Raw genomic sequence first — 144,179 nt, forward strand, 5'->3', positions numbered from 1 at the left:
GTCGGCCACTAGACCCCCCTCCCCACTCACCACTGTGAGGAGCACCGCTGGCGAGCAGGGATCTAGCCAGTAGCAGGACCTGTCAGTACTGATGGGAGGGAGATAGAAAATATGGGGAAATTTGCCCATTTTAAAGAAAAAGCCAGGACACCTGCAGGAGGGCTTAAGTATGGGACTGTCCCTTTAAAAAAAAGATGTCTGGTCACCCTAACTATATGACATTGTGCAGAATTGGGGCTTGAGGCCATATGGAGCAACAATGGAATTTTTCAAGACTGTCAGACTCACCAGAACAGTCACTCTCCATGACAAAGTAATGATGGCGTTCACATCTGCCACTGTATATGTGCTCCAGTGAATATAAGGCAACGATTGACTTGTCAGTGCACAGATGTGATTGCTAAGACTGATTAAAGATTTCCAGTTACCTGTTGGGAATCCATTTGCAGGCCTGAAAACAGCCATCTACCAGCAGTCAAAACCACCCAGGATGTAGCAAAGGCTTCCAGCTTTGCCACATATTTTGCTCTGCCTTTACATTACTCGGTCCTGGGAGTACACGGATGTCTGAGGAGAGGACAAAAGTGCAAATTACTGCCAAGTTGGTTAGTAATTTGCTACACTTGGATGAACTATTCCTCTGGTACAGAGAAGTTAAGAAAACCTTGTGAGAAGTATTTATAGCTGATATCCCTCATCATGAACATTAATTATTTTTTTATATGCTATCTCATGGCAAAAGACAAATATTTCATCCGAGCTGAGGAAATGGCCCTGGGAGCAAACAGATAAGGGCAGTTATCTAGGCTCTCCAATAAAAACTAGCTAGCTCTCAAAGGATCTACATCAATGAGGCAGGGAACAACAAAAAACCCAGACACACAGATCAGAGTTGGACACCTTGGAGATTGACATCTGAACCACATATCAATTTGACAAGAAGGAATCTCAAAAAGTAGGGCCATAACCAGTGTTTAGAAAGATACTGTAAGAAGCGGTGGCCCTTGGTTGTACTGTACTTCATGAAAAGGAGCAAAACAACAATCTGAAGACTGTGTGCTGAGAATCAGCAATCAAAAGAGCAACCTTTACAATTGCACATCTAATTTTTTCTCTGGACTTAAAATTATCTGAAAACAACAAGGAGCTGGTGAATCCTAATGTACCCCAATTTCATAAAACTAAAAAGGACAGTTACCTGTTCCATAACTGGCCTTCTTCGAGATGTGTTGCTCAGGTGTATTCCACAGGAGGTATGCGTGCTCGCCATTTGCACCGGTGCCGGAAGTTTTTCCCTTAGCAGTATCTGTACGGAGGGAGCACCGCTGCGACCCCTCGAGTGGCGCCTCTATATCGCTCTATAAGGGGAGCTGCACATTCCCCCCACCCTCCGTTCCTTCTTGCCAGACAACTCCGACAGAGGGGAAGGAGGGCGGGATGTGGAATACACCTGAGTAACACATCTCGAAGAACGCCAGTTACGGAACAGGTAACTGCCCTTTCTTCTTCGAGTGATTGCTCCTGTGTATTCCACAGGTGACTCCAAGCTATATCTGAGGGTTTCCGGGACATAGTACCACCCTACCAAACCTGGCGTCATCCCGTGCTTGGGAGATGATTGCATAATGCGAAGAAAAGAGGTGGACAGAGGACCACGTGGCAGCTCTACATATGTCCTGGATAGGGACGTGAGCTACATAGGCAGCCAACGAGGCCTGAGCTCTCATAGAATGCGCCCTAATGATAGGTGGTGGGGAACCCCTGCCAGGTCATAACACGTGCGTATGCACGAGGTGATCCAGCGGAAAAAGCGCTGGGTGGAAATTGGTTGCCCCCTCATACGTTCGGCCAACGCAACGAACAGCTGTGAGGATTTCCGGAATGGCTTGGTTCAGTCCAGATAAAAAGCCAGTGCCCTATGCACATCTAGCGTGTGGAGGCGGCGTTCCTCGTTGGAGGAATGGGGCTTAGGACAGAGTACCAGTAGGAAAATGTACTGATCCATATAGAAGGCGGAGACCACTTTCCGGAGAAATGCGGGGTGTGGGAGAAGCTGGACCTTATCCTTGTGGAAGACTGTATAAGGGGGTTCCGAGGTCAAGGCCCTAAGCTCCAAGACACGTCGGGCTGAAGTGATAGCAACAAGGAATGCTACCTTCCATGACAGGTGAGACCAGGAACATGTGGCCAAGGGTTCAAAGGGAGGACCCATGAGGTGGAATAACACTAGGTTTAGATCCCATTGCGGAACGGGGGGGGCTAGCATATGGGAATGAACAGTCCAGGCCCTTTAGAAAGCGGGAGGTCATACTGTGGGAAAAGACCGATTGGCCCTGTACCGGTGGGTGAAAGGCCGATATGGCCACCAAATGCACCCTGACGGAGGCGGGAGCTAGCCCTTGGGTCCTAAGGGACAGGAGGTAATCGAGAATGAGTTGGAGCGATGCAGATGATGGGGAGGTTCCCCGCTCCCCCACCTACCTAGAGAATCTGGACTATTTAGCCAGGTACGTCTGCCGTCTGGACGGTTTTCTGCTTTCCAACAGAACTCGTTTGGCGTTCTCCGAACACCTCCCCTCCTCCTCATCTAACCACAGAGCATCCACGCTGTCAGGTGAAGCGCGGCCAGGTTGGGATGGAGGAGGCATCCCCCTTCCTGGGAGAGGAGATCCAGGCAAAGCGGCAGCCTCCGTGGGGGAGCCACTGAGAGTTGTAGGAGGGTCCCGTACTAGTGTTGACGGGCCCAATCCGGGGCTATGATGACCCGCGTCCTGTCCACTTTTACTTTTTGCAGGACCTTGCCAATCGGGGGAAGGGTGGGAAGGCATAGAAAAAGTTGGCCCGCCCACTGCAGGAGGAAGGCGTCCGAGATCGCCCCCCTCCTCACCCCTTCCCTGGAGCAAAACTGGGGGCAGCGTCGGTTCTGTTCGGTTGCAAAGAGGTCGACCCGGGAAACTCCCCACTCTCGGAAGAGCTGTAGGGCGACCTCCCAGTGGAGTGACCACTCGTGCTGGTGGGAAAAAACCCCGCTGAGGTGATCAGCTCGCACATTGCGGACGCCAGGTAGCTGGAAGGCTCGCAGGGAGATATTGTGGGCTATACAGAACTCCCATTGGCTCAGGACTTCCAGGCATAGGGCCGAGGAGCATGTTCCCCCTTGCCTGTTGATGTAATACAGCGCAGCAGTATTGTCCATGAGGACTCTGACCACCTTCCCGCGAAGGTGCATGCTGAAAGCTATGCACGCCAATTGTATTGCCCCGAGTTCCCTGACGTTTATGTGCAGGGACAATTCTGAGGCTGACCATCTGCCCTGGGTTTGAATGCTCCCATATGGGCTCCCCAGCGCAGGTCCGAGGCATCTGACACCAGGTCTAATGAGGGGGAGATTTCTCGGAAGGGGACCCCTTGCAGCATGTTGCGAGGGAGGAACCACCATTGTAGGGCAGCAACTACCTGTGGCGGTATCGTGATAACCTTGTCCAGCCCATCCCGGGCCTGAGAATACTGGGAAGCCGTGCTCCGGGTCCCCGAGGCTCGCAGGGGGTGAGGTGAACTGCAACACGTAGCCCTTGGAGATGGTGTTGAGGACCCACTGGTCCAACCTTATATGAGACCACTCCACTCGGAAGGCAGACAAACGGTTGCAGAACACAAACTTTATTAACTGGGGGGGTTTCCCTGGGAACAGGCCCGTTGGCCCCTCTCAAAGAGTCAAAACCGCCTCTTTCCCTGCCCTTCGCCCTTCAAGGGGCCCGGCCGCGGGGCCGAGCGGGACTGCCGTTGGGACCGACGCACGCCTCTGTTCCCTCAGTCTCTTAGGTAGGGGCTTGTATCTGCTCCTAGCAGGAGGAGCCGAAATTTGCGGCCTGGACTTGTCCTTTGCCAGAGGGACGTACAGGCCCAAGGTTTGCAGAGTGGTGCAGGAATCCTTCATCCCATGCAGGCGGACATCTGTTTGGTCTGTGAACAATGCTTTCCCGTCGAAGGGAAGGTCCTGCATCAGGGACTGGAACTCCGCAGACAGTCCTGACAGGAGAAGCCACGATGCCCTGCGCATGGATATGGCGGAGGCCATCAAGCGGGCTGCCGTGTCGGCCACATCCGACACCGCCTGAAGGGCTGCTTTTGCCGCTGCCACTTCTTCCTCTACCAGAGCCCTGAACTCCTTTTTGTCCCGCTCCGGGAGGAGAGGTTCAAATTTTGGTAGGGATCCACATAAGTTGAAGTCATACCAACTCAGTAGGGCTTGATGGTTGGCCACCCTGAGCTGGAAAGTCGCTGAGGAATAAATTTTCCTGCCAAACGTCTCCTGGCATCCTTATCTTTGGGGGTGGGCGCGTGGGCTGACCGTGTCATTCCTGGTGGTTTACTGATTCCACCACCAGGGAGTTAGGTGCCAGGTGGGAATACAGATACTCGTGGTCCTTAGCCAGCATGAAATATTTCCTCTCTGCTTTCTTGGAGATGGGAGCCAAGGAAGCCAGGATTTGCCACAGGGTAGTTGAGATGTTGGCTACTCCCTGGTGGAGAGGCAGGGCCACACGGCCCGGTGCCAAGGACGAGAGTACGTTAAAGAGAGAGTCAGACGGCTCCTCCATCTCCTCAGCCTGGAGCTGGAGATTGGATGCCACCCGCTTAAGGAGTTCTTGGTGTGTCTTGAAGTCCCCCTGTGGGATGGGCAGCGGTGCCACTATGGCATCCTCCGGTGCCAACGAGGGGACTGGTAGAGAGCCGAGGGTGTCGGGCGGTACCGGTGGGTCGATTCCCAGGTCATAGTCCGGGCATGGTGCTGTCGGCTCGAGACCCGTTGACTTTTCCCTCTGCCGAGGAGGGGAGGCCGAAGGAGCCCGGGATGCTCCGGCCACCACGCGAGATCTCGCCTGGGCGGGCATCTGCGGCCACGGTGCCCATTGACACCACTGCCCTTGCCACAGTGCCCCGTGCCACTGATCGACGTGGGGGCCAGGCGGCACAATTTGTTCCAGCTGAGCCGCACGACTTGGTGACGGGCGGCTGGGTGCCGATGCTGAGGTCACCGTCGACCGTACGGTACCATAGGAGCGGCAAGAGCGGTGGTGCCTGCGACGGTGCCGTCCGCAAAACCCGGACCTCGACGTTGAGGATCAATACCCATCTGAGGTGCTGCTCCTGTACTCGCCCCGTTGGCCGGAGCTATGATGTGTCGGTGCTGGTAAACCGTGAGGGGAGTCCCAAGTGCGATGCCTTGCAGAGCGGGAACTCAAGGTGGAGCATCGACATCGATGGTGTTGGGATCGGCTACAGTAGCTGCAACGCTTGTCACAGTGCATGTGTCCCTGGTCGCGAGGTGTGGAGGAGCCCTGAAACCCCGGTGCGGGCGGCGAGCCAGTCAGCCTGAGTGGAGTAGAGGGATGGCGCGAGCTGTGGGAGGACCACGTCGAGCGAGGCAGCGAGCGGTCCTCAGAGCAGGAACTGTGCCGCATTGGGGAGGTCTGTTGTGCTCCCAGTGGCGGCTTCCCTTGAGACCGGGGGCCCGTCCCCAGCGGCGCCCCAGGTACGGGGAGGGTCAAGATGTCACGCGCGGCCTGTGCAGCCTCCGGCATCGACAGCATCCTCACCGCAGGGGAGGCATGCGCGGATGGGACCGGGCTGCTCCGCTCAACGCGAGTCGGAGGCCTGAGTCCCGAGGGGTGCTGTCCAGCTCGGGCCTGGCCTCACCCCTTTCCTTCTCTCAGCACCGCTGAGTCTTCCCCTGCTTCTTGGAGAGGGAGCGGTGCTGGCTAGTGGATGGGACTCCACACCAAAGACACAGTGCCAGGTGCCAAATCCGTTTGGCGTGCCGGTGCTGGGGCCAGCGCTGAGCACGAAGCTTAATGTCCCTCTCCTTCTTAGTCCGCAGCTTGAAAGATCTACAGATCCTGCAGCGCTCACTTACGTGAGTTTCGCCCAAGCAGCGGAGACACTGAGCGTGCGGGTCACTTCTTGGCATAGATCTGCGACAGGAGTCGCACGACTTGAAGCCTGGGGCACGAGGCATGCCCCGAGCCCAGTCAATTAACTTGAGAAGCTATTCAACTATTGGAATAACTGTACTACTAAGTCTAACTAGAGAAAGCTGCTGCAAAGCTGGACCACGAAGTTCCAACTACCTTCACTGGCGGCAAGAAGGAACTGAGGGTGGGGGGAGTGCGCATCTCCCCTTATAGCGCGATATAGAGGCGCCACTCCAGGGATTGCAGCGGTGCTCCCCACATACGGGTACTGCTAAGGGAAAAACTTCCGGCACCAGTGCACATGGTGAGCACGCACACCTACTGTGGAATACACATGAGCAATCACTCAAAGAAGAATGGGTACTTCCACTACTTAACCCGCCCCAACAAATTATCTTTTTCTATAAAACATTTCCAATGGGTCTATTCAGAGATGCCAGCGTTCTATTCCTGGCAACACCCTCCTGAAGTAGGAAATTAGAAGTTATGCAGTGTAAAATTAACTTTTAGCTGAAGTAAAAATGATAAAAAAAGAAACTATTTTTTAAAAGGCTCCATAGTGTGATTCACCTACACTGATTTCTTTAAACAAAAAACGCCAAGTCAAGCAAACACAATGCACTGTTCTGAAGATTTCACAAACTGTAATAGCTTTGGTTAAACTAACAAAAAAGAGCGAGCTAATATGTTTCTATAATATTTATAAAGCTGCTGACATTCTTCACTTCTGATGAACAAGCGGTAAAGCAGTATTAGCAGCTTAGAAAAAAGTTATGGGTTGTTTTGTTTTTTATTTGCTGGGCACTGAAAAAAGAAAAGACATACTTGAAAATGATTAAATCCCAGGCATGTGTAAATCGCACATTCTGTTAAAATAGTCTAATATTTTTCTTGTAAAAGGATATTTTTTCTCTTTTTTCAGGGAAGTTTATCTGCGGTCAAAAGAAAGCGGCACCAAACATGGATTAGCGCTTTTCCTCTCTTCCTGATTAAATTAAAAGTAGATGTTTTGTTTGCATTTAAATGGTCACAATAAGGAGCTGGAAACTCTTCCCGGCTACACACCCCTCTCTTGTCATCCCCTTATAGGCTCAATTCCTGCAAGGTGCTGAGCACTTTGGCACTTTAAGCACATGAGTAGACCTGTTAAAGTTAATGGAACTACTCGCAGGCTTGCTGGTCTGGGGCCAGCACGCTGGGCACCTAGAAGACTGGAGTCCTATGTGGGCCATAGAGGAGAGGGGGAAGAAAGTAGCTCTGCAGTTCGTGCCTCTCTCTGTGAGAGACCTGGGAGCCTCTCTACGTGATCACTGCATTGTGAATTCTGAAGAGCGTAAGCAGAGACAGTGGCTGCTCTAGGTGGCATGTTACCCCTCCAGAGAGCCCAATCCAACACTGACTAAAATCAATAGGGGTATTTTCACTGACTACAGAGAGCACCGGATCAAGCCCTAAACTAGCAAGTGTGCCCCCTCAGTGGCTTTGGCAAATAGCAACATGAATCCTCAGTAATCTACTGTCCACCACCCAAAAAACAAAACAAAACCTTCCACCCCCAAAGAGCTGCAGTTTCCAGGGCCCCCAGTGATCAGAGACTGAAATTAAGCAAAGTAAAGACAATCTGTACGTTATTAGCATGTTTCACCAAAACATGGAAAGGTAATCATATACTTGGAAAGGTCATCATATACTTAAGAAATACTTAAATTTATCATACAAAACTAATTAATGAGTTTTTGTAAAGTTTGAATCAAATATAAAAACTTACATGTTTATACACATACCCACATCTACATTACAGATTTCGCTCTTGTAGATTTACATCAAATCCGTACTTTATCATAAAAGCCACAAAATGACATAAGGATTTCATGTTCAGAAATGGCTAAGAATTGCCATACTGGTTCAGACATGGCCAGTACCAGACATGTCAGAAGATGATGATGAAAAAATAAAAAGTAACCCAGACCCACAATGGACAATGAGGGATGTTTCTTCTTAACTTTAGTGGGTTAGTTGTTGGTTTATTACAACAGAGCATGAGGCTGTATATCCTTCTAAATAAACTCTTTCATCTGATCTAATGTAACGGGATGTTCTCATCCATATAAAAATCTAATTTTTTTTTAAACCTACTAAGCCTCTGGCCTCCGTGATATCTTGTGGATTGTGCAGTTATGCATTTCCTATTATCAGTTTTAAATGAGTTGCCTTTCAGTTCCATTGACTATTCCCCTTGTTCTTGCATTATCAGAAAAAAAGTAGTAGAAATGCTCAATTTACTTTCTCTTTTCTATTTATAATTGTATATACCTCTATCATATGCATCTCCGCTCTGAACTAAACAGTCCCACTCTTTTCACTATCTCCTTATATTGAAGTTTTTCCCATACCTCTAATCACTTGTTGCTCACCTCTGGACCCCCTCCTATTTCTGCTATCCCTTTTTTGAGATGGGGTGATCAGAACTGACACAGCATTCCAGGTAAAGACAGAAAATTTAATATAATAGCAATCCCCTTCTTGACATTTTGTTTGCTTTTTGACCCTGACTGCATATTGAAAAGATTTTCATTGAACTGTGCACAAAGGGTATATCTACACAGCAACTAGACACCGACAGCTGCCCAAACCAGCTGACTTGGGGTAACGGTTCACTACTGTGTAGACTTCTGGGTGTGGGGTGGAGCCCAGGCTCTAAGACCCTGCAAGGTGGGAGAGTCCCAGAGCTCAGGCTCCAGCCTGAGCCCAAAAGTCTACACTGAAACTGCCACGCAGCCCAAGCCCCATGACCTTGAGTCAGCTGGCACAGGCCAGCCACAGGTTTTTCTTTGCTGTGTAGACATACCCAAAGGGGTCTAGGTCTTTCTCCTGAGCAGTTAACATTATGTATGAGTAGTATGTTATTCCGTCCAATGTGCATTACCTTGCTTTTGTCAACACTGAATTTCATCTGCCATCATTGCTGCCTATTTGTTAGCTTTGTTATGCCCCATGAAGTTTCCCAAAGTATCTAATCTTGATTAACCTAAGTGTTGTCTATTTCAAATCTGGCCACCTTCTTGGTCATCCCCTTTTCCAGACTATTTGAGAGATACAATAAACAGTCCTCATAGATAATCTTGGTGCACTCCAATGTTAAACTTTACCATGTTAAACATTTACGCCTACTCTTTGTTTTCTCAATCTTAACTAGCTTTCAAACTATGATGGTACTTTTTAATCTTCTGACTAGTTTCCTTAGGGCCATCTTTGTTGAGGTTATTTTTTTGAAAATCCAAATAAATATCAACTAGTTATTTACCCACTATATTGCTGAAACATTCAAAGAATTCTAGTAGACTAGGGAGGCACAATTTTCCTCTACAGAAAACACGCTTGCTTAGCATATCATATTCATCCAAGTGTTGTATAATTCTATTTTTAAATTACTACTTCAACCAATTTGCCTGGTACTATAGTAAGGTTCATTGGTCTGTATTTCACAAGATCAGGCCTCCAAGTCTTCTGGCACAGTAGCTGATGTTAATGAGAGAGCATATAAAAAGCAGCTCACAGCCACCTTATTCTCAAATTCCTTCTGAGCTATTGAATAAATTCCATGTGGTCCTGGTGACTTGTTACTCTTTAATTCATCTAGTTTATTCACCCTGAAGATCACCTGAAAGTAATAGGTAATTCCTCAACATTCTCTGTGGCGAAAACTGTAGAGAAGCTAAAGGATATTTTTTTGCATCAGTGTCCTTAACCCTCTTTACAGGAGCACTATCTATTTAAAAGTCACATCTACATGATTTTTAATGAACTTTTATTACAAGTAATATCTGAGATTACTTTAACTGAGAGCCTTTAGAGCAAAAGTATATATTTCTCTATTTTTTTCAGTTTGTTTACTTTGTTTATTTGACAGAACTTTGTATATAGTCAGTTTCGCCATTTTTCTCCCGAACAATTAATCAATTTTCTGTTTTTGAGAGTCTCTCACACAGCAGAAAGGGAGAGAAAACCTTTTTTTTTTTTTTAAAAAAAAGAGGAAAATGGTTGTTAAAATCAATCACAGAAACTGCTTTTAACTCATTAATCGTCCTCTTTACTCTCAGGACATATTCTTTCACAGGCTTCCCCCATCTGATAAACTAATTATGTTTATGTTTCACGTGGATGTTCAAATTCCTTATCAGCCCTCATATTTTCAACAATCCATTCTAAATCCAAGCTTAAGATCCTTTCTGTTGGCTTTACATGGGTTGGATTTCCATTTACTGAAGGATACCTGGCTCAAATAACCTCTTGTACCTTGCCATTTTGTCTCCTCCTCTCCTTCCCCACCCCCCGATACCTGGCATACCTGCTTCCTTTTTTGTTTAGGGGGATGTGAATAATGTATAGGTATAATTTAAATGGGAATACTAACTTTTACGGGGAACTACCTCCTCTCAAGTTGTTCTTCTAATGTGGTACCAGAGGAATAAAGTAATTTTTGTCACCACCAATTAAAAACTTTTACGAAACAGGACCGTTATAAAACAATTAAACTTGCAAATGCACTAGTCTCTAGGAGGGAAACCCTGGAGGAAATTCTGCTTATTAAAATTGCAATTTTAGTTTCCATTAAAAAGGAGAATAAGACAACAGAAGATGGGTTGGCAAGACAAATTATTTCTTAATGTCAGTTGAGCTTATTTCAAATGAGATAACGTATCTTTACCAGGTTGGGTTCAGCACATTTTTTGTCTCTTCAACTCATTTATCTAATTCAGTCATCTTGATTATAGCCTCATGGACCTTCATTTTCAGAGGAAGAATTTTGTAACAAACAGCCTACACAACATGCTGATTACTGAACAGTTAATTCTAATTAACTTGGCTATGGCAAGAGAATTTTGATAAAGTCCTAGAATGCAAATATATTTTGGTTATCCTGGACCAACGTCTATAAAATAAAAACTCTCAGCAAAGTCTCCAGATGAGACATCAGAGTGATAGAAATCTAATTTAAAGAAACAAATGAGAAAATTAAAATCACAAATAATTTATTCTTCCTTTAGAGTTGATGGAATACAGTTTTAAATAGCAATGAAGTACACAGTGGTGGAAAATTGGCACAGAACCTACAAGCATTTCATTCATAATAATGCTCCTCATGCGTTATCTGTTCAAACCTTGATGTGCATTTTCTACTGATCAACTTTAAGCTTAAAAAAAAAAAGTTCTCCCTTTAAAAACAATGGACAAATTAAAACTTTTGTTTTCCGTGTTTGTTTTGCTCATTCAAATACGATGTATTACAATTGCTTTCTCCCTGTTAAAACATTATGGCCAACTGTGGAAAAAAATATTATTTTACTCCTGGGCTAATTTTATTTTTAAGTTATGTCCTTCATAAAGGTTGCCAAGAAGTCCTGAACGCATGTATTCTTGCACAACAGAATATCCCTTCACATATCTGAACTACAGTCGCAGGATGGTTTCAAAACCAATTTGTCTACTACGCTATTGATCAGCGTGCTGCTTCTATCTCACATGCAACACTATAAGCATCAATGCAGTTCACAACAAAATTTGGCATTTACCTCACCAGCGGGTTTATATGTGATAATCTAAAACATACCTTGGTCTCATATTAACCAGTAAGAAAAATGGATACACATAAAAAATGCCTCCTTTCTAAGGGTATTAATTCCCAGTTAAGAAAGTTTAGATAGAGATTTACAAATTCTTCTATGCTAGTTTGTTACATACAAATTATCCAACTAAAGGTTAAAATACACTTATACAATACAGTTTGACCTGTCTTCAGTGTTAGTTTTTTAATTCTTTGCATATTCAAACCAGGTAAAATTAACATTGTCATATTCTTTGTTACTGCAATTAGAAAGGGATTACGGCTTGGTTTATGTTAAGCTGCGACAAAACACCTACAGTTTGAACAATTTTTCTGGGTACCAAACCATGTTGCAAAAAATTATCAAACTACATTAGAAACCTTTACAAAAATGCTTCACTCAGAAAAATTGGAAAGCTTAAAAAATTAATTCTTTGCACAAGACTATATCATACTGTTCTTGATTACCTTCCTGTTTAGGTAACTGGGATTCAATTCTTTGTACAAGAGCCTATCGGTAATGTACAATATACTATGTCTTTATTCACCTTTATTATACACCATTTTGAGACCAACACAATCAAGCATTTATCATGCCCCCAATCCATATTAACAGCAGATTTTTGATCCTGTCCAGTGAGTAGTGTACTGTCTTGCATATTCTCCACATGAAAAACAATATACAAAATATTGCTGCTGTAAAAAGTGTACATTTCCCCCTTCCCCTTACAAAAGAATTTGTGGAAAAAATATTAAATTCCCATAACCTTCATAAACATACAAAGCTGTTCACGCCTTTCAGTCTGTAACAGTCTGTTTGATGCACAGTTCCGAACTCACTGAAAACTGGTTATGTCAATGCATTTTCTGTCCAATATTGCCATCTAGAGTATGGTTGTGAAATCAGAGTTTTTGAGAGGCTACAGCCTTTTATAACTAGCCCATAAAGACTGTACATTGTAAAACAGCCATTTATCCACAATATTTTTCCAAAAGCTAGATGGAATGGGAGATTCTCTTCACAGGGAGATGTCCACAGTGCTGAGGAGACAATATGGCTGCTAATAGATACTGGAATGTAAGTACTTTTTCACTGCTGATAGTTTCCATATTGCCCCTAAAAGATAAATTTAAAAATATGATTAGATAATGGTTTTATTTATAAAGTAAAAGTTGAAACAAGGCAGTATCCAAAAAAGTCATGTCACTAAGAATCAAACACACTTGAAAACATTCATTTTATTGATATACATGGTATAGTGTTTCACCTCAAAAGTTCTCTAAATTCATCTGTAAATTACACTGCTGATTATATGTTTATGGCCTGGAGTTTAATTCTGACTGAACAATTTTTCTTGAATTGATATTGGTAATTAATAAAAGATTAAATAAGAGACATTAAAAATTTAAGACAGATTATGGTAAAACTGTCTCTCTAACAAAGAATACAACAGAACGGTTGAATACTAAATTGGAATTTGAGCAGCACTGCAAGAATTCAATTACATACAAAAGCACAGAAATTCAAAGTTAAGGTATCCACTCAGCCTGTAACTCATAACTATTGTTCACATATTTTCAGAGCACCATAGAATAGACTAACACATGTAGTTCAAAACTCTGTGTGTGATCCAAGGCATATCTAGGCAACCATAAAGATGTAGATGGCCAACTTGTCCTATAGGAATCATAGAATCATAGGACTGGAAGGGACCTCGAGAGGTCATTTGGTCCAGTCCCCTGTACTCATGGCAGGACTAAGTTTTATCTAGACCATCCCGGACAGGTATTTGTCTAACCTGCTCTTTAAAATCTCCAATGATGGAGATTCCATAACCTCCCTAGGCAATTTATTCCAGTGCTTAACCACCCTAATGTCCAACCTAAACCTCCCTTGCTGCAGTTTAAGCCCATTGCTTCTTGTCCTACCCTCAGAGGTTAAGGCAGAGGTGGGCAAACTACGGCCAGCAGGACCGTCCTGCCCGGCCCCCGAGCTCCTGGCCTGGAGGCTAGCCCCTGGCCCCTCCCCTGCTGTCCCCTCTCCCCCGCAGCCTCAGCTCATTCGCTCCGCTGCGGGCACAATGCTCTGGGCCGTGGGGCTGTGAGCTTCTGGGGCAGTGCAGCTGCAGAGCCCCGCCTGACCTGGTGCTCTGAGCTGCATGGTCGCAGCGGTGTGGCCCAGCTCCAGACGGGCGGCATGGACGGCCGCCAGCCACCAGTGCTCCAGGCAGCGTCATGAGGGGGCAGGGGGGCTTGGATAGAGGGCAGGGGAGTTCGGGGGATGGTCAGGGGACAGGGGTGTGGATAGGGGGCGGGGTGGTCGGGGGGATAACAGGGGCAGGGATCCTGGGGGGGGAGGGGGGAGAGTCAGGAAGGGGGGTTGGATGGGGCGGCGGGGGTCCAGGGGTGGTCAGGGGACAGGGAGCGGGGCTGTGTGGATGGGGCAGGAGTCCGAGGGGGGGGAGGGCGGGCCACAACCCCCTCCCCTATCCGGCCCTCCATACAATTTACGAAACCCAATGTGGCCCTCAGGCCAAGAGGTTTGCCTGCCCCTGGGTTAAGGAGAACACTTTTTCTCCCTCCTCTTTGTAACAACCTTTTATTTACTTGAAAACTGTTATCATGTCCCCTCTCAAGGCAGGTCTACACCAGAAGCGCTACATCGGCGCAGCTGCACTGATGCGGCAGTGTCTCTGTAGCGTGTCTGGTGAAGATACTCCATGCCAACAAGAGAGCGCTCTCCCATCGGCATAATTACTCCACTGGCACGAGAGGTGGACGCTATGTCGACAGGAGAACGTCTCCCGCTGACACACTGCTAGAGTGGACAGCGCTTAGTTCGCTCAGAGGGGTGTTTTTTTCACACCCCTGAACAATATAAATTACATCAACTTAAGTGGTAGTGTATACCTGCCCTCCATCTTCTATTCTCCGGACTAAGTAAACCCATTTTTTTTTCAATCTTCCTTCATAGGTCATATTTTCTAGACCTTTAATCATTTTTGTTGCTCTTCTCTGGACTTTTTCCAATTTGTATACATCTTTCCTGCAATGTGGTGCCCAGAACTGGACACAATACTCCAGTTGAGGCATGAAATAGAGTGGAAGAATTACTTCTCGTGTCTTGCTTATGAAAGTCCTACTAATACATCCTTAATCCACAGATTTGATGCATATGATGCATAGAAATACTGGCCTCATTATTCTCCTCCAATTCCTCTGATGGAAGACATCTTTTGTGAACGGCAAAGGTTGGAGCAGAGACACCAGTAAATGCTTCTCATGATTATTCACAAGCTCTCTGCAGGTATACCATGGCATTCAGGATTTGCAGAAAACGAGAGGGCATGTTTCTGCACAGTATTGTCACCCCTCAATCCCACCAATGTAATGCAGCATAAAACACTTCTGATAATGCCAGCATTATCTTAGATTGTTTCTCTCACCAGAAAAACACTGCTCACCCACAGGAGGTGGTTTTCAGGGCATCTACCAAAACGGAGCTCAAATAGCACAGTTCCTAAGGTAGTAGTGCTACTGTGGAGAACAGGGAAAGCCTTCCACAAATGGATTCCCCTTGGGACTTGGATTATTCAAGAAACTGGAGGACTAGAACCTTTGCAGAGGGAGGGAAGTTATCCCTGGCCCACACCAAAATGATCTGTAGGAAATTCAACAAATTAAAATTTCTTTTCCCCTCTATTCCCCCTCCCTAAGCATTTTTCTATGCCTACTTCTTGCATTTGGAACTATGGCTCTTCGTACACTAAATTATTTTTTAAGACTTGGGGCTAAAAAGTAGTTGTGCTTCTCAGGTTACCGAGTTTAACAAGGTTTTGTTGCCTTCCCCCCTTTTTAACATATTTGTGTACAGAGAGAAATCTGTTCTCCCTGAAGGTAGTCTAACCACTGTTACTCATGGGAAATACGTTTTTCTTATTCAAAGTCTAAATAGTTGCTTATGGACAAATTATTACGATTTTATTGTTAAAAAAACCGATCTGTGTAGTAATATATATTCAGTCATAACGTCCAGCTTCCGTATGCCCAGGAGAGTAAAGGCATCTATTTTAATAAAGTTTACAATATAACATTCAGAGAGATATTAGGCAACATTTGCTGTTTTGTAGCTTGTAACACACAAAGGCATATGTACAAGGAACAGAGAGGAGGAAATCAATTCTCCCTTCTCCATGGCCATTAAGCAGCTGCTGAGCCACTCTGGTCCAACGGCTGGAATAGCCTCTACAGGCTCTTACTCAGTTTCCTGGGGATCCTCTGTCTCCCCTCTTCCCCCCGTACACTGCCATGCAGGGAACCAGTACAAACTGAGGCTTCCAGTCTGCATGGGTCCCTCCCAACATCTATCCCAACACCTATACAGCACAATTACACTGCTTGGGCAGGCAAGGTGCCCTTTGTAGATGCCAAGGAGGGGGGCTGGATTTGCCCCTAAGGGAATGCTTTTTAAAAAAAAGCATTCAGCCACGTTCAATACAGAGCAATAGTAAAACGTGACCCTGCAAGATGCTTAGTACCCTCAACTTCCACTGAACTCTCTCTCATCGTTAGGCTAAAATGGTTCACATTAATTTTGATACAATGGTGAGCTGTTTAGAACACACGAGCTTTCCGAAGTTTAGTATAGTCTGGCCAAATCAGAAAAGAGTGATATAGACTAATCAACTCTCCTAGCTGTACGTGAATAATTCCAATGGAAATAAAAGCTATGAGAGTTACCTATATCCGTCCAGGAGAGACAATTCCCCAAAATTAATTAATAAAACAGTAAAATGAACACACAAGAATTAGTACAGTTTACTAAACAAAGTTGTACCTGGTCATATCCATAAGGCCTCTGTTGTGGTGGCTGTGGTGGTCCAGGCTGTGTGGGCCTGTATGCTGCATACTGCTGGCCTTGCCCTTGTGGATAGTTAGGATACTGAGGTCCTGGACCACTCTGTGAAGGACCTGCAAATCATTAAAACAAATCAAAAAAGGGGAGGAGTGAAGAACAGAATTGTAAATGGGAGCGACGAACCGCAGCCACAGGGAGCTGAGGGGCTCTATGCCTGCAGACGCTGCAGGTAAACAAAACGACAATGTATTAGATATTCAATTCAATGATTCCATAGAGTTTAAAATCATCAAATTTTGGTGCAGACCTGTTTATAAGCCGACCCCCGCTCTTTGATGCATCACTTTTTTACCAAAAATATTCGGCTTATGAATGAGTATATACGATACTTAATAAGCTTAAATTAGGTCACCACATACATCAGGCAAATACAGAGAGTTACATTCTTTGGTGCCCGCCACTGGATCCCCTGAAGACCAGATAGAGCCATAAAGTTCTACAACTGATGAAGAGGTGCTTGCTCTTACACAAACAGGCAGATCTGTTTCTGGAGCAAAATGTGACTTGTGTAGACAGTAACTTGATTCAGTGCTGACAAGTGACATTTTATCTAATCACGTTGGTCACTGAGCAACCATCAGATGGTAACAAATTTGGTAATTCTGGATCTGTGAGAAGTTCAAAGTGATGATCTTGAGGATAAAATCTCCATATTCCATTACCATTCTCCTCAGGTATCAGATCCACCTGAACTATACTGCTTCAGCTCTCTGTGCTTCTCCTAGAGTGGGACAGAGCCTTGAAGATTCATAATAATTACTGGGACACTGATTGCAAATAATTGATTTTTTGCAAATTAATGAGTAAGCAGATAAATATTAAGTAATGCAGGATACTACATCCCAAAACGTACTTTGTTCATCTCACAAATGTAGTTCAGTTTTATTTATGATAATTCTTTACTGTTTACTAGTAAATGTTCATAAGAGATTTTGTAAAAAAAGAGTTAAATATATTAATTTAAGACTTCATTATCTGCTTAAGAAACTGTAATTGAAAAGTGAGCTAGTTTGGGTGTGCAAATCATGGTGTGTGTGGACAAGGAGTTCTATTGTATTTGTTTCACCTCTTTCTTCTAATGTTTTTATTCTAAACCCCAGATTTTCAAAATGAATGTATGGAAAAAATTAGTCAAATTTGTCAGATTTTATTTATTTATTTTTTTAATGCTCTGGATACACATACAAATATTTCAAAACTGTAACACTCCAGTCCCAACTTCAAAAAGAAACTCTCCCAAATCTAACTAGATCCTTTACAAAGCACTACCACTAACACAACTAGGTCAGATGTGAAACTAGTATTTTCACGCACAATCATGATTGCATATACAATCTCACATACAAGTTATGGAACTGGTTTTCACTGTCTCTTTTTGAGAGGATGTTTATTTTAAGATGAATGTGTAAGCCTTTTTACAGTATGACAGCAAGAACAATTTAAAATGTGTAGTATGCTCTGTTCTGATTCAAAATCTTCAGAAAAAAAAACACATGCACTCTGTGCTCGTTATGGAGCACATCCTTGAATCCAAGGGGTTAACGTTCCTAACAATAATAATGTGGTTTCCCAATGCTACAATACATTAGCGTGGGGAAATTCTCAATACTAGCACAAAATTATCTCTTAAGACTACAACTGTGCAAGTATTTTTTGTTACAGTAGTGGTACAAATATCATCAGAGAAAGCAAGAACTTAATGATCCAAGCTCGACTCTAATAAATAAACGTTAGGTGAGAGTCTATGCTGAGTCTCTAAGAGGTGCAACACAGAACTAGAAACCCAGCAGTACAGGGAGTTAAGATGGCTTTATGGGGTTAAGATGTCTATCTTTGTGCTCTCCTGATCCTAGGCTCCTGTATGGACTGGAAAGGCCCCCAGTATAACTTAGCTCTGGGACCAGCCTAAGGGTACGTCTATACTTAACTCCGGGCCCGGCGGTAAGCAATCGATCTTCTGGGTTCGATTTATCGCGTCTTGTCTAGACGCGATAAATCGATCCCGGAAGTGCTCGCCATCGACGCCGGTACTCCTGCTCCGCGAGAGGAGTACGCGGAGTCGACGGGGGAGCCTGCCTGCCGCATCTGGACCCACGGTAAGTTCGAACTAAGGTACTTCGACTTCAGCGTAGCTGAAGTTGCGTATCTTAGTTCGAAGTGGGGGGTTAGTGTGGACCAGGCCTCTCATATGGGCCGCAACACAGTCTAGAATCTCTGCAGTGATATGTGCTGCCCCAACATCCCCCTCCTGGCCCCAGCTCTATCCCGTCAGGAAGCTGTATTCTGCAGAGTCTGTGCTGGGGGACTCCTCCCGCAGCTGAATTCAGGGATTTTAGGGCCCCTTTATATTGGTCCAGCCATTTCACCCATCAGAAAGAGGCTGAAGCAAAGATGAGGATCTCACCCATAGTCTTTCTTGTGAGAACTAGCTTGTTGTCAGCTACTTACCATAACCCTGCTGTTGTCCTGGATAACCTTGCTGGCCTGTGTACTGCTGCTGCTGTGGAGGGTAACCCTGCTGCTGAGGAGGTCCTTGATATGCATCTTGCTGCTGACCATACTGCGAGTTTCCTGCAAAACGGTTGCAAGAAAAAAAACAATTAAAAATGTTTACTACACTTCTGTTTTTCTCTAAGATGGACAGCCAACAACACATGAACAAAATGAAAATGCAATCTTGATTTCAAAAACTTAATAAAACAAAGAAAACTCAAACCAAACAGAAGGAACTCGGCCAAACAAACTGCAGTTAAAGCCAACTTTGCAAGGTTGAACTGCAGCTTTTTCAGCATCTCTGCCAAACAAGCAGTACATTTACTGGAACATCACAGTCATAAGATCATGACTATGCTAAATAAAATAAAAAAAGACAAAATTAAAGACATCTACGAGAGCACAGACTAGCTACACAAGATCAGCAAGCTGTTTCCTAATGGCACTATATTTATATATATACATATAAATATATATATATATATATACACACACACACAAAAAATATATATATATATACAAATGAACCAATGGATTTATGTTTAAATAAAAAATTTCCATTGGAAAAAAAAAGTTCTCTAACAGTGTTTTAGTCATTTTACTGTTGTTAGAAATGGCAAATTATGGTTATATATTTTAGATGTTTGCAAGAAATTATTTTGAATGCTTCAAGTTCCCTGCAATTTTCAAGACAGCCAGCAACTAGTATTCTACAAGAGCTTTGCATGGGCATAAATTGTTTTGTGCAAGAATTTTCGTTCCCATAGGAGGTGGGGGAGGAAAGGGAATGTATGTGCGTATGTGTGTGAAGGTATATAGATACCTCCTTCGTAGTAATGTTGTGAGGAATCCTCATAAGGCCTATCGTAGCCTTGTTCAGGATACGACGGTTGCTGATAACCGTAATCATTATGACCTACATCAATTCGACAAGAGACAGGAAGAAACGTTAATGGCCTCTGAGTGAAAACCCTAAAAATATTTCATCTTTCAGAAAAATCAAAAAAAAGTCAACTGGAAATACATAAAAAAGATTTTTCAATTTTATTAGCCAAAGATTTACCAATATGATTTCCTTTCATATTGAATTAACATGTGACAGGGAACAAAAGCTTAATGCACTAGTTTTAGCAACATCACAGCAAGGGATGGTCTTAACCTTCTGATAATCTTTGTTGGTGGGAAAAAGTACTTTATCTTTTATTTTAAAAAAATGAAAGCATTTAGGCCTTTCACATGTAAATAACCTGAATTAAATTAGAATGAACAAAGGAAGCAATTATCATACTTTGTCTAACACCTGTTCGGCTGATCTCCAATTCAAAAGCATATGCTAAAAGCAGTGTGAAATATAACAAAGCTCAATGAAGTTATGAATCACATATTTTTATAGTAAATTTTGCTCTGAAGTGTCAAAAGAAAAACTTCTCAAGGTTGATTTTTTTCCCCCACGAACATCATTCCTAACAATCTTAAGAAGACATTTTCCCTGGAGAATCTCATACATCAGCACAATCATTAAAAAAGAAGCTTCAGTTTCAGAGGCTATGGGCCCCTCCGGCTTAGAAACCAAAACATGAGAAAAATAGCCTACCTGTTTGTTGTTTTAAGACCCAATATATTTCTTCTGCAGATTACTAAAATGTACTACATCATAGTGTCCTCTTGTGAAACTCAAGTCATGAGAACAAGCTTTCATTTTGTTAAAATTTTAGCACAAATTTTATCAAAGTGCCTAAATAAGGCAGAGAGCAAGAAGTTCTAAAAATAAATGGTCTTTGGTACAAATGAAGAACTAAACCCAAACTTCTTAAAAACTGACTCTGATGCTCCTACATCATTATTAGTTGCCATTTTTATAGATTATTATTTTAACATATCCACTGCTGTTTAACAATAATACTTGCCGAAGTTAACAGAATATGGTGGATCTTTGTAAATTCATCTATACTGCCATATAATTTTAATTGATAATGTTCAATTATATGCATTAAATGCATGAATTACCTTTAACTATTTGAAAGTTATGAAAGTCATACAGCTAACTCTTTTTTGTACAGAGAAAATGGGGTCATGTGTATAACACAATATAAGTTTCAGAATTAAGACTGTATGTTATGATTTAACATAGCTTGTGAAATATCTTTGAATGTACACAAATGAAAACCAGATGCCTACGCCTATCTATAATAGCTTTAGGCCTGGCTAAAATATTGATTTAAAAAAATTAAAACTTTAAATTCAAATAAATAATTCATTTCACTAAGTATTTACAAATTTTGCTCTGAAATGTTGATACGATTTGGGAGTTATTGAGCTATGAATGTTTTTAAAATGGTTACTATGACCATGTTCCTTGGACTTCCCAAAACATATCATTAAGTGGCAAGCAGGCTATCACAATAGCTATGAGTCAGCCAGTATTTTTCCACAAATACAGTTTGTTCACCCAACTACTCCCTCAGCAAAACCAAAACAAATTAAAAAAGGAACCCCCATCTTCTAATTTATAGTATAATCCTGATTCCCCTTGTTCAAATACACTATATACAGATCTCTTACTTCAAAGAGCAAAAAGGACTGATTTGTGTAATATTAATTTACAGTCTGATCCTGAGAGCACTGAGGGAATTCCACAGGACCATGCCTTTCAACAAACAAGCTCCTCAGGGCTGGGATTATCTTATGCCTTTATCAAACAGTATGTATGCTTAAGGCCCACACCACAGCAGCAACAAAACATTTGTGCAATTTGTTCTTAAAATCAAAAATAAATTATGTTATAGGATAAGAACAATCATAAAAAAACAACACATTATGCTTATAAGCAAGTTTTTCTTATTTCTGTATACTAGCTATAAAAATATATTACTCCGTCTCTTACTACACATACAGTATCATAAAGCAGATGTATAACATGACTGCTTTAATTCAGATCAGCTATTCTACATACACTGAAGAACCCTCCTTACTTGTAGCTAAATGAGAGGATTCTCATTATAGAATATAAAAGCCAATATTTAGGGTGTCAAAGTAAAAGTCTTACAAATGATGTACTTGAAGCAAGCTGTAAAATTAGTTCTCTCTAGCATCTTAAATTATAGTAACAATTCCGAATTTAGAAGCTTTTATAAATACAAGATCTGTTATGGTGATCAATTACTAACTATTTTCACCCCATTCTATAGTTTTTGAGTAGCTCTCTACATTGATATTGGGCAGGTATAGAAAATGGGAAAGTTAACATTATGAGAGATTACCATCAGGGTAATATTGCTGGTTCATGCCTTCTGGAGGACCTTGTCCACCATGACTGTATTGGTCCCCATAATAGTCTTCCTGGCCTGAGTACTGCTGTGGTGGGCCTGAAAAACCACAACCAGTCAATACATAAGTATCTTGTTTTCTCTGTTAACAAGCTTGCTAATTTCTGGTTTTAGTATGAGAAATGTTTCTCAAATGTACTCCCCACCCACCCTGTTGCATTTCAGACAACATATTTAATCTACTTGCTCGGCTGCACTAGACTCCATACAGTAGAACCTCAGAGTTACAAACTCCTCAAGAATGGAGGTTGTTCGTAACTCTGAAATGTTCATAACTCTGAACAAAACATTATGGTTGTTCTTTCAAACATTTACAACTGAACATTGACTTAATAGAGCTTTGAAACTTTACTATGAAGAAGAAAAATGCTGCTTTCCCTTTATTTTTTAGTAGTTTATATTTAACACAGTACTGTACTGTATTTGCCTCTGCTGCTGTCTGATTGTGTACTTCTGGTTCCAAATGAGGTGTGTGATTGACTGGTCAGTTCGTAACTCTGAGGTTCTACTGTATGTGAATCTAGCTCAGAGTTCATTTTAAAAACACATGTAAAACAGCAACAGCACTAAGCTATGCATCAAGAAAAATACAGACTATCTTTTAAAAAGGACTGCAGTTAAGAAAAAAATTACAAGATTGTGGAATATAATTATATTTTCTCTCACTTTCCTCTAGTGGTTGAGCAATTTTAGAACCAAATGGGTTATTTAATTATTTTCCATACGTATCAAACTTTTGTGACAACAAACTGAATTTTAATTCATACAGCAGGTTCTATGGGGTGTAAACTTTTTGGACACTCTTTTTATTCAGAAATGAGCTTGGAACAAAAGAGATATAAATCTCAAAATTCATGTCCAAACTAGTAGCTTTTCTGCTGCAAGAGCTACCTTTAAGAAGGAGGAAAAAATATGCTGGAGACAAAGAAACCTGAAATTGTGCACATGGCAATTTGGTTCAAGTATGATGTAGACAAAAAACTATTTACAAAAATTTCCAAGATGGTTATTTAAACTAATCTGAGAAGTTCAATGTAGAGTCTTACCTTGCTGTGGTGGCCTATACGGAGGAATCTGTCTCTGACCCATCATGTGATTTCCTTGGTTAACTTGGCCCATCATTCCCATTGGTGGCTGCTGTCCCTGGTAATGTTGCCCACCTCCCTGTGGCATATTATATTGCTGGGAAGGAGGTGGCTGCTGGTGCATCATTGGACCTGTAGAAGGAAAAAAAGAACTATAATATCTTTTCTAAATCGTGATCTGTATTAAAATCCTTTAAAACACATAACAAATCAAATCTTAAACCATTAATAACCAAATCCACACTGATATGTTAAAAGCAGTACCATCAAGCACTGCTTAATTCTGGACCTATGCAAGCTGAGGTAACCAATTCAGTCACAAATTTACAGAACAGAACTCCTCCAAAAGGATGAAGATGGTTGCAAGAAGGTGTTGCGGCTTTTTAAAAAAACAAAACAATGGGTATATTGTATTTTTCATTCCTATTTTCCTCATGCTCAAAGTTAATGGAACCATTTCCACTCCATTTCCATACTGGATCAGACCAAAGGTCCATCTAGCCCAGTATATGGAGTATATCTTCTGACACTGGCCAATGCCAGATGCTTCAAAGGGAATAAATAGAACAGGACAATCATCAAGTGATCCATCCCATAGTCCAGTCCCAGCATCTGGATGTCAGAGGCTAGGGACACGCAGAGCATGGGGAGGCATCCTTGAAATTCATGGACCTACCCTTTATGAACTTTTTTCTTTTTTTATTCCAATTATAGCGCTGGCCTTCATAACACTCCTTGGCAACAAGTTCCACAGGTTGACTATGCATTGTGTGAAGTACTTCCTTTTGTTTTAAACTTGCTGCCTATTAAATTCATTGGGTGACCTCTGGTTCTTGTGTTAAGTGAAAAGGTAAATACACTTCCTTATTCACTTTCTCCACACCATTCGTGATTTTATAGAACTGTAACTACAGAGGTCACTTTGTTCCTACAACAATATTCTCAGATTAAAACTACACTGCAGTTAAGGTTGGAAGTACACATCAGTTATTATGATAATTTTTTAAAATGTATGTTACTTAGATTAAAAGCTGTCTAGAGCCAAGACAGTATTTTGGTTACATGTACGGCACAATGGGATTCTAGTCCACGACTGGGCCACCAAGACACTACCACAATACAAATAAATAATAAAAATAATTTTAATTATCCTAAAACAAAGCATTATAAACTCAGGAAATTCAGAGTTAAGGCTAAATTTATAACAGCATTCAAACAACCTTAACTTTGCCCTGTACTGACAATAACCATATGATTATGATTACAGATTATATTAAACTACTTTTTAAAGAAATATTAGAATCTCTTCTCCATTCGTGGTGTCATCACAGGGAGGTTAAGGTACCAGATTTCACTAAATCTTAACAAGATGTAAAATGTGAAGAGTCTATGTTATTCCGCTATTAAGATCACTAGGGCAAGAAAAGTCCAACAAGGTGCTAAATTGTTTGTATATCTGTTTCTTTTTCTTTTCTAAATCCTGATCTGTATTAAAATCCTTGAAAACAGCATAACAAATCAAAACAAACTATGACAAACCAATTCTTTCTTTTTTTTTTTTATATAAATGGTCAGGTGCTAAACTAGGAACAGATTGTATTATAACAGAAATTTAATGGTGGAAAATTAGCTAAAAGCAGCCAATTTTGAGGATGGACTTATTAGAGGAATATTACATGGTAACATTCAGGAAAGTTAAATCAAATTAACCGAAGGTGTGATTGTAAAGTGCATTAAACCCCTGTATACATGCTCTCATTCAGAAGTGGCCAGACTTCAGTTTAATTTAAACAAATGGTAATTAAATTAATTAAGAGCACTAGTAAGAGGGAGGCTATTCTAAGTGTGTTAGTGGGGGAGCTAGCCAAAAAGTTTTCAACAAGAGGAGGCAAAAAAGCAGCATTATGGAGAAAACAGGGATGTTCTGCATTTTCTTTTGAAGATAAATATAGATCATTAATTAAGATCATGGAATTCAAAATCCTGCTTCTGTTCTCTAGTATGACAATTTCTATGTTCCAATTTTAAAGTACTGCATAAAAGCATTAAAATGAAAATGCCAAAATTATTTTTCACTTAACTGAAACTGTATTTCATATTCTGGATTTTCTGAACAATTGGACAATTCAGACCATTCCATTTCACTACAGCTCTGTCTGAATGTACTGAGAACAAGAACACAGTCTTGAAGAATCAAAAACTAGTTGCCATAATATTCCTAGATCTCAGGAAAGCTTGTTAATTAACAATATTAATATTAGTCACAATACAATATGATAAAATGTGTTGGCTCCCCATGGTGCAATGCAGAGGTTTTCTATTTGCTTTTTAAATTAGAACTTCATTAATGCTTTGTAAAGCCACAATGAGAATCAACTACTCTGCAACAGCCTAACTGTGTATAATATTAATAACAGAGCACTTGGCTTCTTTCCAGTTTGGTCCAGGTCTCCTTTATAAGAATGGCACCAACAAGGTGAGCCATGAGTTCTATCAGTTTTCAGAATGGAACCATTTCATGCAGCGGGTTTGGGAGGTATAGTTTTTTTGTTTGTTTGTTTTTTAAAAGGGTTGGAGGGTGGGGTCCAGTAGTGTTTTTTTGTTTTGTTTTTCAGTTGCAGTTTTATGTCATATTTAGTTTCATACTTAGTCAGAATACAAAACTGAATAAGACTATAACAAAAAACCAATCCCCACTCTGCAAAAAAACAAAGTAAAATATTAAATGACAGGACTCCCTTTTTGATCTGTTGGTTTGTTTGGTTGGTTTTTTTTGCTATTGTTATTAATGATTTATTTATAGCCCATCAGCTCTAGAACATATTCCAATGATTGTGAATTGTTCATTTGGGAAGAGAAGCCTAGAATGGGGATGTCTGTAAGGACTATTGCTGACATAGGTAGAAGCTTGAGTTCCTTTAATATGTTATATTTTAATTCTCAACGATAGGAAGACTTGAGAATTTTTGAAGGAATGGTTAAAGATGTAGTCATGCTGAAGTTTACTGCCACCCAATGCTGCAATGGTCTCATAGTTGCAGATAAGAGGTTACTTCATGGAAGAGGCCACAAGATTCCTCTGTGTGAAGAAAATCATGCTGATCTTTGCAGGCTCTCTTTCATACAGCAATCATTCAGAAATGCACCTAAAAGTATTCCCTGATGCAAGAGGAATACTTGCATGCATGTTGTCTCCATGACCAAATATTTGGTATGAATTCCTGGTGCTAAAAAGAGGCTGAAGGAAAATAATTTAAATTGGTAGAATTGTGTATCTCACGGAAGAGCACAGATAATTTTGGTGAATCAGTCTGAAAGTCATGTGAAAGCATGCACCTTTTAGACTGACAGCTCCAAATCAGTTTTGCAGGGAAAGGGATTGGATGATGGACGCCAGTCGGCACATGGCATTTGAACTTTTTACTGAACTGTTCAATTTCCTTAGGTCCATAGTAAAACAACGGTGGTCTCTCTTTATTTTTGGAATTAGAAATAGTCTTATTAGAAGCCTCTCCCTCTCTACACGGCTTTGGCAAGTTTTCTATGGCTCCCATCTTTGAAAAGGAACCTAACTCTGCTCTGAGCAATATCTCATTACATGGATCTGAGAGGAAATGGGAGAAGGGAGAGATGGAAGTCAGAATGGAATGGAATTAGATTGCATATCTGAACCGGATTATCTCCAACAGCCAACGATCAGTGATAATTCCATGCCATGCCCATAGGAACTGACAGACTAATCTTAAAACATATGGGAAAAATGAAGAGTAAGGTAAATGCGGACTGGAAGTGTGCTCCAGGACAACCTAACAAATCTGAGGCCAGGCGGGTACTGAGGATGAACAAGCAATAGAAAAATTTGACTGTTTAAAATATCTCCTCACGTTTTTGTCTTCCACTGGATCTTAGATATCAAAGTGAGAGGGTACAATATGACAAGAATACAATAGCTGCTGACATGGTTGAGACTGCTGGAGGAGAGGTAAGGGAAAGAGGAACCAGATGAAGCAAACTGTCTTGGATCCAAAAAGACGACACCACTAGGTCAAACCCAAAGCCCATGCTGCAAGATGTAGTCTCTTCCATCTCCAGAATTTAATCGGTTTTGCTGCTCAATAAACCTCGGTTATTATTAAAGGGAAGATCTTTCACCTTTGAACTTGAGCTTTAATAGGAAGGCCAGATGACCTAGGCCAGTGGTTTTCAACCTCTATTCATTTGCGGACCCCTAAAAAATTTTGAATGGAGAACTTCTTTTGAAATTCAACCTGTGGTCCATGAAACTTTATTTGCATAGTCACCTTTCCTGGACCCCTTAGACATAGTCTGCAGATTCTCAAAGGTCTGCAGACCACAAGTTGAAAAACATTAACCTATGCCAAGAATACCATCAGAAAGTGATCCCAGATGTCATAGTTCTGGCCAGTGTATCCAGGGCATTATATGAAACACAGAGTGCATGTCTAGAAACAACGTGACATTCAGCAAACTTTTTCTACCTTATTTTGCTCCTCTGAGAGGTCGCAAAATAAAGGGAATACTTGGTCACAAAGCTGGAACTGACCGCTAGCCATGATGGGCTGATAACTGGTGACAAGAATTCCTATAACACAGTAGCTCTGCAGGAGCTCCTGCAACATTTAGGAACTCCAATGAAGCATACATTTAACTGCTAATGTCTTCTAGGATCTTTGCAGCTTAGAAACTCCACAGGTGTCTGGAAACCCAGGCAAAAGATAAACAGACAAAACTTCATACCTTTTGCAAGCCTTGCTAATGTTACAGGGGAAACTTAAAAGATTCTTCAGCAGGATCTCAAAAGCCTTGTAACGTGTCAAGGGAGCAATTTGCTATTCCTAATACACCAGAAATATCTTTCCAATATGTACCACTAATTGAAAAATAGCAGAAGGAACTACCGCTTTACAAGGCCTTCACCTTGCAAACTAGATTTGAAGTTTCTAGGCGTCCTCATTTTTGAGAAGACATTTAAGAAATAAAAATAATAATTTGCCAGATGGGCAAAACACCTAATATTTCTAATTCAAAGCAGTTCAATTATTTAAACCTTTGCACTTGACAAATAGAATGCGGCATCTGTTGAAAGCAGACTCTTTTCACAATCAGCCATGCCTTTTTTTCTTCAAGGTATGATTCCTATAGGTAGCTACTCTTTAAAACCATATGAAATTGAAGTTAGTACAGAATGCAGTGCATAAGTTTAAGGTGGTGGGGTTTTTTTACTTATGAATTCCAAATGGTTCGGTCTTGGTTATATTTGAGACTGCCTTTCCTTGTGTGTTACACCATGGCAACTGCAATCAGCAGAGGTGTTCAAACTAACAGCCCTCTGTTTAAATGGGAAGGGGCTGGTAGCAGGATATTCAGAGTGAAGGGTCCTCAACAATGGAAATCACTTCTTCCCTAGTGCCTGAATTGTGTGACAATCAGCACCCTCTGTTAGGCTCATTTATCTTTCCAGTCTTTTACTGATTGGGTAGGACAGTGCTGTTTAGGGTTTTGGGGTAGACAGAAAGGGAGAAGTTTGCTTCAGTGGAGTCAGTGGTGTTTGTGATCTCTTATGTATTTGTTTGTAACTACTGCACTGTAGCCAGAAGTCTGGAAGGATATTTTATATATTTAAATAAATGAAAATGTCTTTAAAATCTTACCATCAGGTTCAGCAAACAGTCCTGCAATGAGCCCTCAACAACTGGCAAGGCAAACATGACATCCAGAGCTATAGTTCTGCTGTTTAATTGGGCAGGCAACATGTGTCTAATATTTAGTACATGGAGACTGGTGAGTCAGAGATACTTGGCTCTCATCTCAGCTCTGGCAGGGGAATGGGGTCTACCACAGTGGTCTGCAGAGGGACATGAAAAACAGGATTCCTGAGAAGGCTGTGTTATTTATTTTGGCCTTTTTTTTTTTTAATCAAAGTATTTGAGTTCTATAGTTTGTCACCATAATGCAGATGTGAAAAATTCTATTCAATCTACGTAAGGAGTCCTAAGTAAATAGAGACTACAGTTTGTTGAAAAATTCTGCTTACAACAGTCTCCAGATAGCAAAAATGTCTTGTTAAAAATGGCAGAATATCTTATTCAATATACTGTACCAATAAACTTGTAGGATTGTATACCAAAAAAAAAAAAAAAAAAGGGAGACAAAGGGTTTTTGTTCCACATTCGCTCAGCCACCTTACATTCCCATATTCTTCATAAAGGCTGGCTAATATTCCTTGCCGTTTTCTCAGAGTGGTACAACAGCTTCATTATGAGAGTCACCTGTGGATCTTTCATTTTCCACAACCCAAGAAGACTAAAATTTTCAGTTGTAACAGGACTGACCTTGTAAAACCATCTTGTGAAGGCTCTAGATTTTCATACACGGCATTCCTTCTGCAGGTGTCTTATAAACTAGTGCAAGTCAATGATTAATACAGTAGATACTGATAACAAATCACATTGCACTTTTTGCCATACTAAAAAGTGTTTTCATTCCTATCCCACTAATACCATCAGACTCAAATGATAACTTCTGTATGACCCCATAATAGTAACTACACACACACACAAAATGTTAAAAGAACATAATGTTGCAGATTCAGCACTCAAAAGTTAGCAAGTGCCACAATTAAAGGTTATCTATATGCAACCTTAATTAGCCCCTGAGCATATGCATTCTGATACAGTCTTTAACTACATGAACACATACATTTTTCCCAAGATCACTCACTGCCTCATTCAGTGCACAGGATGGACAGTACTCATTGAACAAGCCGCTATACCATAATATTTTATCATCATTGTTCAGTGTCTGGTTCATGCCTTATTTCCATCACATTATTCAAACCCTGCTCTAAAGACTGAATTATTAATTTCTTCGTGGGCTTTTCTATGGCACACATCACTATGGTATCTGACTATTTCACAAACATTAATGAGTTTATTTTCACAACATCCCTTAGGTGAGATGGTATTATTATCTCCATTTTGCAGATAGTAGGGAACAGAGGCACGGAGTGATGAAAGTCAAAAATATCCACTAATTTTGGGTGCTCTATTTCATAGATTCCACAGCCAGAAGGGACCATTGTGATAATCTAGTCTGACCTCCTGCATAACACAAGCCACAGAACTCCCCTGTTTTAATCCCTGTTTGAACTAGTGTTTATCTTTTGAAAAACATCCAATCTTGATCTTAAAGTTGCCGGTAATGAAGAATCCACCACAACCCTTGGTAAGTTGTTCCGATCATTTTTATCCTCACTCTTAAAAATGTGTGCCTTATTTCCAGTCTGAATTTGTGTACCACAACTTCCAGACACTGGATCTTGTTATAACTTTGTCTGCTAGACTGAAGAAAATTTCCCCATCTAGGTATCAAACATGATCAAGTCACTCCTTAACCTTCTCTTTGTTAATAGATTGAGCGCCTTAAGTCTATCTTTATAAGGCATGTTTTCTAATCCTTTACTCATTCTCATGGCTCTTCTCTGAACCCGCATCAGTTTATCAATATCCTTCTTGAACTGTGGACATCAGAAATGAACACAGTATTCCAGTAGCAGTTGCACTGATGCCAGATACAGAGGTAATATAACCTCCATACTCCTACTTCAGAAACTAAATTAGCTCTTTTGATCAAAGCATTGCACTGGGAGCTCCTGTTCAGCTGACAGAGCCTTCATCCTGTAAGTATGGCCTTTGTTCCTAGATGTGTAACTTTACATTTGGCCATATTAAAAAGCATACATTGTTTACTTGTGCTCAGCTTAACACGCAATCCACATTGCTTTGTATCAGTGATATGTCCTCTTCATTGTTTTACCATTCCCCCAAATCTTTGTATCATCTGCAACCTTAATCAGTGATGATTTTATGTTTTCTTCAAGGTCACTGATAAAAATGTTAAACGGCATAGGGCCCAGAATCGCTCCCTGAAGGACTCCTCTAGAAACACACCTGCTTGATGATTCCCTGTTTACAATTACATTTTGAGAACTGTCAGACAGACAGTTTAAAATCCATTTAATGTGTGCCTTGTTGATCATTTCTAGTTTTTTAATCAAAATGTTGTGTGGTATGAAGTCAAAATCTAAGTATATTCCATCATTACTATTACCTTTATCAACCAAACTTGTAATCTCATCAAAAAAAGATACCAAGTTAATTGGACAGGATCTGTTTTCCATAAACCCATGTTGATAGGCATTAATTATATTTCCCTCTTTTAATTCTTTATTAATTGAATCTCATATTAGCTGTTCCGTTATGCTGCCTGGGATCAATGTCAGGGTGTCAGGCCTATAATTAACCAAAGTCATCCCATTTACCCTTTTTAAATATTGTCATAACATTCGCATTTCTCTTTAGTATAACTTCCCCAATTTTCCAAGAGTTAACAAAAATCAACATTAACTGTCTAGAGAGTTCCATGGCCAGCTGTGTGATACTAGCAGTGTTACCAGCGCCACCAATATAATTGTCTCAGCAACAGTTCCTGCTCCACGATGGAGCAAAGTAATGATTTGTTTAGATGCTGCTCCATCCCCTCTTTGAAAACCCATTAAAGTACTGATATTTGTTCAGTAATGGAACTACCATATCAGCTGCTCAGCAACCAATTTAGAAAGTGAAATCTATTCCAACGAATTGCCACAACTTCTTATTAACTTATTGTTTCAAATAATTCTTTTACAGTCAACAAATCTACAATTGTTTTTGCAGTTTCTAATGATCAATTTCCAAGTCTGATTGGGGGGGAGGGAGGGGAAATCAATGTATTGGGCAAGTATTATAGTACAAAAAATACTATGAAGAAATATGAAGTATACTACTTTGAAATAGGTGAATAACTAACTCCTTAAGTTTAAAGCAGATCAATTACTTACAAAATAAACTGATTTTTGCACAGATATTTAGTTTAATTCTTTCCTTGTATTTACTTCTACCTACATCACTTACTTTACTTATTAAGAGTCAAGTCTTTATAATTTAGGTAAACCTCAGCTGCAATATGTCCAATACTTTTCTAAAATAATTCATAAATATTATAAAAAATGCTCCAGCCCACTGCCTAATAAACTCACAAAATTTACTAACTTACAGCCAGAGGTATATTTGCTCCAATTTGCAATCACAGCCATGTGTCTACTTTTTCTTAACTACCAGATTTCTTAGAGCTGTGTAACTACGACTGTGGCTAATCTCAAAATCATCAGTTTTCTTGCTTTTGCTAACAGTAACCAAACTCGTGGCTGGACTGTCTGCCGTACTAACACTGACTGGATCTTCCTGTTGATTTGAACCTCTAGCTGACCTAATAAAAAGAAAAAGTATTCCTTCACGGACAACAGACAGATGTACAACAAAACATGGAACAAAAGACACTATTGGAGAGCAAAACTCAATCTCAATTCACACTACAGTATTATGCATATTAGTGACCAAAGAGAGAGCCTTCCAAAAGGTTTCTGAAGAAGTGAGGTTTTTACTCACGAAAGCTTATGCCCAAATAAATCTGTTAGTCTTTAAGGTGCCACCAGACTCCTTGTGGTTTTTCCAAAATAAAAAACATTTTCTCTCATAGCAGAAGAAGTAAAGGGAGCCCCACATGTATTCTTTAGTTGACTTATTTGCAATACAATCCAGATAGTAGATAGAAAACAAACATGTTTTAATTACTGCATTTACATTTTGGAGTCCATAGTTTGGTTTTTAGAGGACGGCGTATTCAAATCAAATGCAGCAAGGCTTCACAACAAGCAAGCGGTGTTCTGCCTGTCTGTTAAGAGCATTTGTATGAATACATAGCATAGAAACAAGTAAATAGTTTTGACCATTGTGGTAGGATCATATTTTTATACTGCAGTGTACTTGGCACTAACACAAGGACCACACCGTCAATGGGATAGAGCATCTCTGCTGTTTATTCTGGATAAATATCTTAGACACAGAATCAGTTCTGAATTGTTACTTTATGCATAAAGACATCATCAGAAAATACTATGTAAAAACAGATTTGTATCTGGGACTGAAATTCTATTACTAATAGAAAAGAAACAGGTATTCCAAATTAAAAACATATGTATGATACAGAACAAGGATACATATGGATACATAAGATTAGATAGTCTCCTATAAATGTTTATTGGGACTATCTAATCTTAATTACTCCATTTATCCATGAGAGTGAAGAGTGACTTGTGTGTCAGTACTTAAAAAGAAAAAATTATTGTTTTACCATGGTACATTTCTACAGGAAATGTAGACAGCAAAGTAATAACTCTTTTATATCATGATCTTCACTAAATGCAGAATGTTACATAAATAACACTACAAAAAAGACATAGGTTCCCTTCAGATCTGGCAAAAACAGATATTTCCAGTGGTTCACACTGTGTCTGAATGTGGCCCAATGACTGAAAACACTGAAGTGACTGAAACACAGGAGAAAAGAAACAAAGGGTGGGATCCACAAAGGTACTTAGGTGCCTAATGCCCATTTTTAGGCAACATTGCAATCCACAAAACTCCAGTTCAGCTGCTGTCTAACTTCATAGGTACTTAAATTCACTTGGCACCTAAGCTTTTGCCTCTGGACATGCGAACTGCAGCCTCACTCCTGGGCACCTATCTCCTCCACAACTGCCCAGTCTAGGCAATCAGATGCCTGTCTCCCACCTAAGAGCCAGAATAATTCACAAACCAGAAAGACAGGCATTCAGCCCCCTAAGCTTAATATAGAGGCTCTATTCATTAGATAGCATCTGAGCACATCTACTGGATCAGCCCCCTCAGGCAAGTTCACATAATATAGCCTGTGGGAAAAGGGGAAGAGAAAGAAAAGGAGGACCTCCCTTATAACCTTTAGCCAAGTGGATAGGGTATTCACCCAAGATGTGGGAGAGCCCCCAGTTCCAAGTCCCCATCCTCCTGAATGGGTGAAGGAATTCGAACAGGTATTGGCCACCTCTCAAGTCAGTACTCTAACCACTAGGATATAGAATCATTCTAACTCTATCTCTGGCCCAATTAATATTTAACTATTCAACTGTTTCATTAAAGTGGACCAACTTCAACAGGAGAGATTGAGGGACACGCATATCAGTCTATTTCCACAGCCTAGTGGTTAGGGCACTCAACTGAGAGATGATCGACCCAGTTCAAATGACTTCTCCCACTCAGGCGCCTATCTCCAAGAAAGGAGAGGAGCTTAGCATACATCCTGCAGAACAGCATCTCCCATGGGCTAGCTTAGGCAGTTCCCCAGCTAGTGTGCTGGCTTTTGTGGATCATGTTCTTAGATACCTATTTCTCCCCATTCACTATATAGGGAGTCTTTGTGCCTAACTCAAGCTTTGTGGACTCTAGTGGTTCTAATGATTTTCTAGGTGCCTACTAGGTGCTGTGGTGCTCAGCATTGCTGCACCTAAGTCCCCTCATGGATCCCACCCAAAGATCGTTAGGTAAATAAAGATAAAGATATTTAGAGAAGGAAACACTTTAACTTGGAATAAAGGCTTTTTTCCGCCTTTAAAGGCTTATATAAGAGGCCTCATTTTCTAGCTGACCCCTCCACCACTTAATAGGAATTAAATTTCATTTACCTTGGTTTGGTTGCATGTTTATGTTTGGTCTGGGGCCATAGTTGCCCATGGGCTGTCCTTGGCTCAGAGTCATCTGATTCTGCACTGGCATGCTTTGCGAAGATGGCACTGAGTGATTATAACCGCCCATGGACCCATGGCTACTTGAAGGCATGTTCATGGAACTGTTTGTCATACTGAGTTGATTAGGCCCAGGTCCTTGCATAGGCATATGGTTAGGTCCTTTGGAGAGAAAAAACATGTTATGTTAAGTACCATTAAATAATCAACAGCAGTCACAACACTAATTATATTATGTACATTTATTAAATCAGCGGGTTGGCTTATGATTTGTTGACCTGATTAAATCATAATACAGAGTTTGCAACTGTCATTAAGTTTAGTTCCACTGTAACTTTACATTATCTCTTATATAATGGCTGAAACTTTTAAAATAAAAGTTGCAAATGATCATTCAGCCTTTCTTAAATCCATACTCTGTGCAAAGCTAGCCCTTTTAGCACTTAGCTCACATACACCTTGATTTCAACACACCCCTTATTGATCAGTGCAACAGTAGGATCTCTAGGTTCAAGAGCCTGCTATATAGATTTTAATTTATTCATACTAGTTAACCTAGATATTCTTTTGAAACTGGTATTTAATACTTGGGAAATAATAACAAGTACTGACTTGCAGACAGCGCAAAGAAACACACACACACACCCCACATGATTATAAGCATATTTAACATTAGGTTCTAACATCAACTACACAGCCAAAAGCTTACAAATATATTTACAGATTACAGAAAAAAACAGTTAACCTCTCACCATTGCTTCCAGTGAGGACCCAAAGGATGAATAACCTGATCACACACCCATATGGCCAGTTATACCTCTTCACCCTTTACTCCTCCCTTCCTGGCAAGACTGGTTGGAGTTTGATTGATCTCTTGATTATACGCACTTTCAATGGATATTTTAAAAAGAGTATAAACATGATTGCTTGATAGGACACCATCTGATCAGTTTACCTATTCTTTTAGCTGGGAGATGTGAATTGAAGTCCCTTTTCTCCCAATCTGAATATCAGCTGTTCACATTCTAAATATTTATTTTTTGTAACTGGAAATTGCTTCTATAAAAGGAATTTTTTTTGTCTCTCTATGGTGGCAGTGGAATACAATTTTATTTTGTACAGCTTTTTTCATATAGACTTTATCCCCCAAAACTTTACACAGTATTAGATACTACAGTTATAAAGTTAAAATGAAAAAATACAAGCAGAGAATTTTCTTATCAGATATGAGGGTCGAAAAGGTAGTGAAATCAGGAAGGCTTATGTAAATGACAGGCATCCTAAGAGGGAAGTAATGTATGACATGCGGTACCTAAAAGTAGCCCCTGTAACTCTCATATTCATCATTCGTATATGGTTGTAATATTTCATACAAGGCATGCCATGTAAGATACCACATGAAAGATCATGATCTGCTGAAACCCATTGTTCTGCAAAATACCTATATTGTTAGTGTGTATGATATTATGAATTTTTTCTGTATGGTTGTTATTGAAATATGTTGAGAGTTTGGGAGTCGCCCATTGCTAGTTCTCCAGTGACAACAAAGGAGGTGACCCACAAACAGGAAGGTGTTAAACAACCATTGATCAGCAGGAGAGTTGTACACAAGCGATTTACAATTCTGTAACAGAGTTGCGTAAGCACTAAACAAATGGGACTGCTCAACTCTATGACTCAGTTGCAAAAGACCACACCAGGTGGACTGCTCAACTCTGTGACTCAGCAAGGCCCACCAGGACATATTTGGGTCAGTATTTTCCAGGCACATGGACTGAGGGTATAAAATAAGGGGCAGTGGCATCATGCGATTACCTCTCTCCTCCCCCACCTTCGCTGAAGGCAACAAGAATGCTGGGAAGACAAAGACTTGAACTGAGGAGACTGGTCCCAGGCTGAGAAGGAAAGTCAGTCTGTGTATTAATAACTATAACCTACCTGCAACATCCAGTGGGATGAGAAAAGCTGTTTAAACCAGAGGTGAATCAGTTTAAAAGTTCAGGATTTAGACTGCGTGTTTACTTTTTATTTTCTTAAGGTAACTATCTCTTACCTTTATGCTTACCACTTATATTCACTTAAAATCTATCTTTCTGTAGTTAATAAACTTATTTTAATATTTTATCCTTACCAGGGAGTTTGTCTAAAGTGTTTGGGGAATCTGCTCAGGTTACAAAGGCTGGTGGCATGTCCATTTTCCTTCGATGAAGTGGCAAATTAATGAATAAGTTTACACTGTTCAAAAGAAGGTCTTGAGTAGTGCAAGACAGTATATTTCTGGGGTGCAAGGCTGGGGGCTTAGGAGACAAGCTGTGTTTCTCTGCATATAGCTCATGAGTGGTTTGGAGAGCACTCAAATTGGCTTGGTCTGTCTCTGCATGCTGGTGGCTGAGTGATAACGGCGCCTGGAGGGGTTTGCTGCTTGTCACTAGCAAAGCATTGTGAGAGACAGCCCAGGCTGGAGAGTTAAGGGGGCACAGCAATTCCACAGTTGCAGGTTGTACCCCAGGGAACATGTCACAGGAAGGAAGTCTATCATACTACCAGTAGCAAGATTATGTGATGGAGCAGAGAGGGGAAGCCAACGCTACACAAGCTGAGTGAGGAGTGTAGAAATGATAGGTCTATAAATAGGCTCAAAGCTTTCATTGTGAAATAGGCTGCATAAAGGATATAAAACAAAAGGCAATTTTGAAATAGATCCTAAAAGAAACACGGGACCAGTGGAGCAGTATGAGGACATAGCAATTTGGTTGTATTTTTCTGTATGTTTGAAAAGATGCACATCAGCATTCTATATGTCTGGAGAGCCAGGTCTTAGCCAAGGAAACACAGCTGCAATATTCAAAGTCAGAAGAAACTAAGGCATAGATAAGGATTTTAGATGAGGCAGTGTTATACAACAGAGGTTCTCAAACTGTGGTCTGCGGACCAACAGTAGTCTGCGAGCTCCATTCAGGTGGTCCGTGGATAGTGCCCGCTAAGGTGCGTGCCTGGGTGGCCGCACATGAGAGAATGAAGGGCCACCCACCCAATTAGTGAAGCCGTGCAGGCGTGGCTCCACTAATTAGGTGCCTGGACCCTGGAGAAGACACACATGTAAGGTGCGGTGGTGGCCTGTGGGAGGGGGCAGTGGGGTGAGAAGAGGGGGTGGGAGGAATTTGGGATATGCAGGGCTGCAGCGGTCAGAGAAAGAGGCAACTTTCCCCAGTTCCAGGGCTGCGGCTGCCGGGGAGAGACGGCCCTCCTTCCCAGCCTCAGCTCTGTAGCTGCTGTGGCTGGGGAAATACCCCCCTCCTTCCCAGCCCCAGCTCGGGAACAACAAAACAAAATTAAAAAACCTCCTATTTCTAGCTTACGCAACTTTTTCCGTAAGCTCGGATTTGCATACGTCGGGTTAATGTAACTCGGGAAGTGTCTGTACCTTATTGAACGGAAGGATAGAAATAGGATAAAGAAATGTGTTGTCAGTAGGAGAACACTTCAACCTCTCTGGTCACTCAATAAGACTTAAAGGTGGAAATTTTGCAACAGAAAAGCTTCAAAAACAGACTCCAACGAGAAACTGCTGAACTTGAATTAATATGCAAACTAGATACCATTAACTTAGGCTTGAATAGAGACTGGGAATGGCTGAGTCATTACACAGACTGAATCTATTTCCCCATGTTAAGTATCCTCTCACCTCTTGTCAACTGTCTGAAATGGGCCATCTTGATTATCACTACAAAAGTTTTTTTTCTCCTGCTGATAATTGCTCATCTTAATTAATTAGCCTCTTAGAGTTGGTATGGCTACTTCCACCTTTTCATGTTCTGTATGTATATATATCTCCTTACTATATGTTCCATGCTATGCATCTGAAGAAGTGGGCTGTAGCTCACGAAAGCTTATGCTCAAATATATTTGTTAGTCTCTAAGGTGCCACAAGTACTCCTGTTCTTTCTTCAAACTGGTCTTCCATTAGACTGCATCCAGAGAAAATTGGTAATGACTGCCTTCTGTGATCACAGGACAACAGTGCCAGTATGCCACATAATACAATTAAGGGCCTCTGTAGTACATAAAGCCTTTTGTTATCTAGGCCACAAGCTTTTGAGCAATCATCTTTTGCCTGATTTCCTTGCCCAGCAGTTATGATCATCAGGGAATTGGTCTACAGTAAGTCCTTTGGTTTGCTCAGCACTGACCATTGTTGGGCAGGTCTTTTTCCATCACAGGACCCTGGCTGTGGACCCTCCCAATAGTAGGCCTTCCTGAATCCATTAAGGGCACGAATTCTATTTACTTCAGGTAGGTCTATTGATAATTTTCCCCACAGCTTCCTTGGTTTTGCAGGTTATTAAATGTGCGCTGTATTTGGACTAATTATGTCTTCTTAAATTTTTAAAAATTTGTTTTTGGCTTCTATTACAAAGTGTTTATTGGGATCTGTGACGGGATGGACTAAGCCGGCCTCATGACTCTGCCATATCCCACCCCAGGAAAAGGGCAGCGGAGCGAGTCCTCCAAGCAGCCAGGAGCAGCAGCAGTGTAGTATGCAACCAATCAGAGAGGGACTGCAGGGAGCAGCCAATCCTGGCCTAGCAAAGCTATATAAAAGGAACTGCAGTTTAGTGCAGAGTTCAGTTCCTTGCTGGAGCTGGAGGAGTGTGCATGCTGTGTCTGTCTGGCTGAGGGAGCTACAGGACCTTGGACAGAGCAATGCTGGCAGAGACTGGGGGAACACGAAGGAGTGCTGGGTTGGCTGCTGGGACTCAACCAGGACAAGGCCCTGAGGTAAGGGTGAAGAATGAGCTGGGGCTGTGGGAAAGTGGCCCAGGGAATCATAGCAGCAACACAGTTTAACTAAAGGGATGTGGTGGATGGCTGCTATATATAGGGTCCCTGGGCTGGGACCTAGATTAGCGGGTGGGCCCGGGTTCCCCCATCAGCCACTGGGGAAGTGGCCTGGCCTTTGATGTGCCCCAGAAGAGGAACTGAACTCTTTTAGTGGCCCAGCAGGAGAGCTGGGACCAGAAAGACCTAGAGAGGTGAAGAGTCTCTGGGTGACGTGACCCCACACCAGGGCCAGAACTGCTTGAAGAGCAGGGACAATTTGAGAGAGCCCAGAAGGGGCTGAGACAGTTCAAAACAGGGTACTGTGATAGGCCCTGCTGAGCTGATTAAGGAGTGAGACCCAAGATAGGGCTGCAGATCAAGAGATCTTACAGAGGGCGCTGAGATAGGTGAGATAGGCCTCTGTTGGACTTCTATACCAGAAGGGGTTTGGGTGTTTTGTTCTTTTTGTTTTGTTTTTTTATAATCTCACATAGAGACTGTGTGACTTGGCCAAAGGGCTGAGTCACTGAAGACCCACCACAAACAGAGGTGAAGGCATAAGTACTGAGATGGGGTGCTCACGATAGGTGTGTGTGACCTCATTACAGATACTTATTCTGAGATATCTAAATATATAAACACGTACACAAAATAAAATAACTGACTGCAAGCATATATGTCAATTACTAAAGGTCTGGGAACCTTCCACAGACTTAAAAAAAAAAAAAAAACACGAATTTGCTACAGCTTTGAGCAGGGGGTTGGACTAGATGACCTCCTGAGGTCCCTTCCAACCCTATGATTCTATGACACTTCTATTTCAAAGTTGTACATTTAATATGATTTCCCCCCCCCTTTCTCCAAGGTGTAGGAAAAAACATTCAATGGATTCAGTGTCACCCCCAATATCAGAAATGACCCATTGTAAACTGTTTATCTTCACATTCTCAGAGAATCTGAAACAGAGAGGAGAAGGAGCAGATGTATATTTAAAAAAAAAAGAATATGTTGCAGTAGAGGGTAAATTAAAGGTTGGTTAATAACCATATTTAAATATTCTCTCTATTGGGAGAATACCCAAATAAAATTTATTTACCTTTCACATATTTTCATAAGAGCTCTTTTTGTAGTCTACCGAACTGGCAAAAGATGTACCTTTTTAAGCACCGTAACTTCACTGCAGAATGAAGGGTCAATGCTGACATTGTGACAATGATCTTTTCCAAGGAAACACATTACTATCATAAACACAATATTATGACTTTACTAGAGGCTCAAGAGACTGAATTGTGAAGGACAATGCCATTTTCAATGTGAGCAGATGGACGCTAGGAGAGGCAGGAAACTCCCCACTGAGAATCCCTTGGTTCCATTTAGGAAGTGAACATCATCATATATGACGAAGCAAAAGAAGTCTCTTCTGCCAAATGTGGCCTGTGCTACAATAGATGATTTAACTAAATTCTGCTCCACCCATATGACACATGTCACTAAAGGACCACTTCTCCCTCTCTAGAGGCTAGCAGCCACTTTTTTCAAAAAGAAATCTGATCGCTATCAGATCATTTGAAACCTAGAGTTGAGGGGAAGCTAGGGACTTGTTACTCTGATAGGAGCTGGAGCAATCACAAGATTTTTACCCTCATGTTTTAAATTCTATCCGATTTATTTATATATCTGTAGAGTTTATCCATGTGCTTGTTTGAGAGGGGTGAGTCTACAGGGAACCTTTGATGGCAGCTTCCTTTCTCTGGAAGAATCATCATCTTAGAGCTTTGGTCTGAAGAGCTCACTTGCACCCACTGTGCGGAGAACTGAATAAAAGAAATCCTGGGAATGTAGCTTTTAAGTTAAAAGCTAAATTATGAGAAATAGACACTAAGACTTTGAGACTAAATTCTGGGAAGCTGATTCCCTATAAAGAAGTAAGCTTTTCCACAACTCTCTCCATTCTGCTCTTACTGCTAACAGGAGCACTTATCTCTGTAGCCAGGACTGGTGCAGTGTGGAATTTTATCATCTTATTTCATTGCTTTGTTTTTCTACTTCTCAGGTACAGACTTTTTGTTTGGTTGCTTTTTTTGCAATTAAATGACTTTAAATTTACACCTGAAACAATAATCTTCAAGCAATTTCTTCACAAATTCCTTAACATTCAATGTCTTCAATAATAAATGGAATACAGAAAATTATAAAAAATTATCTAATTTCCACTAAAGTGTTCTATTTTTAAAGCTTACCCAAATTGAAGCATTCTTTTTAAGTTATATTTACTTTACTACTCTCTCGTTATTTAGCTATGATGATTTTAGAGTCTTTCCTTTATGGAAGGATTTGTATTTCTTCAGCCACAGGCCAATACCTTTCCCCAATAAGCCTTCTAAAGCCAACTGTACTGCATGGTTTCAGACAGACTAAATTTAGCCAGTTCTGTTCATCAGAGGAATGCTGTATGTCAGCTACATCAAAGCCCAAGGGCAGCCTGATAAACACTGAATACAGGTCACGTAGCTCTGTAGCTAACAAACTCTAAGAGAGCTTGTACTCGGGGGCATTCAAAGCAGTTTTGTCATCAACAATCTAGTATCCCTTGAGCCCCCATGTCGTTTCAGTTGCTAAGCAACACTGGTGTTAATGTCTTAGAGGAGAAAAACTTACCAGGCATCTGGCCGTTCATCTGGCTCTGCATGTGTGGTGCAGGAGGGCCCCCACCTACCATACCATCTGAAGACATGTTGTGAGAACGTGGAGGTGGGGGAGGGCCACTCTGACTCATCCCTCCTGGACCCATAGGCATATTCTGTGTGGGTGGCTGAAAGGAGACAGTTTAGTCAAACAAGAGAAGCATTTAGTCTGACAAAAATATTATATGTACATATGGAACAACAGTTGCCTATATTGTTAAGTGGGGTATGAAGGAAAGCACTGTGAAAAGCATTTCTTGTCTCTTCTGATACATTTAACTCCTCTTAATATTAATTTTAGTAAAACATTTAATATTTTACATAATGTATTACATCAATTTTACATAATGTATTAGACATAAAGCATCTTTCAGCATGGCTATTAAATAAAATACAAATCAATGCCTCATTAAAATAATATCAGAACATTTTAAGATAATTTTTTTACGCAAACTCCCTACCCATCCACCCCAAAAAAGGGCATTTTAAAGAACCACCCCTTTATATCTGCTCTTTCAGAGCAACATTTGTTTGGTATAAAAATAAACATTCTATAATCTTCTCTCACCAACAGTTCCTGGTGCATCCACTGCTAATAACAGACTTTGCACCAGTAAAAAAGTAGTTACAAGAAGAGATGAAAACGCCTAAATGCTGAAAGCATGCCAAAAATCTGCAGTATTACAGAGTAGAACTGTGGGTGTTAGAAGGTCTGACATCCCTTCTTTTCTATCTCTCTGAAGGTTCATAATTTTGTGCTGAACACCCCCTACAGACAGGAAGCACATTAGTGCTGCTCTCCAAAGGTCCAGAGACAGCTGCCTAGAAAGGATGTTTATGGCAAATTTCCTAATGAAATTGTGAGGAAAATCGCTGAATAACCTTGAGAGTTCAAAGAAGGAAAGCAAGAAAAACAATATACATGAGCAGAAATTTACCACTGGACTCTACTGAGGAGGATGTATGGGGGTACAGAAACTGCTGCTAGCTAGCTTCACTGTCCCACGCAACCCTCAGGAGACAATACTAGCCCCCTTGTACACCTCAGCCAAATGCTTTCTGTAGGATAAAAATGCTCTCTATTATGAGAGGGCTAAGATTCTCTCATCTGGGGCTCCTCAGACAACCACCACAATACCCCATGCAGGCTACCATGCTCTGGGGCACCCTCTCCTGTGACACAGGAATGTGGTTATTTTGCCAGATTCCCTTTTACAGAAAGAAATAAGGTGACCAATGAGTGACCTCCTGTGGCTAATTCCCCTGCAGCCTTGTCCTTCCCTTCACTATGTCTATTCATCAGGGGTTCAGAAGAAGATAGAACTGGAAGTGGCCACGGTCTTAAAACAATGGATGTAAGTAGCTACCTCTCATTTTTCAGACGAGAGGGCATTTAGTTTCTTGACAATTTCTTTAGGAAGTCTGCTAAAGTTCTTCTTTCTAGGCAGCTGTCTCTAGACCCTTGATGGCCAGCCCCAATGTACTTCCAGTAAGCAGGAGGAAGAAAAAAGCAGTGAAGGAGATGGCTTCCCTACTAAAACCCTTCACCTTTCTCTACAATGACAAAAAAGCAAAGAGGTGGATTTTCATAACCAACTTATCTCTCACTGCAGCAAAACCAGCAGAAAATGGAGGGGGTAAAGAGTGGAAGGCAGCTACCATTCTACAGCAGAACCTCAGGGTTACAAATACCAGAGTTACAAACTGACCAGTCAACCACACACCTCATTTGGAACCGGAAGAACACAATCAGGCAGCAGCAGAAACAAAAAAAAGCAAGTACAGCACAGTTAAATGTAAACTATTAAAATAAAAAGGGAAAGCAGCATTTTTCTTCTGCATAGTAAAGTTTCCAAGCTGTATTAAGTCAATGTAGTTGTAAACTTTTGAAAGAACAACCATAATGTTTTGTTCTGAGTTAAGAACATTTCAGAGTTATGAACAACCTCCATTCCTGAGGTGCTTGTAACTCTGAAGTTCTACGGTACTTGATCTTCCTCCTCTATTAAAGAAGAGGGAGGAGGGAAGGCCTTTTAGGTCCAGCTCTTCTTCCTTCCACTTCAAGAGGCTGACCTTTCCTCACTAGGGTTGTGGGACTCTTTTTGAATTGAGCAAACTAGCTCAAAAATATTTGTCAATAGACACAAGATAAGAAAACTCAAGAGATTATTTCTCATTTTATTTTAGATGGATTGCTTATTTGGAATCTGTGGAGCACCAATATAGGGTCAATAGCATAACATAATACAGGAAGAATTCTCTCAGGGCAGAACCACACAAGTTGAAAGAACCAACAATCTGTCATTTTTTTTTCTTAACACTTTCCCAGATAAAGAATAACTTTGCTAATGATTTACAGTTGGATTTAGAAAGATTGAGAAAAGGTTAATGTTTACACAGCACTTTCAGGATGAAGATTATCATCAAGTTTCGGCTGTAATTAAGAATGAAGTGGTGAATTCCTTATGGTGGTATTTGCAATAAAGCTAAAATATAATAATAGCCAAAGAGGTTTGCATACCCCTAAGCAAGAAAAAACTGACAGGAAGGCAAGGGGGAAAAAATATGGCTAAATCACATGGTTCCCAAGGCTATTTGAGCCAAACAGGTACAATACTTCAGAAAATGGAAATCCTACTTTAGTGAAGCCAACAGAAAAGACCATAAACACAGACAGCTTAAAATGTAAGATATAAACTAGAATGGCTAAGAGAGAATTTAAGCAAATAATCAAGGACACAAAAACGTAAATTATACTTGAAACAGGACCTACTGTGAATTAGTGGGTCCACTGAGAGTTACCAGGAAGTTAAGGGATCAATTAAGGAGAATAAAGACATAGCTTCTCTGCAACAATGATTTCTTTGCAACAGTCTCTATCATAGAAGACACTGGGGAAAATACACCTCAGGCCCATTCTTTTCAGAAGAAAACAATAAAGTACTGTCAGAAACTGAGTTGCCAGGAGGAGGTGCTAGAGAAAAATTGCTAAATTAAAGTGCAATACCAGAACCAGATGACATTCATCCAATAGTTCTGAAGGCAGTTAAGAACAAAGTGTCAAAGTTGTTAACATAAGCCACCTCTCACTACAATAAACTACTCTGTAAGAGGACTGAAGGTTAACAAATGTTATACCTATCCTCAAAAAAAAAAAAAAAAGGCAGTGCAGCTGATCTAGGAATTACAGACCAGTGAGCCTTATACTTCAGTATCAGGTAAACTGACTGAAATAATTAAAAACTGAATAATAAAACACCAAGATGGACACAGGATAAGGACAAATTATCATAGCTCCTATAGAGGGAAATCATGTCTACCTAATCTATTAGAAATCTCTGAATGTGTCAACAAAAAAAGTAGATAAAGGAGAACTAACTGACTCGGTTTATTTAGAATTTCAAAAAGCCTTTGGCAATATCCCTCATATGGGTCTACTGAGGAAACTAAGTAGTGCTGATGTGCATACTGTCATGGATCAGAAGTTGGCTAAGAGAACAGAAATATTTAATAAATTTAAACATGGAAAAAGGCTACTAACGTGATGCACCAAGGTTCTGTAGAAGAACTGGTGTTTCATATATTTATTTATTGTACTGAAAAAGGGGGCATATAGCTGACAATTTGCAGATGATACAAAATTATTTACATTATTCAACTCTAAAGAGGACTGTGAGGAAGGAATAAGCAATATGATGGCAGATTAAATTCAATATTGATAAAAATAAGATAACATACATTGGAAGGAATGATTTGAGCAACTCAAAAATATTGCAGGGTTCTAACTTTCCTGTAACTACTAACAAAAAAGACCTGGATATCACTGTAGACAGCACAGTGAAAAATGCTCAAAACGCAGGGGCAATCATAAAACAAGAAAAGAAAATGTTGGGTGTATTAAGAATGGGATAAGAAAATATAATGCCATTATATTTATAAATGCTCAGTTCAGTACCATGTTCAGTTTTGGTCACCCCATCCCAAAAAGATATAAGAGAAATAGAAGCACTTCAAAGATAGTCATCAGATGATTAGAGACCTGGAAAGTCTTTCATATAAGAGGTTGAGAAGACTGATACTGTTAATTTTAGAGAGGAGACAAATACAAGGGGATATGATAGCAATACAACCTCATGAATGGTATGGAGCAGTTAAATTAGGAACTCCAATTTACCCTTTCATAGCAAAAAATAAGGGGACATTCAATGAAACTGAATGGAAACAAATATATAACTGATAAGAGGAAATTCCTTTTTATACAACACACAAACTGCTCAAGGAATTCACTGAGAAAGTTTTAGGAACAAGTTGTAAGTAGGAGTCAAAAAAACATTACACATGTATATGGACAACGATAACACACAGTTACATTAAATGGGATATACACCCTCATACTGCAGGGCATAAGTCGACCACTAACTGATGGGGATTAGGAAGAAATTCCCCCTACATATATAATTATCCACTATGGTGTTTCTAGCACCTTCCTCTGGAGCATCTGGCACTGGCCATTATCAGAGGAAGGATACTGAACTAGATGGACTACTGGCTTGATCTAATATAGAAACTTCCACATTCCTATACGTGATACTGCAAATAGTGGGACCTTATTCAACAGGTAGCCAATCACTTTCCAGCCTGCTTCAAAAATAATTTAACCAGCTATCAGATTAACAGAATCATAGAACTGCAGGACTGGAAGGGACCTCAAGAGGTCATCTAGTCCAGTCCCCTGCATTCATGGCAGAACTAAATATTATCTAGACCACCCCTGATAGGTGTTTGTCTAACCTGCTCTTAAAAATCTCCAATGATGGAGATTCCACAACCTCACTGGGCAATTTATTCCAGTGCTTAACCACCCTGACAGTTAGGAAGTTTTTCCTAATGTCCAACCTAAATGGCCCTTTCTGCAATTTAAGTCCATAGCTTCTTGTCCTAGCCTCTTAAGTTGAGAACATTTTTTCTCCTTCCTCCTTGTAATAATCTTTTATGCACTTGAAAATTGTTATCGTGTCCTCGGTCTTCTCTTCTCCAAACTAAACAAACCCAATTTTTTCAATCTTCACTCATAGGTCATGTTTTCTAGACCTGTAATCATTTTTGTTGCTCTTCTCCGAAATTTCTCCACATCTTTCCTGAAATGTGGTGCCCAGAACTGGACACACTATTCCAGCTGAGGCCTAATCAGCATGGAGTAGAGCAGAAGAATTACGTCTCTTGTCTGGCTTCCAATACTCCTGCTAATACATTTCAGAATGATGTTTGCTCTTGTTGCAACATTGTTCACTATTCATATTTAGCTTGTCATCCACTCTGACCCCCGCCCCAGCTCTCTTGCTGCAGTACTCCTTCCTAGGAAGTCATTTTTTTTTGTATGTGTGCTATTGACTCTTCCTTCCTTCTATTAAGTATTAAACCTTTTTGCTTAATATTAAGCTATAAAGTTCTGTTTTTTAAAACCAGATGGAATCTAGGTCAATGGCCTCAATACTTCTTTCATAAGTTAGATCAACTATAAGCATCTTGACCACCTCCAGTAAGAGTGCTAAAACACCAAATAGAAAGAACTTAAATATAAACTGACTTCATATTACTGAAAGGCTAAAACATTAAACATCTTCCAAGTTAATTTTTTTCTTTGAAAAGCAGACTGGCCCAACGTGAAGCCCAGTCAATCTCATACTTAGTCTTAGTGTAAATCCATGTTAAGAGGAAGTTCAGATCTGGAGAGAGTAAGGATGAAGGCTGCTTGGCATGGAAGGATTTTTTCAGGATTAAATGCAGAAGGGAATTATAAGTCCATGTTTTTATTCCAATGACAAACTGGAATCAAATTCAGTATTTTAGGATAAAGATCTATTTTAAATTATATGATAACAGTAAATTAGGGAAGCAAAAAGTCATTCTGAGCTGTGCATTCACGCCAACAGTCATGCAGCACTTTTCAAAGCTGTAGTGAGGTTTTCTTCAGGGTTTTAATACAGGACAAAAACAAAGCAGCAAACAAGTGCAAGTCTTGAATTTTCTACTACGACTCTGACTCATATCAATCAGAATTATTATAGTCTTCCTGCTGTCAGTAAAGGACAAAAGGTTTGTTTGCAGAGTATTGACAAAGTTAAGCAAGACTAAGATATAAGACTAACTATAGCAGAGACTCTGGAAGGATTAAAACGTGTAGGAGAGGAAGTAAGCATTGCTAAATCCTACTAAAACTTTATTGCTAATCTGTAGGGAACGCAAAAAGCATATTTTAAAGTCTGCTTTGAAAACTTTGTTTTTCCTGTAATCATTTTAGGGTTTTTTATTATTGTTTGATATGCAATGTAAACAAACGTTCCCCCACCCTCCTATGGGCAGAAGAGAAATGGAACTAAATCAGGATTTAATAATTTGTGTTCAGGTCTCTGAAGCGCAATTCTCTGTAATATAAGATTTCCCATGCCATGAGCTACCCTAACCTGCAGTCTATTGCTAATATCTCAGCCTCTGTCTATTCTACTGATAGGTGGCAATGGCATCTGCAGAGCACTTACTGAGGTGTGAGAGTGGGAAATAAGGTGACAAAAGGCCTGAACTTCTGAGATTTGAATAAGCAAAAATGTGAAAAATGTAAATATAGTTATGTTTATTCTGCTACTTTCAAAGAAAAACAGTGGAAGTGTTAGGAAAAAAAGCATCAATTTTTTCAAAATGTGATTTTTTTTTTCATATAACAAAGTATTTGACACCATATGTAGCTGTGAAAATAAAGTTTAATTACAACTGTAATTTATCATCACACTGCTGCTGATAATCTTACTGAAAAGTGATATTAGTGGTAAGAAAGTCCAAAGTAAGAATGACAACCAATTTCCAGGCTGATTTTATATTAATGCTTTTAATATCAAAAGAACTTTGATTTAAATATTTGGATAGAATGTTCACCATGTACACAGTAAAATATTTCATCATTAAAATCAGCTGACCAACCAGAAGAACTTTATTAGAATACTTTCAATGTTTGCAGAGCAACCAGTTCTGCTGTTAAAAACAATATGAAATCAGGATAACAACTGGCTTATGATTATATTTTAGGCTCTAATCTGCTGTTAGATGCAGCTATTATGAATAAAATTTATACAGGATACTTAAACTTACTTTAAGACATTTATATTGCCACAGACAATAAGTGAACTTAGGGCACACTTGAGATTCAAAGCTGGATGGTGTTGGCATGGGGTGGGGGGAGTGGGTGGGGAGGAAGCATGTGTGTGTTAAAAAACCACCATCCCTAACCAAAGTAGCTACACTAAAAGCCCGAGGGTAGAGTCAGTTATACCAGCAAAGAAGCTGTTTTACCAGGACAGCTCATTTCTTTCAGGGAACTGGCATAAGCTAGAACAACAAAAATGTTCTTTCACTAGTGTATCTGATGCTACTCCCCTAGAAGGGTTTGCTGGTGTAGGTGTACTGGCACACTTCTTAGAAAGTAGATAAGGTCTAAGATATCAACAGAAATTGATTTATTGTAGAAATGTTTTGATGGTATCGTGTAAGACTCTGTGATTACTACTGAAGAATTTGCGATCACATAGGCCAGAGCATGAAGACAAGATTTAAGAGAGTGGTTTAGAATCTTAATGATAGAGAAAACAAGGATCTCTGAAGCAGAATGGATAAACTGGTGAATACTGGGAGTCCATGGTACTCCTGAGCTAACTCATAGGCTGGATGATGAAGGTTTGAGTTTTTAAAAACACAGCGGCCCAATTCTCCACTTTATACCAGTGTAACTACACTAGTCCCAACAGAGACACCAGCATAAAACTGGTGTAGCACTGTAGATAATTAGGCACCAAATGGTAAAATGAGGGGCCTACTAAACTCAGTTTACAGCAGTGGTCTCCAACCTTTAGCATAAGATCACTTTTTGAATTTAAGTGCAACCCAGGATCTACCTCAAAGAAAATATAGCAATAACCGTAATCACACAAACCCAAACACCCTTGCCCTGCCCCTTCTCTGAGGCCCTGCCTCGCTCACTCCATCCCCACTCCCTCTGTCATTTGCTCTCCCCCACCCTCACTTACTTTCACTGATCTGGGGCAGGGAGTTGGGCTGCGGGCTCTGGGCTGGAGCTGAGGCAAGGGGTTGAGGTGCAGGAGGGGGTTCAGGGTGCAGGCTCTGGGATGGAGTTTGGGTGCAGGAGGGGGCTCAGGACTGGGGCAGGGGGTTGGGGTGCAGAAGGGGGTGCAGGCTCTGGGAGGGGGTGCAGAGGAGGCTCAGGGCTGGGACAGGGGTCGCAGCAGGGTGAAGGCAGGCTTCCTGCATGCCCAGGCACCGCGCTGCTCCCAGAAGCATCCAGCATGTCTGGCAGCGGTTTATGGGGGAAGGAAGGGCAGGTGACTCCATGTGCTGCCCCCGTCTGCAGGCACCATCCCTGCAGCTCCCATTGACCTCTGTTCCCTGTTGCCAGACAATGGGAGCTGCAGAGGTGGTACCTGAAGGCGAGGGCAGCATGCAGAGACCCTCTGCCCCTTCCCCTCCCCAGAGCCACAGCCAGACATGTCAGCCACTTCCGGGAGTGGTGCAGGGCCAGGGCAGGAAGGGAGCCTGCCTTAGCCCTGCTGTGCCACCGGACTGTTAGAGGCCAATCTCCTGGTTTGGCTGCAGGAGAGTCGGCAACTCTACACGATTGACTGTGGAGCTTCTGATGATCTCAGTCTCACTGACTGAGACCGACTGCCAGAGGCTCCACGAGCGACTGGTTGGTGACTATGGGTTTACAGGAATCTTTGATGTTGCCTAGAGGCTTCCTGTTTTTGTTTTTTAAAGTCTTTCGAATGTCCTTTACCACTCAGATTCATTTTACCACTCAGATTCATTTTTTGTCTTAACATGACAGAAGTTTCGCTGTTTGCTGGGATTTACAGCTGAAGTATTCTCCCTCCACACTCAGCCAAAGGAATCTGACTAGCTGTTCGTAATGGACTAGTGCTCTTTTGGAAAACATACCTAAACCATACATTTAAATATGAAGAAGTCACATGTAACTATAGTTTTTGACCCTGCAAAGAGTGTGAGTAAGTCATACAGCATCAGAAACATGAAATATATGGAAAAATTACTAAAGGTGATCTGCTGCTGCTTTTAGACCAGGATCAGCTAGCCATTGCAAACACACTGGTCCCACAGCCGGATTTAATACAATTGGACCATAGGCTGTTGCTCTGATGATTAAAAGATATAGCTAGCAGTTCCAGTCATATCTAGACATTAGTCAGTATGTAACAATGAGCAATTGTGTGTCATAAATAAAAGGTTTGAAATGTGGTATCCTACCTGGAGAGATCCTGACTATCATGCTGTGCAAAATAAATACAAACTCTCTTGATGAGATCCCTTCTAAACACATGGGGAATTCAAATTCAGTCTCTGCTCTGACAAAATGCTTGCACTACTATAGCAGGACCTTAGCTGTGCCAGAATTATCATCCTCTACTTTATCAAGATAAATCTGACTGTTGAGAAGAGATAGTCTGTAAAAAGAGGCTTACCCCTAAGTTTCCCTACTCACTGGGAGCTTTGAGTGAAGAATCTGAGCATCATACATGGCTTAATCCGTCCTTGGGTCTTAGGGAAAGCTAACTGATTTCTTAATTAGCATTATATTGATAACTTTTAAATTGTACAGCATCAGATATAAAACATGAGGCTTGATTATTGAAATATCCTCCGAGCAAGGCTGCTCCATCACTTACTTGTTCACACTGTCTGTTGCTAAATAGCAGCATCTAACTTAGCACTTAACAGTATTGGTACTTCCATGTTCAAGAACTGCTCCTTGGACTTTGTACTGATGCAAATACATTTACCTACCTCCATCCATCATAGTAACACATAGGTACATTTCAACCCCTTTCCTTCCTTTTTCAGAATACAAACTTATGTTTCGTGCAGGTTATATTTTCAGAATGCTACTGTTATAGATCATTTGTTTCATTTTATTATCCAGCATTCTGCATACTGTCGTTATTGCATTCCCGCTAGTAAATGTTTTGGGGGGTTTTTTTTTTTTAAAAAAAGGTTATTTACACTGCTCCTAGAAAAGCTTTGTAAGAGAGAGATAGAGAAAGTTAATAAAAACACCTATTGGAAATCGTGGCCTGCCTTCTGACTCAACAGTGAATACCCAGGGAGAGAAGCCATAAACCACACCATTACCCCCTTTGTTCTCAGCTATTTGTAAGCTGAATGAACAGGGTAGAACCAGTGAATTTTATGACTTCTTAAAGTATTTTATAAAAAGCGGATAGCCTCTGCCAAAGCAACACCATACCTGAAGCTAACAGACCTTATCTATTTCTGTTTTTAAACCATACATATCAACGTCTACATCTACCCTACTACAATCAAGACTGCTAGTCACAAGCACAGACACACAACCAATGAAATGTATGCTATACTACCTAGAATATTATCAGACCTTACCAGCTATGTAGGGTCAGATCTGGTTATCGCTTATTCAAAGTTTAGTTTTGTTCTTAAAACTATATTTAAGGTTTTGTTCTTTAACTGATTAGATCTTTACAACTAGATACGATGATTAGAATCTAATAGTTTACTAACTATAGTCTTCCATTCAGAATCCTAACATGCTTTTTATAAAGCAGGAGTCTTAAAACTATAATTTGACTACTATGTGCAGATTAGGCAATTTCCACATTCAATTTAAATACAGAATTTTCAGTGAGCAAAATTTTATTCTCCCCGTTCTGTCCTAAAAAGTTGGAGTACTGCTATGTATGGATATATTCTATGCAAAAAGTTGGTATATTTAAATTTCAGATGAAGAAACTCCTAGAGATGTCCGAGATCCTTCTGCCTGAAGAGGAACTATATGAATACAGTAACTCCTCACTTAATGTTGTCCCGGTTAACGTTGTTACGTTGCTGATCAATTAGAGAACATACTCATTTAAAGTTGCACAATGCTCCCTTATAACATTGTTTGGCAGCCGCCTGCTTTGTCCACTGCTTGCAGGAAGAGCAGCCTGTTGGAGCTAGCTGGTGGGGGCTTGGAACCAGAGTGGACCGACAGTCTTTCTCCCCCCCCCCCCCATCAGCTCCCCGCTCCCCTAAGTTCCCTGTGTGGTAGCTGCCCAGCAGGCTATCAATTGCCAGGCAATTCAGCTGTCCCTCCTCCCACTGCCATGTGCTGCTCCTGCCCTCTGTCTTGGAGCTTCTTCTGGGAGCCTCCTGCTTGCTGTGCAGGGAAGGGAGGATAGAGGGGGGCTAATGTCAGGGTGTCCCCCTCCCCCATCTCCATAGAACAGGGGGGACACAACAGGGCTCAGGACGGAGGGAGCTTGCTGATCTACTTAAAAAGGCAATGTACTTAGAGTGGGCTCAGCGTACTTAAAGGGGCAATGCGCATCTCTCTCACACACACACACACACAAAATGTCTCTGTCTGCCATGCTGTCTCCTCTCCCTCCATTTGTGCTGTCTTGTAGAGTGTAATGGCTACATTAACAACGTGTTAACCCTTGAAGGCTCAGCCGAGTGCTAGTTCAACATTTAGCAATAAGGCATTCCCTGGGAAATATCCCATCCTCTGACTTCACCACCTCAACCAAGCTTCAAAATCATCATTGCTGTGTACAGTATTGTTTGTTTAAAACTTATACTGTGTGTCTATATATAAAAATATAGCCTTGTTTGGTGAAAAAAATTTCCCTGGACTCTAACCCCCTCTATTTACATTAATCCTTATGGGGAAACTGGATTTGCTTAACATCGTTTCGCTTGAAGTCGCATTTTTCAGGAACAACTACAACATTAAGCGAGGAGTTACTGTATAAGATTTTATTATATTAACACTAGCTTTTAGAACCAAAGCATTCATGCCTATGAAAGGACTGCATACATATGACTGCCACAGCTTTTTATCTAATACAACAATCATTAATTTGAGCTGAGAAACTTATAACAGTTTATTGAGGTGCTGCTTGTAGTGTTAGTAGTTTCTCTTCTTGAAGAAGTTACGTTAGAAGCAACTGGTATTTCAGTGGCTGCTGCTGTCTGGATTTTTGGAAAAAGAAACCATCATTCTGCATTTAAAAAGCTTTTTGCACTTGTATAACAGCAGGGTCCTGTACGACTGTTTTTATAAGCAGAATTCCCATATTTGACTAAGGGTATGTTTATACTATCCACCGGATCGGTGGGCAGTGATTGATCCGGGGGGGCGAGTTGATTTATTGCGTCTAGACTAGATGCAATAAATCGACCCCCGAGCGCTCTCCTGTCAACTCTTGTAGTCCATCAGGCCGAGAGGCACAGGTGGAGTCGACTCACAACAGTGAAGACACCGCAGTGAGTAGATCTAAGTATGTCAACTTCAGCTATGTTATTCATGGAGCTGAAGTTGCTTAACTTAGATCGACCCCCTCCCCCAACCCCAGTGTAGACCAGGGCTAAGTTTCATGCATGAAATGATTACCTATCACATCCTCCAAAAATGTGTTAGCTTCATGAGTCAAGTTTCTCATGTTTCCACTACACACACACATTTTTCTTAGGGTATGTCTTCACTACTGGCCGGATTGGCGGGCAGCAAACGATCCAGCGGGGATTGATTTATCGCATCTAGTCTAGACACGATAAATCGATCCCCGAGCGCTCTACCGTCGACTCCTATACTCCACGTCGGAGAGAGGCACAGGCAGAGTCAACGGGGGAGCGGTAGCAGTCGACTCACCGTAGTGAAGACACTGCGGTAAGTAGATCTAAGTATGTCGACGTCAGCTGTTGCTTAACTTAGATCGATTTCCTCCCCTCCCTTCCCCCCAGTGTAGACCAGGGGTTAGTGTTTTATTAAACCTCTTTCCATCATTTGATATGGGATGAGGACGATAAATGGATTTTAGTTAGAGTTTCAAGGTTTTTCTTGGCACTTTAGAAATTCAAATACCTTCTTTTTGAGGAAAGAGTCACTCCAATTGCAGAATATATAATTTATCATCTACTTCATTAAAAGGACTGAAGTTATGGCAATTTTAAAATTAAGCAGGTGCACACTGCTTTGATAAGTATGCAATGAAGTGAAATGCTCTGAATATTTAAATGCCAGTTTCACTATAGAAGAGGAAAGGGGCAATGACCGCGTGTACTACGAACTCTGGCTCTGTGTTCTATTTTCCAGAGTGTCTACAAACAATTAGGGAAAGGGCTGCACCTATTTAAGAAACAAGAAGCATGGAAGAAGAGTTCCATTTAATTTTTTCAAGGAGCTAAACAGTCAGATTTTGACAAAGACAAGAAGTTTGGGTTCTTTTGTAAACTCTCTAGTCCAGTGGTCTCCAATCTTTTTACGCTCAAGTTCACATTTTGAATCTAAGGGCAACCCAGGATTTACCCACCCCAAGGCCCCACCCCTTCCCCAAAACCCCACCAACTCTCCCTCCCTGCCTCCCACTCCGTCACTTGCTCTCCCCCACCCTCACTCACTTTCACCGGGCTGGGGTAGTGGGTTGGGAGGAGGTGAAGGATCTGGGCTGGGGCCAAGGGGTTCACAGTGTGGGAGGGGGCTCTGGGCTGAGTCTGGGGAAGGGGGTTGGGGTGCAAGCTCTAGGAGGGAGTTTGGGTGCAGGAGGGGGCTGGCTCTGGGGGGGTCAGGGTTGGGATGCAGGAGGGGGTATGGGGTGCTGGCTCCAGGAGGGGGCTCAGGGCTGGGGTGCATCCTCCTGCAGGGCAGCACTTACCTCTGGCAGCTCCCAGTCGGCGGCAGGCGCAGCGAGGCTAAGGCAGGCTCCCTGCCTACCCTGGCCCCACACCGCTCCTGGAAGGGGCCAATGTGCCCCTGTGGGAGGGGCAGAGGGTACATGGCTCCGCACATTATCCCTCTCTGCAAGCACCACCCCCACAGCTCTCCTGGCAATTGGGAGCAGTGTGGGGCCGGGGTAGGCAGCGAGTTTACCTTAGCAGCAGTCACACTGCCCTGCCAGAGATCACAATCAACTGGGAGATCCTCTAGGATCAACCAGTAGATCACGATCGACCAATTGGTGACCACTGCTCTAGCTCTTATTAGAGATGCAGCTGGGGTTAGTTTCAGTATCTCTCTGTCTCCTACTCACTCCCTACCTACAGCCAAGGGGGGTTAGTTCACCATTGCTTGTCACCCAGATTTCCAACTGCCCTTCTTCCTACCTTGAGCAGAAAATAGCAATCTTGGGCCTCTGTTCACAGATCCACATTCCAATGTAGGACCCCACCCCACTCTTTACACATGCCTCACACAACCCCATGTGGTGCTGGACTATACAGCCATATTACTGTCTACCACTGTCCAGGAAATAGAGGAGGATCCCTGCAGGTGACCAGGTGAAAGGCAGCAGAGTCCAAAGGTCAATTCTACCATGCTTGGTCAAGTGGGAGGGATATCCAAGAGTAGCCCCACACCTAGAAGCATTGCTACTCCTTCCTCCATCAGATCAAGGGGCTGGTGGGGAGGGGTGAAGGGGGTTCCACCACATGAGGGGTTTCCTTTCCTACATATGCCTTGCTGTTGTGAGCAATGGAAATTTCATGCCATTGATGTTATTTTCATTGAATAATTCAGCATTTTATGATGTTTGCAAAGATGCTAGGGGCCTTGATAGGTCATCACTGCTTCCCCCACCCACCATACCACTTCCCCGACCTCTGAATCTGCATCTCTTGATCCACAGCCAGCAAAAGTGTTACTTCACCTCACTGCTGCTCCCCTTAGTAGAAGTTCCTCCCCCATTCCAGGAGCACCACTCCTTCACCACACACTCCTAAGAGAAAAGGGTGGTAGATCCACACCTACACCATAGTCTGTTCCTGGATGGGAGACCAAGAAGGAATTTAAAAAAAAAAAAAAATTATGGGTGAAATACATGCCTCTTGTGTCTAACTACAGCCGCTTGATTCTTTGAAAGCCTTCCGAGCTTTTCTGGCTAAAGTTATTGCCTCCTCTTTGCAATTTGGGAATATTTAGTTCTTAAAAATAAAATTTAAAAAACAAAAAAAACAGGGCTGTCAAGCAATTAAAAAAATTAATCATGATTAATTGCACTGTTAAACAATAGAATACCATTTATTAAAATATTTGTGGAAGTTTTCCACATTTTCAAATATATTGATTTCAATTATAACAGAATACGAAGTGTACACTGCTCACTTTATATTTATTTTTGATTACAAATATTTGTACTGAAAAAAATGAAACAGTATTTTTCAATTCGCCTAATTTAAGTATTGTAGTGCAATCTCTTTATCATGAAAGTTGAACTTACAAATGTAGAATTATGTACAAAATATAACTGCATTCAAAAATAAAACAATTGAAAATTTTAGAGCCTACAAGTCCACTCAGTCCTATTTCTTGTTCAGCCAATTGCTCAGACAAACAAGTTTGTTTACATTTGCAAGAGATAATGCTGCCGACTTCTTGTTCACAATGTCACCTGAAAGTGAGAACAGGCATTTGCATAGCACTGTTGTAAGTGGTATCGCAAGATATTTACATGCCAGATGCGCTAAAATTCATATGTCCCTTCATTCTTCAAACACCATTCCAGAGGACATGCGTCCATGCTGATGACGGGTTCTGTTTGATAACAATCCAAAGCAGTGCGGACCGACGCACATTCATTTTCATCATCTGAGTCAGATGCCACCAGCAGAAGGTTGATTTTCTTTTTTGGTAGTTCGGGTTCTGTAGTTTCTGCATTCGAGCATTGCTCTTTTAAGACTTCTGAAAGCATGCGCCATACTTCATCCCTCTCAGATTTTGGAAGGCACTTCAGATTCTTAAACCTTGGGTCGAGTGCTGTAGCTATCTTTAGAAATCTCACATTGGTACCTTCTTTGCGTTGTCAGATCTGCAGCAAAAGTGTTCTTAAAATGAACATGTGCTGAGTCATCAACTGAGACTACTACAACATGAAATATATGGCAGAATGTGGGTAAAATAGAGCCGGAGACCCACAATTCTCCCGCAAGGAGTTCAGTCATAAATTTAATTAACGCATTATTTTTTTTTAAACAAGCATCAGCAGCACAAAAGCATGTCCCTGGAATGTCCCTGGGACATTCATATGTCCCCCCAAAGCATTAAGGGACATATGAATGTTTAGCATATCTGGCATGTAAATACCTTGCAATGCCGGCTACAAAAGTGCCATGCAAATGCCTGTTCTCACTTTCTGGTGACACGGTCTCCTGTAACAAACTTGTAAACAAACTTGTTTGTCTTAGTGATTGGCTGAACGAGAAGTAGGACTGAATGGACTTATAGGCTCTAAAGTTTTGCATTGTTACATAACTGCTCTTAAAAATAAAACAAACAAACAAAAAATAAATCTACATTTGTAAGTTGCACTTTCAGGACAAAGAACACCACTGAACAAAAACACTGACCCAGGAACCTATCCTTCAACAAAGCCCGATGCCAACTCTTTCCACATATCTATTCAAGTGACATCATCACAGGACCTAATCACAGCAGCCATGCCATCAGGGGCTCGTTCACCTGCACATCTACCAATGTGATATATGCCACCATGTGCCAGCAATGCCCCTCTGCCATGTACATTGGCCAAACTGGACAGTCTCTACGCAAAAGAATAAATGGACACAAGTCTGACATCAGGAATCATAACATTCAAAAACCAGTAGGAGAACACTTTAACCTGTCTGGTCACTCAATAACAGACCTGAGGATGGCAATTTTGCAACAGAAAAGCTTCAAAAACAGACTTCAGCGAGAAACAGCTGAACTTGAATTGATATGCAAACTAGATACAATCAACTTAGGCTTGAATAGAGACTGGGAATGGCTGAGCCATTACAAACATTGAATCTATCTCCCCATGTAAGTATTCTCACACTTCTCATTAAACTGTCTGTATTGGGTTATCTTGATTATCACTTCAAAAGTTTTTTCTCTTACTTAATTGGCCTCTCAGAGTTGGTAAGACAACTCCCACCTTTTCATGCTTTTCACACACACACACACACACACACACTCTCTCCATTCTATGCATCCGAAGAAGTGGGCTGTAGCCCAAGAAAGCTTATGCTCAAATAAAATTGTTAGTCTAAGGTGCCACAAGTACTCCTGTTCTTTTTGTGGATACAGACTAACATGGCTGCTACTCTGAAACTTGAAAAATAATGTTTCTTTTGTTTATTTTTACAGTGCAAATATTTGTAATAGAAAATAATATAAAGTGAGCAGTATACATTTTGTATTCTGTGTTTTAATTGAAATCAATATATTTGAAAATGTAGAAAAACATCCAGAAGTACTTAATAAATTTCAATTGGTATTCTACTGTTTACAAGTCCAATTAAAACTGCAATTAATAGTGATTAATTTTTTAAAATCACAATTAAGTGTGCGTTATCATGTGAGTTAACTGCAATCAACAACCCTAAAAACAACCACCTTATTCAGCATTAGACATGTCTGTAAAAATGTTAATTTTAAATATTGAGTAAACTGTTTTCCATTATCTGGTCAAGTTACCACACAGCAAACCAAACCTTTGAAGATTTGGCTGAAAACTTAAATCCACTTATGGGAGAATGAACGTACATTTGTTTTTACAGAATCAAATGAAATACAGATCAGTTCTTAAAAAAAAAAAAAGCACCCAAGAAGTTGTTGTTTTCCCCTAAGTGTAGCAGTCATAAAAGGAAAAAAACATTAGCTAGAAACTGGCACATCATTAGAAATGCACCTCAGTCCTGACCTGCAAACCCCCTCTTATCCCAGTCCTCTTTCTTGAGTGCATACCACCACCACATCCACTTGTGCAAACATGGAAGTGTCCACTAGGGACAGGATTAGGTCAAACTCATTTCCACTTGTGACCAGAACCAAGTTACCAATCTACAATAGGTCTCCAGAAATGAAGGGGGTTAATGCATTAATCTCCTACTACACACACACTTCATAATTAGAGTGGCTCTAGTCAAGCTAAAATTTTACCTTTCCAATAGGCTATTACAAGGGTAGCTTTATGAAAAAAGCCTAGAGAGGCACTGTTTTGAGTTAAACACAACTCAACGCTTTAGGTACTCAATTGTAGGGATGCGTCACTATGGGAAGCACATTTCTCCAGAGCCTGAAGAAATAGTAATTTATCTATTTTCACCAACTAAAACTGTATCTGGCAATGGATGCGTGTTTCTCTTTGTGGTTACAGAAGTGAAACAAAACATATTGGAAAAAGCTTCAACTGTATATTAATTTCAAAGAGTTACATTACCAGAAATGCAGTTCTTCACAATGACTTAATCAGACTTTTTGATTGGGACTATGTTATGTGGAAGCTTGGCATGGAAAGTTAAGAGGAAGCAGACTACTATAATATCATCAACATTCTTCACTCTCCTTCCTTTCCCTTACTATGGCAGAAGTCAGGTCAGTTAATCATGGCCAGATTGAAGAGCAGACAGGAAGAGTTAACACCTCAACTGAAAAAAGTTGCAAGTGTATCTATTCACAGGAGTTAAAACAATATAAAAACAATGTTCATTAGAAACTGAAGCACTGAACATCCAGGAAATGGTGAAGGTAACATAGGATTCAACTAAGATTGCATAGGCTATGTTTGCCTTGATATGGTCTAGTTACATACTCACATACTGGCACAAAAAGGGTAGAAGACATCAAGTAGCCAGTCTGCCCCCATCTTCAGTCCTGGAGTGGGTTAGAGCCAGCTGGGGGCTGACTGAACTTACAACAGCCGAGACTGCCAGAGAGCAGCACACTCTAGAAATGAACCTTCCCCCACCTCCACAAAAAAGGGCTGGAGGGTGGGAGGACCACTGATGTAAGAACCAGCTACACTAGTTGGATAACTACTCTCACACTTCAGGAATCCTTAGTTGAGGAGATAATGGGGCTTTCCACTGAGTCACACAAGGGACATCTGGGTGCTATTTTTATCACAGCACCAATCTTTCTTTAGATAGCATAACATGTGTGAGCAAAGGGACTCCAGCAGCGAGAGTTATTGGTCCCAAGGAGCTATGTGAAAAGACCTTACTTTTTCCCACCCAGGGGAAACTGAACTCAATTGTTCAAAATTTTGGGCCATCTCCAAGTACCTTCTCAGAGTATCAAGAGCCCACATGAAAACAACTGCCTCAGTTTATAGTGTTTTACAGAGGTACTTACTGCTGGTAGTAGAGACTGCATGTTTTGATTGGAGTCTGCTATAGTGGCTAGGTAGACCAAGTTTGTATGCAACATCTGCTGATACCTAGCAAAATGAACAGAGCAAGACAGGTCCAAAAAGAGCTAAGGAAACAATAATATTTAAATTCACCTCCTTTTAATTTACATACATAGGCAGAGTGAACTCTGATTTCAGTACATCAAGAAATTATGGGGATAGTTCTAGGAATCCTAAGCTTTCCACATTTCCCTGCACCCCATCTTTTGACAATTCCCTTGCAAAACTACTGGAACCTCTCAGGCACTTTCTCCTAGTAACTATTACAGAAGCAGCAACAGAATGACCTTGTTCTTGTCTATTTCATGCCCTGCTCCAGTTGAGTTACCCAAGATGTGTGTTGTGTATGAGCCCCTACATGACCATTTAATGCTGCTTGAGGCATGTATTAGCGACAGACAGCTCATTTCTCTCTCCTTCTGATGTGCCCAGCAGCAAAAGATCATACCTATATATCAATCATATAATCAGAATAAGCAGCATATAATCAGGGCCCCATGTATTCCACAATTGCAAAATTTACCACAAAGAATTCAATCCTTGCTGCAGAATAGTGCTCTAGTATCTTAACTTCCTTTTCTTAAAGGGAAATTACGTTTCTAATCTTGGTTGCAAAGATAATCTTGAAAGCATGACCAGAGTATAACCCAATATCTATTGGAGTCTGCAAAAAGCCTCAAACATGGCTCATAAGTGTGGACACCCTCAGTCATCTCACTCAGGATCCCAAGGCTGAAAGACTCTGGAATTTGGCAATTTTCCAAGATACCACAGAATTCAGCATTTTGCTGCAGAATTCATTGTTCAAGAGGAATAAGAATGAAGTGTATTTAATGCGGATACAATAAATTAACATTAAGCAGAATATGGCCCCACTGTGACACAGAGCACAGAAGATCTTGTACAGAGTGCTTCCCCAGTAGCCCAGAAGACAGAGTGAAAATCAGAAATCAATTTCATACATGTAGAGGCACAGGCATAATCCTTTTCTGGGATGGTGCTCACCCAGGGATGTGGAGCAACCCTGACAGGAAAGGGAGCTAGCCTACTGGCAGGAAGCAGCTCAGGACCACACCATGCCCTTCACTCATGGCCTATCCATGCTTGCAAGTACCATTAAGTTAATGCGTTCAGATGTCTGTTGGAATGCTTCTAACCGAAAGATCAGCATTGGCTCACTCTAGAGCAGTGGCTCTCAGACTTTTGTACTGGTGACTCCTTTCACACAGTAAGCCTCTAAGTGCGGCCCCCCTTATAAATTAAAAACACTTTTATATATTTAATACCATTATAAATGCTGGAGGCAAAGCAGGGTTTGGGGTGGAGGCTGACAGCTCACGACCCCCCACGTAATAACCTCATAACTCCCTGAGGGGACCCAACCCGCAGTTTGAGAATCCCTGCTCTAGAGTGAGCCAATGATGCATCCAATCCTTCTTCGCCAAACATCAGGCTTGTCATGATACATGGCCTTTCAGGAAGAGATTGGCTGCTTTGGGATAGGTGGAGTAGTATGAAGTTCTTGGATATGTCCCCAAAACAGAGCCTTCAAAATAGTGTCAGTTCCTTCCCCTACTTTGAATTACTAGGGAAGGTTTGAAGCATGTAATCTAACTCCTCCCCAAAGTAATCGAAGCACTGACACACACAATAGAAAAGTCTATATATTTTTATTATGAAATCCCTTATTTTTTACATTACATTACTGTCACTGTATACTAATAAATTAAAACCAGAGTTTCAATATTTCTAGAGGAGGAAATTTTAATGATATTCATATACTCGTTTAAAGTCAAAGATGCACTATCATTAGCAGTGTTTTTGTATGTTCGCTAGCACAATTCTTCAGTGAGCTGATCTAAACAGATTGGGTTTACAGTTAAATTACCAATATCACCAGGTACAAAATACATTTAGATTAAAATCTTACTGAGAGCATTCTGAGGTCTTTCCTTTGTTCTGATAGTCCATTATACACTGAATAAGATGGTTATTTTCATCCAACATCTGAAATAAAAAAACAGAAGGAATAAGTTTCACACCCTTTTAAAGTAAGTGAACTAAAAGTTAAACCAATCTCTGCCATCCACATCACATCACCATTGAAAAAACAAAACAAAACAAAACTTATTTTATTTTGAACAGACATCATTTGTAGAACTTTTCCCTCCTCCTATTCTTTTAATTCTCCATTTGTTTTATGGCTTTTAGTTTAGGGTTTTGGATTTAAGTCACTGCTATAGTTAAGGCTCCAAAAACATTTTCTTTCTAATTCCTATTCTTCTCTTGCCACAATTTTCTATAAGTTTCCAAAAGTTTCATTTTCCAAGCTCAGAAATCGGTTTTAAATAGCTTAAACAAAAAAGTTTCTCCTTCTCTACTATGAAATGCTAGTGATTTGAAAAGAATATCAATAGCTATGGGCAGAAAATTGAACATTACTTTGAAATAGACCTCACTGCCTTTTAAAATTAGACTTGATTAATGTATGAGCTTTTAGCACAATTGCACTCTATGAGCATAGAGAATAATTGATATAATTTTTCTATCACATTTTAGAAGTATTCAAGATTGTGAATACGTGTAGCTAATTTACTTTTCAGTAAAAAAAAAAAAAAGTTGTAGTCACATAAATGAAAGAGGCACACTTCCTAATTTTCCACAAAATGGGTTTCTCGTGAACTTCTTATGGTGTCCAAGACATTATTTGGGAGGTATCTATAGGCAATTAGTATCTTATGTTTACCCCAAAAAGGGAGAAGAGCCACTGCCAGAGATTCCATTGAGACCATTAAGGACTTAGCGATTATCGGTTTTATGTGGAAGGTGCTCAGATATAACTTAGAGAATTTTTTCACTTCAAGGTCCCAGAAACAAAAGACAAGGTTTTCATCTCTAGGCCAAAAAAACAAAAACATCAAGACACTTGATCACAGCCTTGGATAGATCAAGAGACTACCTACACTTGACCAGAGCGATGGGTAGTACTATAATAGATTTTTGAAACATTTCCTATGTAAAGGATATTGATCTTGTACAATTAAGCAAACAGAAGTCAGGGAATGACAGTTAAAATTGCATGTGCAACCTTAACTGTGCCAGTGTTAGAATTCTGTATTTATACACAAACTATTTTGCAAATACAAGATATACTGAGGCGATGACCTGGTCTACATTGGGGGGAAAATCGATCTAAGATACGCAACTTCAGCTACGAGAATAGCATAGCTGAAGTCTACGTATCTTAGATCGAATTAAAATTACTTACTTCGCATCCTCGCGGCATGGGATCGACGGCCACGGCTCCCCCGTCGACTTTGCTTCCGCCTCTTGCCGAGCTGGAGTTCAGCAGTCGACGGGAGAGTGATCAGGGATCGATTTATCGCGTCTACACTACACGCAATAAATTGATCCCCAATAGATAGATCGCTACCCGCCGATCCGGCGGATAGTGTAGATGTACCTTACGTCTACACTACAGATCTTACAGTGGCACAGCTGTACTGCTGCAGCTGCAGTAAGGGAGAGCTCTCTCCTGATGGCATAAATAAACCATCCCCAATGATGAGCAGTAGCTATGTAGGCATAAGGGGAGAGGGTCTTCTGCCGACAAAGTGCTGTCCACACCAGCGTTTTTGTCAGTGAAACTTATGTCAGTCAGGGGTGTGGTTTTTTACACCGAACGACAAGTTTTACCTACAAAAGTGCTAGTATAACCATAACCTTAAATACATGCATCTTGCATCCCACCCCAATTCTTGTTTACTTACACAAGCACATACCAGGGTAGTGGCAGTGCCTAAAACAGTACCTAGAGAGACTCAAGTCCCAAGCCTCTATTCAAACCATAATCCCACTTCATTAATATGCAAAATTAAAAAAAAAAACTTATCAATAAAACTAAGTTAAAAAGCTAGTTTTGATTTACCTCACCAATAAACACTAGACAAAGACCAAAATTATAAAAGATTACTTATCCAAAACGGTCAAATATGACAATTAACTAATCAATACGTCTCATGTATAGAGTTAATTGTTGGACATATTACCCCAATTAGAAAGGCGTGGTATTGGGGGACGGGGGTGGGAGAAGAGTAATAACTTTTATTGGACCAGCTTCTCTTGGTGAGAGAGACAAGCTTTCAAGGCATAGAGAGCTCTTTTTCACATATGGGAAAGGTACTTCTATCCCCCCAACCCTGCATCCCCAGCGCCTCCACGGGCCCACCCCCCAATTCTGCATCCCCAGCCCCTCCACAGACCCCTCCACAGTCCCACCCCTCCGCTTGCATCCCCAGCCCCCACGGGCCCCTCCACAGTCGTGTCCCCCCCCCCTCCTGCATCCTCACCCCCCACGGGCCGCTCCGCAGTCCCAGCCCTCGCCCCTAGTGCCACAGCCCAGCCCTGCCCTTTCCCCTCTGCCCTCAGGCCCAGCGTGTTCCCAGCCCCGCCAGTCGCCGCCCCCCGGCCCGGCCGGAAGCAGCCCCGAGTCGGGCCTGGCCCCTCCCTCACCTTCTGGATGGCGGCCGGCGTGATCTCGCCCTTCCCCCGCTGCCTCGGTGCCGCGAATGCCACCGACATGTCGGGTCCCTGCGCGCAGCAGGCTCCAGCGCCCTGGCCGCGGACGAAGCAGCGGCAGGAGGAGGTAGCGATCCGAGAAGAACATTCACCACCGCGAGGGGGAGGGGGCGTGACGGATCGTGGGGCCAGCCCATCCCGAGCGCGAAGAGGGGGAGATAAGCCTCTGTGCCACTACTCCCCCTTCATCCGACCGCAGGTGGCAGCGCTAGCAACACTGGGACCCGCTCGCTCCGCTTTGCGAGAGGCGGCTCCACCGACAGGGAGCGCCCTCTTGGTTGCTTTAAACGCGTCCTCTTCGTTACATATTCCGCCCCCCCCTTGCGATTATGGTACATTCCTACCCAGAGCTCTCAGCCTTAGCGAGGCTGTAAGTGGTACGGCCGGGAGCAGGGGGAGCCCGAAGTGCTTACTTTACAGAGTTCCACCCTGCCCCCAGCCTTGGTTGCGCCCACTCATTACGCTCCTGGCCGGGGCAGTCAGTGGGCTATGCGAACAGCGGAGGGGGAAGAGTCTTGGGAGGCGCGTGATGCTGCCTTTCGGGTCTGCTCTGCCGCTCGTTCAGCCTCCGGGGAATGCTCCAGCGACTCTATGGTGCAGGGTCAAGGCTGCTATAAAGAATCCGGCTGGGAAGCTGCAGCTGTGACTCTTCAACATGTGCAGGGACACAGATGGCTTTATTTTGGAACTGACTTACCCATAATTTAGTTGCCAGAACCGATACACAAAACGTGTCAAGGAACAACCCTATATGGAATTAGATTACATTGCTAAATCTCTCCGAACACCTTTGGCTGCTTCAAATAAAACTGCTTGGTTTAGTTTCTTTACCTATTAGCTTAGCCAACAAATCCAAGTGCACTACCACACAGTGCTGCTTTACTTCTGAAGCAAAACTTACTAAAACTAGCTTAGTTTAATGCACTACAGAAAAAAATTACTAATTAAAACTCGTAGCCCTGATTCTGCAATAATACCTATGTTTGAAAGCCCCCCAAAATAAACCAATCTATAAAGTAAGATGATTCTTTACTAGATTAGCAGGAAAGAAAGGATGCAAAGATTGTAGGCACAAGTATAAGATGTTAGTTGCAAATGAGAGCAGAGAATTTCCAAACTATAAGTTTAGGAAATAGTTTCTTTTTAAGTCCACTGCTGTTTGGGGAGGAGATAGTCTTAGGCCATATCTATACCCAGCAGTGCAGCTGTACCAGTACAGCTACACCACTGCAGCACGTATGGTGAAGATGTTCTATGCTGACAGGAAAGAGCTCTCCTGTCAGCATAAAAAAAACCACCTCCGTGAGTGGCATAAGCTACGTCAGCAAGAGAGCTGTACACACTAACTCATGTTAGTATAACTTATGTTGCTCAGGGGGGTAAAATAGTCACACATATTTTAGTGTAGATATAGCCTTAGACCAGGGGTCAGCAACCTTTCAGAAGTGGTGTGCTGAGTCTTCATTTATTCACTCTAATTGAAGGTTTTGTGTGCCAGAAACACATTTTAATGTTTTTAGAAGATCTCTTTCTATAAGTCTATAATATATAACTAAACTGTTGTTGTATGTAAAGTAAATAAGGTTTTAAAAATGTTTAAGAAGCTTCATTTAAAATTATATTAAAATGCAGATCTTATCAGGTTAGTGTGATCGTTACCCTTGCTTTTTCTTGCTGAATTTTCCAATGTCTGGCACGTATCTGGATACTTTAAGTTGCGCACAGGCTTCTGAGGGATCAGTTGTTAACCGGCTCCGAGACGGACAGAGGACAGATTTCATGTATGAAAATATCTGTTCACACAGGTATGTGGATCCAAATGCTGAAAGCATTGCAAATGCAATTTTCTTCAAACAGTTCCATTTCACTGGCAGGGATGTCCAGCAGGTCAGAATAGAGGCCCCATGATCTCTCTTGGTAGCTTCAAGTGCACTCTGCAGATCTCCAAACTTTGATGCCCACAATTCTGAGCTTTTTAACTGAATGAGTTGCATTTTGAAATCTTCAACACCCATCCACTGAAATACAGACAAATCCAAGTCACTTTCGTTGAACTTTTCAAGTTTCATTAGAAAAGAAAGCATTGGGCCAAATAGCTGGAAATCTTGAAATCTGTCAGAAAATTCTGATTCCAGTTCTTGCATGTACATTCCAATCTCATTGACACTGACAATGCAATGTGTCGATAGCTCTTGTATGTGTTGGAAGTAGCGGAAAGTAGAAGAAGTTCGAATATCCCGAGGAAAAACTGCTAGTTATACAACAAATAAAGATCCAGAACAGTTTGCCCTGCACCCTGGAGACAGAGGTTGAGTTTGTTTAGGTGAGTGGTGATGTCAGTTAGAAACATGAGCTTACACAGACATTTGTCATCATCCACTTTGGGGTAGTTTTGTCCTTTTTCCGACAAAAAGGCCTTGATTGCATCAAAACAGTTTACAAAGCGCACCAAAACCTTCCCACGACTTAGCCACCGAATGTTGCGGTGAAGTGGAATGTCGTTATAAGCACTATCCATCTCTTCTAGCAGTGCTTGAAACTGTGAGTCAAAGCAGATCGAGCAACAAGGAAATTCACAATTTGCACCACTGTATTCATCACATTATTAAGCTCTGAATTAGAAATTTTAGCACACAGGTTTTCTTGATGGTTGATACAGTGAAATTTGACTGCCGGGTGGCCAATTTGATCTTCAAGTAACTTTACAAATCCCTTCTGTTTTCCGACCATGGCAAGCGCACCATCTGTTGTCGCCATATTTTTCTGATGTCAACTCCTTGTTCTTCAAAATGGTTTACAAAACTTTCCACTATATCTTCCCCCTTTGTTGTGCAGAGCCTCCCCGGACCGGTGGCCAGGACCCGGGCAGTGTGAGTGCCACTGAAAATCAGCTCACGTGCCGCCTTTTGCATGCGTGCCATAGGTTGCCTACCCCTGCCTTAGACTGTCATTCTCACAGGCCTATTCTTCCTTACCTATTGCGTTGTGGTGTTGTGTTGGGAGCTCTTCACATGGTTTCTTTGGTGTGGTTTTGGTCAGTGTCCTTTGATGGATGATTTCTGCTTTTTGGGTGACAATACATAATACCACACCAAGAAGTATAAGCAAGTCTGCTCCCAGACATTGATTATTGCTCTCCTTCAGCTGGTTGCTGGCTCAGATCCTTGGCTCACTGCTCAGACCACTCTCCTCAAGCACTAGCCCCACTGGTTCTCAGGAGCAGCCTGGCCACTGTGCAGGCGTGCTGCTGACCACCTACCAACCTACTCTCACCATCTCAGTCCTTCTCTGGGCTGGCCTCTTTCCTCAGCTTCTGTTCTCCCAGGATTTAACTGTAACTACCCATCAGGTCCTTTTACCTATTTTTTTCTGCCACAGCCAGTTCCCAGAAGCTTACAGGCATCAGTCTATCACATTTCCTTACCACCCCTCTCTCTTTCACACTGGGCCTGATTCTCTCTGCTCCCACCAGAAAGGGATTCTTTCTTCGGGTTACAGAGTGCCTTCTATTGACTTGATACTGATCTGGCTTGCTGCCCTTTTCAGAAAAACCTTTGGCCCAATCCTTTCACTCCAGGTCATTCTAAGGAGGGAGAGTAGTGCCTATTAATGATTCAGCAGTTTCATTACACATCTGTCTAGGTTTTTATGCCACTCAGCACCATGGTATCTTTTTAGTTTCTTTCCCCCTCCTCCACTCAGTTTTATTATTATTGTGGGAAAACAAAAATCAGAAGAAAACCTCTCTCTTTTGACATTTTGTTCTGAAGGTGGTGAAAGCGATAGTCATTCTGATGTATTCTGGGAGTGAGCGCTGCACTTATGGGATAACTGCCAAGATAGCTCAATGCCCAGATTGACTTCAGGTTTAGAGCAGTAGTTCAGGAGCCAAATTAGCAATCAACATTAACGAAAAAAAAACCCACAGTAGTGTGAATTTATTGTTTTATTTACTTTAATACTATATATACAGTTTACATATGAATGACTGGGGAAATATTTATATATACAAATAAAATTCTCACAGCAAAATGACTGACCAACTATTTTATCAACTACAATTGGTTAATAACATAGTAAAAGCATCCTAATTAGTTAATAATTAACCCAAGTTATTAAATCACACACTGTTTTAATATCACGCACTGGAAAGAGCCACAGGAGATGCATTAAAGAGCCACTTGTAGCTCCAGAGCCTCAATCTGAGTATCACTGGTTTAGAGAGTCCATTCCTGAAAAACTCTAGAGATCATGAGTGTATAGATCACTGTGGCCAAATCAGATTCTGATAGAAGAGGGTGCAGTTACCTAGCCAGCTGTAAATGGAAATTTTTTTTTAAAGCAGCTGCAGTTAATTGGGCATCTAAAAAGTTAAAAAAATAAGGCATTCAGGAGGATCTCAAGTCAGCAGGCTATGCTGACAATTGAAGGGCCAAGGCCCTTGATGGATGTTAGACATTGACAAGTCCTCAAAGTGCTTTCTTCTGCCCACACCCATATCCTGCTTCAGGGCCTACTGCAGAATTCTTCTGTGCTTTTTTAACTGAGCACCACCTCCCAGGGCTTTCTGCCTGGAGACACTTTTTCTTCAGCAGGTTCCCTCTGGCCTGCCCAAGACTCTAGCAACCTTTCCTGGGGAACTTCCTGCTGCTTTTGCTCCCCCTTCCGTATTGACTGCTGACTCTTACAGTCCTAGGTGCTGCCCTGCCCTCTTAATTGACCAAACTGGGAGTACTTGTTCTAGCAGTGGGGCCTGGACCTGCTTCTTTTAAAGGGGCCAGCCACCCTGTGACAATGTTTGATGTTGAAGTGCAGAGCTAGATACCATCCACATATTGGTAACTTGGAACCTATGCTGTCACCTCATATGCTCCCATGCTATAATATACGTTATGAATAGGATGTTTGGGAGGGGACTGAGCCTTGGGGGATTCCTCAAGTAAAGACCTAAGATGCAAGTAGTTACTTATCACAACCCTCTGAGACTGGTCCAAAATAAAGTATTGGAACCATTTCAGTGCATTCCCCTTCATCCTTGTTACATCTCAAATGTGGCAAAGCAATATTTGGTGGTCAACAGTATCAAATGTTGCAGAGACATCCATGAATAAGAGTTCATGCAACCAACAAACACTTTGTCCCCCACTGCTGATAGTTTTACAATAAAACTATCTGTACCCCTTCCTCTAGGATAGTTTTACATTCACAGTGTTAATGTCAACGTTGCTGAAGGGTTTCCTCATTCATTAACAGCAATTGCATCTGATCCAACTGTAAGTTTATGGAAAACACTGTAACCCCCTATTTTAACCAGGGGAAATATTACACACCAACTATATTTAAATAATGGCACAAACTCATACAGGTAAGGAAATAGCTAAAATGGAAGTGTACGACATGTCTCAGAACACATAACCACAACAGGGTGTCTCCTTTATGACTTTCTTAATGCGCTGCAATATGCCTTGGTTTTGGGGGACATATGGTACATTTTCTCCTTAATTGTGCATTTCTTTGCTTTTGCGAATTAGTCACACCTTAACATTATTTAATTGTAATTCTGATACGTAGGTCTAGATCACCACCAAGTGTTTCAAACAGCAAACAAACATATGATCCTGCTCTTTCTACCACCTCTTTTCCAGGTCTACTTTTGGAGTTTACTCCCTTTATTGTTAAGAGGATTTTGAGCTTTTACATATTTTGGATGAAAGTGATGGATCACTTATTATAAGGTACATTCCCCCCTGTCTTTCACTCTTCTTTCCAGAGCCACGGGGAGAGAGGGTGTTCTCTGGAGGCAAGTCTCAAGGGCAACAAAGAGAAAGCTTCTTACTGAAACTAAGTCAATGGCAAGTCAGAGATGGTTAGTCCCTTCATGATTGGGCCCAAACACCTCATTGCATTGTACTTGATTCATTTTACTTTTGGAGAAACAGAAATCTATAATCTATGCTGATTCTGGCAATGAGTCCAGTCTCCCAACAACAGTACTGCCTACCAAGGATTCTCCTGAAAAAAGGACTGCAATATCCAGCCCTCTGTATTAGCTCTATTTCAAGAGCTTACCCAGAACAAAAGAGGAGCCAGACCAGAAGAGGGACCTGGAAAAATTCTCTTTCATAATAAGGCAAACATAAAGCTGCTTGGTCATTGTAACACCCTCATTTTCAAGGTTACAACGCTGACAATCAGAGTTAGCCAAAGAGAATTTCAAGGCGATTCCACCTGCTTGTGCCTACTTAGACATAATTGGATGGGAAGGAAATAAGTAATTAGGGGTTTGTTCTCTAGATTTCGTTTTGGTAACTAGGTGTATTTAGATCTTTATAATAGAGCAAGAGCTTGTGTGTGAGGCTTTCTTCAGGTGAGACTATTTTCTCATCCTATTAAGAAAGATTTTAAAACACACAATATTACCCCAGAACAACTGCCGCAAATTCTAAGGGAGTAATAGAAAATTAAGCAGCAAATGCTGGTAGCTGTGAAAGAAAAAGAAAAAGACAGAAAGATCTTTAGTGTCTCCCCAGTCTAACTGGGCTAGGCTGTGATCCTACTGTGACGGGTTCAGTCACAGATACCCCCTTGGGACTGTCACCTGATGTGCTGGAATTACCTCCGAGCCCGTTTACCCTGCCTTGTTGACCAGACACGCTAGCCTGCTGCAACACAGCCCCAGGGTCTGAACCACACCCCCAAAGCTGCAGGCTTTAACTAAAAAACACTCAGCAGGTTACCTATCTCCAGCACCCAGACACCCAGTTCCCAATGGGATGAAAAACCCCAAATAAATCCATTTTACTCTCTACAAAGCTAATACAGGGTAAACTCATGAATTGTCCACCCTCTAGAACACTGATAGAGAAATATGCACAGCTGTTTGCTCCCCCAGGTATTAATCACTTACTCTGGGTTAATTAATAAACAAAAGTGATTTTATTAAGTATAAAAAGTAGGCTTTAAGTGGTTTCAAGTAATAACAAACAAAACAAAGTAAGTCACCAAGCAAAAACACGCAAAAACACTCACTGCCACTACCCTCTGGGGCCCTTTAAATTGCCACCCGAGCCCCGCTGCTGGAGCCCTGGGGTAGCGGCAGTGGGGCTCTGGCAGTGATTTAAAGGGCCAGGGGCTCCTGGCTGCCGCTACTGCAGCGGAGCCCCGGGCCCTTTAAAGCTCCGCCTAAAGCCCGGGCCGCGGGGTAGTGGCGGCAGCTGGGAGCCCCCTCAGATGGTGATTTAAAGTGCCCGAGGCTCCGCTGCGGTAGCGGCAGCTGGAGCCCTGGGCCCTTTAAATCACCCCCAGGGCTCCCAGCTACCTCTGCAGCTGGTAGCTCAGGGGTGATTAAAGGGCCCAGGGCTCCCAGCTGCTGCTACCACAGCCCTAGCCTTGGGCCCTTTAAATCCTGATTTAAAGCACCTGGGGATTTAAAGGCCCCGCCTCTTCCGGTTGAGGCCCCACCCCTCCTAAGGACTCTGGAGTACCAGTAAGTCCTTTAAGTTACACCTCTACCTCGATATAACGCTGTCCTCGGGAGCCAAAAAATGTTATCGCGTTACAGGTGAAACTGCATTATATCGAACTTGCTTTGATCCACCGGTGTCACCGGTGCAGTCCCCCGCCACCCCCCCCGGAGCTCTGCTTTACCGCGTTATATCCAAATTCGTGTTCTATCGGGTCACGTTATATCGGGGTAGAGATGTACTTTCACCCCTGACCTCAGAGTTATATTTCATATTTCTAGTTTCAGATACAAGAATGATACATGAATACAAATAGGATGAACACACACAGTAGATTATAAGCTTTGTAATGATACATTACAAGAGACCTTTTGCATAAAGCATACTCCAGTTACATCATATTTACACTTATAAGCATATTTCCATAAATATATGGAGTGCAATGTCACACCTGCAACTAGATCTGCTGGTACAGTGACCTCACTGGGGTTCCTCACAAGTGCATAGGTCCATGCTAGTGAATCCCGTTGTAAAGTAGTGTAGATGATTGTAAAATCACAAATGCTGTGGAGAAAGTGAATAAGGAAATGTTATTTACTCCTTCACATAACACAAGAACCAGGGGTCACCCAATGAAGTTAATAGGCAGCAGGTTTAAGACAAATAAAAAGTACTTTTGCACACAATGCACAGTCCACCTGTGGAACTCATTGCCAAGGGATGTTGTGAAGGCCAAAATGATAACTGGATTCAAAAAAGAATTAGATAAGTTCATAGAGGATAGGTTCATCAATGGGTATTAGCCAGGGTAGTCAGGGATGCATCCCCATGCTCTAGGTATCCCTAGCCTCTGACTGCCAAAAGCTGGGATTGGACGACAAGGTATGGATCACTTGATAAATGCTCTGTTCTGTTCATTCCCTCTGAAGTACCTGCCATTGGCCACTGTCAGAAGACAGGATAGTGGGCTAGATGGACCATTGGTCTGAGCCGATATGGCCATTCTTATAGGGCCTGCATTTTGACTTTTGCCTACTTGAACAGTTGAATTTTAAACATAAGTATTTATTTATTTATTTATTTTAATTAATTAAATTAAATGTTTATTTAATTAAAAACTTTCCTTTGTTAAACATATATAGTGTGCTGTAGGACGGGCTGCTACCCAGGTATCTCCAGGTCTGTTTTTCTCTTCCGGAGGCCCCAATAATTCTATTCAAACATTGCAAGTATAAATAGCTCACAGGGTTCATTACAAAAAAGAAAAAAGCCCTGTGCATACACCTCTACCCCGATATAACATGAATTCGGATATAACACAGTAAAGCAGCGCTCCGGGGGGGCGGGGCTGCGCACGCCGGTGGATCAAAGCAAGTTCGATATAATGCGGTTTCACCTATAATGTGGTAAGATTTTTTGGCTCCCAAGGACAGCGTTATATTGAGGTAGAGGTGTATACACCATAACAGAAGTCCCACAACCATAATCCAGAATTCTCCAACTCAGTCCAAGTAGTACATTCAGTCTTTCAAGTCTGCACAGTCCATCAACACACTAAATACAACTCTCTTTAGACTCCCTGAGACCTCTCACAATGTGTCACTCCAAGCCCTCCAGCTGAGGCAATTCTCCATCCTGTTACATTCTCACATTTGGTTCTAGTAACCCAGAGACATGGGCAGGCTCACCCCTCCATCACTCCCCAGTCTTCAGCTCTCTCTGCTTCAGCTCAGACTGGAGCGAAAATGGGCCAGTACGTTGTACCGGTAAGAAGCCAGTACCGGCCCATACGCAGCCCACGCTAAAGCATCTGGAGCCCCAGGCAGCGAGGGCCAGGAAGCGCGGGTAGGCTGGCTGGGGGAGGCTGATCCCCCCAGCCCTGCCCCTTCCGCCTGAGGCTCCACTCCTTCCACCCGAGGCCCCGTCCCTTCCAAGGGATGGAGCCGGCCCCCATACCTGTAAGAATTTAATATTACTTTCACCCCTGGCTCAGACATCCCCCTATGCAGCACTCAGCCCTCTCTAGCCATGGCTGTCAGGCCAGGGAAATTTGTAGGTGACCTCCACTCGACTTGCCACCACCTGCCTGCCTTCACCAGCCTGATCTAGCTCTGCTGCTCAAGTAGGGCACATTCAGTGCTCCCTCCTTCAGGTATATCCCCTCCCTGCAGCTCTCAGCCCATGTCTTATGCTGAGCACACACTGTACTTCTCTAGAAACCCCCAGCTTGCTCCTTGAACTCTAGGTTCTGCACTCTCTGTAGTCTTACTGTTCTCCCTCATTTATAACTCCTAGGGGCAGCCCCATCCTCCTTATTCCATCAAACTAGGGAGGACTTGGACTGGAACAGGAGCGGTGGGCCCAATTTCATTTAAGGGGCCAGCTACCCTGTTACCAAGCACTACATTGGCTGGGGGAAACTGCGTTCAACTGTGGTGTGGTTTGACTCTTATGGTGCTTTTTACTTCATAAAAGAAATTATATCAAGAGGGGAAAGTTGTTTTGAACTTGTTCTATTTATTGACTAGTTACTTCTTGCCTGGTTCTTTCAATTTTGACATTTATGCCTTGCATTGGCCATTGTGTGGAATATTAATAAAGAGTAACACTTGAAATATGAGCCTCTATGTCCTGATATAAAATGAACTACTCAAACCATATTACACATTACAAAGATACTGGTGTCTATGCCATCTTCCAGAGAGACAATTACAAAACCAGAGAAAAATCATTGTGATGCTAAATTTTGATTCTAGTATCTGACATGTTAGTTTGCAAATATAAATACTTAGAATAAGAAATGCATGTCATGTTCAACAGTCAGCACAAATGGGAACAAGCAGGGCTGCAGCCGTGAGAAAATCTTTCAGAGCCTTGATTTTATTCTTCAAAGGGGAATCTCCTGCTAGTAGGAATGTATGCTGTAAATAAAAAAAATATATAACACTGTCTAATCTAACTCCCCTTAGAGCTGAAAGTTCTATAAAAATTCCTAAAGGTTAACATTTTCTTTCAGGACAAGTAAGGCAGAGTATTACAGTGCAGTGACTTTTTCACTTCTGTGTGTTAATACAGCAAATCAGAAAAGGTACACATGGGATGGCATCTGCTACCAAGTACTGCTGTAGCAAGGTCTTGGTGACTTGCTTCCTCCTTTGAAAAACAATAACGCTGTCACAGAGAAGCCTTTCCTGCAGAAATGGCTCCAGGCACCCTTTCCCCTTTATGAGCTATCATTGGCCTTCTGAAGAATCATCACCATTAACAAGAGAGGAACAAACTTTGAATTACCACAGGACGTGATTCCTGCTTTGCCAGCACTCATCAGCAATATGCAGCTGCAAGATGGAGTCAGAATGATACCAGATATAAGTTTTCTGTCAGAGGGCCTGATCCTGAATGCAGAGCATCTGCAATTCCCACTAAAGCTGAGTATCACCATCACCAAAAACACTATGATCAAGATTCAGAAAGGGAGCACAGCTCATTTCTTATGATCTTATGAGTATTGGTAAAAATTAAGAATTCACAAAGCTTTTATGCAGGTTTGTATTGGCTTACAGGGAAATCTCCCAGGAAGCCTCAGGACTTGGAGACCCCAAAACCCATCCATTAACTGGGAGATAAAAACAGATCCCATTAATCTATGCGTCTGGGTTTTTACTGGCAGGGGGTTCAGATCCAACAGAACTTGGATCCAAAGATGTATCTTGGGGGAGGAGCATGACCACTGGAGAAGCATGGAGCCAGGAGGGCGTAGGCCCTCTGTTGTTTCATATGTGTGAATTTAGCATGTTATTGTGTTATGCATTATGAGGCATGATCTGAGATGCCCCATAATGCATACTATGTTAGCATACCAAACTCAAATACTAGAGGTAGCAAATGACAGGAGGGCAATGTATGAGGCTTACCTCTGAGGCACCAAAATATCACAACATGAAGCAGCTGCAGTGACACTTCCAACCCCCTTATCTGAGGGAAAAAAGATTGTCCCCCACACCCCTGACCTCTATAAATGGTAATGGTGATGATTGGATAGATCTCCCCACTGTCCACATCATCCTTGCAGATCCCTCTTCTCTCTTTATCCTGGAAGTTCTTGCCTCCCAGTCTGAGGCTGCTTTCATGGTTTAACTCTATCCTATTTGTTTGACCTTTTGGTTTTCTACTCTTCAATCCACTTTATTTATTTATATTCTCTTTATATTACTTTTATTTTAATCTCAGAAGGATAATCAGACCTGTATAGTATTATGGGTATTTTCACACTGTGCTCTTTAGTTATGGAACTTAATTTATTTATACACTACAATCTCAGAATCACCGTATATTATTTTTAGGAGAGGATCTTCAATAAATCTATTTCATTTGATAATAAATGACCAGTAATAAATGGTACAATGAAACACAAAAGCAAGGAATACATAGCTGTGTTTGATCAAAAATAGATTGCAGAGTTGGTTTTGTCAGCATTAATAATCATTGGTGCCATTTCTCTTATATAGTGCCTTGGTGACAAAAAAAGCACAGAAAAGAAAAGAAACAATATACGGTATTCATAATTCTGCAGATATGCTCTGAGTATTACTGTTCTTGAAAGCAGTTTAGAAAATCCTGCTCTGTAACTAAAATCTTGAAATGCTGAACGTACATTTATTATTTTCCACTTTAGAAGTCTGTAGATCACTTTATTTCCCATTTTCATTATTTATTTATAAAAAATTCTCAGTATTAATTATTATGAACCCGATCCTGCAGTCAGATCTGCACAGATGGATAAAATTGCACAATTAGGGTATAAAATGTTATCCTTAGTTATAAGTGACTGAAAATAGGGGAGTTTATGAAGGATTATAACAGGGATCCTTTCCTTCTCAGCCCTCCCTATACACAATATCCAGAGGTTCACTCTCAACCTGAATCTAGAAGTGCAATATATTCACATGTAACAAGCTTTAAAAAGGAACCAAAAAAGACTTACATAGCATAATCATATCCCATCAAAATCAGTGCTTTGCCCCTTCTCCTTGACCTAGCCTTTGATACCCCGCCCATTTGGTCCAATCCAGCAAGTGATGAGATGGCACGAGGATGAAGTAATTTAAGTCAATGGAACTCCACCAGGGCACAGGATTCATTGTAGGACTGAAGTCAAAGATTCTGAAAATGCAAACACTTATGCCTGTGCTTAACTTTACTGCTAGCTGTAGTCCTGTTTTCAATGGCACTGAAGTTAAGCTTAGGCATAAGTGTTTGCAGGATCAGGGCCAAAGTTAGTAAAAATAGCTAGAATATTTACAAATTTCTCTTTTCCTTTCTCTGGCCCAAGTTTCCAGCCTGGACTGCACAAATACTTCTAATATGCAAGCAGGTGAAATGGTGGGCTTTCTAAAAGATGCCACACAAAAACAAGCTGTATTTCTTTAAATATTTTTTCTTTTCAAGCAATGTCTCCTTTAAAATAATAATGTAGCGCTTTTTTAATCTTTAGATCTCAACATGCTTTACAAGATAGGTCAGTATCATTATCCCCATTTCACAGGTGGAGAAACTGAGGCACCGAAAAGTGAAGTGACCTGCCCAAGGTCACCAAGCAGACCAGTGGGAGACCCAGGAATTGAACCAAGGTCTCCTAAGTCCCAGTCTGGTGCCCTTGTTTGCAGATTTTCAAGCAACACTATCAAAGTGTTAATGCAAAATGCAAATATTGGCCTCAATCCTACAACTGGAAAAACAAGGTTCCCAATGGGTATGGGGCTCTGACTCTGCAGTTCCAGCTGGAGGACTGGGGTAGCGTCAGTACGTTTTGGGAATGGTTGGGAGGTGTTTGCTCGTATATGGTACTTGTGCATATGGGAAAGCTACTGACAAGAGCATTGTGGTGGGGTCGGGGAACTGGGGATACATTTCTTAACTCTATTGAAATGCATAGGACTACAGAGGAATAGACTTTTTTAATGGGAAGGGGGACTCTAGAGTTAAAAAGGAACAGAACAGCTGCTGAAGATCACTCTAATGAGGAGCCAAAGTTGGTCAGGTGATCGCTTTCCTCATTGGCTCTCCGGCTGGAGAATAAGCCAAGCCTCTAGGCTACCTAGGGCTCTTCCTGGGGTGACAATCCAAGCTGTTCCCTGTCTCTGATCTCCGGGGGCCAGCCGCACTCCAACCACCCTGCAGCCTCTAACTCCCTGGCAGCTTTTGTCCCATGATTACACGCGTCCACTTGTAACGAAGCGACACTCCAGTCTCCTCCCCCCCCCCCCAGTGTTTCCTTGGCTGGTTTGTGCAGTCCTGAATGCCTGGGGGCTCTTGGCTATCCAGGCCTGGGGGCGAGGAGAGCTCTGAGGAGGGAAAGGCTCGTTTACTCTCCGTAGATCCGGGACCTGTGTCCTCCCTCTGAGGACAAAGGGGCACGCTCAGGCCCTGGCAGCGTCAGGCCGTCTAAGTGTTAGGGCTGCCTCCAGCAGCGAGCCTGCCTGCGCCCTCCGCGCCAGGGCAGCCCCCAGAGCTCCTCTCCCGGCGGCTGGCGCGCTCCCTAGGCAGCCCCCTGCCGGCCGGCTCCGGAACAGCAGCCAGCCAGCCCGGCAGGCAGGGAGGGGTCTCTCGCCCGGAGCAGCAGGTGCGCGGAGCGGGAGCGGCGGCCGGGGCGTCCCCAGCGCGCCGCAGGAGGAGCATGGCTGCCCGCTATGACCGCGCCATCACCGTGTTCTCCCCGGACGGGCACCTCTTCCAAGTGGAGTACGCCCAGGAGGCCGTGAAGAAGGGCTCCACGGCTGTGAGTGCGCCCTGTGCAGCCGGTCCCCCGGGCAGCGCCTGCCCTGCCTCCCCTGCGCCTTCCGGCAGGGAAGAGACAGCCCCTGGCACTGACCTGCCTGGAGAGGGAGGGTGGGGGAGGAAGGAAAGGAGGCTCCTCATCTGCTCAGGGTGTGATAGGGAGAGACCCCCATGGGGAGGGGCTGGAGAAAAGACAGGCTCTCCTCTCCCAGAGAGACTCCTCCATGTGGGCCTGGGATACGGACAGGGCTGGTGCTACCATTTAGGCAAACTAGGCGGTTGCCTAGGGCACCAAGATTTGGGGGTGCCAAAAAGTGGTGCCCCCAGTTTTTTTTTACATCGTTCCTACGCCCCCTCCTCGAGCGCGCTGTCGCTGCTCCACTTCTCCCGCCCCCCAGGCTTGCGGTGCCAATCAGCTGTTTGGCACCGCAAGCCTGGGAGCGGAGGAGAATTAGAGCGGGGCGGCGCGCTTGGGGAGGAGGCGGAGCTGGGGTGGGGAGCTATCGTGGGGGGGGTGCCTCAAGGCAGGGCGGGGGGAAGCTGCCACAGGGCTGGGGGGGGGGGGCCGCAAGGTGGAAGCTTCGCCTAGGGGGCGAAACTTCGTTGCACCGGCCCTGGATATCGAGACACTCCCTCATAGGGGCTGTGATAGAGGAGACTCTTCCAGGGGCCATCAGAGGGAGAGACTCACTCCCCCATGGGGTGGGACTGGGCTAGAGAGAGACTCCCTTATCAGGGAGAGTTATGGTTTTGTTCGCCTATTGGAGCGACACGACACACATTGATGGTGTGACCAACTGCCCCAAGTACATACCAAGAGACTGTCCCAAACCATGAGGATAAAGGAGCTGGAGGCTCCCTCCTGGCATCAGATATTGAGTCTCACCATCCCTGCTTAGGATGGAGGATGTTGTTTTGGTGTGTTTCAAAGTGACATTTACCTTCAGGAGTCTTGTGCCATTTAAAAAACAAACAACAAAGGCCTCTCCATCAGATTTTCCCCAGAGCTCATGATACCAGTCCTGGTTGGTTTGCGGCAGAAAGAGAGCTTTTTAATAGAAGCCAGTAACTTCACAGCAGTGACCCCCACTAAAAAAATGAAGGAAAAAAGTGCCTCTACAGGTGTAGTAAACTAGGAGATGCCCAAACTGCCTAGCTCTGGGACCCATGTGAGCAATTTGCCAGGAGCCCAAGTGGCATTCCAAATATGCATAAAACAGAACAGACAGCTGCGTTGTCTGTAATATGCAAAGGTGTGGCCTGCAGGGTTGATTGGTTGTAGCACACTATCCTCTGGCTTGATCTGTGTTGTGGCATTGAACAAATAGACATACAAGAGATGCAGGCTTAGGTAATGACAAGAAAATGTTGATTCAGGTATCCCACTCACAGAATAGGTGACTCCTTGCCTAGTTCATGATTGCCTAGAAGGAACTGCTTACACACTTACAGGAGCATGCAGAAAGGTCACAGAAAAGTCAAGCTCTAAAAGAGACAGACCTCCTATGGCGTACTCCCAAATAGACCTTCACTACGCACAATCTGACCTGTTGCCACTTGCATCAAGATAGAAAATTGCATGTTAGAACTTGTAGTTTTCAGGTTGCACGTGTGTATTAAGGTGTAATAAGGCTATGTTGTAGAACCACATGACACACATTTTAACCACCGTGCAAAAAAGTTAGTTAAAAAACAAGGAAAAAAATAAGTGGGATGATTTTAGTGTTTACTTTGTTTAAAGAAACTGCAATTTTTTCCTGCTAACTCCATGTTTAGATCCATTCTATAAGAAAATTTAAAGTATGGCTCTACTCTGAACAATTATTCTGTAAAACTACCATTGTGACATTCTGTAATTGTCTGTCTCTTGTGCACTTCCATCTAGTGTTAGCTCAGCTTACAAGTAAAACAATTATTTTTCTTATTGCCAGCTCTGGAAGTTTTAGTCTGAAAGTCAAGTTGGGTTCTTTCTGGGTATCATATTATCACCAGTATAAAAATTATACAATTAGAGCTTGATTAGTAATTTTGTTGATGTGGATGGCAAGGTGGGATCATTCCCAGGTTACTTGCACACCTATAGTGACTCAGCTGTGCTAGCAGGAGTAAAAAAAGTAGTATTTTTATAAATAATGTAAATAGATATAACTGAAGAAGAAGATGACATTTAATGTAATCATTTTTTTACCATAACTGCACTTTAATAATTTTTTAGATTTGTAGGGGAAAACCTTTTTGTGACCCAAACAACATATCAAAATAGAATCCTTTTTATCTCCCAGTGTTTAGAAAATTGTGTGCGCGTGCGCGCGCACACACACACTCCTTAATCCTGCAAGAAGTTGTGCACAAGTAGACCTCACTGACATAGATGCAGGGGTTTGCTTGCATAGAACAGTTTGCAGGACTGGGACCTTAAAATCAAGAATAAAAGGTATAATGTGGAGAAGATGGAAATGTCATAAGAAATCATCTACAGAAAACTCCCGGACTAATTAAAATGTCTTGGGAAGCTGCAACAAATAGAATTGATGGACATACTGTCACTTTTTAAAGGATAGGCATTTTAACAGTGGGCATTTTTAAGATATAGTGAAGGTATGAGACCACTGGGTATATCTTTGCTAAACATTCTAAAACTCCAGCTTATATCTCCGTATGTGTGTAATGCTTCTGACATTCGATATTGTGACCTTTTACCTCACGTGAAGTTGAGCTATATTTGTGTCTAAGGGTGACACAAAATGTCAGGAGAAGCTTGTCATTGGTTAGAATGCAATAAAGGTTTAGTTTTGGGAAGGTGGTAGGGGGGATGATATTGGAATGCTTGTCACTAGTTAGTAAGTTGTGTCATGTAAGGGACATGAGGTTTGGGGCACTTTGCACTCTGAGGTGCTTTTCTTGGGTGCCAGTGGGAGACGGGAGCTTCCTTCTGGGATTGAGGCATCTCCATGATTTCTGCTTGCCTTTCCCCACCCCACCTCCTCCAAAAAAAAAGAAAGGAGAGAGTATTTCTTCTGTTTGCTTGTCCTCCCCTTCCGGGGTAGTGGTACTGTTTTTTGGAAGCTCTGTCTTGGAGGCGTGGATGTCTGTGAGCTCTCTGATTCTATTTTGGGACCTAGCAGCTCCTAAACTCTGTTTCTCTGCACACCCTACTCTATCTTCAATTCATTTTCACCTTCAGATGCTCTTGGGGGGAATTCTGCACCACAGCGCATGTGCAGAATTCATTTCCCCGCAGATATCTTTGCTTTCCCACAGAAAAGTGATTTTCTGACAGGAAAGCAAAGGGAAGCTGCAAGAGAAGTCACACACCACTCCCTAGCTGCTTGGGTACATCATTTCAGGCACCCGGAGCAGCCAACGGAGCGGTAAATCACCACAAATTTGGGGACACCCCAACTAATGGCTCCTACCCTGAGCCGGGATCAGCTGCTAATCCCGGCTGGGCTGGAGGCAGTAGAGAACGGGATTTCCTCTTCCCCTGCAAGTGGCTGGGGCTGTTCAGACCCACCCCCCAGAAGCCTCTCCCAGCTGCAGGAAGTTCAGCATCCTCCCCTGCTTCCTGCCCCTATTGCTCCTCAGCTGTGGGTGGAGGGGTCACTGTACAGGGAGCTGCTCCCCCATCCGCCCAGGCTCCATGTATCCGGACCCAGGGCTTTGGAGCTGTGCTTTGGCTCCGCTCCAGCTCCAGGCAAAAACCTGCAGCTCCACGGCTCCAGAGCTGCTCCGCGTTCCAGCTCCGGGCTCCGCTCCAAAGCCCTGTCTGAACTTTTCATACCCAGACACCCCCACCAAGCCTCGTCCTGTACACCCAGAACCTTTCTAGCACTCCATACCTGAGCCCCACCACATTGAACTTCAACCCCTGATTCTGGAGCCCCCTGCACCCAGGCCCCCTGCGTCTGGACCCCCATCCCTGCACCCAGACCACCCCCCACTGAGTTCCCTGCACTCAACCCTCCACTCTGAGGAGCCCCACCTCCCTGAGCCCCCATGTCCAGACCCTCACCCCACCAACCCCCAACTAGCTGCACCCAGACCCCACCCCACCAAGCCCTACTCTCGCAGCACGGGACTCCCCTGCTGAGACCCCCACACCCAAACCCCTCTGCTGAGCCCCAACCACTTTCACCTGGAAGCCCCTGCAGAGTCCCATTGCCCCTGCACCTGGAACCACCCCAATGAGCCTCTGTGCATCCAGATCCCCCGACACCTAGACCCCCCACTGAGCTGCCTGCACCCAGATTGTCCACAGAGAATCCTCTCATCCCACACCTGGATCCCCTCCACACTTGGATCCTGCCTGGTTGAGCCTGTCTGCCTCGCGCCTGGTGCAAAGGGACAGGGCCCTAGGGTATTTCTGGGGCAGGCCCAGGCCTTGTGCTGCGTCAGGTTCGGATGCAGCCTCACCACTGAGTCTGTGTCCCGGGAGGCTGAAGGGTGATCTCTCACCTTTGTGCAGTCAGTGGCCTGTGTTCCCCACTGCCGTGCTGGAGCCTCTGCCTTTATTTATTGACAAATAAAACTTGCAGAATTTTAAAATATTGCACGCAGAATTTTTAATTTTTTGGTGCAGAATGCCCTCAGGAGTATTTAGAGCACTTTGAAGTCTGACAGTGATTCAGTCATCCAGGGAATAAGTTCTGATTCGAATGGGGAGAAAATACCAAGTAATAAATAAAAGAAACATAGAAACAAAGTTCTCATACACTATTGAGATGTTGAAAATTGTCTCCGCTATTACAATAATATCAGCCTTTGTTGCCCATCTCTCTATTCTGCCCCTTATGCATGGTTGGAACTTCCTGTAAACATCCACAAAGTACATCTTTATCCTTTTAAAAACCCCTCCTTAAAACTCTCCTTTGCCATGATGCCTACAAAAAAATCTTGACATCAGTTAGGCAGCTGGCGTGCTGATACCACAGGCTATCATGCTGCAATATTACCTCATTGGTTCCTTCTGCTCCTCTATCTGTCTGACCGTATTCACCTCTTGTAACTTGTCTTATACTTAGATTGTAAATTCTTTGGGTAGTGATTGTCTTCTTGTTCTGGGATTATACAGCACCTACTACAGTGAGATGCTAGTCTGTGACTGGGACTCCTAGGTGCTACTTCAGTACAAATAATAAATAAGACATCCACAGCTTCTCACTATGGCAGCATACCCACCCTACCATTTTCATTTCTAACAGAGGGTCAAATATTATTGTTTATTACTTATTGAGTACCATCACCGTGGAGACTGTAACAGTCTAAGGCTCTTATTCTGCAAAGAATTAGGCATATACATAATTTCATTCTCATAGCTTCAGGGCTTAAATGTAAAGGGTTATTCTTACCCTGAGTACCATAATATCTTCATTATATTGTTAATGATGAAAACATTTCTGTTTCTAAAGTTTAATTATTTTATTTTTTTATGATGACTTAACAGGTTGGAATTCGAGGGCTGGACATAGTTGTATTGGGGGTAGAGAGAAAGTCTGTTGCCAAACTTCAGGAAGAAAGAACTGTGAGAAAGATTTGTGCACTTGATGATCATGTCTGCATGGCTTTTGCAGGTATTGGTTATAGAGTTATTGCTCTATGGAGCATCTTTTTGCAGATATATGTTGTGCAAGAGGCCTTTAAAGACCTGTTCCTGGATTTAAGAAAAAATATTACTGAGGTGGTCAGGATAGTTCAGGAGACTGGTAAGACTTTTGCTTTTACATCATAGGTTTGAATGTAGTGACCAGAAATCACTGCCTAATGGAGTTTTTTTTCTGTGGCTGGTGGGAAATAATTTGGTCTTTTAGAAAATTCTGAACATTCTGAACATTTAGGGATTTTTGATTGACCGTTTCCTTTTTTCCCTTCTTGCTCAGATAGATATATAGATCATTAGCAGTGATGGGGCCAGTTGGAGCAGCAAGCTGCCTGTAGACTGGCTGCAATAGCCTTAAACAGACCAAGAGAGAAGAGAACACTGTACCTGTGACTCCATCCCCAGAAAAAGAAATTGGGGTAATATTGGGGAAAACCCCACAAATACAGGAGAGACATTATGGGACTGGAAAAGCACACCCATCCCATTCTTCTTCACCGTGTCTGCCCCTGGAATCACTTTCTGAGGGTAGGGAGAGAAATACCCTCCCAGGCAACTGGTGTGGGGGGAAGGAGCACTTGTGAACACCTGCTGCCCCACCCAAGGAGTAGCTTGGGGGGCATTTAGACAAACATCCCCTTTCAGAAAAGGTTGGGGGAAGAAGAACTCAGCGGTTTGTTTACGTGTTTGCAGTTTCCCATTCCCTCCTTATCACTGCTTGCAGGGAGAGAGAAGAGAGGTGACCATAGAGAGACCCTAGACCTCCTCTTTTTAGGCTGTGGTGGTGCTCCTTTCAGCTTTCCCTTCCCTTGTTTATTTTAGGGCTACTGTAGTTTCTACAGCCTGCTTCTGCTAGGCCTGAGTGCCTCTGCTAATTATGTATGAATCTGTCTGAACAGGAGTGAGACTTCTACCCGCAGAATAGAAGGAAAAGGAAAGGATCAGCTAGGGGTCCTTAAATGTTCAAAACACATGCATGGGCATGCGTGTACATACACACACAGAGACACACACACAGCATAATTAGTCATTTACCCTTACTGTTATAAAAAGTGATAAATTAATAAAACTGCTAGGGTTTTTATGAAAGATTCAGCAAGAACTTCCTAAGATGTCCATTTGCCTCAACAGCTCTTTAGTGCCCACCTTGCTGCACCATTTTTTGTATGAGAAAAGAAGTGTAATGTAATTAGATCCTGTAACACTTGTGCATGTGTTTAATATTAAGTACACAAGTACCCTCATTGACTGTGTTTGCAGGATTGAGGTCTGAGAAACTAGAGTGGAAAGACATTTTGAAGAGGACATAAGGGTGTATTTTATTCTAGAAGAAGGTGTAACAAATAAGCTTTTGGTTGTCACTTGACCCACTTGATAATTTAAAGATACACAGTCAACTTAAATCAAGCTTGGAGGAGAGATAGCTCAGTGGTTTGAGTATTGGCCTGCTAAATCCAGGGTTGTGAGTTCATCCCTTGAGGGGGCCATTTAGGGAACTGGGGTAAAAATCTGTCCGGGGATTGGTCCTGCTTTGAACAGGGTGTTGGACTAAATGACCTCCTTAGGTCCCTTCCAACCCTGATATTCTATGATTCTGTCTCAAAATGTCTTGCCTACTACTGTTACAGGCAACAGGGAAGATTATTATAACTAAACAAAGTAGAGAACAATGTTTTTTTCAGCTTTATGTTTTTCTTTCCTTTTCAGTTTGTTTGCTTTCGTGCAATTGACTATACTTTGTGAATGGTCAGACTCAGACAGAGGAAAATGACTTTCACAAAGCAAGAGGGAGGAAAAAAAGTAATGTTTGTAAAAACACAAAACTTGGAAAGAGGCTCACAGCAGATGTAGTACCAGAAACTACTTTTTAACTCACTTTTTAAATGTACGAAACTTCAAGTTGTCAATATCCTTTAATGATTTGTTTTTCCGGCTAAAGCAAGTGCTCAGTAAATCCGTATTCCTTAATCTTAAAAATTTACATGTTCTGAAATGTGCATTTCTTACAAAAATGTTTATTTTAAACACTATTTTCTTAGAATAATTTGTGTTCTATTTATAGCCTGTATTTCTGTCTCTGTTAGTCAGGTTTTGAGCAAATTGGTTTTTGATACTAAAGAAAAAACTTTATTTTAATAGTATATTTCTTCATAAATGATACATGTATTGTTTGATAAAGAAAGACTATTCACTTTGTTGTAACTTATTTGATAATTATGATTATGTAGGTCTGACTGCTGATGCTAGAATAATAATTAACAGAGCCCGTGTGGAGTGTCAAAGCCATAAACTTACTGTTGAGGATCCAGTCACAGTAGAATATATAACACGCTATATAGCATCTTTAAAGCAGGTAAGTATCTTACTTAGTGTTGTTAGTTTTCCATAAGGGCCTTTAGATAACACTATTTAAAAGCAACCAAGCTGCTTCTATTTCACAGCAGTAGAAATAGAAGCCAGGTGTCAGATTGCCAGTAAAAATGGGAGCCTGGTTAAATTTTCTTCATTGGACTTTTAAGAATGTATATAGTGTTTAAAAGAAGTAATACTAGTATTTTCCACAAGGAAATAGTTTCCATTATTAGCTTTTCTGTTTGGCGGACCACCTGCAAGTATCGCTCCTGCTCTACTCTCATGTGCTGTAGTCCCTTTCATACATTTCCTATCTTATTTAGAAAATATATTATTGTATAGCAAAAGTTAAGATAAAACCAATTTTAAAAAAGCTTTTTTCAGATCAGTACCAGATAGTGTGAAGGGCTGAATTTAAGGTAACACTTAAATGCAGATCCTTAATCTCAAAATGTCCTTCTTTCTTCATATTAATGGAACAGTTAGGAATAGTCTCATCAATCATAAATCTATGGGGAGATGTCTGTTGAAATCTACTAATGACAGTACCCTGACCCGTGTTTGCAATAGCTTCATATGTAAAAATATTTAAGCAATATGTTTATTTTTAAATTCCTACAATTAGTTTAGACCTAGTTGAGAATATTTTATAGTGTACTTTGTCTCTCACTAAAAGCCAAATTCTGCTGTCAGTTACTCTTGTGCAACTTCACTAGGGTTGTAAAAGTATAACACAGAGTAGAATTTAATCCCAGAATATTTAGGAATTGCATTCTCCCAATAGTAGGTTAATAATAATCAATTATAGGTTAAATTGCTGTGTAGAGACTTTTCAGTTTTATGCTGTTTCATATGTACTAGACTGATAACATTCCATGAAGGTAAAAATGTTAAAACTGTACATCTTGTTCATAGCGCTATACACAGAGCAATGGACGTAGACCTTTTGGTATTTCTGCCTTGATTGTGGGCTTTGATGATGATGGTAGTCCCAGATTGTATCAGACAGACCCATCTGGTACATATCATTCTTGGAAGGTAAGCTCCAACTTAATTCATAAATTGTATTATCTTAGTGCAAATATTTACATAGGCAGTGTATCCCAATGAAGTCTGATGCTGCATTTTGTACTATGGATTCACATAACCAAAGAATCTGTTCCATGCTTTCAGCAGGCTAGTTACAGTTGTTTGAGCACCAAAGCTAATTTAGGGTACGTTTACACTGGAATAAAAGACCCGTGGCCCAGCCATGGTTGGTCCAGGTCAGCTAACGTGTTGCAGGGCTACAAATTGCTGCGTACGTGTTTGGGCTCAGGCTGGAGCCGGAATTCTGGGCTCCTCCCCCCAAGCAGGGTCCCAGAGCTTGGGCTCCATCCTAAGCCCAAACATCTGCACAGCAATTTTACAACCCCAAGGCAGATGAACTGGGTTAGCTGTGGGTGTTGAATTGCTGTATAGATATACCCTTAGCCTTATAGTTAAAGAATTAGTGAATCCACAGCAAAAATAAGAATATAAATTTAAAATATTTACAGCAGCAAACATGTTGCATGGTGATTGCGTGTACGCTACCCCCGATTATGAGGCGATAACCTCTCCATAGTGAATGTTGAAATCAGATTCCATTATAAAGCCCTATTTCAAACTCCCCCTCTCCTTTTAAACTTTCCCATCGAAAAATGGAGGCATGGCCTGAAAATTACCATATCTACTCTGAGAGCAAAAGAAAACATAGGAGAGAAGTCTAAAGACAATGGGTTACAGCACGGAAGTCCTAGCGTGGTCAATTTACGGAAAAGGGGGTTCTGGTGTGAAAAAGCTTGAGAACCACTGTTCTAATATTTTCATGTCCTCAGGTATTACAAGACCTAGGACCACTAACGATGTTTTCAAAATGCTTCAGATTAACAAGGTTTATTATGCCCTTTTGTCGTCTTTCCTTAAAAACGTAAGGGCCTGGGGCCATCTTGAAAATGTTGCACTGTTCCACATGGAAACAGTGAAATAAAGTCTTTGCTGCCAATATTGCAAAACCCAAATCACATGTTACATAATAATAGTGGGGGATTGCGAAATCCGTATCGTGTGAGAAATGTGTGCAGACCAAATGGGTTTGATTAGGTAAAACAAATTAATGTACATGGTGGTTAGATACATAACTATGTGTCTTCTACAGGCAAATGTAATTGGTCGCAATGCTAAAACTGTGCGTGAATTTTTGGAGAAGAATTACACAGAAGAAGCTATAGCAACTGACAAGGAAGCTATCAAATTAGCAATCAGAGCTTTGCTAGAAGTATGTAATCCAGTAGAATGCATACAATAAATGCTTTCAGAAAAGCTTGTTTTTCTTCATTTTGAAACGTACTTGTAATGATGTTTTTGTTGTATACTAGGTTGTGCAATCTGGTGGAAAAAACATTGAACTTGCAATAATAAGGAGAAACCAACCACTGCAGGTATGAGTTATTGATTACATAGGCCTAAAACGATAATTCCTATGCAGAATCTTTTGACAAAAATTATACCAGTTTACACCTGTGCATTTCAACTGGATGTAAGTGTCCCTAACATCTGGTAAAACAATATTATGTGACTTCTGTTGTGTCTCTGTAGATTGATGATGCTGTGAGATATATAGTAACTGCTGATCATTTATATTGTACTATAAGAAGCTGTGTTGGGAACATTCAGTGCAGGAAACAGTTCTGGGAAAGCATATCAAAACATACTTTTCTATATTGTGTGTGGGAGACATTTTTACGTAGTTTACATGGCAAGACTCATAGTAAATTTTGATATTGTACAGTTCTAAAAAAGCATTTTTGCAATTTAATATTTCTGGCAAACATTTTGTGACCCCTTTTTGTAGCTGCTATTACAGTGGAAAAGACAGATGCCAGGCATGACAATTAAAAAATAAGATTTCCATAGAGTATTTCCCATCTTTTGGAATAAACAACTCCATTCGTCTGCATACATTACCCCCATAATAGATAAGTGTACGTAATCTCTTTAAGCAATTTTAACTATTTGAGTTGTCTGGAATTTTAGTAAGATATGATATTTAGTCCTCAGTCCCAAATGATACAATATTCCAAAGAAATTCTAACTTTTCATTATTTCTGCTGCATCTGAAAGAAGCCCAGCTCTAGAATAAATTCTTGGCAATATAGTCAAAAGATTTTGACTTATAAAGATAAATGGTGGTGTGTACACTCTTGAAATAAACGCATCTTCTACAAACTGCATTCATCATTACACCTTTAGCAATGTATCACCATTTCCTGCAGTAACACCCACATCCTGTAGACTCAAGTTCAGTAAACCTTTATGTCCATACATTGCTATCGTGAATTCTGTATGCTGAGGGTGAATCGAATGATGAATTGTTGATAGAAGATAGCGGGCTAAAAGTTTAGCCAAAATTACATATGTGCTTTATCAAAGATAGAGTGATAAGAAAGACACCCTGTTAGGACAGGTTTATTGCTATGAAGCCCTGGAGAGGTGGAGGGGATGTGAAGGTTCATCAACTCAGCAGGAGCTCCCAAGGACATTTACTTCTGGGAATACAGGAGAAATGAGGACACTGCCTAACCCTTTGAAAGAGTAGGGCATGTACTTCATAGATTGGGGTGGCCAAACTGTGACTCATGAGCCATGTGCAACTCTTCAGTTAAAGTGCGGCTCGCGGAGCCCCTCAAATCCCCCCATTCTCCACCTATGGATGATGGGGTATGGGCTTTTCTCCAGTGTGGGGTCTCGGGGCTTCAGCCCTGTGAAGCACACCTGCCAGGGCTTGGGGCTTCAACAGGAGCAAGGCTGAAGGCCCGCGCCCCATCAGGTGCCTCACACAGGACTAAAACCCTGAGCCCCGGCAGTTGCGCCCCAGCTCTTGAACTTCTGAAGATTGTCATGTGGCTAGGAGGGTCAGTAAGGTTGGCCATCTTTGTATAGATAAAAGTGGCCCTTAGTATTCTTCCTTCTGTTATCAGGGTGGTAGAGGCATCAAGGGAAAACATCACCCTCGCGTAGACATTTTTTCCCCCAGTCCATAAACATGGCTTCAATTCTTATATTCACTATTTTCTTTCAATGATGTTATATGGATTTCTAACACTTGTAACCAATCTGAAGGTTTGGGTAACAACATATTTATAAAGAACTAAGGGGGTTATTAGATAAACCATTTGCCTTTAATTTCTGGTAAGAGCCTGTTAGGATTTGGTTCCAGCTGGAGGTCTGAGTGAGTGTCCAGAAAACTCATTTAAATTGCTAGTGGACAGCCCAGTAAAATGAAACCCTCACACATAATTTGACAGAATTGCCAGTCTGTACTGAAGCAGCCTAGGTTCATGCCAGTATAGACACTAAATTACCTTCTGCTGTTTAAGTTAAAGTTGTTGTTGGAGTAGCTCATGATACAGCTATCTCACAATATCTGGCCTGTGAATTTACTTACAAGGAAAATAATCATCCCTGGCAGTCTCTTAACCTGTCAGGTTTATAAATGCAAATCTGTATAAACACACGTCTTGACTTCAAAGAATTCACACAATTTTGATTCTGTCAATTTGTGTCTCAGATGGGAGCTTTTGAAACATTTTTTTTTCAACACTTCAGGAGTACATTTTGGAGCTGTGAAATGTAATTGAATTTGTGGATTAAAAAAGTGCAGATGGAATCCGTATTAGTTACACTTTATACAATTCTTTGTCCTATGTTCCATTTCAGATTTTTAGTGCAAAGGATATTGAATCACAAGTTGCAGAAATAGAGAAGGAAAAAGAAGAATCTGAAAAGAAAAAGAAGAAAAGTATTTAAATCCCAGATAAATGCTGATTGCTGCTTATTAAAATGTTTCCAAAGTTTTAACAAATACTAGCTGACCACAATATTTACAGCTGCTGAATAAACTTGTCTCTTTCATTATCAAATACTCTAGTTTTCTGAAACCTGTTACAATTACAAATGTGCTAGTCCTAATGTGCTTGTATTTACTATGGTGTGCAAACAGGCAGGTATTTGCACCTTACCATTCCTCCATTTATTTATTGTTTACATATTCAGCATTAAAAGGCATTATCAAACTTCCTCTAAGCAAATTATCACCAAACTATTGGCACATCTCTGTACAAGATATTAAAGGTTTACAAGTGTTCAATTTTTTCTTATGTAACTTTTTGCAAGTTTGATAAGTCTGTGTTTACATACTATTACTGTTACATATGGAATTCAATAAAGTTCTGATTTATGTTTTGACCGTTTAATTTCTTGTGTTGCATTTTCCAAAACATGTTACACTGCAAGTCTTTCTCTATCGTAGATGGCACAACACATTGAATTGCACCACTGTTTGAATGATAGAAACACCTTTCTCCTATTAACAAGTTTCAGAGTAACAGCCGTGTTAGTCTGTATCCGCAAAAAGAAGAACAGGAGTACTTGTGGCACCTTAGAGACTAACAAATTTATTAGAGCATCCGAAGAAGTGGGCTGTAGTCCACGAAAGCTTATGCTCTAATAAATTTGTTAGTCTCTAAGGTGCCACAAGTACTCCTGTTCTTCTTTCTCCTATTAGTGGATTGTACAAGATAGTGAATGGTATTTTTCTTAATGCATTTGTATTATATTTAACTTTCAAAATCTTAACTGATGAAGCCTATCATTTGTTGGACCAACTTCTGTTCTCCAACAGAAGTTGGTCCAATACAAGATATTACCACGTCCACACCCACCTTGTCTGCCTGATATCCTGGGATTGATATGGCAACAACTACACTGAATACAAAGCCTATCATGTTAGTACTGCACTGAGAATATATTTGTCGCACAGTTAAACATTGCACCCGTTCTCAGGAATAATTTTTTTTTAATTGAATCTCTCCTACCACTGCAACCTTTCAGTTGCCCAACTTCTCTCTCCCTACCCATTATTATTTTTCTTCCTCTCTTCCCTCCTTTACCCTCTCTCTCCCTCAGTTTCTCTCTTTACTTACTCCCCTGTCTTACTTCAACAATTCTATTCCCATTCTTCTCATGCACTCTAACCCCAACCAGTTAGGTCCTCATGATCCCATGACCTTGCCACCTCACTTTAGGGGCTGCATTGGCTGGTTATGTGTCTCTAGTGCAGCAAGAATTGCAGATATACCTCCAGGGAGGCTTTCTGCTGGTATGAGCAAGCTGCCCTGAGATACATCCACTGTCTTACCTCATGGCTAAATCAAGCTACTGGTTATTATTATTATTATTATTGGTAACTAAATACTTTCTAGCAAGCTCCTTAGAATATACTTTTTACCACGCATTCTTGTATTTTTAGACATTTTATATTAATGTAAAGTTCCATTGTATTATGGCTGTTCTTTTATTCTATATTTATGAAGACGTGTACATTTTAAAATACTGTTTGATGTCTACAAGCCTGAATGTTCAGAAGAGAAGTCCACCCATATAAAAGGTCAGCTAGCACAAGAGGACGGAGGAGAAGACACAGATGAGGGGGTATTTGTGACATCAGGTCTGAATTTCAAAAAATGCCATCTACAACTGCACACCTAATATGCTACTGTGATTACTGAGGTTGTATGCAAATAGCCAGTTATGCACCCAATTGGCCATTTGAATCAGTAAATACATGATTTGCATTCACAGTTGTAACTACACCTTCATTGCTTAATCTCTTCTCTCACTCTTCTCCTTTCCAGAATAAATAGTCCTAGTTTTTTTTCTCTATTTGTATAGCATCTCTTTTTCCTTCCTGACTTTTACTGCTCTGCTTGCTGTCTCTTTTGGCAATTCATCCTGAAGAGCTCAAGTTCTCTGGTGTGAAGTTATGCTGCCACTTTAATGCATTTGGAATGCTGATAAATCTAGTCATGATCATTTAATTTTTTCCATGAGAATGTAATTTTAATTTAACTAGTGAGATTGATTCCTCAAATACATTTCCAATTGTTGCAATTATGTGAATGAATAAAATTGTCAGCAGGCCTCCCAAGCCTCCCTCATTTGAGTTGAGTTTTAAGGCAAGTATTAAAAGTTTCTCACTCTGAAAAAGAATTTGTGTTCAATTAAAATTATAAAATGTAACTGTTTTAAAAGGGTCACTGTCAGATTAAAAATCTTACTTAAAATCATTTCCTTCCCAGTGTTATAACCCCTTAGATTATTACTGAAATAATTTTAAGAATCCAGATTGCATACTCCTTACTATTCTGGATTGCTTTTGCTTTTCTTTCAGCTTGGTCAATGGAGATTGGCTAATTAAAGTTTTGTTTATTATAACTGAAATATTTATTCAGTACCCATAAAGCAAGGATTAAAGACTAGCCAAGGTGAAAAACTGTTCCCCTACTCCCCTTGCAATTTAATGGAATAATGCAATTGTGTACTCTTCATAGATTGTCAACTCTCTCTTTTTTTTTTTTAATATAACTTTCTAAATATCTTCTGTTTTCCCTTCTGGAGTTCTCTGATTGTCTCTCAAACCCCTCCCCCTAATCATGCTATATTGTTGTTCCTCCATTACTTTCACTATCTTCAGGTACTTCTCTTTCTCATACTTCATTGTGTTCTCTACTTCTTTTTTTTTTCCCCCTCCCTTTCAAAAACTCTCTCCCATACTCATCTCTCAGCTTCACCCATCCATGTCTACATAGTTCACATTCACCCTGGTCCATTCAGATATGGGTTTTTGAAATAATCCTTCTGGCCAATGAATGGTAGGTTGACCCTAAGGTACAGAGGCAATGTCCAAGTGACAAGCCTGCTCCATTGCGCACCTCAATTGCTGGAAAAGTAGATGATGCCCATGGACACTGCCTGGTGATCTTTTTGTATCCACCTCCAGCTAGTGTCAGGTCACTGATAAATATTTATGCCCCACAACCCCTCTCATTGCAGGAAGGGAGAAGAGAATTCCTTCTCTGTTCCCATCCCACCACAGAATCACTTTGCCATTGGGAGGTCTCACACTACTCTACCTCTTCCCAGTCTCCTCGCTCCTGTGATGGAAGTCTCTTTGCTACTCTTTCCCTCACTCAACCTCTCTTTTGGACGACTCCTCCCCAGTGATTAGCTCCAGTGCCAACCTCATGTGTTGCTGCTTAAAAAAGCTATGAACAATAGAGTGAAATTGTCCAAAGCTCTGAACAGAAATGGTAAAAGTTGCAAAGACTGTAGTTAGTTTTCACCCTGCAGCAGGTTGGCAAACCTATGAATGTCAGCATGGAGCTGTCCATCTCCATTTTAGGAAAACAATACTGCATCCTTTTACACTCAGTTCATGTTTTTTGTATCCATCAAGACTAGCATTTGTTTTAATGAAAACTTAGATTCTGTGGATGCTAATGGAAGCTTTTCCAGGCAAGTGCCTACTTATTGTGTTCACGATTTTCATGCACTGATTAAAGTAATACTTTTCATTTCTACAACATTTTCCATTAAAAAAAAATCCTCAAAATCTTTACAAAAATGAGTGTCTCAATATGAAAATCTCACATTTCTGTTTGAAAATATTGCATCTACTATAGTTAAAAGAAACACCTACTATCACCAGGACAGAGGTCAATGAACAGGATTTTGCTGTATTTTAATAAATTGTTTACTTTGTGCATTTGATAGCACTTTACATATGATCAATTTCACTGTTCTGTATAGTAGGCCTTGATTCTGCAATCACATATTTGCAGTTAACTTTATATGCATGACTTCCATGGCACTAATTATTTGCTTAAAGATGAGCATATGTATATGCATAAACATTTACAGGATTGGGACTATGGCCCTAATCCTGCAACAATTTCATTAATCAGTTTCAATTTACCACAGTGATGGAACTACTCACAGTAGTAAAGTATTGTTATCCCTATTAAACAGGCAATGGAAACTGAGCCAGAGACAGAAGAGGCATTCCACTCTGAAAAATTACATCTTGTCTCCTATTGACTTCCATAATAAAATATGCTTAGTTTACATGGGAATTTTTTTTCATTTTTTTTCTGTAAATTCAACCTGGGATCTGAAAGTCAAGCTGGGTTCTTTCCTTCTCATTCACCAAAAATAGGCCAAATTTTAGTCTTGAGCATTAGTCCTGTAACGAGGTCAACCCAGGCAATTGTTGTGGCATCAAGATCTTAGTTACACCCAGGTGTTCTGGAACAATTTAGGTCATGGGGATGCTGAGAACCATTGAACCAAACTACAAACCCTGTATATGGTTAGCACCCGCACTTCCAGCACCTGTGGTTACACCTCTGCAACTATTGTTTTTAAATGGTCCCCCTCAATGACACCTCAATTGCTTTTACAGCATTTGCACAGGCATAAATGACTGAGGGTGCCTTAGAAGAAATATAATCTAGTTAATTCCCTTTTATCTTTGTCGGTTCTGTAGTGGTAACAACTGTAAAACCTCACTTTAATCACTTCAATCAGCAGGTGTGACGTGTGAGTCTAAACGGGCAGTAGATGGGGTGAGTAAAAAGGCAACTATTAATATGGTCGTTTTTCAGAACAGAACTACTCTTTAAGAGCCCCTGCCTGTAACATACTGAGCTCCCTCAATTCCTATTTACTTTAGAGGGAGCAGAGAGGCGCTCACACTACCCTGAAGGGTTTTTTTCATCCTATGTGACTTGCCCAAAGATACCCATAGAATCTGTGCCAGAACACGATATTGGTTGAAGGTGCTCTAGAGGGATTTTTAAATCCCGCCCTCCAAATTTAAAACGGTCTGACACGCTTCTTTGGCTTTGCGGGCTTGTAAGAAAAAATGCCGAGCGAACCCGCAATGTTCAGCCTGAACCCCGCGGTCCCGCTCGAGAGCCCGACCAGCTGCTTCCCCCGAGGAGAGCTCCCACACCTGCCTCCTCAGCCTCCCAGCTGTTTGGAACGCGGCCCCTATGACGCCACAAAGCTCCGCCCCATAGGCTCGTTCGGCGCCACCAATCCGAAGGCAGAGTGCCCAGGGAAAGCCCGGCTGCGGCCCCGCGCGCCTGGAGCGCGTGCGCGGGGGGCTCCGCGTGGCTCTATAAACATGGCTGGGGCCCGCCGCGCGGGGGCGGGTCTAAGTACCGGGCTCTAGAAGCCTAGGGCGCCGGCGCAATAGCGTGAGCCGGCTCCCTGTACCCGGTCGCCTCCGCTGGGGGGGAGGCCCAGCCCAGCCTGCCCCACGTGTGCGCAGCCGGCAGGGGACGGATGACCATGTGTTTTCGCCAGTGTGGCAGCGGGAGCCTCCCGGAGCAGACCGCACGCCGAGGTGGTGTGTGAGCCCCGGGTCCTGCCGCGCCGCTGAGAGACCAGCCTTCCCCTTCCCGGCTGCTATGCTGTGGGATAACGCGGACGTCCCGGGAAACTCCAACCCTCCCCGCCTTGGTCCCGTTCTCCTCCTCCATGAGCACCTCTGCGGCAGCCCCGGTGAGGGTGATGCCCGCCGGGCACCCTGAGCAGGCAGTGGCGGCTCCTGCAGCGAGCGGGGCCGGTGGGGCTCAGCCGGCACCTGCCCTGCTCTGCTCTCAGAACACGGCCCCCCCTGCTTCTGTCTCCGCCGCTGGCGCTCCCGCGGGGGCCCAAGCAGTTGCCTTGAGCCACGCAGTGACTAAGGTTCCCATCAGCCTGGTGCCTGGCGTTACCCAGCAGTCACGGGTGGTGACTGCCCCCATGGGGACTCTGGTGGCTAAAGTGGCCACTGTCACCGCTGCCCAGCAGCCACCCAAGAACTCTGGTGGGCCTAGGCTGGCTGCTCCTCAAACCGTGGCTCCCAAAGCCCCCCAGACCACTACAATACAACTGCCTGCAAACTTCCAGATCCCACCAGGTGAGTCTCCTGCTTTTCTCTTCTACGCCCCTGAAAGGCATCGCACTGCTAAAGGACCGCTGTTGTGCTAGGAGAGTTCAGTGCCCTGTGAAACTTCTTTAGCAAGCTGACTACAGTCGTAATGCAAAGTGCTCCACTTTGATCCTGAAGTACTGTTCTAGATTCTTTTGTAAAGCTCTCAAGTAGGAGGAAAAAATCAGGAACGTTTATATCTTTCTGTTTATATGTTCTCATGTATTCATTTAAGAATGGCCATACTAGTCCCTCTAGCTCAGTATCCTGTCTTCTGATAGAGCCCAGCTTGGATACAAAATTTATATCTGTGGCTATAAAGCAGATATCTCTGGAGTTGCCCGGCTCTAGCAACAACCAGCAGGGCCGTGGCCAGTGGACCGGGTCAGGAACTGCAGCGGCAAAAGCAGCAGCAGCATGTCAGGCCACCACTTGCAGGAGCCAATGCCCAACCCGGGCAGCTCCTCTGGTGTGGCTATACGTCCCCCATCCCTACCCACTGGGGTGGGCACCAGGTTCACCGGCAGCTATCCCTGATCATGCTAAGCCCTGATCATGCTAGTGGTTCTCAACCTGTGGGCTGCTTGCAGCCCAATCAGCACAGAGTTGCAGCTCATGTGGCATCCTCAGGGCCATACAGGTATTTTTGAATGCGGCCCACAATGGTAAATAGGTTGAGAACCACTGCGCTAGTGTGTGCAAGTGGCTCGTGGGCTTCCAGACAGGAGAAGCACTCCACTGTGTGGAAGGGACTCCTGTCCGGGAGCATGCGAGCCATTTGCTCACAATAGCATAAGGGACAGCTGCTGGTAAGCCTGGTGCCCACCCCAGTGGGTAGGGCTTGGGGGGTGGTACAGCCACACTGGAGGAGCTACTCCAGTCTAGCTGCTGCAGTTCCTGGCTTGGTCGCTGGCCATGGCCCTGCTGGTGTCACTCGTTGTTGCTAGAGCCCTACAACTCCATGGATAGCCACAGCTATCCGCATCCATGGATATACATTTTGAATCAGCGCAGGTGCTTCAGAGAGAATGAACAGAATAAGCAATCATTGACTGATCCATCCTCTGTTGTCTACTCCCAGCTTCTGGCAATCAGAGGCTAAGGGCACCCAGAGTATGGGGTTACATGGGATCCCTGACCATCCTGGCTAATAGCCATTGATAGATCTGTCTTCCATGAACTTATCTAATTCTTTTTTGAACTCCTTTACAGTTTTGTCCTTCATAACTTCCCATGGCAGCGAGTTACACAGGTTGACTCTGTTGTGTGAAGAAGTACTTTCCTTTTTACATTTTCTTTAACCACTGCCCATTCATTTCATTGGGTGACACGTCTGGAACTTGTGCTGTGTAGGGGTAAATAACGCTTCCTTATTCACTTTCTCCCCACCATTCATGATTTTATAGACCTCTCTCATATCCATCTTTAGTCATCTCTTTTCAAAACTGAAAAGTCAGTCTTATTAATCTTTTTGGGATGGTGTGACCAGTATTCAAGGTGTGGGGGTACCATGGGTTTATATAGTGGCATTGTGCTATTTTCTCCTTTATCATCTATCGCTTTCCTAATGGTTCCTAACATTGTTAGCATTTTTGATTGTTGCTGCGCATTGAGCATATGTTTTCAGAGAATTATCCGCAATGACTCCAAGATCTCTGAGTGGTAACAGCTAATTTAGATCCCATCATTTTGTATATATGTTTGGGATTATGTTTTCCAATGTGCACTACCTTGCATTTATCAGCATTGAATTTCATCTACCATTTTGTTGCTCAATCACCCAGTTTTGTTAGGTCCCTTTGTAACTCTTCACAGTCAGCTTTGGACTTAACTATCTTGAGTAATTTTGTCTTGTCTGCAAACTTTTGCCACCTCGCAGTTTACCCCTTTTTCCAGATCATGTATGAATATGTTGAACAGCTCTGGTCTCAGAACATATCCCCAAGGGACATCACTGTTTGCCTCTCCATTCTGAAAACTGACCATTTCCTCCTATTGTTTGTTTCCTACCCTGTCTTTTAACTAGTTGCTGATTCATGAGAGGACCCTTCCCTCTTATCCCATGACTGCTTACTCTGATTAAGAGCCTTTGGTGAGGGACCTTGTCAAAGGCTTTCTGAAAGTCCAAGTACACTATATCCACTGGATCATCCTTGTCCACAATGTTTGTTGTTTTCCCCTCAAAGAATTCTAATAGATTGGTGAGGTGTGATTTCCCTTACCAAAAGCCATGTTCACTCTTCCCCAGTGTGTTCATCTGTGTGTCTGATAATTCTGTTCTTTACTACAGTTTCAACCAAATTGCCTAGTACTGAAGTTAGACTTGCTGTCCTTTAATTATCAGGATCCTCTCTGGAGCCTTTTATAAAAATTGGTGTCACATTAGCTGCGCTCCAGTTATCTGGTACAGAATCTGATTTAAATAAGTTACAGACCAAAGGTAGTTCTGCAATTTCATGTTTGAGTTTCTTCAGAATGCTTGTGTGAATACCATCTGGTCCTGGTGACTTATTACTGTTGAATTTATCAGTTTGTTCCAGTACTTCCTCTGTTGAGTCTTCAACCTGGGACAGTTCCTCAGATTTGTCACCCTAGAAAGAATGGCTCAGATATGGGCATCTCCCTCACATTTTCTGCAGTGAAGAATTCATTAGCTTGTCTGCAACAATCTTATCTTCCGTGAGTGCTCCTTTAGCACCTCGATTTTCCAATGGCCCTACTGATTGTTTGGCAGGCTTCCTGCTTCTGATGCACTTACATTTTTTTGCTGTTAGTTTGAGTCTTTGGTTGCTCTTCAAATTCTTTTTTGGCCTGCCTAATTATGTTTTTACACTTGCCAGAGTTTATGCTCCTCTTGGTTTTCCTCAGTAAGATTTTACTTTCACTTCTTTTAAGGATGCCTCTTTGCTTCTAACCACTTCTTTTACTTCGTTGGTTAGCCATGGTAATATTCTTTTGGTTCTCTTACTATATTTTTTTAATTTGAGCTATAGATTTGATTTGAGACTCTATTATGGTGTTTTAAAAAAAGTTTCCATGCAGCTTGCAGGCATTTCACTTTTTTGTGACTACTTTTTAATTTCCATTTAATTAGCTTCCTCATTTTTCCCCTTTCTGAAGTTGTGCTATTGTGGTGGGCTATTGTGATTTTAGTGAAGTTACTTAATTGCTCTGCCTAAAGTTTCTTGTAAAATAAGGTTAGTTCCCTACCTTGTAGAGGTGTTGTGCAGATACATCCATTAACATTTGTGAGGTGCTTGGAAAATACTGATGGTGGAAGGGAGAAGAGGACCTAGGTCGATCACCTTTTTGCACACTGAACTGTAGATTAAAAGCTGAACAGCCAGGTGGTGATATTTTCAAATGATAGAATTTAGTTCTGAAATGTTGTTGGTTCTAGCCACCCTCTCCCAAAAAGCAGATAGCAAAAATAGACTGGATTCAGAGACGTATACCAAAAATGATTGTAGAAAAAGTCTTCATGAAAAGAGATTGAAAGGATTGGAACATGCAGTTTAGGGGGCAGGTGAAGTGACAATATGATATATAGAAGATTGATCAGGTGCTCCACTCACCCTTCCTCATAATATTGTAAACAATGGGTTATTCCTCTTATCAGTGTTAAACTTGCTTTTCTGCCTGCCTCATCGCAAAGCTCTGGATTAGATGACCGCTTAGATAGTCCCTTCCATCCCTACGTTTCTTTGAGTCTGATTCACAGACAGCTTTTTTTAAAAACAGTCTGTTCACTGGAATTCACTGCCACTATATATCGAGACCACAAGACTTTAGTGGAATTCAAGAGCTGATGAACACTGATCTAGATTAGATGAAGTTCTTAACATTATAAGGGAAAGAAACAATCATACTTCCGTTGGAGGTTAACTTATGCCCTGAAAGTTCATACCCCAATTGTAGTGAAAAAATATTTGTATTTCCATAATTGTCTACCACCAGGAAAATTCCTATATTAAAAGCATTTGTTACTAACAGTCAGGATACTGGAGCAGATGGGCCACTGATCTGATCCAATATGGTAATTCCTATTGTATATTATCCACAATTTTCAGAACAAATTCAATATCCTGAAATACACTTTATGTATTCTTTTGTATTAAAGAATACTTCACAAAATTCCTGTTATGGAACCCTATAAAGTTTAAAAAAAAACTAACCTAGTTTCATTACTCAGTTTCACTTTCTGGTTCTCAGACTCCACCACAATGATGTGGTGTTCTAGGTTGTGAGCACATCAAGGACAAGTTTAAATCCTATCCAGCTTTCCATTGAAATGAAACATTGCAGAAGTGTGAGTGTTAAGTTTTGTGAATTCATTTATAAAAAAAATCTAAGTTTTGGCCTCTAATAAGGTCCTTTTACTACATACTGATTTTTGACATGAAGTTGGGTTTAAGAAGAAAAATTGAAGTGCATGCTCACTAGTGATTATCATAGTTTGGGAACTTTCATATGACTTTAAATCTATTCACTTTCCATGACTTTTTTCATAACTTGTGTACAATCTGTATTGAAGATGTAGTTTTATACAAGGCTTTTTTTCCTATCAGTTGTCTTTCCTATTTAAGTGAGGAAATAGTGTTGAATATGGTATCTATGGAACTACGCAGATGTCACAAATGCAGCATTACATTGCATCTTCTGTTTGAGCCTGGGATAGGAAAGGGTGAAGCTGAGCTAGGTTTCAGACTGGAGTTGAGGTTTTAATATTTAAAAATATTGCAACTTGTCTCTTAAAAAGCACATGGAGTTTCCTTCTGTGCTACCAGTGTACAAAGTTAGTTAAAACTCAAATGTACAAACATCACTGGGTGATGCACTTTGAATGATTATTTTGATCCTTTAAAAAGAGACTCTTACACTTGAGAAGGCTTTATTCTATTTACGTCTTCTGTCTGATTAAGATTTCATTCTTAATTAGCAAAATAAAAGGTTATTCAGGCAGGTAGTTCTGATGCTGAACTGTAGCATTATAACTAGGTAAGTGTTCATGTGAATGCCTCAAACACATGGTTGACTTAATCACTGAGTGTCAAAGCTTATATTTGAAAATAAATAGCTACAAAAACTAACAGGCAGAAATGAAAAATGGTAGGTACGAGAATACAAATAGCCTTCAAAATAGTGGTGTTCAATCTGTGGCCCTTGAGAGCAACTATTGAGAAAATATGCATTTAATTATGAATTAAAAGCATGTTCCCTGTGATTCTTGAAGTGTTTGAATTGGCCCTGTTGCTATGGGAAGAGGTAGGGAGCACCACTTACACTGTTCATTTTAAAGCACTTGCAGTGTGAACTGGGTGCACTCTTTAGTAGCAAGTATCAGGGGGTAGCCGTGTTAGTCTGTATCTACAAAAACAACAAAGAGTCTGGTGGCACCTTAAAGACTAACAGATTTATTTGGGCATAAGCTTTCGTGAGTAAAAACCTCACTTCTTTGGATGAAGTTAGGTTTTTACTCACGAAAGCTTATGCCCAAATAAATCTGTTAGTCTTTAAGGTGCCACCAGACTCTTTGTTGTTTCTTTAGTAGCAGATGCCCTTTCCTGGTTGCAGCTGCTCATTAGCTCCTCTGCTGGCTGCCTGCTGCTTTGTGAGAGAGATGGGAGGAGAGCGTTGCGCTGGGCTGTGGGAGTCCTGAGGGAGTTTGCCTGGCTCTGCCGGGTCTAGTGGACCAAAAAGCAATCCTAATTTCAGTCCTCCATCTTCCTTTCCCCCAATCCTTGTCCTTGGATCTCCTTATATTCTTTTTTGCCCTTTCTGTCACTGTTTCCTTTCCCCCTAAACAGCCATCCTGGGAAGCCCAGGGGAAGAGGAAAAACAGTTACAGCTCCCTGACTCTCTGGCCTGGGACAGGTTAGTCAGTCTTGTGCCAGCTGGCAAACTGTCTGCTGAGGACTGCTATCTAGCAGATAGGCAGAGCACCGTGCACTAAAGCCACTCCCCACTGTGCTTGAGGTATATGAGCTGTTGTCAGTTTCACAGCCACTGGAGGATGTACTGCACCAGAGGGGGATCCCTAGCAGGCACTTGCAGGTGGGGGACTAGCAGGTTCTCTGCCCTGTTCTGGTGACACAGAGTATGTATTTTCGCGCCTTCATCTGGAAATGTAATAAATACTCAGACTAAACAAATTGCTTCCTTAAAGGTAGGGTTTTCATCTTGCATCTGATACTCTTCCTGCTCTGCCTTCTCTTTAAAAAGTGAGTGTTGTTTTTGAGAGAACTTTACAGTCAATGCAGTCTGCATACAGAAAAACGAACAGCATGTGCAGTATTTACTTCCCGCCTGTGCAAATATGCCATTGTCCTGATCTGTGTTCATGCAGTCCGTGGCCTATGCTGATACTGCTAATGGTGGTTCAGATTGTGAGAGAGTCCGTGACACACAAGACAATCTGTTTGCTGAGGAGTGGACTGACCACTCACTTCAATTTACTGTTCGAAAAATAGTGGTGATAAATACTGTGCCAGTGTCAGTGATGGAAATAGTTGAAGGCTGGGTTTAGAGGATAAGGTTCCTGTTAATATTTTTGGTATAGCTCTTATCTTCCAAAATGGCTAGTAGGGTGAACAAGCTTTCTCACTGTCTTAGCACATGAGTCTACAGGGCTACAAAAATAAAAACCAAAAAACCTCTAGTAACTGACCTCACGTCCTGGGGTCCAACACATTTATGGAGGAGAGAAATGACATAGAGCAGCAGAAACAGCAGCAATTCTAATTTCAGTCCTCCATCTTCCTTTCCCCCCATCCTTGTTCTTGGATCTCCTTATATTCTTTTTTTGCCCTTTCTGTCACTGTTCATCTTTTCAGTTGTCTATCTACTTCTTCTCATCCTTACACTGTTTATCTGGGGGACAGTTTTAAAGGCCATTTTTGAAGGGTTGCCAGCAGCCAAACGGGTCTGTTTCCCTTATGGAAGGGCAGTGCAGTGAAGTGTGAAACTTGCCTAGATACTGATGGATTTACCTTTGTTACTTCAATATGCTTACGGTAGGGATACTTTTCAAAAGCCTTACAACTGTTACTAAATCTGGTCTAGCTCTACTGGTGTTAGCAGTGTTGTCATGTACTAGGGCTGCCAGCTACTGTTTTTTGTCAGGTATGTGTCCTGTGAGCAGGGTTAGATGATGCTTAAAATAGTAGCAGCAGCCCGGTTACACTAGGGGTGCCAAAATTGCTAACGCCAATGGAGCTGAACAGGTGTGTTAGCAACAGTGGATAGGTAAGCTTGAAAAACAGCCTTAGTGTAAGCAGGGCCCTACAGTGCATAACATGCTTTTCTACTTGCTGCAGAAAGCAAGTGACTAAGATTATGGGAATTTAGTCACTTTCTCTTTTCATCTGGGTCCTCTACAAAGAACTGTTTTACTTGCTTCTGGCAAGTTCACTGCCACCTAAGGTCTGTACAAGCTGATTTTGGCTAACTGTTCAGAAAGGTTAGGCCTTGTCTACACTACACAGTTTTGTCAACAAGTCAGCTTTCATTGACAAAACAGTGAAGGTGTACCCACTGAAATGCTCTTCCTGCCGATGTAACTCCCCTGCTATGCCGACACAATAAAACCACCTCGGCGAGCAGCCTAGAGCTTTTTTGCGACATAATTAGAGCGATGCTGCGTCACTCTGGCTCCTCACTTAGTTATGTCACCCTAAGTGGCCTCCAGGAGGTGTCCCACGGTGCCCATCATGACTGCTCTGGTCAGCAGTTAAAACTCTGCAGCCCTGAAGATACACGGGTATGCACACCTCCCCTCTTTAGAAGCCTGGGAATTTTTGAAATTCCTCTTCCTGGTTGCTCCTGGTGCACAGTTCACACAGCATCTTCCCAGCTGACCTTCACACAGCAGATGTGCTTCCATGTGGCACACACCGGCGCTGTCTGATCTGCTGAGTATGTGGGGAGAAGAGGCTGTGCAATCGCAGCTTTGCACCAGCTGTAGAAATTTCAATACTCCGGGCTGATTGCATGAAAGGCACACGCAGCAGTGCCAGTGCCATGATAAAATCAAGGAGCTGAGGCAGGTGTACCAAAAGGTAAGCTGTTGCTCTGGAGCAGCATCGAAAACATGCCACTCCTATAAGGAGTGGCACGCTATTCTTGGTGGCGACTCCACCTCCACCAAGAGCCCAGTGGATACTTTGGGGAGGACTGGAAGCAGCGGCCAGTTGAATCAACCCCGATGAGGACCTGGTGGACGAGGAGGTGGAACTGGAGGACGAGGTGGAGCATAAGGCAAAGTTGTCTAGATGCCTGGTGAATCAGGACCTCTTTTCCAGTCCGGAGGGATCTAGTTGGTCCCAGCACTCCAACTCTGGCTTGCAGGATGCAAGAGAGGGGAGCTACGGTAAGTGCTCATTTTGCTTTGATACTGCAAAGTGAGAGGAGATTGAGCTCTCATGTACTTCGTTATATGGTAGAGGAGGGATAAGGGACAGAAATTAATAAAGCCTGCCCATCTATGCAGTGGGGCCACAGCAAAAAGTATGTTAATGTACACAGGGATGTCTCTGGAATCCTCCATAGTGATCTCTAGGAAGGAATTCTGCCATCCTCTGCTGAATATTCCTTGGGAGAGCTGCCTTGTTTCTCCCTGTCACTATAGGAAACTTTGCTGTACTACCCAGCAATTACCTCTGCAGGGACCAAAGCATCACACAAGCAATCAGCATACAGAGCTGGTCTGAAGCCACACGCATTGCTCCCTTGCATCCTGGGTTACCCTGAGGAGTGAGATCTGGTTCGATTCCTAGCCTATGGAAAAGGGAAGAGTACCAGTATTCAGAATAGGCTCCCTAGCCACTTATAATAGCCCCCTTTGCAAACCGGCCTTTGTCCCTTCTTGCCTTTTCCCCACCCCAGCTGTGAACTCCCCATAATTGGGACTCTCAGTGACCTGTATGCTAGCCACAGGACCGTGAGAAAGAGGTGTGTGTAACTTTTTGTGATTCACGGCTGTGAGGGCACTCACGATATGGTATCTTTTGATTGTTTCCTTGCCTTCTGCAGATGTGTCCTTGAGAACACACTCCTCCACACCAGCAACGCACCTCCATCAGATAAGGCAGTGACCCAGGAGGAGAAAAGAGGATATGTTTCTTAAAGTTCTGCAGTGAATAGATGCAGCACATAGTGAAATGAGCGTCGAGGGAGACAGTAACTGAAAGACTGAGGCTGGATAGCTGCGAAAGGACATGGGTAGGAGTGGAAGATAAAGTTCCTGGAGGACCAGCCAGAGATGTTGAAGTCCCTCATTAGCCTGCAATCAGAGCAAATCCATGCCTGACTCCCCTTCCAGCCACAACAGAACACCGGTCCATGCCCTCCCCAAACTCCCCCACCACAGTCGTTGCACGGTCCTGGTTCCTCACGGTACCCTGTGCACTCCACGCCTGGGGGCAGGTTTTCCAATGAAAGCTGGAATTACACCCAGTTGTGAGCCCTAACTGCAAGACTGTTCCTCACTTTCATGTTCCCTGTTTGTCCAAAAGTTTGTGTTTTATCCAGTTATTAAACTCGAGTTGTTGAAATAATGAGTCTTTATTGGTGACATACCTACATCGCTCAGTGCTACCATTGAAACACAGTGGCTATAGGTAGGAATATTTGCTCTTTGCAATTAACGCTCAAGAAGCAAGCACTACAGGAGTAATTCATGGTGGCAAGTAAACATTGCCTGGCCAAATTCATCACATACAGGCACATTACTGGGAATTGTTGTCCAAATGTTCCTTCAAAGACTCCTTGATTCAGATAGCCTTCTGCTGCGCTCCTCTAATTGCCCTTGTATCTGACTGCTCAAAATCAGCAGCCAGCCAATCAGTGGCCCACCCCTGGGGAAACTTCCCCCTTTGATTTGCACATATTATGGAGTGTACATCAGCCCACAATAGTTTCCTTATTGAGGTCTAAGTGGCCAAAAAGAGAGTGCCAGAGACCTTTTAATCAGCCAAAAGGCACATTCAGTGGTCATTTGGCACCTGATGAACCTGTTGTTGAAGCGCTCCTGGCTGCTGTCTAGGTTCCTGGTGTAAGGCTTCATGAGCTATGGGAGCAAAGGGTAGGCGGGGTCTCGAAGGATCAGTATGGGCATTTGCACATCCCCCACTGGAATCTTCTGGTCTGGAAAGAAAGTCCCAGTGTGCAGCTCTCTGTACAGTCCAGTATTCCGAAAGATGCATGCATCATGCAACTTCCCTGACCACCCTGCATTGATGTCAGTGAAACAGCTGTGGTCATCCACTGGCACCTGCAAGACTATGGAGAAGTAGCCCTTTCGGTTGATGTACTCTGTTGCAAGATGGTCTGGGGCCACAATTGGGATGTGCGATCCATCCATCGCCCTTCCACGTTTAGGGAATCCCATTGCCTCAAAGCCAGTACTTTCAGAGATGAAAGGAAGTTCTCCATTTTTAATTGCTGTGTTTATATATTTATATTGCTGTTTTATATTATGGAGGAGGAGGACAGTGAGTCTGCTCTATCTATTGCTCTTTTTAAATCTCTTGACTTTGAAATAAGCTCTGCTCCAAAGGCTGCTATTTTATATGTTGCTAATCACTCAGGTCTGTGCACATGAATTCAGGTGAAGGAGCAGTATTGTTGCTGGGTAGAAGAACAGTGTCATACTGTACCTATTCTACCCTTTCTCCTGCTTAGCAGATTCATCACAGGTTATTTGCGTGTGAGAGACTAGAAGGAAATATAAATGACTTAATTGGGAGAGTGTTCATTTGTCTCATTATAGTGAGAATAGAATGAATAAGATGCTCCTCACAAAGCCCTTGAAAGCAAACATAGATAAAAACCCATGAATGGATAACCCCTGGTTGAATTGTTGAAAGTGCTGCAATATCGCTTCAATTTAATAATTCTTTAAGTGACAAAAGAGCACTGGGCATCTGAATATCAGATATACTCCTTGGTAGAAACCCATAGCATGCTAAAATGCATAGAATAGTAAGTTAATAGACATATTTAGGTTCTTACTGTGACTCTGGCAAAACTTACTTCTGATTTGGATGACAAGTGAACAATGATCAGTGACATGATCATCCTGTTCAAATGTTTTTTTACTTTGTGTTTTACCACTTCATTTTGCTGAAGCCATTCTTGATTTTTAAAGCTGTTATTTTCCAGCAGAACAGTCATAATCAACAACATGGAAAGAATGCCAATTTTTAAAGTTTATACCCAAATTTCACAGCAGTCTTACATTTCTTATCAGAAAAGATGGTCATTGTTCAAGTTAAGCAACACTAACTTACTGAGGTACAGTCTTTGTTCATAACCGATAAAGTGTTTCACATTAGAGACGAAGAAATATGGCAGCTCAGAGCCTAACATTTTAGTCTCTTAATCATTTAAAATCCAGCATGAATCAATGTAATTGGTGTTATCATTCAAACCTTAACTGATGGCATTGTGTTTCCACTGACACTTGAAATTGACTAAGCCACAATATAATATGAAAATTTCTCTTGAAGAAAACTACCATGCTTTGGTTCGGATTTGCCTGTTCTATACTACAGAAAGGTGAAGAGTGTTTGGGCCTAACTTTTCACTTCTCTTTGGGCAGAGACTATTTGAACACTGCCACCGAACCTATTTTGACGGCTGCTCTGCAGCCAAGCCTTTGACCAACTCAGACAGCTTTTTGTCAGCACTTCTGCATCCCAACTCTTTGCTCTTGTAGAACCTTGATAGATTTGCTGGCTTGAAAGCTGAATAATTGAAGTCTCAAGTAATACTGTCTGGACCATTTATCCTCAGTCAATTGTGTGAGATTTATTCACCTGAGCCCAAGTACTCCTGGGACCTTAGTTGCTGCTGAGGGAGTCGGGCTCCTTGAACTGCTGTTAGATTACTATTGGCTGAGCTGGCTGCTGGTAAGTAAAGTTGCCACGTCTTCACATTCAAAGAAACTGCTGCTCCACGAAGCATGTAATTCACACGCCACACCCTGTTCGTTTTTCTGCTGTGTATTGCTCGGTCTAGTTTATGCCCGCTTTAATTTAATTGCTTTGAATAGCAAGTCAACTGTGTGGCACATTCACACAGCACTATATATAGCTACACTGCAATATAGATACTGTAATGATCCCCCAGGACAGATCTTTTCTATTTGTATAGCTTTCATGTTACAATGGATAGAACAAAGAAAGTGTCTCAAAGTTTTTGAATGTGTGTCAGGAGGGGAACTTGATTCTCCCCAGCACACTATAAAGTGTTAGATAGTTACCTAGCTCGAGTTAGCATCTTCAAAGACCCAGGGCAAGATAAAGCAATTGTACTTTAGCATATGCTAAAAGCTTTGTCAAGTGAAAGCCTAAGGGCTAGTCTACACTGGCAATACTAAAGCACTGCCGCAGCAGCGCTTTAGGGTGCCTTGTGTGGTCGTGGCTCTAAAAAAAAAAATCCCCACCTCCACGAGGGGTGTAGCTCCTGGCACCAGGGGGCATAGCTCCCATCGCTGGTGCACTGTCTACACTGGCGCTTTACAGCGCTGAAACTTGCTGTGCTCAGGGGGGTGTTTTTTCACACCCCTGAATGAGAAAGTTGCAGCGCTGTAAATTGCCAGGGTAGACAAGCCCTAAGGAAGCCCACATGCTACTACACAACTGCTTTGTCTTGACCAGGATTTTTGAAGATGCTAACTAGACTGAGCGAGGTGACTCAGTCTAGCATTACGCTTTTAAATCCTAGTCTAGACAAAGCCTAAGGGCTTTTCTTCATAGGAAAATTGTTCCAGAATGAAGTGTTCTTACTTGCACTGAATGCCAACTAGGAGCTATGGTGAAATAGCTTATTCCGGTCACTTTCCTCATATAGACAAGCCCTTATATAGAGCATTGACTGGTGGCTTAATTTGGGCTAATTAAAAAAAAATTAGAGGTGTTTATAAACTCTGAACATTAAGCAGTGATATAGGTTTGGAGTTATTTTTAAACAGAGCCCTTGATTTTACTCAGTTATTTGGCAAACACTAAAATCCATTCATTCTAAAGTTGAAAGTTTATTGATTAAATACAAGAACAAGAAATTAAAATAAGCCTTTTTACTGAAACTATGGTTGAGTGATTATGCAAAACAAACCTAAATCAAAACCTTTGAAGACTATCTCCTTTTGGGGGCAAAATATTAGTCTCTTATTTTCACATCAACCTCTCGATGAAAAGGAAAGGGTTAATTTTACTTTCAATCCTGATGCACAAAGGGTATTCATTTCTCTTTTTTCTAACAGACAAGGTGGAGGAAATACAGCTTTTATTCATGTCTTTGGAACACTGGATGGCAGGCCGGTCACAAATGGATGCTTTGGCTAACAGACTGACCATAGCACCTGTTGCTTGGAACTTGGATCACTTTTCTAGTCAGGGACATCTGAATAGGTCTTTTCTTATTAGAGAGGGCAGGGTTATGGTCATCTCATCTCACTATGCTGATGCAATGCAACTGATTTTAGTTTGGAGAAAAGCCAAGAGGATTGGAAGAAAAATAGCAGGGAAGAAAGTAACAACATGGAAGGCAGGCAAAACAGGATCTTACGTGCCTCTGCAATGCTAGCAATTAGGTATCTTCACTGATGGGCTGAGGACAGGATGTCATGATAATATTCAGCTCTCAGAGGTGACAGTTTCTTAAACAAGAGCATGCTTATTCCCCCCACACACACAGTTCCTCATAGCTCCTTGTCAATTGCTGGAAATGGGCCCTTTTCATTACCACTACAAACAGTTTTTTCTCTCCTGCTGATAAAAGCTCACCTTAACTGATCACTCTCCTTACAGTGTGTATGGTAACACCCATTGTTTCATGTTCTGTGTGTGTGTATATATCTGTCTATATATCTACTGTATTTTCCACTATATGCAGATGAAGTGGGCTGTAGCCCACGAAAGCTTATGCTCAGATAAATGTTAGTCTCTTTAAGGTGCCACAAGTACTCCTGTTCTTTTTGTGGATACAGACTAACACGGCTGCTACTCTAAAACCTGTCATTTCGTCTCAGTTATCATGATATCACGATATGGTAGTCAGGGTCCACATCATTTAGGTGTCAGATGTCAAAAGCACAAAGGCACAGACTCCGTGGGAGCTCCAGGGCTGGAGCACAGACGGGGGAGGGGGAGAGAATTAGCGGGAGCTGAGCTCCCCCCAGAGCACCTCTTGCCCGCCAGTGGCTCCGACAATCAACTCCTCCACCTCCCTCCCGGCACCTCCTGCCCACTGCAATCAGCTGTTTTGCAGTATGCAGGAGGTGCGGAGGGGGAGGGGCAGGGCACACTTGGGGAAGGAGATGGAAAGAGGCGGGGAGGGGGTGGAAAGGGATGGGGTCAGGCATGGGGCAGAAAGGCGGGTCGGGGATGGGATGGAGTGAGGTGGGGACCTGGGGCTGAGCACCCCCCTGGAACAAATGGCACCTGTGCAAAACCATATCCCTAATTGAACACCAAAAGTAAAGGTTAGTCAGTGCAGACTGTGGGGCATCTGAGAATTCTTTCCAATTAACTAAATGGCAGCTGCCATTTAGCATCAGCTTAATTCTCCATGGACTTCAGATGAAGCGCCAAGTAGAGTACATTGGATGACAGTCTCACTAGTTATCCAGTTTGAAGGTCAGAGAAGGATTATTCCAAACAAGAAACTCAACCTCCTGGCCACGTGCAATTCAGGTATGTCTACCCTGCAATGTAAATCCAGGGTGGTTAGAACTCAGGTTAGCAGAGCATTGTTAATCTAGAGGCCTTGAGCATTTATACTCATTTGTAACCCCAGGTTAGGAATTGTTGATGTTTGGGTCCCAACCTGGGGCTACATTATGCAGGCCCGAGTGTAACCACCCATATCCCAGACTTCCTAGTGCTCTCCCAAAAGGTGACTACTCCAGTCCTTTGTTCATGGTGCAATGTGGGAAAATTTGACCGCCCACCAAACTTGACTGTCCAGAGGACAAAGAAAGTCATCCCATGGGATTGTGGAATACTTTTGGCAGATTCCAGAGCACAAGTCCAGTGAGGCTTTGACTATATTGCAAAACAATAGGGCTTGAACCCTGGGTCCTGGCTTGTCTCAGGCTTGGACCCTCCAAACTGTGGGGTCCTGCGATCCTGGGTCCAAGCCCAGGATTAGCACAATTTGCGTGTGTAGATGGAAGGGTGATTAGGCTTGAGCCTCAATTCAAACCCTGGGCTTACACGCTGTACTGTGAACATAGCACTCCTGTTTTTACTATGTTTTTTTTTTTAATCTGAACGTCGAGAGTCCAAGGCCAGGAGAGACACCATTGTGATAAGGCAGTACATGAAACCTAGCTTGCTGTCCAAACATTAGCAGCTTTAGCACTTAGTATGTGCCTAAAAAGAGGATCTGCGCTTGAGACGTCGTTAATCCTTAACATACGTCCATTACTGCGAGGTGTTCTAACGTATAAAATTAGCTTGGTTGACTTGCTGCACCCTACCTTGAGGACCTCCCTTATCCACCCCCTCATCTTGTCTCTGCCTATGCCAGATAGTCAGTCATTCAGTGGCCAGCTTGGGTGCAGAACCCTAGTGTAGACAGTCAAAGCTAGTATAAGCAACAATGTTCATCTGTGCATTTTACCCCTACTTGAAACTGGTAAGCTGCATGGATGCACCTCACGGTCTATAGCAGTTTTGCTAGCCTATGCTAGGCAGCTACGTTAAGGCAGCTAAACTAATGGCTGTAATTGGGGCTGATCCCCAGTGTAGACCAGGCCTAATGCTGGTTGCCTCCCAGTCTCTCCTCATAATCTGGCCACTGCTGCTAGTGAAATGAACAAAATAGGTCCAGTTCACAGCTGGGTTGTAGGGAAACTGTTAGCTTTCCTAAGCAGCAGAGTAAAACTAAGCTGTAGCAGATGCAAACACAGGAGCTACTCGCAAGTGGGGAGGACCCCTAAAAGGCTATCTGGGAGGGGAGTAATTGAGAACTCCCTTCCCCAAAGTTAGGTCATAGTGGAGTAGGGGAATGGGCTCTTTCTTGGAAGTTTTTACATTTATTTACTTTTTCTGTGTTTGGCACCATTCTGGTATCTGACCAGCATACAGAGAGAGTGCAGTCTGAATAGCAGCGTCCCCTATTGAGCTTCTCACGAATATGTTGGTTGGGGCTTGCTGTGCTAGCCCTTCCTATCTTCGGTATCAGCATCCATAGTAAGCGTCTGTTCAAGCCCTGATAAATGTATTTTACTTAGTCAGCAGTGTCCTTAGAAGACAAAATATAAACCTTAACCTATGTTGTGTAGGAAACCATACAGCCCCACAGCTTCAAAACTTTTATTCAAGTCATATAAAGGTTAGGTCTCTTTCAGATGTAATTTGCAGCTTTTGAGTTAAGATATCTTAAAGGGAAAAGAAATTAGAATGTCCTGCTTTATCTAATACAGTTTTAAACAGTATAAGTGATCAGGGCTTTCATTTATTTTTGACTTTTTTTTTCATAGCGGAAAAGGCCTCAGTATTTGTAGGCTATATATATATCAGGGAAATTGTCCTATCTTTGTTTTTGCTAACTTTCAACCATATTAATACCCTGTTTGTAATGCCTTAAGTGATTCCTTACTCATTTGAGTGTTTAAAGCCTGAGGACTCTGAGAAAATAATAGCTGGGATTTTCAAAGGAGTTAGGGGACCAAACCCTATTAACTTTCAATCGTATTTGAGCCCCTAACTTTCTTAGGTTTCAGAGTAGCAGCCGTGTTAGTCTGTATCCGCAAAAAGAACAGGAGTACTTGTGGCACCTTAGATTTGTTAGTCTCTAAGGTGCCACAAGTACTCCTGTTCTTTTAACTTTCTTAGGCGTCTCTGAAAATTTCATCCCACATTTCTCCTTCCCAACTCACTCTTTCAATCAAGGTAAACATTTAGCTGTTTTCTCATATGTCGTCTTCACTATTCAATGGAAATCAGTTCTATTTTACTCAGAAATGTTCCCCACTCTATCGTGGACGCATATCACAAGAGATGCGCAAAATCCAAATCTTGGTAAGGTTATGTAAGTGAAGGAGGAAGGGAGTGCCTTTAATGTTTTAAAATAATGTATTTGCTATTATGTCTAGACACATTCACTTATTGGTCTGAGATCTGAAAGTCTTTTTAAAAATCTCTCTGCCTTCTTCCACATTTCAATCAGGTCTTGAAAAGTGAATATTAACAGAGGTGGCAACAAACTTTTAACTAACAAAAATGAAGCTCTCCTACTGGAATAAATTTAAATGCTCTTGCTTTGAAAGTTCAGCTGCAGTAATTCCTGTTCTATTAGGACAGTTGGGTCAAATTCACACATCACTGGAGGAACTCTGAATGATTTACTTTGTAGCAGACTACTTTTTCATTTTCTGAGTATTGGGTCTTAGGCTCTTGTGGCAAGGAAAAGTGTTTTTAAAGAAATCATTTTGTTTAAATAGTATTCAAAATAATATTCAGAGTGACTATTTTCCTTGACAACACAAGTGTAAATGTGATAACTAAGGCTACACAGCGACACTCAGGCCTGTTCTGTACTTAAATTAGATTGACCTAGCTATGTCACTCGGGCCTGTGAAAAATGTCATGCCTGAGTACTGTGGTTAGGTGGACCCAAGCCCAGGTGTAGAGACAGTTAGGCTGACAGAATAATTGTTCTATTGACCTAGCAACTGCTTCACAGTTAGGTGAACTAATCACATCAATGGAAAAACCCCTTCCATTGATGCGAAAGCTTCTACACTAGGCACTAAAGCAGCACCCCTATGTGTGCTGTAGTTTCTGTGGTGTAGACAAACTTCAGGAAAGTTAAAATTAAGCCATGTCTAGACTTCCACATATGTCAGCAAAACTTACGTTGCTCAGGGAGGTGGGTAAAAAACACACCCCTGAGCAACGTAAGTTTTGCTGGCATAAGTGCTCGTGTGCACAGCGCTATGTTGGCAGATTCTCTCCTGCCATCAGAGCTTCTGCTGCTCATTTAGGTGGTTTTATTATGTCAATGGAAGAGCTCTCTCTCATCAGCATAGAGCGGCTACATGAGCGATCTTAGAGGCACAGCTGTATCGGTACAGCTGTGCTGCTGTAAGCCTGCTAATGTAGACGTGTCCTAAAAGTGTGAAGTTAAGTGCATTTAAACCCCTGTGCAAATTCTTGGATTAAGTGATAGTGAGCTAAGGCCAATTTACTTCTGAAAAAAATCCCCATGTAGATGCTCTCAAGGTACTTTAACTAATGCACTTAAGACCTTTAGTTAATTCGTCTTTACTTTCCTGAGTGCCCCATGTAGACAAGACTTTAGCTTTTACTGTATAGAAAGGTATTTCATATTTTAATCTTCCTCAGAGATGGTTAAAAGTTCCCCAGTATCATGTCATGATCCAATATATAATGGCTTTTGCAAGCTTTGCATTTTAAAGAAAGATATGTTTATGGATTGCACTTTAAGAACTTCCCTTGGTTGTGCACTTTTGGTGGGAATTGCTGTCACTTAAGCCAAGTCGAACTAGACAGCCCAGTAGTGAGTTTAGGTAATTTGATGATAGTGAACCCTTCCAGACATTGTGTTTGAGTTTTAGCAGGTCTTAATATAATCAGGACTTAAAGTATTGACAAAAATCTGTAATAAACTGAGCTAAGTTATTTCTGGCAATTTACATGAGTTAGATTAAAGAGCATATTTTAAAAGTTCATTTACTTATGTGACAAATACCCAAATTTATTAAACTTAAACACTAACATTTTGACTGCTATTTATTTTTAGCTGTCCATCCTGAGAGAAGCGTATGAAACTAAGGCCATGTCCACATTAGCAATCTTATTGTGGCATAGCTGTACCGGTGTAAGATTGCTCGTATAGCGGCTCTATGCTGATGGGAGAGAGCTCTCCCATCAACGTAATAAAACCATCTCCATGAGCAGCGGTAGCTATGTTGGCGGGAGACCATTTCCTGCTGACATAGTGCTGTGCACACTGGCGCTTCTGTCGGTGTAACTTATGTCACTCGGGTGTGAAAAAACATCCCTCAGAGCGTCATAATTTATACCGACAAAAGTGCTAGTGTAGGCATAGTCTGTGTCACTTCTATCCTCTTCTGTCATTGCACAAAGGGCTGGTCTCCACTACGGGAGATCAATGCTGCTGCTGCAATCGATGCAACAGGTATCTATCTAGTGAAGACCTGATAAATCGATGGCAGAGCACTCCCTGGTCAACCCCGTTACTCCAGCTCTTCGAGAAGCGTAAGGCAAGTCGACCAGAGAGCGTCTCCCGTTGACTTAACGCAGTGAAGACACTGGGGTAAGTTGACCTAAGCTAGGTAGACTCAGCTACATTATTCATGCAGCTGGAGTAGTGTAACTTAGGTCAACTTACCCCAGTAGTGAAGACAAGCCCAAAGTTAAGGTTGCAGACATGATAGGCAAATCTCTTGTTTAAAGAAACCAAAGGCCTTGTTTCCTCTGGAATGTTAAAAGCATGTTAGAAGAAAAAGATTATCCATCTCAAGATTTTTTTAGATTTTGTAATATGGAGTTTTAAGTGTGGGCCAAAACTGATCTGACAGTGTCCCTTTAATGTCTTCCAAATGTCAATATACCAAAGTGAATATATGCAGCAACAGTGAATTTCCTCTATCTACTTGGACATCTTTAATACAAGCAGAATGATTTACTGTAATTGACTAGTTATGAGATATTTTTCCTTCTCATGGAAACTTATGTATAAATAACGTAACTAATGCCAGTTACATCATTAGTGAACACCACACTTGGGCCCCAGTCCTGCAAACACTTGAGTAATGTTAAGCAAATACATATGTGAGTAGTCCAATTGAAGTCAATGGGACTGGTCATGTAAGTGATGTTAGGCATGTGCATAAGTGTTTGTAGGAGCAGGGTCTTGAAGACCAACTGGCTCCAGTCTGCTAAAAGATAACTAGTCTTAGTATTGCAAACCATGCCTCATTATGAGTATGTCTGCAAAGCAGCTTGGCGGCTAGCTAGCGGGCACACTCATTTTCAGGTCGAGGAGAGCTAGCATACGTATATTCTATCCGTGCTGGGAATTATACCCCCTAAATACATATGTGGGGTCTGGCAGGATTGTACTTGAGTGGCTAACCTCAGTCACCATCCAAGTTGTCACAGCCACGCTGCTGTATTTAGGCACCAACACACACATGTCTACCTGTGTTGCAAATTACACCTTCTGGTTGTTGTGTAAACTTCCTCCTTGTATGTGCAATAGCTGTCAGTTGAAGAAACTGTAGACCTTGAGTGGGTTTGTTTTGTGGTTTGCACATCCTGAGAACTGATATTAGATTGGATAACTTTTAAAACCGTTCAGTCAGTGTATTAAGTTATGTGAGATGCCTTGAGCATGGGATAGGTGATGGAGAAATCCAACTATAGAGTAGCAAACTTGAACTACAATCTTGTTTAAAAGTACAGAGGCTAAAGAGTGTGAAGTACCGCAAGCAAAAAGTATCACGTTGAGCGATTCTGGTTTGTATTATGTAACAAATGTAGACTTGCAGAATGCTTGGTTGAGTTGTTTCATATGTTTACTGATCTTTCATTGCTATGGAAAGCTCTGGAAAAGCTTAGTTATTAAAGATACCTTGAGTAAAATTTTAATATGCTTTTTAAAAAAAGGTTTTGGATATTGGGAGTTGCTACAGTGAAAGAAACATATAGGAAAAAAGACAATTCAAAGACAGGAAAGGGGCAAAGAAAGCAGGATGTCTTTTTCCTGAATGTCTAAATAAAATTTCTTGTTTCAGTTTAAAAAATTTTAAACCTATTTTGAAGAGGTCTTCAGCCAATGGCTGGCTCGTACTGGGAGCGACAATTGCTTTGTAATTAATATTAATCTGCCTACATATTTCAGTTTCCATTGCAAACTTCCTCTAAACTGTAAGTGCACACGTATGTTCATCTATGTTTAAGGGTACACTTGTTGGTTCAGGGAATTAAGTGCAGACAAATCTAGAAGAGCTCTTAAGCTCTCTGTCAGATAGTTGCATGAGCAAGTGCTGCCAACCAATCCGCTTTGGATTTTCTTCATATTTCTTTAAAAAAAAACAAGCAAACAAAAATCATTGGAAAAGCAAAAATCCAATTGTGTGTAATTAAAATCAAAATGTAATATGTGGTGTATTAAATGTGTGGCTCAGTATTGCTATTTGTTTAATGTTGCTGTCTGTGACTGTAATAGTTAAATAATATTGCTGTCATGAAACATATATAAAGTGCAAGACAGTCAAGTTAAGGCTGCTCTTCGAGCCTTAGCCCTTGCATTTCCTCACTCTTGTCACATTGCAGGGATATTGATATCACATTACCTCAGTTCTTTGCATGTAATACAATTTTTAAAAATTCCTTAGGTACTCTTCAATGCAGTAATTCCTCTTAACAGTCTGTTCCTTTTTCTTGCCAACAGGTACAGTTCTTATCCGAAGTAACAATGGTCAACTAATGTTAGTATCTCAACAAGCAATAGCTCGAGCACAGAGCCAGACACAAAATAACACAGGTGCAAGACCATCAATACCTACCAGCACACCTTCAGTCAGAATATGTACTGTACAGGTAAAACTTCTTCAAGCAGCTTGATTTTGCAATAGCTGTACCGTATTATGTTTCTTAATATGATGTATTTATAACTTAGTATTTGCAAACCTTGTAGAAGATTCATTAAATGTTGTTTGAAAGTCTTAGTTTTTCCCTAGAATTAATGTCACTGTGTATTTTGCTTTCATACTTTAAAAACTAGGCTTGGCCAGTTTTGATTTTTATCAGTAAACGTCAGTTTCACCATACATTCACAAACTGACTAAAATATTTCCATCAATAATCAGAATTTACAGATAGGCAAAGTAAAAAATGCTGCTCACATTTTAGTTTGATTTAAGAATATTTATTTTGCATATTTTGAGGTGGTGATGACTGTCTTAACAGTTTATAAAGCTTTCCATTTTGGAATCTGTCATTAATTTCCTGACCCCTTATTGTCTGACTCCTCTACCCCATAACTTCATGCAACTGTGAAAATTTAAATTGATTAATGAAAAAATTTAAAAATATCAATTCTGTTGAAATTAAAAATAAAAATCTGATTGTGCAAAGCCTGTTTAAAACAGACTCTGCTACTTTGCTCTGGATTGCGGAGCTCACATGATGAGAGAAGACTTTTAGAACATACAGTTTTAAAACAATTTGATGTTTAATTGTAACTAAACTAGCATTGGCATTGGCTCCCATTTCCTTTCAATAGACATATTACTTAAATAAGTATTGAACTTGAAAACCCTTCCAGTGAAATCCTGTAAAACCTCCTAAGGTAATTATTTTTATAGCATAGCTAGCAAATAATCTCTAACAGTGGATTTCAGCCTTGCTGTTCTCACACACGGTCCCTTTTAACCAGTGCAGTGGCCCCTGTAATTGGCTCAAATGCTGATTTTGAAAACAAAACTTCTGAAATTACTAGTTGTGCAATTACTAGTTTATATGCTCCTCCCTGATTTGCTGCTTGTTCCTCCTATTTAGTTTGTAAACTCTCTGGCAGAGGGCCATCTTCTTGTTGTATCTGTACGGTGCCTTGCACAATGGCACCTGTAGGTGTTACCACAATACAAATAGAGGGCCATTGCTGGGTATTCTAGGCACACTTTGTATGTCTTCAAAACAAAGAACAACAAAAACCCAACCCTGGAATTAAAAAAAAAAAAAAAAAAAAAAAAAAAGGAAGGAAACACTTTTAATGTTTGTGTTTTAATGTTTGCTTTGAAAGCACTGTGTATGCTAGGTAGTTATATTTTGTTTTTAACATTCCCCTGCAGTGTTTGCAGCTAAGGGCTTGTCTTCACAACCCGCCTGGATCGGCGGGTAGAAATCGATCTCTCGGGGATTGATTTATCGCGTCTCGTCGGGACGCGATAATCGATCCCTGAATCGACGCGCGTACTCCACCAGCCCAGGTAGGAGTAAGCGCCGTCGATGGGGGAGCTGCGGCAGTCGATTTGATGCCATCTTCACAGCGGGGTAAGTCGGATCAGATACGTTGAATTCAGCTATGCTATTCCCGTAGCTGAATTTGCATATCTGAAATCGATCCCCCCCCCGTAGTGTAGACTAGCCTAAGTTACTGTGGCATTGCCTTCAAATTGGAGAATACTCACCATTCGCTATCTAAAATGAATAAAATAAAAGTAAATGATACAAGGTTTGCGTGTGCTTTGAAAAAAAGAAAGACTTGATTTGTTGATAAAACTCAGTTTTTCTAAGACTTAAAATTCATATTTAAGAACCTAGGTAGGTGCCCTGAATTTCAAAAGTGCTGAACTTGGAGGCCTATCTTTAGGTATCCTCCTTGGCCGGAGTTATTAGTTGTTAGTTTAGTGGTTAAGGGGGGAAGCTGTGGACGTGGTATATCTTGATTTTTAGGAAGGATTTGACACAGTCCCGCATGACATTCTCCTACGCAACCTAGAGAAGTGTGGACTAGATGGAATTACTATATGGTGTGCGCACAGCTGGTTGAAAGACCGTATACTCAGAGTAGCTGTCAAAGTGGGGGGATGTATGGAGTAGGGTCTCTTCTGTGTCAGGTACTAATCAATATTTTCTTTTAATGACTTGAATGATGTAGAGAATGTGCTTATGAAATTTGCAGATGACACCTAACTAGGAGGGGTTGCAAGCACTGTGGAGGATGGGATTAGAATTCAAAATGACCTTGACAAACTGGAGTACTGATCTGAGACCAACAGGATGAAATTCAATAAAGACAAGTGAAAAGGACTACATTTAGGAAGGCAAAATCAAATGCACAACTACAAAATGGGGAAATAACTAGCTAGGTAGTAGTACTGCTAAAAAAAAAAAAAGTCTGGGAGTTATAGTGGATCACAAATTGCATATATGAACCAACATGATGCAGTTGTGAAAGGCTGATATTTTGGGATGTGTCAACAGCAGTGTCATGTAAGACATGGGACGTAACTGTCCCGCTCTGTTTGGCACTAGTGATGCTTCAGCTGGACTATAGTGTACAGCTTTGGGTGCCGCACTTCAGGAAAAATGTGGACAAATTGGAGAGAGTCCAGAGGAGAGCAACAACAATGAAAGGAGGTGTAGAAAACATGACCTAGGAGGAAATATTTCAAAAACTGGGCATGTTTAGTCTTAAGAAGACAGAGAGGATCTGATAAGGCTGTTATAAAGAGGACTGTGGTCAGTTGTTCTCCATGTCCGTTTAAGATGGGTCAAGAAGTAATGGGTTTAATCTGCAGCAAGGAAGGTTTAGGTTAGATATTAGGAAAAGCTTTTTAACTAGAAGGATAATTAATTAAGCACTGGTATAGGAGGGTGTTGCACCCATGTCACTGGAGATTTTTAGGAACAGGTTAGACAAACAGCTATCGTCAATGGTCTAGATATACGTCATCCTGCCTCAGCACATGGGACTGGACTAGTGACCCCTCCCAGCCCTACATTTCTGTGATTCTATGTATATCTGAAAATATATAGAATTTTAGCCTTCATGTATGAACCACACAAATCTGGACATATCAAAATGAAGAGTAACCAGAGTGATTCTCTTCGTGACATGGTCACCGTTTGACTACTTCTGTACTAATCAGCAAAAATGCCCAAACTATTTTGTTTACTGTTCTGTATCTGTTTACCTTGTTATAACATTAGTAGTTAAGTAGGTTTATTTACACCTGCACACTCCTTCCCAAGTTCATTTTTAAATTGTTGGATTAAATTAATGCCTTTTAAAAAAATGTTTTGCATTGGGCAAGAGTAAGTACTAGTTTAGGTAAATGTTTCTAACTCTATTAATTAGTCTAACTACTACTCTATGCCTTCTGTATCTTAAATATTCTATCTTTTTATTTTAAAGAACACTGGCACCCATTTACTAAAAAAAGTAGTAGCAACTCCTGTGAAAACAGTAACTCAAACAACAAATTCAGTTGTATCTCCTGATCAAAGACCTGCTATAGTACAGGTATGTCTTTAGCTTTTTTTTAAACTGGCATTGAGTTCTTTAATATTTTTCCAGATAAAAATGAAGATTATATAATGTTTAAAATTTATAATTTTACGGGGTTGCCCAAACAGCTCAGGAGAGCCAATAATCTAGATCAGTGGTTTCCAAACTTTTTTGATCGTGCACACCTATCAGTAAACATTTTTTGAGCATGCACCCCCTGCCGCGCTGCGGGGCTGGCTCTACTGTTTTTGCCCCCCCAAGGCCCCCCCCCCCCCCAAAATAGCTGCTCAGACTCCCGCCCCAACTGCCGAAGCAAAAAAAGAAGCCGCCCGAACTGCCGAAGCGGCACTGCTCTGGTGGCGCTCCTCCTGCCGTGCACCCCGAAGGATCCTCTTGCTCACCCCCTGGGGTGCACGCACCCCACTTTGGAAACCACTGATCTAGATTAGAGAGACAAGATGGGTGAGGTAATATCAGAGCTTTGTGTAAGCTCAAAAGCTTGTGTCCCTTATCAACAGCAGTTCATCAATAAGATATTCCCTCACCTACCTTGTGTCTCTAATATCCTGGGACCAACATGGCTACAATAACACTATATGATTGTATACGGATTGGCAGTTGCTTGTATATACAATCTGACTTTAAATTCCATAGCTATATTTTTTTAAATACACTTCTATCTGGATACTGGGATAGAGACAGCTGTCTCAGTGTAGTGTTTTACTATCTGCAGCAGTATTGTCTCTGGGCATGCTTTCTTTTTTAAAATAATCCCTTGTACATCACAGTCTAGCTTTCTGTACAGGGCTACCTATCTGTTCTTAGGGAGCAAAATACTAGATAAACATTGTATAATAATAGCAAACTAATCCTTTCTGTACTAAAATGTTCTCTACTCCCTTTCTTCTTGGTGGCAAAGAAGCCAGGGTGGGGAAGTTGGCCTGGGGGAAGTCTGACATGTTAACCATGTTCTCTTTCCCATCATGAAAAGACAGTATGAGGGGACTTGGGCTGTGTCAGGTGGCTCAGAGTCCTGAGCAGGGGCACTCATCCCCACTGGCTGAGAGTTCTTGACTTGGCTGGTCATTAGGAAAGGGACTTCCTAGCCTACAGCAGTAATTAACAAGCTGACTTCTAAAGCTGTCGTCCTGCTGTCTTCAGATGCCCACGTATATTGGCAACAGATCAACTTATGACATCATAAAGAGAGGGTAAGAGGGAGAGTCTTTACCCCCCTGCAATGGGGAGGAAGTAAAGGGGGTGAGGAGAGAAATATGACAGTCACTTCATTTTTAAATTTTCTATTTTATTTATATGCATAGGGAAGAATGTAAATCTTGCATCCATCAAGAACAGATATGGGTGTTATGCATTGCTGTTTGTTCTTCAGTTTGGTCTAATTACAGGTGTTTGTAAACCTTCTCATATGCTGGTGATGTCTGTAGACAGAGGTCCTCTCATGGACCTCTCCACTCCAGATACCACACCACTTCTGGATGTAGGAAAATACTAGGCCAGCAGTAGGGAGATGAGGTGAAGATAAATCTGTTTAATCTTATGGGTGATGCTGCTCATTTTAGTCTTTGCAGCCCAATCCTCCATCCCTGTATTTAATTCAGTGGCTTTATATTTGGTAACAAATCTCCCTTTGTTGCACACACTGTTTCAATTCTGCCATCCTTTTGCAGTTTGCATCTCTCTTCTGTTCAGTTTGTATTGTCAACCTGTTTGGCCAGTTTTACATTTTTTATAAGAAATACCTGACAAAGACGGACACATAGCGGTCTTTTACAAAGGGATGCTTAGAGGTATTTGGTTTAAAAAAAAAAAACCCAAAACTCCTGGTCATCCTGTGAGTCAGACTAGACAAGATCACTGTCTGAAGAACAATAGGTGCTTTGTCTTCTACAGAAGCAGCCTTATAGACTTCCAGTTTTCTAAAGGACCAAAGTCTAAACACCACTGCGCTAAAGGGCAAATCATCCTGCCCTCTCTCAGAAATCCTGAATAAATTAGTGTAGTATAGAGGGGTCCTGCCACCACAGGACCATTTTCCCCCCTCCTGTTCCTGGCCCTGGAGCAACCAGTGGAGCATCTAAGCTTGTCTTGAACTGTCTTTGAGAAAGGAAAGAAGGGAGCCCAAGAGGCCTGTTCTGTAGCTATGTCATATTAACTAGTCAACCCAAAAAAATCAGCTTGCTAGCAATGGTATCAACAGCATCAGAAGGCCATAGTCAGGAAGTCTGTCTTAGTCTGTCTACATACATACATACATAAAAAGCCTGGGGCCAGCAGCAAAAAAAGGTTAATATGGAGAGATACAATGCTAAGCTAGTTTAGTTTAGCTTTTTCCTGTACTAAAACTACTGTAGTCCAATGGTGTGTAAAACTATTGGCACAACATATTCTGCAATAAATATTACCAACTCAATATTCCGTCCAGTCTTCAGAGGTATTGTTCTTATTCTTTGATGTTTCAGCTCTTTTTTTCTTAAACCTCAAATCCTGTGCACCCCTCCCCGTTTCAGATTGTGCAGGCTGTTTGTCTCATTCTCTCCAGAAGGGATCACAAAATTGACTATCTAATTAGCATCATGCTGGGGTCCTGTCATTTCAAGACAGCAACTGCTCCGCATATGAACCTTTTCCAAATATGCAGGATAGATGCTACTAATACAAGATCTATCATTTATGTGAATTTCTCCATTACTTGGACTAAGAACGAGCATCGTGTCAGAGTAGTGGAGAAGATTGAGAGGCAGGTGAGAGAATCTTATTCCCATATATCAGTTTTTCTGGGGAAGGGGAAAGTAGACTTCCTGACCCCCCTCTCTTCAGCTTATAGAACACTGATCTTGTCTTGACCTATAAATATATCAGAACTCACAAGAGAGTAGCTCCAAAGCAACTTTTTTTTTAAACCCAAAACATTGCAACTTGACAGTTCTGTACTCTGTTCCTATCAGTCCTCTTTCCGTCCATCTGTTTCTGGGATTCTCTTGCCCAGTCGGCCTCCCTATGGCCATAGATCTGTTGAGCTGCATCCTTGGAAGAGACAGTGGTGGCAAAGATCTTGCAGAGAGCTGTTAAAGTATACCACCAGCACGAAGTCAAGCTGGCATGCTTTCTTGAAACTGCTTGCCTCTTCCATATCAGGTGGATCAGCTTGATGGTTGGCAGCTACCTGGAGACATGCCCACTTGCAGCAAAGAAATGAGAAGAGGAATTGAAGGAATGATCACATTTGTCATAAATTTAAATGTTAGTGCTTTTTGATTCTGAAAAGTGACCTCTTAAAACAGAGCCCATATAGCACCTCCTTACTCAACAGGTCTGTACTTGGTATGTATCCAGTCATGCCTGCTTATTTCACTGAAAGATGAGTTTTTACTACTTTAGTCCTGTGTGCCACTGTAGAGGAAAGACAACTGTAGGTGAGTGAGCTGAATTCTATTCTTAACATAGCAGCAAGTGTTAAGTTCTAAGATCTTAAATAAAAGCTGGCAATTGTATTATTTTAGTTTTTGCTAGTCAGTCTTTCAGAATGGCATCCGGTGCTCCAACACAGTCCTAGACTGTTGTATCCTAGGCACTGTAGTGTAAGCTTTATACAATCGCAGCATCAGCTCACTCAAAAAAAAAATTGTTGATTATCCTCACTTTTTTTTATTCTGGAGAGCTCACAAGCAACAAGCTAAGACTGACCTTCTCCAACATTGATTGAAGAAACAGGGCTGTGATTTTTTTCTCCTCTGTTTTGGCTAAATAAGATTAAATTGCAGTTACATAAAGCACATAACATTTAATGATTATTGTTGCAAGTTTAATGTCTGAGGCAGATGTGTTTTTGATAAATTTTTGTCCTGGTATGGTTTGACTTGGTGACTTAGGGAAAAATACTACTTACCTTTCCACCTCACAAACATATGCCATATACTCCTAAAGTGTATCAGTTAAACAAGTGTTCATATCTCTTTTCAGCCAGCAGGTATAACTAACAGTGTTACGACAGTTACTGCTGTAAAACCTCCGGGTACTGGAACACCTGTAAAGCTTCCAGTTACAGGACCTCCTGCACCATCTGTCTCCCAAAAGGCAATCTCTGTCAAAGCAGAGGGCACAACAGTAGCACATCCCAACAATTCCACAGTAAGGCAAACAAGTAGTTTTAAATATTACTTTCTCTAAGCCGCTGAGGTTCAAAGTCAGTGCTGTGTCTAACTAAGTGTTTCCTGACTTCCACAACCAGGAAATGCTAGAGAATGTGAAGAAATGCAAGAATTTTCTTGCAACATTAATAAAGTTGGCATCTAGTGGACCTCAAGCCCCAGAAATGGGACAGAATGTGAAGAATCTGGTACAACATCTATTGGTAAGACTCTTTTTATTCACAATCTTCTTGTATCAATATTTAATACTTAAGGCATTATATATGGAAAGCACTTTGCAAAGTTAGCTTATTCTCCCTCTCCACCACCATCACTACTTATGTTTTTTCTAATTATGCATAAAAATTCATAAACATTACTTAGGTTGTCAAGTCAAGCACGCTAAAGCTAAGAAATACATGGGAAACCTGAATTCTGGCAACCTTAATTTAGCCCCTTCATGCATATGCATTATGATTCAGGCTTTAATTAGATGATCACATGCTATTTTTTCTACACAGAACCTTTGTCCTATTCAGTGCACAAGGTAATCTAATGGTTCTAGTATGTGGGATTGAGGGTTGAACTCAGTTGGTCTCGGGTTCTCCCTGATAGACATCTCCTCACAATTGACTTGTGGATGGATAGCTCCTCCCCTGTGTCCTCTTGTTCTCTACTCTGTTAGTTGCAGTGTCTTTAATTTTCTCTCCTCTTTTATGACTTTTTTTTTTATTTGCAGTTGCTCATTTTTGCTCTTCTCTTGTGGTCCCACTTTAGAGACTACATGCCTCCTTTGGTGTCAGTGCCTGCCCTGGTTTTCATTGATCTGTGCCTAGGGCCCTACCAAATTCCTGGTCCAATTGGTCAATTTCACAGTCATAGGATTTTAGAAATCGTAAATTTCATGATTTCAACTATTTAAATCTGCCAACAACCACCCGCTCTCCAGCTGCCCAGCTCTAAAGGCAGCACCGCCGCCTGCAGCAGCACAGAAGAAAGGGTGGCAATACTGCAGGACCCCCCTCCTCACCCCCCCCCATAAATAAATAAATAAATAACCTTGCGATCCCCCTGCAACTCCCTTTTGGGTCAGGACCACCAATTTGAGAAATGCTGGTCTCCCCCGTGAAATCTATATAGTATTGGGTAAAAGCACACAATACCAGATTTCACAGTCTGTGATGTTTTTCATGTCTGTGAATTTGGTAGGGCCCTATCTATGCCCAAGCTCAGTGAGACAAAACAAGCAACAGAATGGAAAAAAAAAAAATCTAAATACTAGAACGGTCATTTGGTTAGTTGGCCTGTCCACTTTCAGATACCATTAGCCTCTGCAGAATATATAACTGAGCATTATAAGGTTTATTTTTTGTATTGTTTTATGAGGGGCCTCTAAGTACTCTACTTTCATACATTGTATGTTTTACAGGAGAATTGCGTATAATTATTGAATTATCTTTTGAATTGTGCTTTTTAAGACCTTAGAAGTTGAGTCCACCTTGATCCATGTATAGATAAATTACCTTTATTTTACAGAAAATACAAAATTATATTAAACGGTATTTTTGCACAACATTGATAGTACTCAGAGGGGTCAACATATTTGTAAGTAATATTTCTCTTAGAAAGCACTTGCTGCCTGCTTGTAATGGGTGCTTGAGCCGTTATTGCTGTTAGATAACTGATCAGAGATGAAATGAAATTAATTCGGTAATACAGTATTTAATTTATAATATAATATCAGGTTTAAAAACATCACATGAATAAAAGCATTTGGGAATTCTGGAATTCAATAACTCCATGTGCCTTGGAATTCCAATTAATCGGATGCTTTTTCTTGCCTTTTTAGGTAGAATTTGATATTACTCCTATTTATGGTTGGATCAACTTCATATAAAAAGCTTTTCTTGTTCACTTTAGGAAGCAAAAATTGAACCAGAAGAATTTACAAAAAAGCTGTATGTTGAACTCAAGTCTTCTCCACAACCATATCTAGTTCCTTTCCTCAAGGTAAGTTTGTGTGGTGGTTCTGAAGTTTATAGTATACACTTTTTTTTTTTTTAAATAGATTTGTCATACAATATTAGGAGCTAATTTCAAACCCACGTTACAAAACCATTATCAAATCAAACTTTAGAAAAACATAGTTAGCAGGAAATATGCAACGATATTGTCTCTGTCAACCACTTCCTGATTAATCCCTTTCTTTTGGTTGTTACATCCCACTTCCAACATCACAAACTGTAAACTGTCTTTTTCCTTCAGTGACCCAACCAACTTTTAGTGTTTGGTCCAAAACTTACACTTTGTGCTTAATTTTTTGTTTTATAAAACCTATAATCAATAGAGAGCTTTCAAAAATTAAAAAACAATTCTAATAAAAAGTTAGTTGTCTAATATTCAATTGTAGGGCTTGCAATGCATTGCAGTGCTAAGAACCTGATAGTGAAACGAAGTCAATTACTTCTGTTTGTTTCATTGTCTGAGCAGAGAGAAATGCAAAAGAAACTGAGCACAAATAGTTACAGATCAGATGGATTTGTAAAATTCTTTCACTATTAATCTAAAGTGATGATAGAGCAATATTTGTTTATAAAACTTTTTTTAAAGTTACCATCTTATGTGTAGGGGCTAGAGGGCTAGTGCTTGACAGGCTTTTTATGAAATAGCTGTGACTTTGCTGCTATTAGAAAGAATAAGCTATTTTTGTCCCTGCGCACAACTCCCACTATCTTACTGCTGTCAGGTAGCGGGATCTCTATTATAAATGAGTATCAGTAAAGTAAATAAGTTGCAGAATCGAATTTCAGTGAAGGACGTGGGTTTTGTATTAAAGAAGCCACAATGAAAATATACAACCTTTCAGTTCACTTATCAAAGTGCTTGCAGATCCAGTTTCCAGGGAGTGCAACAATAATACTTGTAGCCAAGAAAGCTAACCTATATAAAACATACCCCCTTCTTACAGAAATAACTTAGATCTTCCCAGAATTTATGCTTTCACTGATATAATAAGAACAGATCCTAGAATTATATTTGGCACTAATTCTTGAAGAATCCTTTTGCAGCTGTTCTGAAACTTAATACCCAGTCAAACATAGTGAAAGTTGTAATCAGTTTGTAGAGCTGAATAAAGCTGTGTATTTAATTTCTGATGGAAAAAGAATAAAGATACTATCATAATATAATGAAATAAGTATTGCCTAGCTTTAGGTGCTATCCATAGTTAAACTATTTTTAAAAACTGGTTTTTACTTAAATTACACCAGGAACTGCCCAACCAGGGTACTACAAGTCCTGAAAAAAAGTCCAGGACAACTCTAACCCCATTCAGACAATTTGATCGAAAGCCCAATTGCTAATTTTTTATTAGCAGTGAATCATGTTCTCCCAAAGGGTTCATTCTATTATCAGGCAAAGATCTGACTTAAGTACTAAATCCAGTGAACACCTGCACCACTCATGAAAGCAGTTGTGTATCTCTGTGTACAGCTATACACACAGGCACTTAGGTCCAAATCTATTGTGTGCATGAGACTTCACAGAACTGTACCTGCCCACCTAGTATAGACATAATACAGAGCAAAGACCTCAAAACCTAGGGGATAATAGCGAAGTGGCAGAACTGGGTTAGAGGGAATGTGAGGATTGCCATCAGTTTGTCCTGCATATTGTAGTACTTTGGCTGCTGGTAATTTGTCAAATATTGAGCTAATACATATTTTTCAATGGCAACCCTCGAACTCCTTGTCAGTAAGCTTGTCTATTTCAGCCTGGAGTCCGTCAGTGCCACTGTACTCTACAGTGCTTAATGCAAAACTTGGCATTTGTGAGCTCTCAGTAATATAATCTGTCATTCCCATTTTTTCTTGATTTTTTTTTTTTTTATAATAACTTTTTCAAAGGCATTTAGGCAGAATAAAGGCTTTCTGCAGTGGATTTACAGTGTGGGATTGTAGCTTGTCCCATTACAGTAAAATATGCTATTACTTCATCTCTATTACTCTTTTTAGGACAGTTTCCTCTTATAGTAGAACCTCAGAGTTATGAACATCTCAGGAATGGAGATTGTTCATAACGCTGAACAAAACATTATGGTTCTTTCATACGTTTACAACTGAACATTGATTTAATACAACTTCGAAACTTTACTATGCAGAAGAAAAATGCTCCTTTCCCTTTATTTTTTAATAGTTTACGTTTAACACAGTTAGTACTGTACTGTATTTGCTTTTTTTCGTGTCTGCTGCTGCCTGATTGAGTACGTCTGGTCCTATATGAGATGTGTGGTTGACTGGTCAGTTAGTAACTGAGGATCTACTGTATATAAATTCTTACTTCACATGAAATGAACATAGCATAGCATAATAACTGGAATGTGCACTTCATTGTTAATTGCATATAGGCTGGTCTATGCTACAAAACTTTTCTTTGTTTGAACGCTGTCAAGAAGTGAGTTAGCTGACTTGCCAACCATGACTTTGCAGCCAGTACAGACCAGGCTTAATCATGTAGATGAAACCCTGAGGACTTCATCACAACTAGCTAACACAATGCTGAATAAAACTTGATTTGGTGAGAAGTACTCAGCAGAATGTGAATTGGCATAATCTAAAGCAGTTCTTAACATTAATGTTCAAACACAGTAAACTTTTGTATGGATACAAGCTGTTTCCAGTTTCTCATTTATTTCAGCTGTTACCTTTTTTGTGCTTTTTAGATACAAATCTAAGCTTTTAAATTACTTTAGAAAGAGATCCCAAAAAAGTGTCAAGTATGCCATCACTCTTAAATGAGTAACGTACAAAAATGTCTTCATTGCTAACCCATTTTACTGTTCAGTGCGGATAGCAACATGGGCTAGGACAATGGTTCATTCTCAAATCAGTCATGGTGGATGAGCATTGCTGCATAAACTTTTGCCTACAGATGTGGTCTCAAGCATGGGATTTTTTTTTTTAAATGTTGTATGTTAAGCACATACGTTGGAAAGTCAGAAAATTTTTAACTCACTTTTAAAGATGTAACTAATTATCCAAACAACTGTAACTTTGCCCTATCTACCCATAATGCATCTGGCATGTAGGCTAGCTACATTTTTTCAGCTCAGGTCTTCAAGAAGTCCACAGCTGTAGTGTCTCTAAATGTCAGTATAATGTAACTTTGACTTGTACAAGTTTTACATAGCTTTTTAAAACTATATGGACTGAAAGATGGGAGCGTCTTCCTGTAGCTATTAATAGTAGATTCACTTTGTTTTAAGAATTAAGGCGGAGTTTAATCAATGAAGAAAACTGTATAGGTCTTTTGGATCATAAAACCATAAGAATGGCCATACTGGGTCAGATCAAAGGGCCATCTAGCCCAGTATCTTGTCTTCTAACAGTGGTAATGCCAGGTGCCCCAGAGGGAATGAACAGAACAGGTAATCATCAAGTGATCCATCTCCTGTCGCCCGTTCCTAGCTTCTGGCAAACAGAGGCTAGGGACACCATCCCTGCCCATCCTGGTTAGGTCCATCAATGGGTACTATCTTCTATGAATTTATCTAGTTCATTTTTGAACCCTGTTATAGTCTTGGCCTTCACAACATCCTCTGGCAAAGTGTTCCACAGGGTGACTGTGTGTTGTGTGAAAAAATACTTCCTTTTGTTTGTTTTAAACCTGCTCCCTATTAATTTCATTTGGTAGCCCCTAGTTCTTGTGTAATGAGAGAATAAATAGCACTTCCTTATTTACTTTCTCCACACCAGTCATGATTTTATAGACCTCTATCATATCCCCCTTTAGTTGTCTATCTTCCAAGCTGAAAAGTCCCAGTCTTATTAATCTCTCCTCATACAGCAGCTGTTCCATACCCCAAATTTTGTTTTCTGAACCTTTTCCAAAATATATATATTTTTTTGAGATGGAGCAACCACATCTGCAGGCAGTATTCAAGATGTGGGCGTACCATGGATTTATATAGAGGCAATAAGATATTTTCTGTCTTACCTATCCCTTTCTTAATGATTCCTAACATTCTATTTGGTTTTTTGACTGCTGCTGCACATTAGATGTTTTCAGAGAACTATCCACAATGACTCCAAGTTCTCTTTCTTGAGTGGTAACAGCTAATTTAGACCCCATTTTTTTATATGTGTAGTTGGGATTGTTTTCCAATGTGCATTACTTTGCATTTATCAACATTGAATTTCATCTGCCATTTTGTTGCCCAGTCACCCAGTTTTGAGAGATCCTTTTGTAGCTCTTCGCAGTCTGCCTGGGACTTAACCATCACAATTTTATATCATCTGCAAATTTTGCCACCTCACTGTTTACCCATTTTTCCAGAGAATTTATGAATATATTGAATAGGATTGGGCCCAGTACAGACCCCTGGGGGGCACCACTATTTACTTTTCTCCACTGTGAAAACTGGCCATTTATTCCTACCTTGTGTTTCCTATTTTTTAACCTATTGCCGATCCATGAGAGAATCTTCCCACTCATCCCATGACTGCTTACTTTGCTTAAGAGCCTTTGGTGAGGGGCCTTGTCAAAGGCTTTCTGAAAATCTAAGTACACTATATTCACTGGCTCCCCCTTGTTCACATGCTTGTTGACCCTCTCAAAGAATTCTAGTAGATTGGTGAGGCGTGATTTCCCTTTACAAAAACCATGTTGACTATTCCCCAAGAAATTATGTTCATCTATGTGTCTGACTTTACTATAGTTTCAAGCATTTTGCCCGGTACTGAAGTCAGGCTTACCGGCCTGTAATTGCCGGGTCACCTCTGGAGCCCTTTTTAAAAATTGGCGTCACATTAGCTATACTCCAGTCATTTGGTACAGATGCTGATTTAAATGATAGGTTACAGACTACAGTTAGTAGTCCTGCAATTTCACATTTGAGTTCCTTCAGAACTCATGGCCGAATACTATCTGGTCCTAGTTATTTATTACTGTTTTATTTTATCAGTTTGTTCCAAAACCACCTCCAATGACACCTCAATCTGGGACACCTGGGACAGTTCCTCAAATTTGTCACCTTTATAAAAAAAAAAAAAAAAAAAAAAAGAGCTCAGGTTTGGGAATCTCCCTCGCATTCTCAACGGTGAAGACTGATGCAAAGAATTAATTTAATTTCTCTGCAATGGCCTTATTGTCCTTGAGTGCTCCTTTAGCATCCTAATCGTCCAGTGGCCCCACTGGTTGTTTAGCAGGCTTCCTGCTTCTGAGGCACTTAAAAAAATTTGTTTGCTATTACTTTTTGAGTCTTTGGTTAGCTGTACTTCAAATTCTTTTTTGGTCTTCCTAATTATATTTTTACACTTAATTTGCCAGAGTTTATGCTCCTTTCTATTTTTCTAGTCTCTGAAACCTCAAGCAGAGAAGAGCAACAAAAATGATTAAAGGTCTAGAAAACATGACCTATGAGGGAAGATTGAAAAAATTGGGTTTGTTTAGTCTGTAGAAGCGAAGACAACAGTTTTCAACTACATAAAAGGTTGTTACAAGGAAGAGGGAGAAAAATTGTTCTTAACCTCTGAGGATAGGACAAGAAGCAATGGGCTTAAATTGCAGCAAGGACGGTTTAGGTTGGACATTAGGAAAAACTTCCTAACTGTCAGAGTGGTTAAGCACTGGAATAAATTGCCTATGGTTGTGGAATCTCCATCATTGGGGATTTTTAAGTAGGGCTTTGGAGCGGAGCCTGGAGCTGGAGCAGCTCCGGAGCAGTGGAGCTGCAGGTTTTTTCCTGGAGCTGGAGCAGTGCTGGAGCACAGCTCCAAAGCCCTGTTTTTAAAAGCAGGTTCGACAAACACCTGTCAGGGATGGTCTAGATAATACTTAATCCTGCCTTGAGTGCAGGGGACTAGATTAGATGACCTCTCAAGATCCCTTCCAGTTCTATGATTGTAACCACCAAAAGGTGAAAAGTAGCCAGACATCTCAATTTGTTAGCATAATCCTCTTGTTAATAGTTAGAGATTATCTATACTTAATTTACAAATTACCCTCCCCTATGCTTACAATATACTAGCATAATTAAAGCAGCAACCTCCCCTAGTATGGGTGCAGTTGTACAATAGTGCTTATACCTCTATAGTCCTTTCCCTCCCCCCAGCTCCCTCAACTGGAAAAAGCTATAACGTATAAGGCACCTTTATACAGATGCAATTGCATCTACACTAGTGCTTTTGCCAGTGTAACAATGTTGGCAAAAAATCAAAACCCTAACTAACCCAAGTAATGTCAGTAAGACTTAAGTGTAGACCAGGCTTTAGACTCTCACAATGAGCAAGGTTATGCCTTATGGGAGGCAAAGCAAATAAACATAAGATGCTAAATATACTAACTGAAGACAGAAATCATATTGAAATATTAAGCCTTATTATATGGTAATCATTCTAACAAGTAATAGTAACGCCCCCTTGTATGCTAGTTGCACATGCCACTTAAGTGAATGCTTTACACCTTTTGTTTTTTAAAGGAAAACTGATTTGCAAGTAGAATAGAGCAAAAACTTGAATACTTTTTTAACTAAATGATGAAGCTCACTTATGTGCGATAGTGGAAGCATATATTAAAATTTGCATAATTAGGTGATCCCTTAGAAAGAGAAACTTCCACTGGCTGCTTTCTTTGAAGTTCTCATTAAAAGTTTGAGACATTTACTAAGATGATTTATCAGGATCTAATTTAGGAAATCTGAACCAAATACACCAGCCAACAAAGCAGATAATGCATTATTCCGACTTAAAATTAAATATGTGCAACTCGAGTAAGAAGTAAGGTAAATTTTTTGTCCGCTAATTTTGGAGAATAAAGAATAGTAGGGCTATTCCCTTCCAGTATGAAGTTAACACTTTATTGGACCCCAACATTTTATAAATGATTAAAATGTGCTATAAATGACACTTCATATATGAACAATATCAGAATTGGACTGAATGGGCATATTTCACTACAGGAAGTGTAAAACTGAATATGGGTGAATTGGAGGCGTTGGCTACACTGGCAATTCACAGCGCTGCACTTGCTGCGCTCAAGGGTGTGAAAAAACACCCCCCCGAGCGCAGAGAGTGCAGCGCTGTAAAGCGCCAGTGTAATCAGCGCTGCAAGCAATTCCCCTTGGAGAGGTGGAGTACTTGTAGCGCTGCGAGAGAGCTCTCGCAGCGCTGGCGGCGCGACTACACTCGTGCTTCATAGCGCTGTGAATCCGCGAGTGTAGCCAAGGCCTTAGACTTTGTCAGAGAATTTTGCTTCTGTATAAGAGATTTAATGGAATAAACACAATGCCATGAATAAGCTGCTGTTTTTTGAAACAAAGATCAAAAGCAGTGTAATTATATTATTCTCATTGTGAAACATGGACTCCAGCCTAGTTACTAAATGAAAGGTAACTAATTAAAAGGAAACTTTAATTAATTGAATATCAGATGGGCTTTATTCCATGGAGGGGGAAGCAGTGGATAACTTCTGACTATTGCACATTATATGCTAGTAACTATTGTATTATGCATGCTGTTTTGTTTTGTTGTTTTGACAGCAATTGTATGTAATTCTGAATAACAAACTTATTGTCTTCCTCATGAAACAAGATTAACTTTGAAAAATTAGTTGAAAAGTAATGTAGTTCTTAAACTTGCAAAAGGTATTCACAGTATTATGATCGCTGCTGTCTTTCTGTTTTTCTAGAAAAGTATGCTTGCCCTACGGCAGCTAATGCCCAATGCCCAGAGTTTTATCCAGCAGTGTATTCAGCAGCAGGCTACAACCCAAGCAGCTGTTTCTACCTGTATCTCTGCAGCACCAACTTCCTCCACAGTCATGACCACCTCAGCTCTGGCAACAACCTCTCTTCAGCCCATAAAACCAGTCCCTTCTTCTGCAGTGGTCACAGGCTCTCAGACTGTAAAACCAGTCCCCTCCACAATGGTGACAGCAGCCTCCCTCCAGACTGTGAAACCAGTGACAGCCCCTCTTCAACCTGCAAATCCAGTCCCCACGTCTGCAGTGGCAACAACCTCTCTCCAGGCTGTGAAACCTGTCTTTGCATCTGCAGTGGCGACCACGACAACCCCTCTTCAGCCTATGAAATCAGTCATTGGGACACCTATCAGTATTAAAATTACACAGCCCAGCTCTATAGTGGCACAGTCAGTCCATGCTCAACAGGCAGTTAGAGTGAAACAGCTGGTAAGATTAAACTTCTCTGCCTTTGTCTTCAGATCTAAGATTGTGCTTTTTGATCTAAAGTTGTATAAATGTTTAGATAAGTGTATTCCGCCATGAGTTAATGGGCTACTTCAGGTTTCCCTGAGACATTGTTCTGTTATGCTTGATAAATTAAATATATTGCCTCTGAGTATTATGGTTTGCAGCTGTTTTAACACGTAAGGGAGAGCAAGTGTAGTGATGAAGACACCTTACTGCTAATTAATGTTCTAGTTCACAAATCTTGGTATTGTCAAGTAGTTGTAGTTAACATGAGCGGAGGGTTTGTTTTGGGATCTGATCTCGCAAGGTATGCTAATTGCCCCAACAGGATTTGAGGGGGGGGTCTCAGCTCCTGACTTCTTATGCTGTCACGGTTATTCCATAGCAAAAAGAGGGAGAATTTTTTCTTTAGCAGGGGAGAAAAAAAAAAAAGCCAAGTGTCGGTATAGCTGAATGCCCTAATAGGTGTTCTGCTGAAGATTTCAGTCCTTAGGCAGAGAGACAGTCTAGAGATGAGGGAGTTCTGTCTCCATGTTAGAGATTCTGTCCAGGGTTTTTCCTAGGAGTATTGTTACTGTGGATTGTAGTGTGGATTCCTGTTCACTGCAGACTGAACTGAAATCTGCAAACTAACTCATGTAGAAGTACATGGTGCTTTCAGAACTAAGTGGCTAAATTATTTTAGTAAGCTCCTGTCTCTGTTTTTTTAGTATTATAAAAGAAACTCAACTAATTATTAAAATGACCAAAGAATAATGTTTAAAGAGCGAGATTCTCTTTATCTCTGAGTTTCTTGTCCAGCCCTGGGTCTTCAACAGTATGTGTGTTGGGTTTTTGGTTATTTTTAGCGCAAGGTACATAAACTATCCAGTGTGATATCATTTAAGGAGAAGCTCCAATATTAACTTTTTCTCAAGAATCTTAACTAAGGAGAAGCCTTAGAAAAATGCATCACAGATACCCTAAATACAGGGGCATTTTGAGGCCAATTTGGCTAATTGTTTAGGGCACTCACCTGAGATATTAGAGACCCAGGTTCAATTCCTCCCTCTGCTTGATGTGGCACAGGGATTTGAACTTGTCTCCCTCCCTTCTTGGTGAAAGTCCTAACCATGGGGCTATAGTGTATTTGGAAGGGGCGGGGACTGTCTCAATCTCTCCTGTTTAAATTGTTCCACTTCTTATGCACTCAATATTTATTGTATCAAGGAGTTGAACTTGGGTGTCCTACTTCCCATGTGAGTGCCTTAACCAGTGTATAGTCATAATTCATTCTCTTAATTTATTCATTTAGTTATTGTAACACCCATATGAGGAGATATTATCCCTGTTTTAATCATTTGGGGTAGGCGGGGGGCGGGGGCTCAACCCCGAGGTTAAACTATTTGCCCACTCATCAGGGAGTCAAGTTACATCCAGCACAGACTTCGAGTTCCTAGTTGTGTCTAGCGCTCAGACCTCTAGACTCTGGCTATTTCAAAGGTCTGGCCCTTCCTGAGAAAGGTGAACGGGTGAAGTTAGCCTATTGCTTTTTAACTTGGCCATTTAAATAGCTTCTACTATGGGGCTAAGCTGTTTATGAAATATGACACTTATATGCCCCTCCGGGGAGTAGGACCAGGCCTCCCCTGCATGCATAAAATGAAATTCCCCAAAAATAAGGTATGAAAAATAAACAGTTTCACAGGGCTCTGTTTCTATCCTGGTTTTATTGCCTGCTTTGTCAACCTCTGCGCTGCTGCTGGCTGCCATTCTGCTGACCAAGGCACGAAGGTGCCACAAGTACTCCAGTCCTTTAGCATGTGCAAGGTCCTGAAAAATGGGGAGGTTCAGCTTCTTACACAGCTAGTGTATTTTTGCAGTCCTTCCAGCAGGGTCTCCTTTCTGAAGTTTATCAGTAACACTACTTAATTGGCTAACGGGGTTGTTACCTGCTCTTCCTCTCCACCTCATACATCCCAGCACTTCCAGCCCTGAGAGCAGGAGACAGGGTGGAGACTTGTCTTTCTACTGCCAGCACATCCTTTATACTTCTGGTCAGGAGCAGAGGAAGTGCCCTAAAAGTGGGGGGGGGAGGACCCAGGTGCCTGAACTGTGGCTCCGCCTCCACCTATGTGCTTCCTCTTCCCCTGAGCCCCCTCCCTGCATTACTCGCCCTTATGGCCAGTAAAAAGTGGGAGAGCCATGGCCTCTTGGCCCCTGCCCTGTTCCGGGACCCCTGCTTCTGGTCAATTGATCCATTCTCTTCTGGTGGTTCTGCCATATCCCACTCTTTACATCAACTCTTTTCGATGCAACACTTCTGATTAACAGGCTTTTTCTGAAGGAGAGGCTTTTTTACCCCCTTTTTTGTCCTATTATCCACCTCTCCTTATGTGCCAGGTTGGGAGGGCTTGAGAGCCCACTCTTCCGTCTGAGCAAAAATGTCCACCTTGCAATTTTTAGTGCGCTAGCTCTGGACCTGCTAGCATGAGTCAGTCTGCCTGTGCTGGGACACTCGCTCCCAGCTGCAGTGTGGACGTACTGTCTGTGTCTTGGTAGAAAAATCTTACAATTTGTTCTTGGTCTTCTTTGTTTTTAAAAAAAAAAATCACTTCTATTCCATATCATCTGCTAAGATCTAGATTAGAAGTTGCAAGCCAGATTCCATTGGCAAGGAAAGCTACGTTCGCAGAGTAACTAATAAAACTTTTGCTTGCTTATGTCAGACTTCATCAGCTGCTCTGAGTGAGAGGAAACAGTGATGCATCTGGAAAATGTTTGTATGTGGCTTTGAAAAGTGAAGTCTCATGTAGGTGCTGTTAATGTAGCATCAAAATCCCGCTAACCAGGTTTTATTTAAATACCGGTCTAACAAAAATGCCCCTGAAAAGCGAACCAAAACAATCTATTTGAACATAAGAATTGCCATACTGGGTCAGACCAATTTGGTACAACACAACTCTCCTTTACCGTTGTTGTTGCAGCACGCCCAAGAGGTGCTTATGATTTTCTGCTCTTTATCTTGTATAAACTCCAATGCATGCAATGCAAGTGTTGCTGGATAGTACTTGTCAGTCACAGCAGAAGTATGGACTTGAGGGGTTCTCTAATGTATTAAAAACTAGTTTATGCAGGAAAAAAATTGTTTTCAAATTTCATCTGTACTAACACTTTCGTAGATGCATATAGTCTTTCGCTATCTATATGTATAAAGACAATTTAAGAACTAGTTATGAAACGCCTTGTCTGTGAATTAAAAAATGCTGGCTTTCTTTTGAATCGTGTGTGTTAGTTTGAATCCATATAGCAACAAGTTCAATCTTCTATTGATAGCCCTTAATGCCAATTTCATTTATCAAAGAGTTAAGGCCTTTGGTGCAATGAATTATATGATATTAGGAAACTGTTCTGATACAGCCATTGAAAATAGGCAACATGACTAGGGGTGAGATGTCTGTTGTCCAAACAGTTTTAACACTCCAAACAAGTCAGTGTTGCTAACTACAAATTTGAACAACTGGTAGGCTTACTTGTCCTGTCAAGACAAAAAATATATTTGAAGTTTCATGAGTATGATGTATTTCTTAAAGTGAAAGCTAGACATGCATTCATGCATGTCCCCGAGCAGTTTTGGTTGAATGAGCATTTTGATAGGATTCATGTCTCTCTATATTTAGCTCTTTCCATGTTTGATATTGGATATACTGTTTCCAGGTAGTCCAGCAGCCATCAGGAGGCATTGTTAAACAAGTGGCCACGCTTCCACAAACAGCAACACTGACTCTCCAGAAACCTGGCGAAAAAAGGATGCCATTAAATGCACTAATTCAGACTAACCAGTTTCCTGCAGGTAGGGATGGACTTCTTCATTTTGGGGTTTTTTTGATTTCTTTTAAACAGGAAGGTGGGAAAATGCTTCATTGTAACATTAGATATTAGAATGACAGTGAAGGGACAAGGGAAATAGTGTATTCAAACCAGGCAATTATGGTAAAATTATATGGGTGTCTTTCGAAGTTGCTTGGAACTGTATACTCAGAGCCTTGGGCGTACTCTATCCATCACCTTGCCTGTTGAGAAATCATTTCACTTAAAAGATAGGTAGTTTTACTATTTTGAGTACTCGAAGTATGCTCATTCCAGCAAATTGATGCTGCTTCCATAAACTCTTTTTGGTGCTTCATTATATTAAGTGAGACTTCTGCTGATACTAGTAAATTTTGGTTTTAGTTTTGTCTCAGCTCATTCCCACAGTGGGATATGTGACACTACATAGGTTAGCAATAAGATGGCGAAACACCGTTTCATTAGGTGTGGGGGAATATTTAATTTGTTAGCCTTGCAAAATATGTAGAACATAGTACTTGTGAGTGTCTGGTTTCCAAATGGATATAATTGGTTCTTCAGCCTGCAACAAAGACTTTTGTTTAGAATATGTACTGAATAAGCAGTCATCTTTCTTGGATTTTCATTGTGGCATGTTGATGTTTTTTTAGGTTCCTTTCTGAAACAAATTACACTGCCAGGAAACAAAATTCTGTCGCTTCAAGCATCTCCTGTTCAGAAAAATAAAATAAAAGAGAATGGAACAACAACCTTCAGGTAAAAATAAACAAAGTCGGAAGTTTGTGTGGCTGAAGGAAACAAGACTTCAACAAAAGGAACAGACAGCAATATAGATACGGCGAATGATGCCGCAATAAATAATTTAGAGGCTTCTGATGGATCTCTTAATGATGCAGTGGGGGGAAGAACCTAAAAACATTGACCTGAAAATTGAGAGACTTGGATTAATTGTATGGGAATTGTACTGTTGGGTCTGGATTTTTATCAGCATTCTATTTATCACAGTGTTGGCCTTATAACTTTGTGTATTAATGATGATGCTTTTATAGTGAGGAGGCATGTCAGTGCTTTGCCGTATGAGATGAGCATTAAGTAGCTTATCGCACTGTTATCTTTTGTCAGATAGTTGGGGTTAAACTGAAAATGACCTCTGCTCAGTCCAAATAGCCAGATACCATTGAACTGTAATTTGTGCCGCACTGGTAACCTCCTACTACAGCTGGAAGCTTTTAAGGAATCTCTTGTTACCTCCTCTTAGATATTTGTTCCTTTTAGTTAGAGGTAAAAGTCTCCAGCAAAATACCTGGCCCTTTAGATCACTAGAATTCTTAGAGTTTAGTCCCAGTAACTCATTAAATTTCAGAACTACAAAATCAGTTTTCTTGAAAATCAATATTGGAACAGAAGTGAAGACGGAGACTACCAAAAGCAGTTCCACTTCCCACTTAAATCGGACTTGAACCTAGGGGCTGCAGAGGGCTTCCTATGCTGCCATTCCTGCCCTCTCAATTTTTGCAGGTGCAAG

General features: G+C 41.6%; 3 protein-coding genes and 1 long non-coding RNA gene across 7 annotated transcripts in view; 3 read left to right on the forward strand and 1 right to left on the reverse strand.

Moving 5' to 3' along the window:
• Positions 1-10,991: 10,991 nt before the first annotated feature.
• Positions 10,992-66,545, reverse strand: SS18 (SS18 subunit of BAF chromatin remodeling complex). Of its 4 annotated transcripts, none has more exons than XM_034762797.1 (11): positions 66,362-66,545; positions 63,780-63,856; positions 61,792-61,876; positions 42,559-42,712; positions 35,020-35,241; positions 23,364-23,534; positions 22,252-22,356; positions 19,815-19,907; positions 18,947-19,069; positions 16,418-16,551; positions 10,992-12,697 (listed from the first exon to the last, which is right to left on the reverse strand). In XM_034762797.1, exons 1-11 carry the CDS (start codon positions 66,428-66,430, stop codon positions 12,671-12,673), a joined length of 1,260 nt encoding a protein of 419 aa, XP_034618688.1. In that variant the 5' UTR covers positions 66,431-66,545; the 3' UTR covers positions 10,992-12,670. The 4 variants fall into 4 exon arrangements, with proteins under 4 accessions (XP_034618688.1, XP_034618689.1, XP_034618691.1 ...); XM_034762798.1 differs by lacking the exon at positions 66,362-66,545 and adding an exon at positions 65,118-65,140; XM_034762800.1 differs by lacking the exon at positions 19,815-19,907 and having other exon boundaries at positions 66,362-66,544.
• LOC117873430 lies at positions 66,356-77,513 on the forward strand. Its single transcript, XR_004644728.1, has 3 exons — positions 66,356-66,494; positions 72,073-72,162; positions 76,966-77,513. It is a non-coding gene; the product is annotated as an uncharacterized LOC117873430 (long non-coding RNA).
• A 2,641-nt stretch (positions 77,514-80,154) lies between these two features.
• Positions 80,155-93,876, forward strand: PSMA8 (proteasome 20S subunit alpha 8). Its single transcript, XM_034762802.1, has 7 exons — positions 80,155-80,668; positions 86,111-86,237; positions 88,492-88,616; positions 89,531-89,653; positions 90,795-90,914; positions 91,015-91,077; positions 93,356-93,876. The coding sequence occupies exons 1-7, from the start codon at positions 80,567-80,569 to the stop codon at positions 93,443-93,445; spliced, it is 750 nt and encodes a 249-aa protein (XP_034618693.1). The 5' UTR covers positions 80,155-80,566; the 3' UTR covers positions 93,446-93,876.
• A 4,821-nt stretch (positions 93,877-98,697) lies between these two features.
• Positions 98,698-144,179, forward strand: part of TAF4B (TATA-box binding protein associated factor 4b) — a 114,406-nt gene continuing 68,924 nt past the window's right edge. Inside the window, exons 1-9 of the mRNA XM_034762803.1 lie at positions 98,698-99,443; positions 120,909-121,057; positions 124,380-124,487; positions 128,454-128,621; positions 128,722-128,844; positions 130,541-130,630; positions 138,305-138,805; positions 142,523-142,658; positions 143,305-143,410. Of these exons, the coding sequence (XP_034618694.1) occupies positions 99,020-99,443; positions 120,909-121,057; positions 124,380-124,487; positions 128,454-128,621; positions 128,722-128,844; positions 130,541-130,630; positions 138,305-138,805; positions 142,523-142,658; positions 143,305-143,410 (1,805 nt within the window). The 5' untranslated portion in view covers positions 98,698-99,019. The remainder of the gene's footprint in view (positions 99,444-120,908; positions 121,058-124,379; positions 124,488-128,453; positions 128,622-128,721; positions 128,845-130,540; positions 130,631-138,304; positions 138,806-142,522; positions 142,659-143,304; positions 143,411-144,179) is intronic.

Source organism: Trachemys scripta, chromosome 2 (genome assembly GCF_013100865.1).
Source record: "Trachemys scripta elegans isolate TJP31775 chromosome 2, CAS_Tse_1.0, whole genome shotgun sequence".
Taxonomy (NCBI): Eukaryota; Metazoa; Chordata; order Testudines; family Emydidae; genus Trachemys; species Trachemys scripta.

Bases quoted from the DNA above. Each gene is read 5' to 3' on its own strand.
- SS18 (XM_034762797.1), bottom strand. From the start codon at position 66,430: ATGTCGGTGGCATTCGCGGCACCGAGGCAGCGGGGGAAGGGCGAGATC. The intron at 16,552-18,946 runs GTAAGTAGCTGA...AATGATTTGCAG, and splicing joins AGGACAACAGCAGGGTTATG to GTCCTTCACAGAGTGGTCCA. The intron at 12,698-16,417 runs GTACAACTTTGT...TTTATCTTTTAG, and splicing joins GGCCTTATGGATATGACCAG to GGGCAATATGGAAACTATCA.
- PSMA8 (XM_034762802.1), top strand. From the start codon at position 80,567: ATGGCTGCCCGCTATGACCGCGCCATCACCGTGTTCTCCCCGGACGGG. The intron at 86,238-88,491 runs GTATTGGTTATA...ATGATTATGTAG, and splicing joins TGTCTGCATGGCTTTTGCAG to GTCTGACTGCTGATGCTAGA. The intron at 88,617-89,530 runs GTAAGTATCTTA...TCTTGTTCATAG, and splicing joins ATATAGCATCTTTAAAGCAG to CGCTATACACAGAGCAATGG.